Genomic DNA, 144,179 nt, shown 5'->3' with positions numbered 1-144,179 from the left:
CTCAAGAATATTTTAGGGTGGCCTAATGACGCCACTGATGAGTGACACAGAATTATAGGCTATCACTATAAAAAAGAAAATCTGAACATGTAGCATTTCAATAAAATACCAAAGCTTTGCACACATGTAGCCTAGCAAAGTGAATGAGACAAAAACCGCCACTCTGGCAGGAAGCAGCTGTGAAGAAGTTGCACGTTTAGTTTGAGATGATGATAACAAGCTGTTGGAGGAAGTATTAAAAAAGAAATGTTTTTTACTGGAACAAGACACATCACTGATCTATTCAGAGCAAATTCAGAAATAACAGCAGAACAGTCGACCAAAGAGACATGGAAGTCTGAGGTTCAGGTCGATGACAGAGACACAAGAAGGTAAAGAAACATCCCACAATTCCTTGCTCACTGTCGTTTTTCCATTAAGACGATGCTAAATGGAGAAACGAGGGAGAGAGAGCAAGGAATTGTGGGATGTTTTTTGTGCCGAACACGTCGTTGTCATAGATACACAGTGTGATATGTTTTGGTGACGACCGTCTGTGCAAGCAGCTTATAGGATGAATCTCCTTGTTGTTTACAACTACTTCCGGGTAGAAAACCAGCATTCGAACAATAGTGACGGACGAGAGTTTCACTATATATATCTACTTTTTCATGTCACTATATCGCCGTTTAGACTAATCTGATGTTTGTAAAGTCTATAAAACCAATGATTGGACAAACATTACTATTTACGTGTGCACATTTTTGTAATTAGTCATAGTTATCAGAGATTAGCTGGGCTAACGGTTAGCTACCTGTTTAACTTTAATAACTCAGTGACTCAATAAGTTGGTCCATGAAAAAATATTTTCTCCAGCGGATATCTTAGTTACAACATGACTGAGCTATCTGGAGTAGTTTCATGTCGTGTCCGACAACGGGAGGGTTTTAACAGCTGACGTCCTGGTGTTAGCGTAGCTACCGTTAGCTGTCCCTGTCAGCTGCAGCCACTGATGCTTTCTAGACACCGTGATTCCCCCAAACTGAATAAATCCAACACATAGCAACACAAAACACACACACACAGAAATAGTAATGTTTCTTCAATAATTTCTGATTTGTCTAAACGGTGATAGGGCGTGAAAAATATGATATATATAGCTAAACTCTCGTTCGTTACTATTGATCTCATTCAAATTACGTGCTGGTTTTCTACCCGGAAGTAGAATGTAAACAACAAGGCGATTCGGTCTATTGTGGCCTTGTTGTTAGGTTTTGTTGCTAGGCGACACCTTGTGGTCGTCGTAGAGATTGAAAGGAGCAAGACAATGGATATGACACGTGAAGAACATATGATGACACATCGTTCTTATTGTTACCGTGACAACAGAGATGATTGGATGTTGAGGAAGGAAGTCAGGAGAGTGGAAAAGTTTATTAGTTAACCACGTCGTCCTTATAGCCTACTGTAACCATGACAACAGAGGTCTTCTAATACGGAAGCGTGTTGCATTCACTTGAAAAAAAAAACCCAACTATTTTCTGAGTAATCTATTTATTTATTTATTGTGAATCATTTTTTTCTGTTAATCTGAGTAATTTTTTTCCTGTTTTTCGGAGTAATTTTTTTTTTTTGACTTAACGAGATTTCAAAATCCCGCGAGAAGTAAGGACTGATTTCAAAATATAGGTGCTACATCAGACTGACACTCTCTGAGGTGGTGTTTTGTAATAACAGGTCGTCTCCTTTCAATGTAAGTCTGATTTTACAGGGAACACAGTGACAATAAGAAACATTAGTGGGCTTTTCCTTAAAAACCTACATCACCTTGCAAATCATGCAACTGAATCCGTTTCAGAAGGTCACCATTATTTTGAAATCAGTCCTTACACGCTCTAGCCTACATGTAGCACAAAACAATGCTGGGGATCAGGGCCATTGTATAAGGGAGAAGGGTGATGCTAATTCTAGGGGCCCAGCGCCCAGTGGGGCCCACAAAAAACCACAGTAGTCTAATCTTTGTATGACTGAATTATTCTGCATAAGACCCTGACTAATACTTATAGTAATGCTGCATTACAAAGTGCAGTAGGCTAAATAAAAAATGATAATACATACGTACTGTAGTCTAAGAAAAAAAGTGGAAAAGTCAGGGGCCCACTTTAGTATTCTTTCAGGGGGCCCAGAATTCCTAGCAACGGCCCTGCTGGGGATAGTTCAACTGTATTTTTTGAAGTGGAGCATATACATATCATGGATCTAATAGATCCAATAGATTCATGAATGAAGTGGAGGCTTGACTGCAGCGGTTAACGTTACTTGCAGGGATTAAAAAAAAACAACTCTGAAAAATTTGAAAAATGGAAAAAGTGATTAAAAAAAAAAAAAACTCTAGTAGTGAATACAATATGCTTCCGTATTGTAATGTTAAGGTTAGAGGTATCTACTAAACCAAACCCAAACCAGCATCTCCCCAAACCTGAGCAGGCCATGACAGTCATGTATTATTATGCTGTAGTGACCATGGCAACAACAATATACAAGATACATCATTAATGTAACTGATTAAGCAGAAAATAACACAGCACGTGTACTAATCATCATCATTAGGTGACGAAGGTAAAGGAGTTTGAAATAAGTTGAGCAGAACAGCAGCAGCACATTAGAAGAGTTTCACTTCCTGTTTCAGTTCATTAAAGCAGCGGGTGGAGCTCGACCTCTTGACCTCCAACATGTTTCACCACACGAGACAGAAACCTGAGGAAAAAACAAGGTTTACACTGTGAAACCATCATGGACTTCGTGTTTCTATATTACTGTTCTTTTTTTTTTGTTTTTTTGTAGTTCTCAGATCAGTTTCATTTTTATTCTCTTGATAAATTAAAACGACGTGTCTGAGGAGGAGTTGCAGCTCAACTTCCCTCTGTTTCTCCTCTGTTTGGATGAATCAGACTCAGAGAGGAAGAAACAAAGAAGAAGTTTTTTATCTCCTCTTCTCTCTCTCTCTCTCTCTCTCTCTCTCTCTCTCTTGCTACATTTCCTGCCATCGTTTCCTGGTGAACAACAGGATCCCTCAAACCAAACACGTTCACTTTTACTGTGTTCGTGTGTGTGGTGTCATTGAGATTTTAAACACCGGCATCTCGATGGAGGCTCTAACCCTCCGGACATTAAAGGGCCAGTGTCTTTCAAAGGTCAAAGGTTACTTTATTTGTACCCTCAGGTAAATTTTGTTTGCAGTGAATTATATATATATATATATATTATATGACATAAATAGACAAACAAACAGCACAGTTCATGCGACAGCACATACTACAAATAAAGTGACAACAGTGCTCGGGGGGTAAGAGATTAAAATGAATCAAATAAGACCAAATAAAACTCAATAAAACACACAAGACAGAAGGATAAAACAGATTCAATAAAAGCAAGATAAAACAAAGTCAGCATGGTTCTGTCGATGTGGAAGGATGACAGTTTCCTTTAACAGTACAGGCGCTGGTGTCCCTTTTTACACACAGCTTCACAGTTTGCCTCAAAGTTCAGTTTGTTGTCAATGGTTTATTGGCAAAATCTGAAAAGAAAGAAAGAAAGAAAGAAAGAAAGAAAGAAAGAAAGAAAGAAAGAAAGAAAGAAAGAACAAAAAAAAAAAACATGCATCAGTTGCACCTACACACTATTTAATTAAGGGAGAAACACGTTTGTGGTATTTCGGACCATCTTAAAGAACAGGTGTCACATTGAAGTATCTATTCTAATCCTGTAGTTGATATAAATTAGTTGATCAAGTGTTTTCTATGATTATTTACGTTAATAAACAGTATGTTAGGTGATGCAAGCCAAATGAAATTCATTTTACCTCCAAACAAAGTGATGGAAATGTCAATCTGTCACATTTTTAAAACAATCTCATGCTATATTAGCATGATGATCTCAGCTTTAAAGCTAACATTAAATATACACAAAATACACAATATCAAATGATATTTTTCACATTATTTGTACATTCATAGAAAATATGAGCTGTTTGGAAATGACGACCAATGAACAGATCCTTCCAGGGAGCCAGCTCTGCTCTCCAGCCATGTGCTCTCCTAACAATGACAGTTACCGTAATTATAATACAAACCTTTAAAAAACGTCCCTAAAGTTACATTTTGTGAGAAAAAAGGACATAAAACTCTAATATATCTTTACAACACATGATACATTTCAATAAAATAGGGATTCATGTTCCACTTTTCTATAAAGTTACTATAACATCAAAATTAAATTCAATATTTAAGTGGGATTGAATGTCACAACAAATCTGACCCAGGGACAAAGGAAATATAACAAAAACCATACACATAAAACCATGCTTTAGCCTATATAGTAAAAAATAATAAGTGATCTATAATTTAATTTTTGTATGTTCCTCTTGGTGTCAAGTAAGTGTGCCAGAAATTAAAAAAAATAAATAAGAAATGTGTTTTTGTTTTTATTATTTCTGCAGGGACACATTGGTTGGCAGTGAAGTGTTTGAAGGTATCAACACACAGACAAATAATCATAGAGAATCAATTCTCATTCGAATACAGAAGAGCAGATGGTGACTTGATTATATTTAAAGGGATAGTTCACCCAAAATTCAAATTTCGCTCATTATCTCCTCCCCCTCATGTGGACTAAGGGCTGGGAGAAGTTTCAGAGTCCTCCGTGGCTTCTCTGAGTTACAGGGGGTCTCGGCGTAGCAGTGCATGTCCATATAACAGTTGCAAATGGATACCAACTGTCTTCGTAACAAAAAGACACACCAAAAAACATCCAAATACCTCCATAGTGCTCGTCTGTAATGTCCGTCTTGTATTGAAGCCCCAACATGAGAAATTGTTCCGAAAAAAAATTAAATAAGTCTATATTTTAAGGTTGTTTGCAGCGGAAGCTCCCAGTGTTGCTCTGCCGGAATCTCGCGCGATTTGCGGAGCCGTGAACTCGGTGTTAATGCAAATCACGCGAGATTTGGACGGACCAGGAAGAGCAGTGATGGGAGCTTCCGCTACAAACAAGCTTAAAACATAGACTTCTTAAAAAAAAAATTTTGTTTTTGTTTTGAGGTAATGTAGGAGATCTCTGTAGCAAATCTCGCGTGATTTGCACTGACCAGCGGAACAATTTCTCATGTCGGGGCTTCAATACAAGAGGGACATTACAGACGAGCAGTATGGAGGTATTTGGATGGTTTTTGGTGTGTCTTTTTGGACGAAGAAAAGTGAGCTCCGTTCGCAACCGTCATATGGACATGCAGTGCTGCACGGAGCCCCGCTGAAATTTGAATTTTGGGTGAACTATCCCTTTAATGTGTAAACAACCAGAAACCTGAGTTTATATTCACTCTACCCAAGTTGTTGCCATTGGAATTGACAGACTTGATCAATTTATTAACTTCAACATCATTGTAAACAATACAAACACACTGTGCATGATTTTCATTTTCACTCTGAGGCCGTTGTTAAAACCTCACTTCACTGTAAAAATGTTTTTAAAAAAAGTCACATTGAACAGGAACAGGAAGTCGATGGAGCCGTTTAGTGACCTGAAACTACAGTATTTCATCGCTTAACCATCAATTTGTTTCCATTGTAAACAGTCAGTGTTGTTACTTCCACTTTTGTTAGTTGTTTGCTCAAAACTTTGCTTTATTTTTGTCTCATAGTTTTGGTTTTTATATTAGTTGGAATTTGTTGTTGTGGTTTGCTTCAGGTTATTTCTCCTTTTTAAAAAAAAAAAAAACTAACTTCTCTAACGTGGTGCAATAAGAAGAATTTGACCAACTTCTGAACTTGTCTATCTGATATAAAATAAAACGAGTGTGTAATCTGTGTAAAATCTCTCCTTTGTGTATTTATAGGGGGGGTTGATAAACACTTGTAGTCTTTCTAATTTTGCAAAATAAAAACGTTCCTATTCAGCAGGAATAAACACTGAATGAACCAACTTTGACTCGACCGACTGCAGAGAGTTTTTGTGCCGGTCAATACACAACTGGGATGTTGTGTCTGCAGCTGTCTCTGGACACAAGACACAGTGTTATTATGGGCTGCAGTGCACAAACACTTCACAACAAGTCCTACTGTACCTCAGACTGCTGCAGTGCTGCGGTCTGACCACCGGGGGGCAGCAGACGTCCTCACAGAGAGGAAGACTGCAGGGGTTAAAGTCTTCAGATGTTTTATTGAGCAGGAAAATGTTTCAGGTCTCACATGTAAAGACGACACTGATGACGGGACATTAATAATAATGTGTTTGATGCTTTGATGCTGCAGACGACTCAGGTGGAAACCGACTGGTTTGTTGTTTGAAGGATGTTTGCTCTACTTTTATTGAAGTAACTCAGGATTACACAACGGTACTGCAGTGAATAGGGGAGAGTGGGGTAAGATGAGCCAGTGGGTGAGTTGACCCACCCCTTGTTTCTAGGAAACTATAGGAAAAAGTTAGCATGTGACCAAATATTTGGGAGGCAGGCATCATTTCATGGAGTCTGTGAAGATTAGAACCACGTGAGTAAAGTGGTTTAACAATTTATGACCAAAAAAATCATTTTTCACTCTCGAGAGTGAATTTTGTCGATCATAAGTTTAATGAGAATTGTATTTAGACCAAAAGAGATGATTGCAAATTTGTTTTATACATGAGGTAGTAAACCTAGCATGAAACTGCACCATTTTAGCTGTGAGAGCAATAAACCCAAGCTAAAGTAGCTGTGGGGTAAGTTGATCCATTTGGCCAGGGGTAAGTTGAGCCACCTATCCTATACACTTAATGAATGTATTTTGGCTGTATATGTCCAAATGATTAAATCAAGATTCTGTATGTTTGTGATTACATTAAGTATGTTCCTATAAACAGGAAAAGTTGTTTATAGTGTGCCAAACTTTACTTTCAAAGAAAAATATCTGGGATTCTTCCCAAGATGCCACGTAATCGCAAAACTCCCCAAATCTCAGTGAGTTGGTGGCTCAGCAGGAAGTCCCTGCAGTTTGTGTTCACCTGTAGCCTGGACAGGTGAAATATTAAGTAAAGGGGGAGGTAGGAGATGGATGGAAAGAAAGGAGGGGTTGATCAATTTACCCCACTCCTCACAAGACCACTTTTTTTGAACATGCTATATTTTAAAAACAGTTATATTTACACTCATTCTGTTAATTTGTAGGGATGCAAAACATCCTGAAATATATGCAGATGTGTTAGTTAGCAACAAAACTATAATTGTCTTGATGTAGTGATCCTGAATACAAAAAGTGGCTCAACTTACCCCACTCTCCCCTACTCAGGGTACACGCAGACTAAATGATTCCTGTTATACATCTGAAAATCGACTAGAATCAGCATTTTAGTGTAAAGGTCCGTGGGGAAAAAGTTTAATAAAAAGTTCAATAAAACAACTTTAAATGTTGTTGTGACTCACACTCAAGATCAAGATCAATAAAATCCAGAGTCAATAAACCTATTGAATAAATTAACATATATATTTTATAGCATGAGTATGCTGAAAAAGAAATGGAAAAAAAAAATAGAGAAAAAGATTCAGAAAAAAAAGGAACAGAAAGTGGCATGACAGGAAAATCAATGGAAAATGAAATCATAGAAAAAAGGAACACACAGTAAAACAAAAATAAAGAAAAAAAGAAAAAAATCCTATAGACAAATAAGCAAAAACAGACAAAAAGAAAATAATCTTACCGAAAAATAAAAGTACAATAAAATTGCAGAAAAAAATGCCCAACAAAACAAACAGAAAATAAAAGGACAAAAAATATTCATCAGGCTAACAAACGGAAAACAGAATTACAGTAAAGAAAAATCAATGTGTCGTTGAATCCTATTAAAAAGGCTCAGTAAAACAAACATAAAATAAACTCCTAAGAAAAGATGTGCAGAAGAAAACGGAAAGTAAAATAACAGAAAAAGATATAGAAAACAAACGGAAAATAAAATCTGTAATAATAAGTAAATAATTGTGTCATAAGAGACAAATGCTAAAAACACAATCTGCCATTTTCAGGACAATAAAGGAAAGAGGGTGAAGCAGCGATTAAAGAACTGAACCCACACTCCGAGCTTTGGAGTCAGATTTACAGAAACAATACGAAACGAAACGCATTGTGATTCAATACATCAAAGTGAAACGCTGTGTGGCCACATCATGGTCTCTAAAGCGTTCAGATACTGAACCGGGATCAGTTTGGTCTCATGTGTTTCACTGTAATAAATGCGATTAGTGTCTAGAGAGAAGAACACGTTGTGACATGTCATTGAATCTGCAACTGACTCATCGAATCTTATTATTTGTTATTCAAGGGAAAACAAATTTTGCCTGTTTTGTTTCCTCCTCAAACGCTGATATGACTCACATCTGGGGGATAAACAGGAAGAACAATCAATAATCTGACTGTGACTGCTGTGAATCAATGAAATATCAAACTCTAAAAGGAAACAAGAACATGAGGTAACACTTTATTTGACGTCTATCTCTATAATACATTATAACCATACTTATAATGAGTTATAATGCAGTTATAGCACTGTAAAACTATAGTTATAAACACTCATAAATGATCAGAATGCTTTATAACAATAATCATAACACACTATAAAGCATTTTATCATGACTTATAAGGTCAGGTATTATAATACGTTATAATTGTTAGTAACTCGCTGACAATGACCACATCGATAATGCATTATAAATATAGTTATAATGTGTTATAATTGTCTTATAAACGTGTATAACTATCATTATAAACACTCATAATTAAGGCTTTATAACAATAAGCATAAGACATCATAGAGCATTTTACTGTATAATGGCTTATACTGTAAGGTCAATTATTAGAATAGAGTTAAAATGCTGTATGATGTGTTATGCTTATTGTTATAAAGTCTTATAATCATTTATGAGTGTTTATAATGATAGTTATACACGTTTATAAGACAATTATAACACATTATAACTATATTTATAATGCGTTATCGATGTGGGCGTTGTCAGCCAGTTACTAACAATTATAACGTATTATAATACCTGACCTAAGTCATGATAAAATGCTTCATAGTGTGTTATTGTTATAAAGCATTATGATCATTTATGAGTGTTTATAACTATAGTTATACAGAGTTATAACTGCATTATAACTCATTATAAGTATGGTTATAATGTGTTATAGAGATAGGCGTCAAGTAACGTGTTACCGAACAGGAGGGTACCATGTTGCCCTCAGGCAACATACCACTTTTTGGCCTGTCACATATCCACAATTCATCCCATTTAATGCTGTAATATTTTAAAGAAGAGAGGAGACCTTAGAGAACCAATAACAATGCTTTAATTTATCACATGACTTTACTGAAACCCTTTTTTGCAGACTTTTTCCAAGTGGTTTGCCATTTTGCTTCACTAAAATGGTCTGAAAACATAACTTCCTGGCCCTTTTTCATCTGGAAAAACATATATTTACACTAATAGATTAGTAAAGTTTAATTTTTAATAGTTCCATGCAATTTATTTACTTATTAAATAATGGAAACTTGTTAAAATGCACCTGTTGCCCGAAAGCAACAACGTACCAACGTAAAGAAAATTGCAATGTTGCCTTGAGGCGACAGTGGACCATTATGGAATCAATATTGCATTATGAGACTATGGCAGTGTGTGTTTAGGTGTAAATATAATGTTCAAAAACATATAATTCATCATAATTTTGTTTTTATCCTTAATAAATGTGATTTTGGATGCAGTAAAGTAAACATCAGGCTATTATGATGATGATGAGGATGAGGCCAGTGAAGGTGACAGTCTACAGAGACTGGTGTTTCTAATACAGTGTATGATGAACCGTAATGGTACAATGTTGCCTACAGTCAAAAAATCCCCCAAAACTTCCAAAAATAAATAATTTTTAAAAATTTCTTTTTTTATTTAGTTTATTTATATATATATATTTATATTATAAAAACACTCCAAACATTTTTCCCCCACTGGCATCATAATGCGTACCATAGAGGGTTAATTCTCTGCACTGTGGTAGCGAGGACGGGGATCATACAAACTCCAGGTCTGAAATCTGTTCGGAAAGGGAAAAAAAAAATCTCCGGAGACTCCAAAAACTTGGAAGTTTCCCTGAGAGTGTTTTTTTGCGATTGCTGGAAGACTTTCCCGTCGGCACCATCTGCCAGTAAAGAAACATGACGTCTGACATGATGTTGTCAAGGTCTCTTTACCGCAAATAAACATGAAGAATATGAGGACATCTGGTTAATCAAATTTAAATGTGTCCCTCAACCAACGGCGCCATCTGGACCACTGAGCTGTAAACTCGCTAATTTATGATGATTTTTCTTTTTTTTTTTCCCACCACCACCACTCGGCCCGAAGTGAATAAATGCTAAATCACTGCACATTAATTAAACACACGTTGTCACTTTGCGGTGGCAGTTTGGCTGCAGCGGTTGTGAATGAAAAGCAGGAGCAGATCCTGATCAATGGCAGAGGATTAGAGAGAGGAAAGAGCATTATTCATGGCCTGATTCTGTCCCGACCCACTCTCTCCTCTTATTATTATCTAATGTCAAACACAGACACAACCTTCAAAAGGGCATTTGCATTTTCATTTTCATTTCTCTTGCTTCTTTCACCTTTTTTTTTCTTCTTTTTTTTGATATATTTCTGTCTGTTCTCAGCAAGCAGGAGGAGAAACCACAGTTCTTTGGTTCTTCTTTCAGGAATAATTCAACACGAGTCGAGCAGGTTCAAACTTTTGGATTTTTTTCTTCACATTGTCTTTGAATTTCATGAAAGGAGGAAGCATCATGTAGCGAAATTTTAGGATTAGTTACACACGGATAATTAAATGGGAAAAATCAGTTTCAGTCTAAATTCAATGCTGCTTTTTTAAACCTTTGTCATGTTTATCTCTCCGGTTATTCACTTCTGAACTTTTAGTATAAAAACACTTTTTTGAAGAGAGTATTCGCACATCCATGTATTTTCTGTTGCAGCTGCAGAGGTTACAGTCTATGGAAAAGGAGAAACTTGCACACTGCGTCTTGCTTGGCATCCCCATTTATTGATTCACTAGTGAAGCGAATCAATAAATGGTGTCCAAAATAGTACAAAAAAAAAAAATCTAATTTTTGAAAATTACATTGACAAGACAGAAGAGGTAAGATACGGTTGAAATTGCAATTATTCTCAAGAAATTTCTGGTCGTTCATAATATTTTGTAAAAGGAGGGTGGCCTGCACCATATAAACTAAATGTCATGCATTAACCATTTCCAGTGTCCTTCTGAAAACGACTCAATAAGTTGTAGTACACAACTTGTTAGTTGAGTTATTTTAGAGGTAAATGCAGAGACTGCTTGCTGAAAAACTACCCTCGATAGGAACACGCATCAGTGGTTTTACATGAATTTCCCTCTAAAACAACTCTGTCTGGTAACGTTGTGTTATTATCTCATAGCGTGGTGAATGTGCAGGTCACAACTTGTCCACCAGAGCGTTTTGGAGTTGTTGGATTGTGTATTTGATGAGTTTGATGAGGGAAACCAAGAAATCCCCATTAGCCTCCGTAGCGTAGCTCTGAGCAGCTCACGGCTCTGCTCCGCCGTTCTAAAAATAGCTTGCACCGACAATTAAAGGTAACGAACCTACTGCTATGACTATAGGGATTATGGCAATGGGCCAATTTGCCAAAATGTTGAACTATCCCTTTAACAGTAAACACTCCTGGTCGTTTGGCAGGAAAAAAAAAAAGAAAAAAGAAAGAAAACACCACAGCGTTCATCATCAGTCAGAGGCAAATATCTGAGACGGCGACAGCGACAGAGGGAGCTCATCAATATTTCAGAGCCTGCGATAAGAAAAAGGAGAAGAGAAGAGAAGAGAGAAGGAGGTCACGGCTCTGAAGGTTAGTCACAGTCATATCTGGTCTTCACTCCTCCATGATCATGCAACAGACGGATACAAGAAATGCACAGATATAAAAAAAACAGAATATTGGGTTCTACTTTTCACCGGTGGATTAATACTTACTACTAATCCTGTATTTTAACTGTTTGTTTATCCGTCTGTTGCATGAATGAAGAGTGAAGACCAGACTCACTGTGACTAACGGCTCAGAGCCGCCGGCCTCCTTCTCTTCCTCCTTCTCTTCTCCTTTTTCTTATCGCAGGCTCTGAAATATTGATGAGCTCCCTCTGTCGCTGTCGCCGTCTCAGATATTTGCCTCTGACTGATGATGAACGCTGTGGTGTTTTCTTTCTTTTTTCCTTTTTTTCTCTTCTGCCAAACGACCAGGAGTGTTTACTGTTAAAGGGATAGTTCAACATTTTGGCAAATTGGCCCATTGCCATAATCCCTATAGTCATAGCGGTAGGTTCGTTACCTTTAATTGTCGGTGCAAGCTGTTTTTAGAACGGCAGAGCAGAGCCGTGAGCTGCTCAGAGCTACGCTACGGAGGCTCATGGGATTTCTTGGTTTCCCTCATCAAACTCATCAAATACACAATCCAACAACTCCAAAACGCTCTGGTGGACAAGTTGTGACCTGCACATTCACCACGCTATGAGATAATAACACAACGTTACCAGACAGAGTTGTTTTAGAGGGAAATTCATGCAAAACCGCTGATGCACGTTGCCTTCAGGGACAGTTTTTCAACAAGCAGACTCTGTATTTACCTCGAAAACAACTCTGTCTGGTAACATTCTGTTATTATCTCATAGCGTGGTGAATGTGCAGGTCACAACTTGTCCACCAGAGCGTTGTGGAGTTGTTGGATTGTGTATTTGATGAGTTTGATGAGGGAAACCAAGAAATCCCATAATGAGCCTCCGTAGCGTAGCTCTGAGCAGCTCACGGCTCTGCTCCACCGTTCTAAAAATAGCTTGCACCGACAATTAAAGGTAACGAACCTACTACTGCTATGACTATAGGGACTATGGCAATGGACCAATTTGCCAAAATGTTGAACTATTCCTTTAACAAAGGCAGGTTGTGATTTTAAAGAGGAAGAAGGAGAAGAGGAGGAGGATGAGCAGCCGTCCTGCTCTGTGAACAGTTTGTCTCTATATTTCCATGTGGCTGTGAGCTGAGCGCTGCGTTTCCTCGAGAGCTGCAGCCGTCTTTGTGTTTCTACCTCCTGCAGCCTGGAGGAAACAAACGCTGCTGCTAATTTCCTCCTCTTCTCTCTCCCTGCACACACGCGTCTCCACGGCTTTATGTGATTTATCACCGCTCCGTGGCTTCCTGGTAATTCCCAGGTGATTCTACCTGTCTTAACAACCTCCCAAAATAGAAAAACTTATCACCCAGGAGGAGTAGGCTATAGGCTGCACAGGATAGATAGATGACTCTCTGCTTCCTGAGTGGATGTTCACGTCTGCAGTTTTTTATTCCTCCGCTGATTCTCCTTCCAACACAGACGACGAGGGTTCATGAGTCAGAGCTCGGTGAGAGAGGGAGGTTTCTTTCTGCAGCGCATAATCACATTCAGTGTGATGATGAGAACGGGCCGAACGCTCGGGTCAATTTATCTTTTAAATGCAGATCTCCATGTGTAGTGTGATTATAAAGCAGCTCTAGGTTCTATATTAATACTGTGAAAGTATCAAAGCCTCAGTCCACAGAGAAATAAATGCACACAGCCTGTATTCAGAAACTGAGCCTTGAAACCAGCCGTCAGGACTTCCTGTCACTTTGTGATGTCACAACTAAGCCCCGCCCCCTCACCACCTGGACAACACCATCCATCTAACAACTTTGCAGGATTTGGTTTCTCTGAGTGTTTTATTCTGAAATCTGCTCTTTGGCAAATTGGCCCATTGCCATAATCCCTATAGTCATAGCAGTAGGTTCGTTACCTTTAATTGTCGGTGCAAGCTATTTTTAGAACGGCGGAGCAGAGCCGTGAGCTGCTACGCTACGGAGGCTAATGGGATTTCTTGGTTTCCCTCATCAAATACACAATCCAACAAGTCCAAAACCTGTTTTAGAGTGTTTTATTCTGAAATCTGCTCTATTTTTTAGTGGATCACTCAGAAAACAGTCAGCCAATGAGAAGAGAGGCTCAGAGCCGCGTCCTCTCTTCTGATTGGCTGACACCGACCTGTTCCTACTAGAGCTCCAGAGAGAAGCTGAGAGAGGACACAAATAGGACACTACTTTCTCACATGAAAAAATATAAAAACTTAATAAAGTCACGTAATAACAGGCTTCAGCAGGAAAATTTCTGTTGTCCTGTTTAGTTTTTTTTTCTTCTTGTTCGCGTTAAGGAAAAGACGATCGTTACGTTGCATCTTGGGTAATTTGAGTGTGAGTAGCAAGCTCCTCATGTATACTCAACATTCTGGTGAATCTAGTGTAGCTGCCATCCGGGAACTTCTCGCATACTCAAACCAACTCAAACTCGCATACTACGCATTCGCATACTCAAAATGACGTCAGAGTTAGTATGAGTCAGTACCGGTTCACCCAATACGCACACTACGCACGTTGCGTAGGGCCCCGCAAAATAGCAGAGGCCCCGTTAAAAAAAAAAAAAAAAAACTGACGACGTGACGTGTAGCCTACCGGATTCCCAGTACAGCCTAACAAGACAGCGCTTGGCACGCCACGATGAAGCGGAGTTATCCCTCGGGGAATTAGGGGGAAGAAACAGCTGACAATGACCTGCAGGAACAGCAGTCAGGTAACTCTGCTCTCCGGGTGGGAGGGAGGGAGGGAGGGAGGGAGGGACTAGTCCGTGTTTGACCTGCATCAACAGGGCGGTGGGCCCTGGGTGAACCCCGGTCTCTGTGTGCGTCTTGCTGGCTTCTATAATTTTAGTTGTAGTGTAGTTACATCTACACTTATACAAAATGGAAAGCAATGGATAAATATTGACTAAGATTGAATTTTGTTTGCTTGGATAGCCTACATGCAAATATAGATGCAGAATCAAACAAAACTTGTGAAATATTATGACAATGGTGCTAAAAATAATAATAATTCTATATAATAAATAATAATTACACAATTACCTACATTTGAAGTGAAAGTAAAACAAGTGCAGCCAATTTGATGGAGCTGAATTAATAGTAGCTTTATCTAGAGATTTATTTAAAGCAGAAGTAAGTGGTCCGGTCGTTTTGGCTAATGCTGCGTTCCAGGCAGGCTTTTGAAATCGTAAATTACAGCTTCAAGTCACAACTTACGACTTTGTAGCGTTCCAGGCAACCCACTCGTGTTTCTCCGACCTGTTTTACCGGTGAAAGTCACTATAACGGCCACTCGTAACTTCTGACCTGTGAAGTGGTACCAGATCAAACTGGTACCACTTCACAGGTCGGAAAAACACGAGTTACGAGTTGCCTTGAACGCACCATAACAGTCCTCGTCCCTACGTCGCCACATTCACGGCGTTCCTTGGCTGCACACACAGCCCTTCATGCCGTTCTCTCTCCTCATTGGATAAAAACTGTAGGATACGATAAATGTTTTCTCCTGGGCTCAGAGCAGAGCAGAGGGACTGACAGACCCGTGTTTCAGACCAAACACTCTATAGAAGTGATTGCTGTCGGAAGATACAACTATTTAAGACTTAGATTAACACAAATATATCACTTACTTCTGCTTTAATGGTGAGTTTTTTCAAACATTAACATGTTTACATGCATTGTTACATTTAGTTTGATTTGATTTGTTCTGAATTTATTCTTAGTTAGACCAACACTGCAATATGTTTAAAGGGGGGATGCGTGGAAACACTGGGTGTCAGGTGCGACTGTTGAAAATTTTTGGGGTTCAGTTAGGAGGGCCCCTTAGCAGAATTTTGCCTAGGGCCCCATGGAGGTCTGAACCGGCTCTGGTATGAGTAGTAGGAACGTATGCGGTTTCGAACACAGCCTTACTGTATACACCGAGTCGGCAACCAAGGAAACGTCACTTCTGGTCAGAGCTGTGGGGGAAAACAAACCGATTCCCCCATAGACATACATGTGAAAACGCGGCATTTTAAACCTTTGTCTAACGCTTGTCCGCTGTCATGTCTTAGTTTGAATCACTTGTATCTGCTGACAAAGAGCTGTATATTAAAAAAACTCATCACGATCCGGGTCGATTGTTGTCCGCACATTTTAAAATATTGGGTCTTTCACAGTCAGTCACATCTCGCCGACACCGAGTCGGCAACCAAGGAAAAGTCACTTCCGGTCAGAGCCGTTACACAGTTGGGTAAGATATAAAAGTTCAGGTTGTGGTTTTTCAATTTATTTGTGGTGCAAATTGGTAACAACAACTCTTAGGCATCGTCTCTGAGTGTCTAGAGCCGCCGGGGGCGACCAAGGGGACGCCACCTAAACGTCAGAGCCGTGGGGGAAGACAAACAGTTCCTCCATAGACAGACGGATGTGACTGAATGTGAAAGACCCAATATTTTAAAATGTACCGACAACAATTGACCCGATCCTGATAAGTTTTTTAATATCTAGCTCTTTGTCAGCATATAAGTGATTCAAACTAAGACATGACAGCGGACAAGTGTTAGACAAAGGTTTAAAATGCCGCGTTTTTACACGTATGTCTATGCGGGAATCGGTTTGTTTTCCCCCACAGCTCTGACCGGAAGTGACGTTTCCTTGGTTGCCGACTCGGTGTATGATACATTTCTCCTCTTCTGCCCCCTGGTGGCTAAAACAACAACACACCTCTGACCTCTGACCTCTGCTCCTCCTCCTCCTCCTCCTTCAGCCTCCTTCAGCCTCCTCAGCAGTTCGTTGTGGGTTTCACAGCAGATGGATGTGAGTGAGTATCGGCGCAGATGGACCAGCTCCAGCAGCAGCAGCAGCACAGAGACGTTTACTGAGCTGCTATTTCCTCTGATCCTTCACAGGCTCTCAGAGCGCCGTTTAATTATAAATGAGTTAAGTATCGGCAGCCGAGCTTTAACGACGTATGAGGAGCACGAAGTGTATCGATGAACTGATCAGGTGTTTTCAGGTCTGCTGTGAACCTGTAGACGTCACAGTGGGAGGGAGGTCACATGTTTGGAAAGTGGAAAATGGGGACATCTTGTTTTAGGAGGCTGGTGGACATCCGGTTTGCCTGTCCACCTGCTGGCTTATACCAACATCCCTTACTCTTTCTTTTAGTTTTTTTAGTATGTTTTTATTTGAACTTGTATCATAAATATTTTACTCTATTTATTGCACCCCGCACTTTCTTTCTTTCTCTTCTCTAGGATTTGTTTGCCTTTGTTACAGTTTTATTGTATATTACGTACTGTGTATGGATGTTTTACATGTACATGGCAGCAGTCATAACTCCCTTGCCCAAGACAAAATTTCCCCTGTTGAGACAAATAGTTTATTTGATTTGATTATTTTGATTGAGATGTTTTTGGAAAATAGTGACATTTGCAAACTATACAGAGAAAAGGGGATGTGTCTTAAGAAGTGAGGAGATTTTATGAAGGTCACTGAGTGACATTTATTAATGAGAACATTGAATTAATTTCTCATATTTTGGGGAAATTCTAGAAAGTGGAACAAAAAGGACTTTTTGACGTTAATAGGAATAAGAAACCTGCTAATTTGCATAGCGGACATCACAGAAAAGTGATTTTAATGGTGATTTTCATTGTGGATGTTCATCAGGGTTGATCTCTGGGAAAAAAATTGCTGGGACTGAAGTCGGGCTGTTGAGTCTGTACCTCATCACACACCAACAGATTTCTGCGCCAACTCACTGACTGGTGCCCGACTGTGAATCGTGGGTAAAATCGGGCAAAATTTCATGTAGTGTGTCCCCAGCTTTATGAAGACATGACATAAAACAAGAGAAACACTAAATGAAAACTAATGAACATGATGAAAATTAACTTGACGAGACATAACAAGTGAACATTTTATAAAAGTAAAAAGGTTTTTTAGTGTGAATTTCTTTTTACAAAGTGAGGACACATTTAGAAGAAGGGGTTAGGACTTCTTCAGAGTCCTTTGTTCATTATTATTTATGGATTATATTTCATAATTTACATTCAGATAGTTTAAATATATTAGATAGATAATATTAAAATACAGAGTAAAAGTAAAGTTACTTCCATACATGATTTCATATATTACTGATATGTGTTGTTACACATTTAGACCACAAGGGGGCGTTTTGTTGGTTTACGTGCCAGTTGACAGGAGGTCAAAGTTCGGACCATAGAAGAGGAAAGAGTCAATTGGAAACGTTGGAAGAAGAGAGATTGTTTATGTTCTGTCGATCGTCATTTTACTGTGATTGTCTTTTTCATCTGTAAAAACCCGAAAAGACAGCGAGAAGTCCTGCTTTGTTTTTGTTTTTTTTCACCGACAATTTTCACCGACTGAACATTTAGAAAGAGAGGAGATTTTTTTTTTCAAGCGAGCACTTTATTTGATTCTGTTAAAATTGAGACTCTGGTGAGAAGCAACGTTGTGAGTATATTTTTTAAAAAGTGAGGACTTTATTTTGACAGGACGATGGATTTTTGGAAAGAAAGGACAATTTTAAAAAGTGAGGAACTTTTTTTTCTTTTCTTTTTTTTTAAGTCAATGAATTCTTGGAAAAGAAAAGATGTGTCGAAGAGCGAGGACACTTTTTTGTCAGTCAGCCAGTTCTTGGAAGGTGAAGACATTTTTGAAGGGTGCAGACATTTTGCTGAGTCGTGACTTCCTATAACTAATTTAGCAGCTGGTTTAGAGGCAGCAGAATATTTTATTTCAATGAGCTTCCTCACAGGTGAAGAGTAGAGACAAAAACCTGCACTCTGTGTCCACATTTCTTTATACACACATCCCTATAAACATGTGTCTGCTTGTGTACATGCTTGACATTGGTGTGTGTGTGTGTGTGTGTGTCTGTGTGTGTTTGTCCGTGTGTGTGACTGCAGAGAGTCTTCTGACCTTGGACGCCCGTGAAGCTGCTGGAAACACACAGCAGCTCATCAAATATTTACGGCTCCATCTAATTCAGGACTTCATGTGGTCTCTCTCTTCCTCTGGCCTCGGGCTGTCGGCCGCCGGCTGCCAGAGAGAGAGAGAGAGGAAAACACATCTGCACTCGGGTCCAGAATCACAGCAGGAGCACCGCTCACACCACATCCCATAATGAACAGTTAGACAAGCTGATCAGGGTTAATTACCGCAAACATAAGTCCAGTCTCAGCGCCTCAAAATCTTTTATTTTAACACAAACTTAACTTAACTTTTAACTTAAAACTTTAACTTTAACTCAAAAAATGTCATAAAAATAAAAGTTATATAGTCCAAATTAGGTCAGTTTACCTGTAGCCAAGGTCCAATGGGTTAATCCAGATGTTAATACTGTGATCCCCAGAGGATGAACCCTGCTGACTTTGATTTTCTCTGACTGTTTCTAAAAGCAACACAATGAGGTTCACAACTGTCAGATATCACAAAATGTTTTATTCTGTATGTCTGTGCATTAAGGCAGCACAATTAAAATACACACATTCGAGATCCTAGGAGGATGATCCCAATGGTGTTTACTGTCATCTCCTGTACGACCACAGTGATGTTCACTCAGTTATTTTGGTGAAATATCACAATAAATATCACTGTGCATGATTTTTTTTTTTACCAGTTTAGTTTAATTTAAATAAGATCTCACACTGACATCTGTGATCCCCAGAGGATGAACCCTGCTGACTTTGGTTTTCTCTGATGTTTCTACAAGAAGCACAATGAGGTTCACATCAGTGGTTTTTAAGTCAGATATCACAATAAACATGACTGTGCATGATGAACCCCCAATGATCCCAATGGTGTTTGCTCATATCTCTTCCAACATTACAGTGAGGTTCACATGTTTTTTTGGTGAAATATCTCAATAAATATCACTGTGCATGATTTTGCATTAAATCTCATCACGTCCATGATGAACCCTGCTCACTTTGATTTTCTCTGACGTTTCTTATAACAACACAATGAGGTTCACATCTGTCAGATTTCACATTAAATAATGTATTATTGTACATGATTGTGCATTAAATCATTACAATTAACATGCAGACATTCAATAACCCAAGAGGATGAACCACCATGATGATCCCAACAGTTTTTGCTGTCATCTCCTGTAGCAGCACAGTGACATTCACTCAGGTTTTTTGGTATTTTGGTATTTTGGTAATATTACTGTGCATGATTCTGCATTAAATCATTAGACTTTTCAAGATCTCAAGAGGATGAACCCCAATGATCCCAATGGTGTTTGTTCATATCTCTCCCATCACTACAATGAGGTTCACAATTTCACACAGTTTTTTTTGTGTGTGTGTGAAATATTACAATAAATATCACTGTGTATGATTTACATTAAATCTAACAGAGGTCTGTGATCCCCAGAGGATGAACCCTTTGTACTTTTCTTAAGTCTCTGCCCAACTGCAGACTCCAGAGAACAGAAAGAGTTTAACAAACTGATCTGAGCGTGCCAAACTTTTGTGGAAGAGGCTCTTTCTTTGAGATTTACATTCTCCTAAAGTTTTATCAAACCGTTGCAGAAAAATTTCTCTAGTCTGCACACACACACATTCAGTGTAAACATTGTGTAATTAATGAATTACAGCCCACACAGTTTGTTTTTGTCAAAAGCAAAAGTTCAGGGCATGATTTAATATTCAGGGTCATTCATCACGAGCTTGTTTAGCAAGGTCAAATTATTAGTTTGCATTCAAATGATGCTTCCAATGTGTAGGAGGAGAAAGAAACACGGTGACAACAGCAAATTGTATATGTTTATTAATTAAAGTCGGAGGATGTCGACGTGATGCAGAGGGAGGAAAGGTGTGCAGCAGCTGTGTGTTCGTGTTTCACCTTCAACTGATAATTGAAGCGTGAAAACAACATGTGGATCTACGAGGTGTGTCGTTCCTCAACAGGCAGAACTCTCCTCCTCCGCCCACTCTGCTCCGAGTCGGTGTTAATGTGCTCCGACACTGTTTCCATCCAAATATAAAGGTGTCATCATCATCTCCAGTTTTGGCAGATCACAGCCTCGACCTGAGTCTGACTGGCATGACAGTGAGATGGAGATAAAAGCCGCTTCTCATATTGGCAACTCCGACAGACAGACAGAAATACCACGAGGCGCGATGAGCTGCTTTTATACCCAAAGTAACAGAGGGGATAAAAGAGCAGCAGATGAATCACTGATGAGCTCCGATTTCAGATCAGTCTTTAGCCACATTAGCGAGTTAGTAGCTCGGGGGGAGGTTTTCACTTCAGTCCAACGAAAAAACAGTTATTTGACAGATGTCAGTGAAGTTTGGTGCAGGCGTTCGTGGTCTTCAGAGGATGAATCTTATCAACTCTAGTGACTTTTAATCTAACATCGCAATCATACAAAAGAAATATAGCCTACATGTTGAACCAAAATAATGTTCTCAGATCGGGTTTTACTCTTCAGGTTTCTCTTGGTGCAGATCTGTTTGCAGTCCAGTGTGTGCGCGTGTAAGTGTATGTGTGGTCTAAAAGGAAATAAATGCTAATGCTAACCAGCACGCTAATCGCTGCTGGGCTAACTTTGAAATCAACACAACGCTGATAAAACTTTACCTGGATTGACAAAAATCATACATTTTATATTCACACTTACTTTTCAGTCAAAGTTTCAACACTCCTTCAAATGTCCTTGAACGCAGCACAACTTTTTTGGGCAACAGGAGACAGTCACAATTAGATTTGGGTTGAACTTTGGTACAAGCATGTCCCACTCAGTTATGCTACGCAGCGCTTTAGCTTGCTAAAAACAAAACAAAACAAAAAATGATTATATAGGCTGAGTATGTGTTGCACAAGAAATGAAGCACCAGACAACATACACTCACACACTCTCAGTTCAGGCTCCAACCCACCTGTGACTGTGATTGACAGGAAATAATGAACTGTGTGGTTTAGATGAATACAATTGGTTATTTTAAGATTTGAGATTTGATTTTAACAACGAGAGAAAGAATATTTAAATTACAGATCACGGCGGGAGTCAGTGTTGCTTTTAATCATGGACATTAAGGATGAGGAGCGAACAGAGGCCTGTAGATCAGCATGTGTCCGTCTATTCTCAGACTATAAAACACCCACACACACATATACACATAGAGTAATGCTGTGCTTGGCTGTTCCTCTTTTCATTTCTTTTTTTCCGTCCTGATCCCTCGATTGTGATGCAGCTGTGGAGGTGAAGGGCAAACGGAGGCGATGAATAAATCGTCGGCGAAGGAAAACACAGGCAGAGGTTCCTTCAAGCGAATGGAGCGATAGGCTACACAGCGAGCGATGAAGGTGACTCCGACAAAGAGTGAACCGCGAAGAGTGTGTCAACATTTGTGTGCGTCAGTGGAAGTGAAGAGTGTGAAAGGATGAGGCAGAGGAGGAGAGGAGGGAGGTGACAAGACGCTCGCAGCTGTTAACGTTGTGTTTTTATTCTGTTTAATGTCGAGGTTTGATGGAGTTCAGGGATCAGTGATGTAGAGAGCAGAAAGTTGTGTTGTGAAATGTTGCTGTCTCACAAACTCTAGATTTTTTTGTTTGGTTTTGAAGTTTTGATCTATGAGAAGATCTAAAAAACAGTGTAGTTTTCCATCTCCTCTCTCAGCTTCTCTCTGGAGCTCTAGTAACAACAGGTCGGTGTCAGCCAATCAGAAGAGAGGAGGAGGCTCTGAGCCTCTCTTCTGATTGGCTGACTGTTTTCTAAAGTGATCCAATAAAAAATAGAGCAGATTTCAGAATAAAACACTCAGAGAAACCAAATCCTGCAAGTTGTTGTTGGATGGATGGTGGGTCCAGGTGGTGAGGGGGCGGGGCTTAGTTGTGACATCACAAAGTGACAGGAAGTCCTGACGGCTGGTTTTAAGGCTCAGTTTCTGAATACAGGCTGTGTGCATTTCTCTGTGGACTGAGGCTTTGATACTTTCACAGTATTAATATAGAACCTAGAGCTGCTTTATAATCACACTACACATGGACATCTACCTTTATACTGTATGGAGCTTTAATACAAACATCTACCTTTATACTGTATGGAGCTTTAATACAAACATCTACCTTTATACTGTATGGAGCTTTAATACAAACATCTACCTTTATACTGTATGGAGCTTTAATACAAACATCTACCTTTATACTGTATGGAGCTTTAACACAAACATCTACCTTTATACCGTATGGAGCTTTAACACAAACATCTACCTTTATACTGTATGGAGCTTTAACACAAACATCTACCTTTATACTGTATGGAGCTTTAGTGTTTCTTAGTTAATGGAAGCAAAGCCTATCAAATGAGCCATATCTGACAAATTCAACATGCAATGTCAAGCTCAATGATTTAAACAGGTTCATGTGTAAATGCAGTTTGTGTGTGCAGCTATAGCATCACATGTGCACACAAATGTTGGTTTGCAGCAGCTCCAACAGCAAAAAAAGCCTGAAAAAGTTTTAGATGAAGGAGCCAGAAGTGCTGAGGGAGGTGTGAAGACGCCTGAGGTGTCTTTTTATTTTTTTTCACTGCAGCTCCTCCTGTGACTGAACACGAGATTCACGATGTTTAACAGTAACTCAAGACAAAAGTCGTCTGAGGATGTGAGAGAATTACACCTGAGCTCCAACATTAGTCACCACCAGGCTCCTGCACTAATCATCACAGTATCAACAACACAACAACACAAACAAGTCAACACTTGTGGTTTCATAGACGTGCAGAAATGAGTCGGTTGCACTTTGTACCAGAGCTTAAACTCTCATCCTGATCGTTGTGCTTGTCAAATGAGGACGATTTGCATTTGAATTATTTGCTGTTGCAGTTCAGTCAGTGTGTGTACAGTATGTGTGTGTGTGTGTGTGTGTTGCATAGTGGCACAGTGGTGGTGTGTTGGGTAAAGACAGCGGCTAACTGGAGCCCTTTAGGGAAACCATTCAGCACAGCTGGTCTCACTTGATCAGCCAATTGTTTAACATCATATAAAACCATTTAGCTCTCGTTGAGGGAGCCGCTGAGGCATGACTCAGCAGCTTTTGTGTTGCCGGGCCGCGGGGGCTGCGCTGGGGTTCGACACTAAGCCTTTAAAGCCCTCCACATTACAGCTGTGTTACTTATTGATCATGAGGCTGGCTGCTGAAAACCCACAGCCCGACAGACCTGCATGCATTTTTACTGAGAAGTCATGTAACTGCTTTAGAAAAAAGGGGGAAAAAAGAAAAGAAAAGAAGGCTTATCATATTTAATACAGTCAGAAAAAATATTAAACTATAATTCAGCATAAATATTGGATGGAATTACTCTCATGGTGTCAGTTCGTGCTGAAAAAGAAAATGTGTAACAGCAACAGAGCCACAACTGAGGCCAAGTTAAGTCAAATAAACAGAGGAGATGATTCATTTAGTCTGATAACAGGTTTTTTTTTTATATGATGCAAAATATATGATGGTTCACACAGCCGGAGTTTCATGTCACAAACCTAAAGAACAAATCCTCTCAGTATGTAGAGCTAACAAAGAGATTTATATTACATTTATTATGTTTTGTTTCTCTGACACACCTTGTGAGCCCCCAAAATGCGGGGGGGGGGGGGGTTGTTTCAGTCCACAAAGCTCTGTGCTGGTTGGATTTTGGTGCACAAAAAAAAAAAATGGAGGCCCAGTAACCTGCAGACTTGATGATCTGGTCTCCATCTCATTTCATTTGCTGCAGCAAACACATAAAAACTCTGTTGAGGGAACAGTGTTCAGGTGGTCGATGACCCGGAGGCAGGTTCTGACTCTGATGAGCTCTCGTCAACGCCAACTTGACACTTTTACCCAGTCCCCTGCCAGCCTCCACCCTTTATGCTCCAGCCTTCAGCATTTGAGTTCCAGCCTCCAGCCTTCAAACTCTAGCCTCGTAAACCAGCCTCTCGCGGAAATGCATTTCATTTCATTTCTCGGGAGAGTCTGGCCTCATCCCCCCTCTAAGCGTCTGGGGTGGGCGGGAGTAGTAGCAAAGACGGTTTAATATCTTTGGTAGTAGCGTTGACAGACAACCCCATTCAGCCAATCAGCAAGTTGGTGTAGTGACGGGGCTTTGCACCAGTCGGTCCCTGATTGGCCAACGTGCTGTGTCAATCACAGCGGGCGACGCTCATTGGCTCGGCCTTCTGAGGGTTTCAGGCCAAACGCTTAGAATGGGGATGAGGACCCAAAGAAACAGATTCAGATTCAGATTCAGATTCAGATTCAGATTCATAATTTATTGTCCCCGAGGGGAAATTCATTTTCACAGCCTATTTTCACGGCCTAAAAGAGGTTTTACCTGGAAAAAAAATACACAGTTCCATTGTTCGCTATAATACAATTTTTTCCAGCCCCTCAAAGTGCAGGAAAAAAGCAGTTTTTATTTGGACCTAACCAGGGGCTGGAAAAAATTGTATTATAGCGAACAATGGAACTGTGTTTTTTTTTTCAGGTAAAACCTCTTTTAGGCCACGAAAATAGGCCGTTTCTTTGGGTCCATTCACAACACTGTATGTTGTAAATCTCTGGGCAGGGCTATGGGCTGGCGTTGCTAACGGGAGGAGTGCAGAGAGTCTTCTACTGCAATTAAAGTACTTAGGGGCTATTTGTAGATCATACAACCCCACTTTTAAAAAAAATGCTACTATCCCTTTAATGACTTACAGTAAATACGATTTCCCTTCACTTCCTGAATCATTTAACGCTAACAATTCTTATTCAGAAAGAAGACCCTTTTTCCCAGAATTCACCTTGTTTGAAGCCTCTGACAGCATCCAATCAAGTTCCAGAAAAAAACAAACCACAAAGTAGGTAACGATTATTCCCAGCTACCAAAGAACTTTTTTGTTCGCAGACAAAAACTATGAGGTCATCGACAAACAAAAAACAAAACACATTTCAGTGTGCAGAACTAGCGATCTTACAACCTTTTACTGATTCTTATTTTCTTTCACATTTTCCTCTGGTGTCTAATTGATTTGTTTGACTGTTTGCAAACTTTTGAGAATTTTTACTGTATGTTACTTTTATAGAAAGACCTTCCAATAATTATACATACAGTGTTTATGGTGCATCATATAATTGTGGTTTTATTGTCTTGAATGCTATTGTTCTGTTATGTAATTGTTTTATGTTTCCATTACAATGTTTTATTTTATTGATATCACTTTGTAACATTGTTCTGAAATGTGCTAAACAAATAAAGTCATTATTTAAAGTTATGATTGACTGTGCTGTGCAGCCAGTACCTCCTGTAGCAGCACATTTACTTTATGTCTATGACGGTGCTGCATTTAAGTGTCACGCCAACCAACGCTTCAGTCTCCTCTGACCTTGTTCTCTCTGCAGCTTCGAGCCACAAATACTCAATAATAAATAATCAATACTGCAGTACATGTGGAGTCTGTTGCCTCAGTGAAGATGTGAGACAAGATGAGACAAGATGCAGATCTCCGCTGATAATCACCTTGCTCATGCCTGAAGGCTTCGTGCTGCATTTAAACATCAATAAATCACGACTAAATTAATTTGCCGTAAACAAAAGAGATCCTTCAGTGAAAACACTGTCGGCGCAGATTTAGATTAAATCTGATTTATACCGACTTTAATGCATTTTAATCCAAATATATTCCAGCGGTCAGGTTTTTATGAGTGTGATCAACATTAAACAACAAGACAGAAGTTAAACCAAACACAGGGTTCATTAATCTCCTCCACAAAACGCTGCCTGGAAATACGTTTTTTTTTTTCCATCTTTCATCTGTTTGATCTGATACTGAGACTCAGAGCGAGTGAAGGAGTGAAGGAGTGTGAACACGTGAACGTTCACCATCATCATCACCGCCGCTCTGAGTGTGAGTCACTTCATGTCTCTGATCATCTCAGCTGTCAAACACGATGTTACAGTAGTACGCCATTAGTGTGTGTGTGTGTGCGTGAAGGTGTGTGTGTCATATCAGATTTCCAGTTGGGTCTTCATCTCCAGAGAGTTATTGATCAGAAACAGAATAGAAAAACACATATCTATCTATCTATCTATCTATCTATCTATCTATCTATCTATCTATCTATCTATCTATCTATCTATCTATCTATCTATCTATCTATCTATCTATCTATCTATACACATGCACATACACAGATACTGTACATAGACATAGATACATGAGTGTATAGTAATTCTAATGCAAATACAGTAAATAGATAGATAGATGGATAGATAGATAGATAGATAGATAGATAGATAGATAGATAGATAGAAAGAACGATAGATAGATAGAACGATAGATAGATAGAACGATAGATAGATAGATAGACAGATAGATAGATAGAACGATAGATGAATGATAGCTAGAACGATAGATAGATAGAACGATAGATAGAACGATAGATAGAACGATAGATAGAACGATAGATAGATAGATAGATAGATAGATAGATAGATAGATAGATAGATAGATAGATAGATAGATAGATAGATAGATAGATAGATAGATAGACTCCTCCCAGCTTCAAAGGGGAATAATATCACTAAATAGATGAAATGATATAAATAAAGTATAATATATGTAAGGGATAATGTATAGTTCATTCGACCAACTCTACATTATCCCGCTTAGAACACGGCCTACAACTAAATCATTCAATAATGTAACACAAAATAATGATAAAAAGAGATTTTATTCATGTAAAATTAGACCGTTGCTCGGGACGCCGCTCTGACCAGCGCAGCACAGAAAAGAGAAAGTATGCAGGATATTTACTTTGTTTCATTTTTACCGTCATTAAATAGCTTCGGACTAATAGTGATGTTAGATAAACGACTTGTAACCTGTTACAGGGAGAGTGGAGGCTCCTAAGTTATTTCCACATCGTGGCTGAAAAGTAAACTTGCATCAGAACTTCTGACCGTGTCACAGCTCCTCTCCTCTCTGTAGCTCCGCGACACAAACGCACCCCATAATCTCTTGTTTATGACAGATAGGACTACACACAATACATGGTAACGTGTATGGTAATCCATCGATCCACTGATTGATTATCAAAGGCTTCAAATGCACGAACGGGAGGAGGCTCAGCAAAACAGCGGCCGTGACCGGACATGCAGAGTCGGCCGTTGCTATGGAGTCCCTAGCAACGGTCCGCTCAGCGGTGGTCTATCGAGAAATAAACACCGCAGAATATTGGTGATTGACCAATCAGAATCGAGTATTCAAGAGAGCCGTGTTCTAAGCGGGATAATGTATAGTTGGTCGGTTGTTATGGAGAAATAAACCCCGACAGGTTGTATGGAACCCCGACGCGAAGCGGAGGGGTTTCATACAACCTGAAGGGGTTTATTTCTCCATAACAACCGACCAACTATACATTATCCCGCTTAGAACACGGCCTACAACTAAATCATTCAATAATGTAACACAAAATAATGATAAAAAGAGATTTTATTAATGTAAAATTAGACCGTTGCTCAGGACGCCGCTCTGACCAGCGCAGCACAGAAAAGAGAAAGTATGCAGGATATTTACTTTATGTTTCATTTTTACCGTCATTAAATAGCTTCGGACTAATAGTGATGTTAGATAAACGACTTGTAACCTGTTACAGGGAGAGTGGAGGCTCCTAAGTTATTTCCACATCGTGGCTGAAAAGTATCAGAACCTCTGACCGTGTCACAGCTCCTCTCCTCTCTGTAGCTCCGCGACACAAACGCACCCCATAATCTCTTGTTTATGACAGATAGGACTACACACAATACATCGTAACGTGTATGGTAATCCATCGATCCACTGATTGATTATCAAAGGCTTCAAATGCACGAACGGGAGGAGGCTCAGCAAAACAGCGGCCGTGACTGGACATGCAGAGTCGGCCGTTGCTATGGAGTCCCTAGCAACGGTCCGCTCAGCGGTGGTCTATCGAGAAATAAACACCGCAGAATATTGGTGATTGACCAATCAGAATCGAGTATTCAAGAGAGCCGTGTTCTAAAATAAAATAAACTACAACCCACAAGACTTTACAGTAAGTGCATGTGAGTTCATATGTTCACATGCTCAAAGCTGTGAATTGTGAGGCCACAGTGACTTCGACCTTCGACCTTTCACCCATGACCTCCAAACTGTAATCACTTCATCCTGAAGTCTACAAGTTCTATTGATGTGACCCATATCTGATATCTGCATTTACACCTGTTTTTCTTGCGTGGAACTGGAATGACGCGGTTGGCATCCGATCTGACAATATCCAATATCATTAGTTTTTTTTCCCGTTTACACGTTCATGTTACAGATCAGATCTGCCGTATTCACAAAGCCTTTTATGTTACCGCAACTTGAGAGGAAAAAAAAAATCAGAATTGGGCCTCTTGAACCTTGTTGTGTAAAGACAGCCTCAGGCTACGTTTACACGGATGAACGATGAACAGAAAATGCAAAAGTCGCGTTGCGTTCTCCCTTTTTATTTTGCGTTTAGACAAGCGTTTTTGGGGTGGTAATCTGCGTGCATTCCCGCAGGCTGTACGCCGGCCATCAGGTCATAGCAGGTGTTTTCAAGCCCCAAAAACGCTGTCACTGTCTAAACAAAAGGCACATCCGATGAAATATTTTACCGTTTTCATCCGCAAGCGTTGTCGTGTGAACAGGGCCTTAGTGAATGATTCTGACAAACTTGCAAACTTGTGTCGAGATGTTACAGAGACGTCCATGTCCATGTCCATGACAACAACAGGACAGACAGAAAACAATATGGCCGTCGCTGTGTTCATATAGCTGTGACTGTAACGGCCATTTAATCTGAACATCAGAGCAGCTGCTACACATGTTCTGTCATAATTAAACTTCCGTAGCTCCACAGGGAAGAAATGAGTGTTGAAACCAGAGCAGAGACGACGAGTGTGAGAAGAGAAGGAAAAAAAACACATCAAGGAGTTGTGGGTGTTTGTATGAAAACAGGCTGAAGGGAGGGAGTGTGTGTGTGTGTGTGTGTGTGGGGAGGGGGGCTGCAGCAGAGAGGGAGCCCCCACCCTCCCCCCTCTCCTCCCAGTCCACCTGCTGCTAAGTGAGACACACACACACTTATGCACACACATGCATGCTCACCCCTTGTAACCCAGCACTTTGCTGATGCAGCACAACAACAGCAGCCAGTGTGTGTGTGTGCGTGTGTATGTGTGTGTGTGTGTGTGCGTGTGTGTGTGTGTGCGTGTTTGTGCGTCTCCATCTACTGAGCCGCCGACTGGTGCAACATGACAGATCAGTGTCGTCGCCGCTCGCCGCTCTGAGGCTGAACCACGGCGTTAAAGATAGACGTTAAGCACATGCCAGATGGAGAGCGTCAGCAGCGTGTGTGTGTGTGTGTGTGTGTGTGTGTGTGTGTGTGTGTGTGTGTGTGTGTGAGGGAAACAGAGAGAGAGAAAGTGTGTGTGAGAGTTTGAATGTGACAAAATAAAAGGAAAGAAGGTACAGTAAAGGATTTCCTATAGAATTACCGCTAAAAATAAACAACTTAACATTTTTAACACTAACCACTCTCCATTATGTAAATTTCCATGTTAGTCAGATTGTGGTTAGATGTTGAAAAGTGGCTAAGACCCAAAAAGATTCATTTTGAATTTACACCACTAAATATTTAGTTGGGAGTAGCTACTGGATGCAAAATGCCTGCAGATTGTAAACACGATCATTCTTTTGGGGAAAATATTCAGATTTAAGACCCAAACAAAAACACAGGAAAAGCTCGTTCAGTCAGTCTGCATTCTCTGTTAGAGCTGCACTAGTGTGGAATTCCATCCCAGCTACTATCAGAGACCTGAATACGTACAACTTATTCAGAGCTCATTTGAAGAGATGGTTAACTGGTGCTCAGCTCTGTCAGCACTAGTTCTTTTACACCTTCCTTCCTCTCTCCGGTCCGTCTGGGTTGAACCTGTAGCCATCTTGTTGTTGTCTGTCTGCCTGTGTCGGCATGCATGTCTTTTTGTGGTCTCGTTTTTATTGTGTATGCATGCAGTTTGCATCTGTGCTTCTGCTTTTGAATGCTGTGGTGTGATGTGTCTTGCGTCATGTGTTGGGGATGTATTGAATTATGTTTTCTGATTGATTTTATATGTTCTTTTGTCATGTTGTATGTTCTTTTGTCAAGTTGTTAATTGCTGTGCATGTTTGTAGATTGCCTTGGCTAATAACTTTGTAATTTTAATCATATTCATATTCTGTTTTTAGGGTGACATTTTAACATCCGTCTGGGGACTACAGATGAAAAATAGCCTCTTGGCTAATTTACAGTGATGTTATTAATGTGCACTGTCCCTGTTTTCAAATAAACTTATTATTATTATTATTACTTTTGAACTTGGTTTATTTTAGAAATAAAGTGCGTCGCCAATTTCTTTTGGAAAAAATTATCGCAACAAATCAAGATAAGGTGGAAATGCATAACAAAAAATGGGAAAAACTTAAGTTTGAGTAAATGTATATTAAGTAGTTACTGTTAATTTTAGTAGATTTACATCCCTTTTTGTTGTTGTTTTTTTTTTTTTTTTACTTTTCTGTCCTGTTGTTTTATTATGTCGTCAGGTTTGTTCTGTCCTTTGTTTTCTGTCCTTTGTTTTCTGTTTGTCTGTTTTGGTTTAGTGTATTGTCAGTGTATATATACATTGTGTATGCTATTGCCTGTTTCCATTAAAGAAAAAAAGAAGGCAAAGGAATAAAAAAAAAAAAGCAAGGAAAGCCTGAGAGAGTTTGTTATGCTACACAGGAAGAACATGGTGATGAAGATGATGATGAAGGAGCCTGAATGATCAGCTGTCACATCGTCTTCATCAGCATCAGGCTGTTTAATTAACAAGAAGAGTCAGCTGAGCGTGGAGATCGCTGCAATTACTGTAATTTTTTGACATGACGGGACACGAACTCATCAGAGCCAAACTCGTCTGACGAATACGAGCTCTTCCTCTGCTTCTTCCTCTCCAGTGCGGTGCGGTGCTGCAGGTGCAGGTGAGTCACCAGCAGCAGCTTCACTCAGTGTTACCTGAGCTGCCTTGCTCTCTGCTGGGGGACAGCTTCTACGTTTTTGCACCTTAGAGGAGTTTTCTTTTAAAAGAAAGAAAAAAAAAAGTAAGAGGTATCACTCTGCTGCTGATTCTTGGAACCAAAAACAGTTCACAGCCTCTGTTTAGTGTCTTTTATGAACTTTTTTTTAACGCATTATTTGGATTTAAAGTTTATCCCTGGAGCTCAGGAACAACAGATCGGTGTCAGCCAATCACAAGAGAGGAGGAGGCTCTGAGCTTCTCTTCTGATTGGCTGACTGTTTTCTAAAGTGATCCAATAAAATATAGAGCAGATTTCAGAATAAAACACTCAAGAGAAACCAAATCCTGTTGTGTTGGATGGTGGGTCCAGGTGGTGGTGAGGGGGCGGGGCTTAGTTGTGACATCACAAAGTGACAGGAAGTCCTGACGGCTGGTTTTAAGGCTCAGTTTCTGAATACAGGCTGTGTGCATTTCTCTGTGGACTGAGGCTTTGATACTTTCACAGTATTAATATAGAACCTAGAGCTGCTTTATAATCACACTACACATGGACATCTACCTTTATACTGTATGGAGCTTTAACACAAACATCTACCTTTATACTGTATGGAGCTTTAACACAAACATCTACCTTTATACTGTATGGAGCTTTAACACAAACATCTACCTTTATACTGTATGGAGCTTTAATACAAACATCTACCTTTATACTGTATGGAGCTTTAACACAAACATCTACCTTTATATTGTATGGAGCTGTGATATATAACATTTGCATATATTTAATCTACAGCAGATGAATGTTTGTCCGTGATGTTGGAGGAAGCAGTAACTTCGAGGTCGTCATATTTTCGAGTCGTGTGGTTTTCCGCAGAGAATAAAAATGACTCATTTGTCCCTTTATGACCCGAGAAACTGCAAATCAAGAATCAATTTTCATCTTCACACATACCGACCTCAATCTGCTGTGAAAGACATGATAAAAACAGAACACACACACACACACACAAATACACACACACAGTGACCTCATGATGAACGACCGTGACATGATGCTCAGATTTATTTAGCAGCAGCTTCATCAACAAAAGAGACGCAGTGTGGAAATAAAACTCGAGCCGGCGTTCACACCTTCGCTGTGAATCTTCACACACTCCTTCACTGCTGTGCTTTTCCTCCATTCAAATGAGCCTCACCACGTCACAGAGAAGTGAACACCAGAGAAGTTCCTCCTCCAGCAGATCTCAGACCAGTCAGTCAGTCAGTCACTGCAGCACAGAGGGAAACCTGAGCTGTAGCTCTTCAATTATGACTGCGATGCTCCAACATGCAGCCGCCGCTCGCTGTGAGGCAAAGCTCCGTCTCACTGTGGATAGAAGACTCCTTGTTTATGATGGATGTAGTACTGTAAGTGATGTGATATCTAATAAAATCTGCACACACACACACACACACACACACACACACACACACAGTGGAAGTGCATGTGAAGCACTCCAGAGAAACCGGATACTGACAGCACACACACTGACCCTAAAACCTACACACTGTACGGCATAGACGCCTATTTATAAAACTCCAGAGGAGCTGTGAGGTCACTGAAGGGAACCAAGCTCACACACACATCGAATTATGCACCAAACAAGACCGATGTATTACTATAAATGGGAAATTATCCTCTCAGCCAATCATGATTCTGTGTCTCTAAAAGGGAAAACATATTACATTTAGATTATCCTGGGATAAGTCAGCCTGGAAACCATGGACCCAATTTTTCCCTCAACAAGGGAGCCAATCACAGAACAGGGGAGGGGGCAGCAAGACGATGATGACACACCGAAGCGACTTTGTTGATAGCTTGTCGATCCAACATGGCGGCAGACGCTTTACCTTTTAATGCAGCGTTAAAAAAGTGTTTTAAGTAGTTTACCGCAAGTTTATTTTGAAAAAATGGATTTTGGTCGCTCTACATACGTCATCGGGTATGATTGATATGATTGGCTATAAGCTATGTACAGACGCATTTGATAGACATTTGTAGCGCCCAATAAACAGCTCTGGGCTTTTGTAAACCACGCTTCAAATACGAAAAAAAGAACTGGCGGTTCCCAAATCGAAGCTCTATCTACACTGAGATGAGGTCTGGTGTTAGCCAAGCTACATTTCGATAGGAAATAGAATAGAATCCAATTTGCATCATAAATAATATAAACAAGATGAATACATACATGATACAATATGAAAAACAATTTGTCTGAACACCGACAATCTGCCTTTGATTGGTTTTTATTACATTCCTTAAAAAGTACAGTGGCAAATACACTGCCCGTCCAAAAGAAAAGTCACCACCCTCCCATTGGATAATTACTGCATGGATGATTATGTTTCAGCTGGCAACAACTTATCTACTGTAACTCTAACTGATGCAGTCTCATTTCTTAAACAACCATGTTGAAGACACATCCTGTTGTCATGGAGAAGATGTCAGGCTAATCTGTTTCAGAAGGGTCACATTATTGGCATCAAGCAAGTAAAACATCTAAGGAGATTGCTGAGACCAAAACTGGATTAACATGGTATTAAAACTGGAAGGAGAGTGGGGAACCATCATCTTCAAGGAAGAAACATGGTCCAGACCTGAACCTGAACCCCACTGAGAATCTTTGAAAAGTTAATGCAACTCTGGACGGAAATAAATGTTGTGACATTGCAGAAGCTCATCGAAACGATGCCACAGCGAATACATGCTGTAATCAAAGCTAAAGGCGGTCCAACGAAATATTAGAGTGTGTGACTTTATTTTTGGACGGGCGGTGTAGGCCTACATGAACAAGGAACATGCACAGGAAGTGTTTCTGGGGACACATTAAAGTGAGGGACCGGTCTGGGGCCTTTGACTCTAGAAGTTGTGCAGACAGCTTCCTGTTAGTGGGTTTGACAATAAACTGAGTTTGTTTGGTTTATTAGAACGCCAATATCACATGATTCTTATTGATCACATGGACTGTTAGCTTAGCATTAGCATTTAGTCTGGTACATCAATCTTTTGTGTCCTCCAGAAACACTTCCTGTTGTGTCAAACTGATGAAGTTGATTTCTGCATTTGTTCCCTGTTTGTGTTTTTGCATGTGTTGCAATGAGTTGAGCCCTCAGGGCCACCGTAGATAGCCTATCACTTTATTGATCCCCAAAAGGTAAAGCAACAAATAGAAAGAAGATAATAGCATGTGATCCATGTAAACACATTAAAAAGCACCTGCAAAGAAACAAAAGTTCACGCTGAAACTTCATAAACAGCTGAAGCATAATAAGCAGCTCATGATTACGGTCAAGGATTAAGTTACTGATGTTTTATCTGTTGTTTTACTTTACACATTGAGTAAGTCATCAGAGGATGTGTTTAAACTACAACTGACACTGATTTGTATCTGAGTCACATGTTGGAGGAACATAACTTCATTTCCAGTCGACACGGCTGCCACATCACTGACCTCATGTATTTTAATCAGACGTGGCCGACACAGTGGGACGCTACAAAAAAAAAAAAGGCTTCTCATGGTGGGAGAAAATAGGACAAATAATGTTTCTGTCTGAGGTTCAAAGCATCGATGTGTAAACAAGCAGCGCTGCCGTTATGAGAGTAATGACGTGGCTTTTTAACGTTTGATTTTCAGTCTGTTCAGAAGTGGAACGTCACATTTTCTACGGCTCATCTTGCATATTTTAACTTCACGGGCTGATTATATGGCAGTGGTTGACTTTGTTCTTCTTGTTGTGGCTCTCGGGGTTAAAGCGACCAGGCTGAGGTGCTGCACGCCGTGGGCCCGGGCAGCGTCCTGCTTCTGGAGCACAAAAAGACACCGTGTAATTGCACAGCAGTTGTTTTTTTTTCTTATTTCAAATTAGAGGCTGTAGATGGAACAAACACGTGTGTGTTCGTGCAGCAGGGATTTAGTCCACCGAGGCCGAACCAGGCTGGAAAAAAAGATTGTTGTGGCTCAGCTCAGACTTCACCGTGTTTCCTGATATCACGGATGGATTATGAGAAATTGGGCTCGGACGGGCGGACCGCTCCAACATTTCTTTGTGGTCATTATTTTCTTACACGCATGTTGTGAACTTCATGATTCTCAAAAACAAGAAACAGTCGATTCACACAGATGCTTCACCTCTCTGGTCCAGGGGTGAATATAGGTAAACTGGGACAGTTAAGCTTAATGATGTTTATCTTTACACATGTATACTTCAATTACCAAAAATCATCATTGAGCTCATAAAGAAATAAGAAATAGAGCCAGGCGTAACTGCACTCAAATAAGCTGCTCAGAGGGACAAATATGGACATTTTGGAAAGCTCGCCTGAATATTTTGTAGTAAAATCTCAATAATTTTGTAGCCTACTGCTCCACTTTATCAGTATTAACCACTGCAGAGATAATGTTCATACATTGTACAATCATTTGATAGAGGTTTTGAGCTTCATTAGCATCATTCTGAAGAACACTCATCCAAAACTGTGTGTCATCTTCATTTACTCTTCACCAGTAACACATACACTGCAATTTACACATCAGCAATTTCTCATTTTTTTCCTTTTACTATGACACCAAAAGTATTCAAATAGATCTTGTGGTTGCAGAGATATACTCATTTTATTATGGATATGCAACTTTAGAGAAAAGGCCTAGAAAATAGGCTTGGTTTTTTAACATATTTTTGCCTTATATGCTCTTTAGATAACATCTATCTATCTATCTATCTATCTATCTATCTATCTATCTATCTATCTATCTATCTATCTATCTATCTATCTATCTATCTATCTATCTATCTATCTATCGTTCCATCGTTCTGTCTGTCAGTCAGTCTATCTATCTGTCTGTCTCTTTCCTTCTTTTTCTCTTTATTTCTTTCTATCTACCTCTTCTCTTTGTATTTTTCTTTCTTTCTTTCTTTCTTTTGACCCCTCTCTCCATCTCTGCCTTTTTTCTATCTATCCACCCCTCTCTCTCCGTCTTTCTTTCTTTCTTTCTTTCTGTATTTTTTCTATCTACCCCGTCTCTGTCTTTTTTCTTTCTTTCTTTTTCTCTCTCTCTCTCTTTCTTTCTTTCTTTCTTTCTTTCTACCCTCTCTGCATCTTTTTTACTTCTTGCTTTCTTTCTTTCTACCCCTCTCGATCGCTATCTATGTACCTTTCTATCCATCCAACCCCCTCTCTCTGTCTCTCTTTATTTTCATCTATCTATCTATCTATCTATCTATCTATCTATCTATCTATCTATCTATCTATCTATCTATCTATCTATCTATCTATCTATCTATCCATCTATCCATCCATCCATCCATCCATCCATCCATCCATCCATCCATCCATCCATCCATCCATCCATCCATCCATCCATCCATCCCATGGAGGCTTTCCATAATGAAATAAAACATAATATAATATAATCTCCTAGACTAATTTCTCTGGACTTTGTGGAACAGAGTGGATCATCCTGTCACTCGACGATCTTTGTTTCGCAGTATTGGTCCGTGTGCGCAGGCGCGGCCGCATCCTCCGCTGCGCTGAGCGCTGACAGCGAACCGACCGGAGAGCGACCGGAGAGGAGACCCGCTGCTGCTGCTGCTGCTGCTCCTGTCTCTCTGTTACTGCTGCTGTTGTTGCTGCTTCCTCTCCACGCTGTGAGCTGCTGCTGCTGCTGTCTGTCCGGATACACAGCGACACCGCGGAACGGGACTTACCGTAATCATTTCTGCCACGGGACACAAAGACAAACAACAGTAAAGTGTTTCTCTGGAGGCTGTGGACACGCTGACCGCTGAGCCTCCTCTCCTCTCCTCTCCTCCTCCTCTCCTCCTCCTCCTCTCCTCCTCTAACGGACAGTCGGTGGAGGTAAGTGTCCGCTTTTTGTGACAGTTTTTCGGTGTGGAGGGAGCGGGAAGCTGCTGCTGCTGTTTCTGTCCCGCTCGGCTCGGCTCGGCTCGGTTAACTTGAGCCATGCGACACGGTTTCATTCAAAGTGTCCGGCCGGGGTAAGTTTCCCCCCCGCGGGGCCGTCCGTCCGTCCGTCCGTCCATCCGTCCGACCGACCGACCGGGGTACCGACCGACCGTCCTGAACGCAGCAGCGAGGGAAAAAACACTTTTGTGTCCCCCAACATGTCACCTGTCCCCCTCAGGCTGGAGCCACTCACCTGGTGCAGGTGGAGAGACTTCCTGGTGAGGTCAGTCAGCCTGCAGCTACTGTAGGCTACCACCATCAAACCACCACGTTTCCTTTGTCCTGGTTGGTCCTGCATGTTTGTTTGTGGTCTGCTGGTCCAGGTGGGCCCAGGTGTGCTGCTGCTGCTGCACCTGTACAATGCATGGATCACGTGTTTGCATTTAACTAGTTTTACATCTTTTACCCTTCTCTGACTCACCTGGATTCAGTTAACTTAGAAAAACTTTGTATATTTCTACATTTAAACACAGTTTGATTGGATTTAGCCTAATGTTGTTTTTAAAAGGCAAGGCAATTTTATTTGTAGGCTATAGCCCGTTTTTACAAACAGAATGTCTCAAAGGGCTTTACATGGCATCACAACAACATCCTCTGCCCTTAGACCCTCACATCAACTGAGGAAAAACTCCATGGAAAATCCTTTTAACAGGGAAACATTGGAGAAACCTCAGGGTAAGCAACAGAGGAGGGATCCCTCACCCAGGACGGGCAGACGTGACATAGATGTTGTTACATAAAAGACATTTACACACCAGAAATGTCAGAAAATACCCCACAAAATACAGTTTTTTTTTTAGATGTATTTTAAATTTAAGTGTGACAAAAGTGATTTTCAGCCTTTTTCATGCTGCAGGATCAGATGGTTGTGATGCTTGTGCTGGTTGTGAATGTGACCACACTGTGGCTGTGGACTGATATAAAGTATTTTGGGTGAATACCCTCTAAAATCGATTATTTCTTGAATGGAGTTTTGCACAAAAGGAAGAAACCACCAGGAACATGGTGTTTTATGATATTATATAATCTTTTATATTTTACCACCTTGAAATGCCGACACATTTGTATCTATATAATTGGATCAATGGCAAATTTACTGTTGCAGAATATCAACTCTCAGGTCTCCTTTATCCTCCCAGTTTTTAGATAGTTTTTATTTAATATATTAAAGTTTGTTCTGTTTTATTTTTTAAAAAATCGAATTGTTTGAAGTGTTTCTGTCTGAAAACTGCTGGTAAGGTTGTAATTATTCTGTCTCAGGAGAGCTGTGAGGCTGCAGCCAACGATTATTTCATCATCATCATCATCATCATTGTGTATCTGACAAACGTCCTCTTCATTAATCCGTCCATTGATCGCTCACGGCATGAAATGCCAGGAAAAAGTCATTCTCAGGATCATTATTCCCTGAAGCCCAGCAGTCAAACCAGTGATGAGAAAATGGCAAATATTCACATTTTGTTAAGTGGAATTAGACATATTCTGATAATATTTCTTTAAAATGTTTTTATCAAAACATAAAATATTATTGTCTGAATACATTTTCTGTTGGCCGTCTCATTGATCAATCATTTCTGCTTATGAATAGTTTGGTTGCTTTTTTGTTTTGACTTTAAAATTTCCAAAATTGGCTTCATCTGAACTTTCTCATAGCCTGTAACTCTAACCAAAAATGGAAAGATGTAATTTCTTAAGACAAAGTGATTATACAGTATATTTAAAATTTGAGAACTCTCTTCTGATTGGCTGAATGTTTAATGAGTGATCCCATTAAAAAAAGAAAAGAAATCAGAGCAGATTTCAGAATAAAAACACTCAGAGAAACCAAATCCTGCAAAGTTGTTTGGTGGGTCCAGGTGGTGGGCGGGGCTTGGCAGCTGCTTTGTTGTGACATCACGAAGTTACAGGAAGTCCTGACGACCAGTTTTAGGTTGTATGCATCTTTAATATACATTTACTTGTATATTTTATGCAGCTTTAATACCGTATGCTTTAGTTGGAAAATGGGTGTTGAAGGGAGATTTGGTCGAATTCAAAGTGAGATAAGAGAAAAACACTTAGTTTTATTTGAGCCGGACGGTTTGTTCACATCAGCTGTTTCCCGTCTCAGCCGAGGGAGGGGGGGTTGGTGTGGTGGTGTTTGGTTTATTTCGCCCTAACCACTTGGTAGTGAGTGATTGCTGCTGCTGATGCTCAGTCGACACCGTGGCCTGTTAACTGTCCCTGATAACAGTTGTTGTTTCTGTAAGTGGGATTGACGCAGCTCGTCCAGCTGCGTCAATCCCATCCACACTCGGCACTGCAACACATTATTTCCGTGGCAACCTCCAAAGGTCTGGACACCAGGAGATGTAACCATGAAAACCGATGCCGATCGGTACCAATCTCTAAACGATCGGTGGTTTCGGTTGATTTTCAAAAGCGGCCAGTAACGACTGAAGTCTCAGGTTTGATGTCCCCTCTGTGTTTACGTGACGGGTTGAGTTTATTAATGAGGGTTAAATGTGAAGGGGGTGCAGCAACTTTGGAGGCTCGGCTGCTCGGGTTTTATGGCTCCATGGGCTGGTTGGCAAACAGGACACTGACCCATAACATAACTGTCCCCTCCTGCTTAAGTGTGTCATCAACAGAGATGGACAGAGTACTCGACCCCAGTACTTGAGTAAGAGTACGAATACTACTGGTCAAAATTTACTCTGTTACAAGTAAAAGTAGCTCAGTTGACATGTTACTCGAGTAAGAGTAAAAAAGTACTTGCTTCTAAAGGTACTTACAGTAAGTATCCAAAAGTACATGCTTTTAAATTTACTTTAAGTAAGAGTAAATTTCTTATTTTTCACATCAATGATTATTATAATTTTTTCTAAATGCATTTAAGGAGCTTTTAACTCTTGTTTCTGAGAATTAACTCTTTGAAACCACCTGCACTGATGTGCTGCATTAGGGGTTATGGTTTTCTTCTTTGACAAACACAGCTTGTGTCCAATAGTATTTTAGAAAAAAAAAAAAAAAAGGAGCAGACCTGAAAGTAACGAGTACTTTTCAGCCTTTCTAGAAATAACTCGAGTAAAAGTAAAAATATTTGTCTTGGAAATGTATTCAAGAGTAATAAGTACCAAAGAAATCTAATACTCAAGTAAAGTACAAATCCTCTGGATATGTACTATATCCAAAGTAAATTTACTCCGTTACTGTCCACCACTGGCCATCAAGACCCCCCTCCCTCTCCTCCTCCTCCTCCATCACCTGTATCTCTGTCGAAACAAAGAGCAGCTCTGTGGCTGATGTTGAACGTTGCGTCTCCATTTGCATTTCCCACATTTGCCTGGATCTGATAAACACTCTGCTCTGCCTGGACGTACGTCACCGGTTCGGGTTTCAGCCAGGAAGCCGGTATGAGTCGGTAAGCACAGCGGGGCAGCGAGCACCGGCCGGAGCAGGTGGCCCCTCCAAGTGTGAGGAATGTAAATAGAAACCGGTAACCGGAGCTTAGTGTTGAGGAGTGCAGGATCCTCGTGGGGGGGTTGGGGGGTGGGAGGGGGGTGGTGCAGCAGCAGCAGCTAAAAGTGTTGACGAGGATGCGGCACCGCTCTAGTAAAGAAGGATCAAGTGTGTGTGTGACATTTTGTTTTCAATTAGAGTTGTCCTGTGCTGTGTGTAAGGAATACACAAATGTTGTCCCGACAGTAAATCCTGAGCACGGACACTGACAGAGGTTGGACTGGTCAGGACCGGTCAGGACCGGTCAGGACCACGCAGCTGAACCCTCAGCAGGAGCTTTTAGGGGCTGTGGTACCACTTCACTGAGGTGTCCCTTGGTAGAACCAGGTTGGACCCTTTTGTCCTTAGAACTTGCCCTGTTCCTCACACCCCATTAACACCTGGTATCAACATGGAAATTAGCTCTTTGGCTATAATTGGGTGCGGTTTTTTTTTTTTTTTTAAGGTACATTGTGTAGGAATTGCTCCCATCTAGCGTTGCGGTTGTATATCGCAAGCAACTCATGCTGCATTCACGTAAAATTGGGCAGGCGGCAGACGGACGACAGCCGCTGCACGTAACGGCATAAACAAGCCTAGTAGTAGAGGGGTTATTTCTGCCTGTGTAGTTGTATGCGGATGCAGGACACATTACCGTTTACACTTCAACGAGGTCACAATGCGTCCCTGACCGCCTTCGGAGGTGGTTTGGCCGATTGGATCACAGTCCGTCTTCAATGTGTCTTGGGTGCGTTAACATCTGTACTTTCATGAGATCAAGCACTGTCCGATCACTGAATGACTGAATGCATGTTAATGCCAGGAGTAAATGGAGTGTCAGAGGTTTTGATCCATATCTACATGAGTGCATCAAGTATTGCTGCACATCTCTTGATCTGGAGGCTGTAGAGGCCGTTTGAGTCCAGCGAACACATCGTCATGTTCAAGAAACCAGATTGAGATGTTGTGACCTGTTTGTGACCTAGAGCGTTGAGAAGAAGATGGTCCATTGTGGTCACCAAGGGATGGAGATGGTCAGCAGCAGCTGTGGAGTTTAAACAATGCTACATTGGTGCTAAGGAGCCTGAACTACACCACCACCAACACTACCACCTCCGGCCTGAACTGTTGATATAAGGAAGGATGGATCTATGCTTTATTGTAGTTAATGCCCAATTCTGACCTGACCATCTGCAGAAATCTATAAATCACCAGACTGCGCAACGTTTTTTTTCCCCGTTCTTGTATCGTCCCGTCTCAGTTTCCTCTTCTGGCATCAACAGGACATTTAATTTTCTCTTTTTTGAGACCGTTTTCTGTAAATCCTACGTGCTTGGAAATCCCAGGAGATCAGCACTCAGTCCAACTCTCCTGACACCAACAACAACCCACGAGGCCACATACAAAGTTGGTTTTTATCACCGTTTGAACTTGAGCAGATTGTCTCCTCCATTGACCCGTCAAAGAGATGTTCCTAATGAAGTGCCGTGGCTAATGAGTGGGTATAAAATGACATAAAAAAAATCTAAGCCAACTAAATGTACCAAACTTTTTTTAAAGACATAATTTCACACTTGAAGATAAATGAACTCCTCCATCGTCTTTAAACTGCTGCCACATCTTTTCAAAGTCTTTTGATTTCCCCTTTTTTAATGAAGGATGAAAGTCAGAGAGCCGCTGGCTAAGAAACAGTGTTTTTAATGTATTTTTCCTGAACACAGCAGTTGTGTATTTGCTGTGCAGATGCATGAAGATGTTTTCATCACATGTAACATACAGTTAGATGAAAAAGAAAAACAAGATCATAATTAATAATGTCAGAAACATGAAATACTTATTTCTACCAGCTAATGTTGGATAACAGGATAATCCCATAAAGCAGTGATACAGTTCCCTTCATCTTCTTCAGACCTTTCTTTTGCCTCTAGTGTCTTTGTTTTCTGAATCACAATACAACAATTACATATCAGTTGATATCCAGGATAAGTCGTCCTATCAGATCGGCGTGGCTCAGGAGTTTCCTGTTGTTGTGTTTTTTAAATTCCAGTTTTCTGCTCCATTCCTCTGAATCAGCCTCAGTCAGCTGATCGTCACACTCAATATCAGTGAAATATCTTTATTATTATTTTTTTTTTCCGACCGCACATTAAAAATGGAAAATGTTTTTTTTTTTATCCAGAGCTGAAACAATCTGTCTGTTATCAGCCTGGCAGAAAATTAAACCTTAAATACCAAGTAGTGGTCTCATTAAATTAAATAACAGCAAATGTGTTTGTTTAGTTAAAAGTGAATTGAATCACAATTAGTTTTAATAAATTGTCGCTTTCGACTGAAATGGCCAGATTAGAGTCACTTTATTCATCATCGTAATATTACAGAGAGAAAATTAACTGCAGTACTTATTAGGGATGGGAATCACCAAAGCAATATGATATTATCATAATACTTGTGTCTTGATATGAAATTATATTATATTAAAAATATAGCAATATGCTTCAATATATCATGATTTATTAGCTTTTTTCCAAATGCAATCACCTGTCTCCAAATGAAAACTTTAACATCTGTTTTTTCTAATAAGATAAACTCGATACAATATCGCCTTGCAAAACAATGCGATACTTTGCTGTATGATGATTTTCCCCCACCCCGAATACTTGTGTTTCTGTTTTCTGACAGTTTTCATAAAGCTGAGACATTGAGAAGAGAACACCAAAATGTGACACAGTCTATATTTATTTTAATAATACATTATTATATTATTGTATTTTACATTCCAGATGTTTCCAAATCATGTAATATTGGACTGAACAATATACTATGAATATAAATGTATTGTGATAATTTTAACATGTACAATAACAGGTTGTGAGTTCAGTTGGAATTGTAATTTTTGCATTTCCTCCATTTGTTGTTGGTCTTGTACCAAACAAGTTTTCAAAATGAACATCTTTACAATGTGACACCCACAGCAGTCCATGCTGATAACTGTAGCACTGCAGCACTTAACTTGATTAATCTATCTCGTCACCGGACAGAAAATTAATCAATGGCTATTTTGATGATTGGGACGGAGGGGGCAACAGATGTTTGCCAGCTGTGCGAGGTGAAAGCCAACGACAGGTGGACAGTGAAAACTTAATTTCATCACCGGGCTGTGATCTATATCTGGCGCATGGAGCCGGAGCAGGAGCAGGCTGGGTGTGGGTTATTGATCAGGCTGTTAGATGCAGATCAGAGGCCATTCCTCAGCCTACACACACATCAGCGCTCTCGTTGTTGTTGGTTGTTACTGTAGATTTATCAAACTCACCCAAAAGTTTTGTCTTGGCCTGAAAGCAGGGAACTTTTTTTTGGTGGAAGGAGCAGAGTCTCACCGGATCGGCTCATAATTTATCAGCAGAAATCAATGAAAACATTTCTGCTCAGAAATAATAGTTTTATGGCACTTTGAGCTCTCAGAGGATGAACTCTCCACGAGGTCCTCTTCTGCACTTTCACTGAAATAGTTCTTTACCGATTCAGTCCATCGTCAATAGGAACAATTGATTTCCATTTTCATTGCCAAGTTAAAGCACCAATTTTGAAAAATCTCGTGCTCCAGCTCCTTAAAAGAGAAAACATGTTGTTTGTTTGTCAGCTTTACAGCTGTTTGACCAAGGGGTCAACAAATTGTTGGCATGTCCAATAATATCGGCCAATATTCAGCATTTTTACCACAACTAGCATCGTCCATTTTTTCCCCAATAACCAATAAAAGGGATCCCTAGTTTGAACCTTTTTTTTCTTTGTTGACATGTCAAACGATCAATCTGTCATTCAATAAAACAATCCACAACTTTATCAATAATGAAAATACTCATGGTCCTCAGAGGATGAACTCAACCCTGACATTTCGTACTCAACATTCCCATGATCCTCAGCTGCACTTTGACTTCACTCAACATTACACCTGCTGCAGATCGACACGTTAGCATCGTCATTAGCTGTGTTTTCATTATCGTCTTCTGCACAAAAGAAGCTAGAAGCTTGGTGATAGTTTGATATGTTGTTGGATGTCTTGACATAGACACAGATGGAGTGATTGTATTTCACTTTTGTGATATATTGCTTTGTTCAATAGTCTGAAAAACACCTGATGAGACTGTTTACATTCCGCATGTGACAGTTTTCAGGAGAGTTTAAGAGTTCTTGTTTGTTTATCACAGACAATTAAGGTTTTCTTTTTTTACCTTCACATGTTTCTACGGCTGTCATCCATCTTGAACCTTAATTCTCAGTGATAAACCAACAAGAACTCTTGTTAATCACGAATACATAATGAATCTGTTCAGTATGTGACAATTTTTTTGAACTTATGTGTTTCTGTTACTGTTTTTATTTTTTAGTTTGTAGCTGTTGCTAACATGCTAACAGGCTGATGTGTGTGTTTGCAGCTGCAGGATATTGTTCTGCAGAACTAACACTGTCGTCTCCAGTCTGTGATGTTTCTCTGCTTGTTCTTTTAAACTTGAATGTTTCCCTACATGTCCGTAGTTGTGGAGCCGTTGTGTCTCTGTGGTGCATCACACACAGTGAATATCTCAGGGTGTTAGATATTCTCTGTTGATGCTCTTAAATTTTCATGGTGGAAAAACAACGTCTGAAAACGTCAAACTTCTCCATGGCAACCAGACTGTAGGACAAGTTCACCAGTCTTCAGTGCACCTGCAATGTGATCTCCTGCAACACACCCTAGGTTGTTGTGATTGTGAGTCTGTCGTCACATGTTTGATTCAATGCACGGACACACAAATGTGTTTTTTTCCTGTGCTGCTGCTGCATCAACATCCATCCATCCATCCATCCATCCATCCATCCATCCATCCATCCATCCATGAGGTCCGGCCCAGAGCTGCTGGACGGGGTTGAAGCCGGAGCTCGGTGCAGAAGAGCCAATTTCCTCCGCGGCAAACTGTGAAAAGTGAAAACCATTTGAGTCAGAAGCTGCTGCTGCTGCTGGTGTTTTGTGGTTTGTGCTCGGGGCCGTCGTCATGTTGAAACAGGAAAAGAGACAAACACACCGTGTCCAACGGGGCTGAAATAATTGGACGGTTAATTTGTGACATCTCTGATAATCAATTAACTCTTTAAGTTACTTCGTTGCCGCCGATGATGATTAGTACTGATGCTCTGTGTTCAGAGCAGATGTCTAAAATCTGATCTGATACCAGTGTAAATAAATTATAGCCTGTTTTAGATTCTGCAGCAGGTTTGTTTGTTGATCTTTTTCTTTGACTTTCGCAGAATTAAGTCATCATATCATCATGTTTGCCATACCATACCTGAGGTTTGATGCCAAAATAATGTGATTTTCTTGTAGTTGGGATAATTTAACTTCATATTTTGTTTCGGGGGTTGTCCATCCGTATCTGTCTCATTCTTTTGGACACTGTATGGACAGAATATGGCACCAACACCTACTTTTACTCGAGGACAGACTGATTAGAATTTGGTAGTGAAAGTGCAGAGCTCAAAAGTCAGTGTGACCTTCCACAAAACACTTCAGTTCCTAATCATGACAGAATTTCACTCATGGTTTATATTTTCTATGATTCTGGATAAAAAGGATGTTACATGAAACCACTCTCAGTGCATTAGACAGGCGACTGTGAGGTGGTGATTATAGTTGATATAAAACAACACAGTGTGATCTAGAAAATGTCCAAGTATAAACAAGCCAATCACTAAACATGCAGAAATGCTCATGTGTGCAGAGTGCAGTCACCATCGCTGCACAATACGATCGCAAACCCCGCATTAATTATGGATTGATATTAATATTTAGTGATAGCTACGTCAGCATATTGTTTACTCGGCTGCATCCTGAAACCGAGCAGGTCTGCTGAGGTGAAACCTGTGAAACCTGAGCTGAGAGGTTCCTGCTGCCATCAGCTCCATCTCCTCTCCTTTCAGCTCGTCTTTCCCTCCGCGTTTCACCGCCACATGGAGCCGGAGAGCTCGGCCCTGCGCTATAAAGCAGCAGCCGCGTTTTAGAGCCCTGATGAGTCCATCTGATCTGAAGCAGCCAGCTCTCTCTGTCTCTCTCTGACTGAAATAAATACCACATCATCCGGGGCACACTGTTTTATTTTTTTATTATGAGGGTCCCTGAGGACGTCTCTTCTCCTGAGCCGTTTGATGTGCTCTGAAAACACAAACCCTGCAGCACTCGGCAGTGTTTGAATTGCGGTAGCTGCCAGTCGGCTGCTCCCGGCAGCACCGGGACTCATTTACCAAATCCCACATGGAGCTCCATCACAGGGGCACCTGCTCACATGTTACATGCACTGTTTAATGTGCATTCAGGGAACACGTATGTTCCAACACACTTAAAGGGACAATGAGGAGTTTCTATTTGGTTATAAAAAAGTCTCACGTTAATGTGGATGAATCTACGTTTCCCACACTTGTTAATGGGCCCATTTTCGATAAATATATTGTTTTGTCTCTATCGTTATTTTGTTATTATTAGTGGTGGTGGAAATGCTGGGCGAGCCGACCAGCGTTTCTTTACTTTCGGTTTTGTGGCGAGTCATGAGAATAACGCCGCCAAATCGCCGTTTATGGTCGGAACTACGACGATATGTGATCGTCTTTGAACCTCCGACTTTAATTCTTGATGAATGAAAACATGAGTCTGTCTTGCGCCGGTCAAAGAATTTCACGGTGCGCGGAGGCTCATAAATGTAGTGTGAAAACGCTTCGCTTTTCCAAAACTCCTCGTTGTCCCTTTAAATTCCTGTCTGAATTTTCCCTGTTCTCATTCAATAAAAACAACACACGCTTTATATTCTAGTTTGCAAATGAAAGAAGTTTGCAGAAATGTGAAGTTTGAGGATGCATCGCTTCATTATTCCAACTTATTCATTCCTGATTTCAGTTCCGTCACCTTAACCTGAGGTATCTGTGAATACCAAGTACCGACGCAGTACTCTCCTTCATATATTAGTAATGTGTTCACGCCAACACGTGAAACATCCTTGCATCATTTCCATTCAAACAACATGGAGTCGGTGACGACTGTGGCACCAGTTAGAGCGAGGATTGAACTCTGTTTGCGGTGATGCTGGTACTGATCCACCTAATCCGGTCAGTGTTGATACAGATTCTGGTTCGGAGGTTTGGATCACTGTGTTTAAATCGATCGGGTGTTTAGTTTGAAGATTCACCGTGTCAGACCAGAAAACATTTTGCATTAAAAATAAAAACAGGATTTGTTGCTCTGGGTTCTGGAAACATGATGAAATACTGTATGTTATTATAACATTTCCTTTACACCCAGTTTGAGTTAGTGCAGTCTTAATGTTTTCAAGCAGTTCAGCTGGATGTGGAGACGGGTTCTTCAGACTGCTAAGGATAGCACGGATTGGTATTTAGAGCAGAAACTAGATAATCACCAGGAACTATTCAACCATTCTTCAAATATTCATGTTTCTCCTTCTTCTTTGACGGTAAAAAAAGAATGTTTCAACTTTTTGAACAAGACGACAAGACGATGACAAGACTACAGTCCCATAAACTATTCAATTTTTTTTTTATTGAATGACTTCAAATATTCAAAAATCATTGCCCATCCGTAAAGGATAGCTGTTCTCTAGGGTCAGGGTTACGTTAAACCTAACATTTAATGTTTACATTCACCTGAATCCATCAATCTCAAGGACGCGCCAAAGCTGCAGTTCCTTTAATGGCCTGTAGAGTCCGGCTCCACCAGTGAGTCAATCCCCATAAGCCTCATTTCCACTGAAGGGACTTTCCCCTAGAACCAGGAACCTTTGTAGTGTCTAAATGTAGTTTGTATTTGTATCGATTTATCCTTGATTGTGGGGGTAGTACTTTATAAAGGTTGATGAACTGACTGTTTTACATCATCAAGAAGAACGCCTATGACAGATGGACCGATGATGGAATTTGAATCGGTGTCCACCCAATGAAAACCTTCTGGCCTGGAGCTGTGGTGCAGTTACCTCTTTTTGTTTTTCCATTTATCATCAGTCTGATTTGCAGAAACTTACCAGTACTTTAGTCCATAGTGGAAACACAGACAACAATAGGCCAGAAAAACACCTGAACTAAAAGTTTGAGGAACATTTCGAACTTTCAGCTGGAAGTTAAGGGGGCAAAGTCAGTGGTGCAGCTCACTCTTCAAAGCTTCAAAACCTCTCTTCAGAACCGTGTAGGAGAAACTCCATTAATGTGACATTCACTATTGACCCTACCTTTAGCTCTGGTTTGGTCACCTCTTGAAAAACACTTGCCTCTTCTTATCTGTCTTTGCTGTGTGCTTAAAAATGTAAAAAACCAAAACACTGAGCTGAAAGAGGCTAAAATGAAACAACCAGCGACCCCGTTCACCTCTTATATTCCACATTGACTCGTCTTTGATATAAAGATATTGACAAGTGCAGCTTTAAGACTCAGCGGCAGCAGCAGCAGGGCAGGAGGCCCCTAATGTTGTGTTTCAATAATAAATGAGGGCGTGTGAGCTCAGGTCAGTTGTTTTAAACTCAGCATGTGCTGATGCTGCACACACACCAAACACACCAGCATGTTACGTGTGTTGTGTGCTGCTGCTTCCTGGTCCGTGCAGTGAGTAGCGACTAGCGAGTGGTTCAAAGAGGTTAACATGAGTCAAAACGATGTGTTTACTGCTCAGTTAAAAAATCAGGTGATGGCTGGTGGAAGGTCCAATGAAACATTTAGGGCAAATAAAATTTTCAGACAGAGGTTGGTGCAGCAGAGACTGGAAACCAAACCAAAAAAACAGAAGCACCCAGACAGATAAAGCTGGAACTGGAAGACAGGAGCTTGGTTAAAGGGATAGTCTGGTGTAAGTTTAACCCACGGTCGAGTACAACCCCCCCTCCAGAGGTCAAATTAGCCGACCGCAAACTTCTCTAGTTGTAGCGACTTCAGCACAGACAGCCAGATAGCAATACACTTCTGTCTATGGAGCCAAGAGCCAAACACGATCCAAAAAGCCACTCAGAGCCACAAATAATGTTCAGAACAGCACCAAACTTCATCAACAGTACAAACAAGATCCCAGCCCATAATACGAGGCATCAAACACCTGCCAGCTTTGCCTGGTTTCTATTGAAGAGAGACCAAAACAGAACTCACCCACTCTCCTCCAGTTGATTGCTAGTTGTGGGAAAGCCCTGACAAATCGATTACTGAATGCATCAATGTTCCTATCTGTCTTCCCTCTGTTTCTAACAATAACTAGTCAGTGTTGGGACAGAGAAATGAACAGAGTTGAGTTGCTCAAACTATCACAGTCAGTAAAACATATTTGGATTTTTGGACCTTAACATCACTGCATTTGGTAATCGACTCGTCAGGGCTTCTGCATTCGTAGGAAGCAGCTAGAGGAGAGTCTGTGTGTTCTGTTTTCGTCTCTTTTCTTTCTTTCAAAGGTCTTTTTATTGATGACAGAACATGAATAAGATGGTCACTGTAGAGTAAAGATCATTTTTTGATTTTCTGAAAGACATTCACCCATGACGCAACACATAGCCCTGGCCCAAACATAGACAAACACATACAACCACTGAAAAACATGTGGATAGACAAAATAAAAATGAACAACCATGCTTAGAAAATATAAATAGGTGCAGCATGAATGAACAATGACAGGGAACAAAAGAAAGAAAGAAAAGAAGGGGGGTACTCTGAAATTATTGTTGTGGGTTTCTCATAAAATACAGAGAAGGCACCATAACAGCACCATACTTAGTCTCTTTTCAATAGAAACCAAAGCTAGCAGGCGTTTGATTCCTCGTATTATGGGCTGGACCCTGTTTGTACTGTTGACGCAGTTTGGTGCTGTTCTGAGAATTATCTGTGGCTGTGAGTGGCTTTTTTTGTCCATGTTCGATTGAAGTCGCTACAACTAGAGAGAAGTTTGCGGTCGGCAAACTTCATCTCTTGAGGTGTTGTTTCACCATGGGGTTAAACTAACGGCGGAATATCCCTTTTAACATTCTCGATTTGAGTGTTTACGTATATATGAAACATTGGTATGGCTTTAAAACCCTCCTGTTGTCCTCCTGGGTCAAGGAAGAAAGGAAGGAAGGACGAAGGGAAAGATTGGAGGAAAAAAGGAAGGAAAGCTAGAAGGAGGGAGGGAACAGATTGGGTCAAAAAGGAAGGAAGAAGTAAGGATGAAGGGAAGGAAGGAATGGGAAAAGGATTGTGGAAAGAAGGAAGGGAAAAATGAAAGAAAGAAAGATGGAGGGAGGGAATGGATTCGTTCAAGGAAGGAAGAAGAAGGGAAGGAAGGGAAAGGGGAAGGAAAGAAAGATGGAGGGAGGGAACAGATCAGGTCAATTGGATCAAAAGAAGAAGGAAGAAGTAAGGATGAAGGGAAGGAAAGAAGGAAGGGAGAAAGGATTGTTGAAAAAAGGAAGGAATGCTAGAAGGAGGGAGGGAACAGATTGGGTCAGTTGGGTCAAAAAGGAAGGAAGAAGGAAGGAAAGATGGAGGGAGAGAACAGATTCGTTCAAGGGAGGAAGAAAGGAAAGAAGGAAGGGGAAATGGAAGGAAGAAAGGATTGTTGAAAGAAGGAAGGGAGAAAGGAAGGAAAGAAAGATGGAGGGATAGGGAACAGATCAGGTCAATTGGATGAAAAGAGGAAGGAAGAAGAAGGAAGGACGAAGGGAAGGAAGGAAAGAAGGAAGGATGGAGGAAGGGAACAGATTGGGTCAGGACGACAGGAGGGTTAACACTGAGGTGTCAGTCGTCCACGCTGTTAAGAGACGATCTGACCCTTCTGATTGTTGTCAACCACCTTTACATCCCATCGTGTACCTTTTTAAGTGCTGCTCGGCTCGTGGAGGCTGAGCGCGGCTCGGCTCGGCTCGGCTCGCGGGGAAGAAAAAAAAAAAAAAAGAAAGACCCACAGAGAAGCAGAGCACTTTGCCAGCAAATTCACTACTGACGACTGAAATATTCACAGAGGCATTTCTGCTCCGGCAGCATGAAAGGACGCTCTTCACATCCTCCCCCAGGTGAAGGACGGAGCTCGTACACAAATCTCTCAAGTCTGAATAAGCATTCAGAATGGATTTCAGGGTTAGACTCATACACTGAGTCAAATTTGGTCTTTTTATATTCTTGTCTTTTTTCTCTGAATCACATTCTCCCCCTCCGAACCCAACACGAAGAATTTTCCTGTTAGTTTCTCACAGCTGCTCGGCAATGTGCATGGTCAATTAGCCATCGATTTTAACGGGATAGTTCACCCAAAATTCAAATTTCACTCATTATCTCCTCACCCTCATGTCGACTAAGGGCTGGGAGAAGTTTCAGAGTCCTCCGTGCCTTCTCTGAGTTACGGGGGGGAAGTCCGTGCAGCAGTATTTGTCCATATAATGGTTGTGAATGGATACCACTTTTTTTGGTCCAAAAAGACACACCAAAAAACAAATACCTTAGACCCCAGGAAGAATAGCTGTGGCTTTGCTGCAGCTATTGGGGATCTTAATAATAAACAATAAACAATAAACCTCCATACTGCTCGTCTGTAATGTCCCTCTTGTATTGAAGCCCCGACATAAGAAATTGTTCCGACACAGGAACAGCAGTGAACCGAGACACTGGGAGCTTCTGCTACAAACAAGCTTAAAATATAGACTTATTTAATTTTTTTCGGAACAATTTCTTATGTTGGGGCTTCAATACAAGAGGGACATTACAGACGAGCAGCATGGAGGTATTTGGATGTTTTTTGGTGTGTCTTTTTTGGCCCAAGAAAAGTGGTATCCATTCACAACCATTACATGGACAAATACTGCTGCGCGGACCCCCCCGTAGCTCAGAGAAGGCACGGGGGACACTGAAACTTCTCCCAGCCCTTAGTCGACATGAGGGTGAGTAGATAATGAGTGAAATTTGAATTTTGGGTGAACTATCCCTTTAAGAGGAAGATGTAAGAGTTTCACTCCTCATGAGCAGAGGGGTCGAAGACAAACTCTGGTTCTGATTAGATATTATCAGAATTAAATATTTATCTGATGGCGGCTGTAAAGGAGTAAACTCATCACACCTTATTCTTCGCGATCCTCCGTGATCCAAACGCTAGAAATCTTAACTAAAAAAAACTGTAACGATCATAAGTTTAAACCACTGAGATAATATGAATAAAAGTTTAATTAGAGAATGAGGCGATGCAGTCAGCTAGAGAGCTACAGAATCTGTTGTTATTGGACCAGAGATGATTTTAAGATACCTGGATCAGCTGCTGTTGGTGTTTAAAAAGCTGATGAAATTTTTCTGTTATGTGTTTAAAGAGCAGAATCTGTCAGTTTGTTATGATGAAGCTTTAAAGACTCAAATATTGATCCTGGCATCTGTCTGAAAGGGGAAATTGGAAAATCAGTTCGAAAGGAGAAAAAAAAGGGAAATTCCTGTTTTAAATTCAAAAGAGCCGTGTGTTTTTTATTTGAACTGTTGATTCATAAGAAGAAGTGTTTGTGCTTTCAAGAGCCAAACTCATCTCAGTGAAGCTTCCAGGTAAACAACCAAATCCTGCAACTGAACACCAACTGGATCCAGGTGGTGAGGGGGCGGGGCTTAGTTGTGACATCACAAAGTGACAGGAAGTCCTGACGGCTGGTTTTAAGGCTCAGGGTGTGTTCGAAACCGCATACTACATACTATATACTTCCATACTGCATACTGTCCATACGCCATACTACATACTCATCGATCAGACAGTATGCAGAGCGTTTACACTGCAGCATACTACATGATGATAACCCATAATGCATTGCGCTCCTACCCGAGCCAAAATCAGCAGTCAGAAGCTGATTTCATTTTAGCTCTAAATTCTTTAAATATATCACTTTATTAACATTTCAAACATTTTTAGGCGAGAAAGTAGCCGTTTAGATCGACAGTGTGTCGTTAATTTGTCTAAATACCAGCTGTTTATAATTTTGTTCGGACGAATTCGGCGCTACTTAAGCTAGCTGTTGTGAGCAACGCACTTCCGGTTACTTTCACAAAATAAAACGCCCGACATCTACCTTTATACTGTATGGAGCTTTAACACAAACATCTACCTTTATACTGTATGGAGCTTTAATACAAACATCTACCTTTATACCGTATGGAGCTTTAACACAAACATCTACCTTTATACTGTATGGAGCTTTAATACAAACATCTACCTTTATACCGTATGGAGCTTTAATACAAACATCTACCTTTATACCTTATGGAGCTTTTAACAGTATCTACTATCCATATTGATTTCTATATTTGTACTTCTCTATTTGTACTTGGAGTACTGAATTGGATGCATTCAGGAACAGTACGGTGGTGCACACCTCAGCTTAAATTGTGAATGGGCTGCATTTATATATCATGCTCTCCTAGTCTTAACCACTGTTCAAAGTGCTTTGGTTCACACACACTGATCAGTAGACGACCCTCTCTGCCTCCCGTCGCCCCTACATGGTCTTAAAGAATCTGTGAGCGTTGACATTTTCCTCATGCTGCCGTATTCCCAGTCGTCGTCGTCGTCGTCGTCGTCAGAAAACCCCAGTGAGCTGTTAAATCTAAAAATATCACCATCTCCATCCGAGCTACTGTTGCTCCTATAAGGACTCGGCCCCAGGTCTTTTACTGCTCCATCAAATTGACCTGTGGCTGTGACTGTGGACATGTACAGGAAGTCAGCGCTGGCGGTGGGGGAAGCTTCAGGTCAGGAGGTGAAGCTGTGTGTGTGTGTGTGTGTGTGTGTGTGGGGAAACAGGACTGCTGCTGTAAAACTGCTACGTGAGCTGAGAGCGCGATGAGGTGGAGCCGAGGAGTCGAGCTAGCGGTGCCTAGAGCACTGGAAGAGAGAGTAACGACACCACCATTGACTCCCGTGGTAAGGGTTTAAGGGTTTAAGGGTTTTGCGCCCCGAGTGGCAGGATATGGGTATTGCAAAAGCGCCCAGAAAACTCATTCACTCCAATGTATGTGTGTTGCCCACTTGCTTGTAAATTGATGAAAACGGCCGTGTTTTTGTTTTTAGGTGTCTTGGTCATATCAAATTATACTTATAATTTGTTTATTACAAAATGTAGATTGAAACATTTTTAACTCGCCTATGTGTTAAAGGGATAGTTCAACATTTTGGCAAATTGGCCCATTGCCAAAATCCCTATAGTCATAGCAGTAGGTTCGTTACCTTTAATTGTCGGTGCAAGCTATTTTTAGAACGGCGGAGCAGAGCCGTGAGCTGCTCAGAGCTACACTATGGAGGCTAAAGGAATTTCTTGGTTTCCCTCATCAAATACACAATTCAACAACTCCAAAACACTTTTGTAGACAAGTTGTGACCTGCACATTCACCACGCTATGAAATAATAACGGAACGTTACGAAACGGAGCCGTTTTCGAGGTAAACACAGGGGGTAAATACAGAGACTGCTTGCTGAAAAACTGTCCCTGAACGCAACGCGCATCAGTGGTTTAGCATGAATTTACCTCTAAAATAACTCGTAACGTTCCGTTATTATCTCATAGCGTGGTGATTGTGCAGCTCACAACTTGTCCACGACAGCGTTTTGGAGTTTTTGGATTGTGTATTTGATGAGTTTGATGAGGGAAGCCAAGAAATTCCTTTAGCTTCCGTAGCGTAGCTATGAGCAGCTCACGGCTCTGCTCCACCGTTCTAAAAACAGCTTACACCGACAATTAAAGGTAACAAACCTACTGCTAAGACTATAGGGATTATGGCAACGGGCCAATTTGCCAAAATCTTGAACTATCCCTTTAATGTTTATCTGTAAAGGGTCCTCAATGATGCTATTAACGTGGGTGATCGATAAACGTCCTTAAATGATTGAAAACACCACACTTGCTCATTCACCAACAATGCAGAGATGTCAGTTCTTGGGCGCTTTTGCAATGTAATACCCATATTCCTCCATCAGGAGGCGCTTCCATTGGACCAATGCGTGTCGTTAGTCTCTTTTCCAGTGCTCTAGCGGCGCCGTGCATCCACAGCCGCGCTAATGAAAGCCATTAGTGGAGACGACGAGACTCCTGCAGCTTCACCTGAGCTGGGAATAAATATTGCGTCATGACCCACAAAAGCTGGAGGGGTGAGGAAAGGAAGAGGGGAGAGGGAGAGGGAGAGGAAGAGGGATGGTGATGGTGGTGTTTTGAGGCGAGGAGATAAAAGCTGAACTTTATTTGTGCGCTCTTCAGATTGTGACACCGAGGGACATGTCGGTGGCTCAGCTGCCTGAGATTACGCAGCCACACACAAAGCCGGCTAAATCTGAAGCGGCTCTTCACAGGACACGTGTCTGTCGGTGCATCCAGTCCACATTACAACCAGCAGCTTTTCTTTTTTTTAGGTCATCATTACACTAAAGATGTCAGACACAACACACAACACACAACACAGGGAAATCCCTCTTTCTTCCTGTTCTGTCGGCCGACAAACAACAGGATTGTGTATGGAGACGGCATCTCGTCGTCCTCGTCGTCTCCTCCAGCTGACAGCTCTGACAGCTGCTAAATGCTGTTACCTCAGCTGAAGCAAACCTCACAATTAATCGATCTCATGGACGTGACAAATATATTAGTTTCTTGAACAAGCACATGATTTGAAAGCAGGCAACAGAGGCAACGTTGTGTTTTATCTATTTATTCACTAATTTAACATACAAGACAAGACAGAGAAGGAAAGAAAGAAAGAAAGAAAGGAATAACATTCAATAACAATGGGGGAAATGCTAACAGGCTGGTGTGCTGTCAAAAACAAAAACTGTGGAGGAAGATGAATAAACACAACATATCAGAAAGTAGGTGAGAAGGTTGAGCAAGGATCCAGAAATAGACTTTAACAGGTTGAATGATGCCATGAGTCTTTTGAACTTCATTTTAAGTAGAATCGAGTCTGTTTTTCAGTATTTCACAGTATTTATGTTAAGCAAAATGTGCCTCGTTAAACTTAAACATGTCAATATCAATATGCTAAAGTTCTTTGATTGAAAATTTATTCAACTTATCTTTTATTTGAAATATCAAGCATATTTAATTTGCGTAAAGCTTTTATCATTAAAATGATAAAGTTTCCTATTGGGTAAAATATTAACCATGGCATCATTCTAGGAAATAAATAAACAATAACTAATAAAGTCAGTGGTTCCCGACCTTTTTTGGCTCGTGACCCCATTTTGACACCACAAATTCCTGGCGAGCCCGCGATCACGTGATATTTTTATATACTGCATTTTATTTGAACTTGATTTATATTTGAGAAAGTGAAAGTATAGAAAACAGTTATTTAAGATTGTGTGTGGTGTTTTTAATTATAGTTTTAAAAAGAATAATAATTAGTTAAGAAAATATTCTCATCAGTAATTTTTTAAAATCAATTACTTGAGTTCTTTGTAGCTCTGCAGATCCATCCATGCAGACTGAATCGTTTTAAATTCTCTTTCGTACCCACCTCCATCAAACTTTTAAACAGCTCTGTAGATGGTGTACACTGAGGCCTGGGAGGTGTGAAATAACTCTGTTTTATTTTATTTTTTATCTGGGAGATGTGCAATAACTGATGCTTGTTTGTTTATTTGTTACTTTTTAATCTTTTTAACCCCTAACTGGGTGTGTCATGAGTGTGTGTGTGTGTGTGTGTATATGTATGTTTCAAACTGTCATTTATGTATTTTATGTATATTAAGGCAGCTATTACCATGCACTTGAGTCCACAACAAATTTCCCCTGTGGGACAATAAAGTTTACTCTATTCTATTCTATTCTATTCTATTCTATTCTATTCTATTCTATTCTATTCTATTCTATTCTATAACATTATTAATTTTCTCCATGAACGTAATTGATTAGGGTTAGTAATAGAAGCTACATGCTAACTAGGAGAACAACCTTTGTGGCTTCGATCTGTTGTCTTGTTTCTGTTGATGCTAAAAACTATTCTTCAGTCGTATTTCCAGTCATCGGTTACCATAGTTACAGATGTGATTGTCACCTATAAATTTTGCTGTTTTCTTCGAGACAAAAACGTGTCAACATGAAGCCAAATTAGAGGAAGTTCTGTCTGGATGTGAATGCTGTAAGACCAACTTCATAAAGAGGAAAAACAAAGCGGTTGAAGATCTCTTGAAGCTGATACCCAGCATCTCATCCAGATGTGGCCAGATGATACCCAGCATCTCATCCAGATGTGGCCAGATGTGGACGACCTCCTCCTCCTCCTAGTTCCTCTTTAACTGAAAAGGCTCCTTGACTTCCTTCTTGTGATGAGCCAGGAGGGACTCGACATCCGCGGTGACACTCAGGGAGACTTTATTTTTTATTTTTTACTGCTTTGTACAATTAATTCCTGGCAATATCAGTTAAAAGAAGAAAAAAAAGTCTGTTTGATGTGATTTGAGGCGCTGGAGAGCGGAGCTGCTTCAAAGTCTCGTCTGTTTTCTAGCCGTGTTGTCGGCTGCTGAGTAAAAGGCTGAAAGTCCCAGAGATAATCTATGAAGGAAAATTAGCAGCTTTTATGTGTAGTGGCGGTTGAACTGCAGAGCGTGTGCTGACTCATGAACTAATAAGCTGCCTGGGTGTGTGTGTGTGTGTGTTAGTGTGTATTCTGTGACAACATCACAACACACTTGTTTGTGTGAGTTGTGGTGACTCTTTTGTGCGTGAGCTGAAAAGGTTTCAGAGCGGCAGAAAGGCAGCCGAGCTCTGTTGGACCGTAGAATGAATGAAAATCCATTTTTGTCCATATGTGTTTGGTGTTTTACAACCAAAGTTTGTTCTCTTATTACAACAAAAAACAGCTTCTTCGAATAAATGAAATTTATTAAAGAAAAAAGCGCTTTAGTTTCAGCCCAACAGCCGTGGATTCACACAAGTTTGAGCTCCATAGCCGCGATTCACTTTCAAAATCTATTATCATTGCCAAGTGGTAAATGCAAACGATATAAAACTAAATGACTAGCGCTACAAAATAACCTGTGTACATGTGTCTCTATTGTTAAAGTTTAGTGTTACTTTTCAGAGTTTCATTTGTACAAAACAGACTCATGTAAACATGACGTACCATGCATCTTTTTCCGGTCAGTCGTCATGGAATCATAGTGAAAACAAATGTGTGTGAATGTGAACCGTACGAGCTGAAAAATGAAACGATTCATCATCATTTTTGCATCGACTTGGTCCACATCAGTATGTGTGAAAACACCCTCAAATTCTGACTTCCGAGCAAAACTGGAACGCACCAAAACTCTACAACTCCTCGGTGGCTTTAGATTTACTCTGTGCTGATTGGATGTACTGGATGTGATGCCAACAGAAAGCGCAAACTAAAGAACTCATGCAAAACTTCAGGGACAGTTTTTCATCAAGCAGTCTCTGTATTTCCCTCTAAAACAACTCTGTTAACGTTGTGTTATTATCTCATAGCATGGTGAATGTGCAGGTCACAACTTGTCCACCAGAGCGTTGTGGAGTTGTTGGATTGTGTATTTGATGAGTTTGATGAGGGAAACCAAGAAATCCCATGAGCCTCCGTAGCGTAGCTCTGAGCAGCTCACGGCTCTGCTCCGCCGTTCTAAAAATAGCTTGCACCGACAATTAAAGGTAACAAACCTACTGCTGTGACTATAGGGATTATGGTAATGGACCAATTTGCCAAAATGTTGAACTATCCTTTTAAGGTTTTATGGCACATGTTCAATGTCAATGAGTATATTTGTATGAGTGGGCGTACCGTTCAGGCAGCGTGAGTGGCAGCTGAGCCGTAAGCTGGTCGCTGGTCGGCTAGGAAACCGCACTTTCTTGTCCTAAAGGGACAACTTGGATCGGATCGGGACTCAAAATCAAATGACTCGGTCTCGGTGGCAAAAAAATGTGATCGGGACGGGGTCATTCCTATGTTCCCACAGCCCTATGTTCCCACATTTCTAACTTTTGTTGTCACTGAAAATTAGGCCCTATGTTCCCACAGCCCTTTGGTCCCACCATTGGTTGGGTTTAGACAATGAAGAAAAGAGTTGGTTAAGTTTAGTAAAAAGACCTGGTAGAGGCTAGACAGGCCAGACAGATAGAGTCCAGATAGGTAGAGAGAGTCCAGTGGAACAGGGCCTAATTTTGAGAAAAATCTTAGAATTGTGGGGACATAGGGCTGTGGGAACATAGGCATGGACCCATCGGGACATCCCTACACAACAAAATTGGAACTGTTGCACAACGATTACTTCGCCTCAAGAGTTGGGCTGGTCCGACTCTACCTCATAAATATTACCGGGAACTTCCTGAGTGGAATCGGGGCTGTTTAAGGGTTAAAAACAAAACACTCAGACTGCCTGTTGAGTGAAAAGGTTTCCCTGCTGGGAGCTGCTCTGTCATGGTGATGTGATGCTACAGTACAGTGTCATTTTCTATGGCAGAGTTAATACTCAATGATGAATCAGGCTTCTAGTACTGTATAGCCTATACTGTATAAAGAGTCAAACCAGCTGGTTCTTCCTCCTCTCTGCCTCCGTCGCTGCTCCGGCTCCTGCAAGAACTTTGTAAAGTGGATTTGAAGTGCGACTCACAGCTTTATGTGACACCTGAGGCGTCGCGGCAGCAGGAGGTGAAAAGCCTGGTGCGGAGATAAAGTCTCGCAGGCTGTGGATTGTAGCTACGAGGTGAATGGATGTAGTGAATTGGCCTCGGCCCATGAAGCCTGCCTGGACCGCTGCCCAATACTACGCTGCTGGATATTATAATTAGCTTCTTAGAGTGGGAGGGCTCACAGGAAAGTCTGGGAAAGGAATTTGATTCTGTCCACGTCCACAGAAAATACATTCAACAGCAGTGAAGAGGAATCCTATGGAAGAAGGAGGGAGAATGAAAAAAAATGTCTGGGGGAAAAGTAGGTCATTACAGTGAAACAGGATTAGGTCGGATACATGATTGAACAAATACTCAATGTTTTCCACGCCGTGTAAACAATTTGTGATGGACACGTTGTCTCCAGGCCGCCGTCCATCTTTACTTTTGTCTCTCTTTCAGACATGATTCGCAAATTATAATGACACAGTTCCATGTGACGGCATTACATATCCAAATAGTCAAAGGTTAACTTCTGCAGAAATATTCCACTGTATCTCCTGCAACAACCAGGCTGATAAAACTAATTCACAGTTGTTCACGTATCAGAGAAATGTGTTTGTCCAGTGAATCAGGAAGTCGGTGGTTCGATTCCCTGAACCTGTGATGCGTCATTAGATAGGATGGACAGAAGTTCTCCTACCAGGTTTCTCCAAAGGACAGTTGATGTTTATATGATTGTTGTGGTTGTTTCAGTCTGTTTTGTATCTGTGGAAGTGGGAGGAGCTATAATGATTGATAATTGTCAGTGCAAGCTATTTTTAGAACGGCGGAGCAGAGCCGCGAGCTGCTCAGAGCTACGCTACGGAGGCTAATGGGATTTCTTGGTTTCCCTCATCAAACTCATCAAATACACAATCCAACAACTCCACAACGCTCTGGTGGACAAGTTGTGACCTGCACATTCACCACGCTATGAGATAATAACACAACGTTACCACACAGAGTTGTTTTAGAGGGAAATACAGAGACTGCTTGATGAAAAACTGTCCCTGAAGGCAACGCGCATCAGTGGTTTTGCATGAATTTACCTCTAAAACAACTCTTATTATTATTATTATTATTATTATTATTATTATTATTATTATTATTATTATTATTATTATTATTATTATTATCTCATAGTGTGGTGAATGTGCAGGTCACAACTTGTCCACCAGAGCGTTGTGGAGTTGTTGGATTGTGTATTTGATGAGTTTGATGAGGCAAACCAAGAAATCCCATGAGCCTCCGTAGCGTAGCTCTGAGCAGCTCACGGCTCTGCCCCGCCGTTCTAAAAATAGCTTGCACCGACAATTAAAGGTAACGAACCTACTGCTATGACTATAGGGATTATGGCAATGGGCCAGTTTGCCAAAATGTTGAACTATCCCTTTAAGGAGAATAGGGTGGTTGATGATGTAGACGTGGGATCAAATCAAACACTGGAGGTTTATGAACGACATCATATCAGGTCAACGGTCCGGAGCGTGACGTCTCTAAGCTTTGACCCTCAGACAGTGATGTCTAATACCGTTCATGTCCAACAGCCAAGAAAGAGATGTGTGTGTGAATGTGTGTGTTGTGTTGTGCACTTTGAGTTAAAGACTAGAGAAGTGTCAGTTTACCAATCGCTTGTAAGTGACAGTCAGTCACCATCCCACAATGCACTTCTCCTCTTGTTTGTCATCATGGGCCGACCTGACAGCTGAGACGTCGGCTCATGTACACATTAGGGATGCAACACTCAGTGGAGCGACTGTCGCACTTGTCCTTGCTTGCACTTTTTATCTGTTGTTGGTATTGTAGTTATCTCTGTCTGTTGTTTGTCTTTGTTTTTTTCTTTTCTTTGCTGCTTCTAGCTGCAGAACTAGTCGCCCCTAGGGGATAATAAAGATAACCTTGACCTTGACCTTGACACCACAGTCGGTCCACGGTTGGATACGCACTTTACTTGTCATAGTTTAGCGTGTCGGGGGCTCTAAGAGGGTTTTTTTTTCTCTCCCTCTGCATTATATTCAACACTAAACCCAAAATGTCTCCACACCACAGATTTAAAAGATGGCGGTGCATCCTCGCACTGTTGCCGTGTGAAATCTGACACCAGTACAGTCGGCTCCCCCCCCAAACCTTTGCGCGTGGTGATTGGATGTTAAGTTTCCTTATCCCAGTGCAGGGACTCACAGGCACAGGCACAGGCACAGACAGAGAAATATAATGCATGGGAACTGTAAGTCATACGCAAAACCGAAAACGTTGTGATTCACGTGCACGCATTGATCCATGGATGCTGTAACGAATGGTTAAATATTATATTTTGAGTATTGTTGCATCCAGAGTACACATGTAGTCAGGGATCTGAGGAAAAGGTTTATCCTCTAATGTGTTTTCTCTTTTTATCCAGAGATCTCGATCTCAACGGGTCTTTTACCTGGTTAAATAAAGGCTAAATAAAAAAATCCACATTAAGAATCAGTTTAACCCTCCTGTTGTCCTCCTGGGTCAAGGAAGGAAGGAAGGAAAGAAGGAAGGGAGGAAGGAAGGACAAAGGGAACGATGGGAGGAAAGACAGGAGGGAACAGATTGGGTCAAAAAAGAAGGAAGAAGTAAGGACAAAGGGAAGGAAGGAAGGGAGGGATGAAAAAGGGATTGTGGAAAGAAGGGAGGAGAAAGGGAAGGAATAGAAAGATGGAGGGAGAGAACAGATTTGTTCAAGGAAGAAAGAAGGAAGGGAAAATGGGGAGAAAGAAAGCTGGAGGGAGGGAACAGACCAGGTCAACTGGATCAAAAGAGGAAGGAAGAAGAAGTAAGGACGAAGAAGGAAGGAAAGAAGCAAGGGAAAAAGGATTGTGGAAAGAAGGAAGGGAAAATGAAGGAAAGAAGCAATGATGGAGGAAGGGAACAGATTGGACAACAGGAGGGTTAAGAAAGTTAAGTCTCTGAAAATGACTGTTTTCAGAAATAGTAATTTTCAAAGACAGTTTTAGAGATTTGGGAAAAAAAAAAAAGCTTTTGGTTTCTGAACAGGTGTGCGACCTTGGTTTACCATGAGATCTGACATATAAACTCAACGGTGTATCAATCCAGGTTTCTGTATTATGCAAACGATCTGGTGTGTATGTATGTTATTATTGAAAACAAATACAGAGTATAGTTCAGTCCATGGTTTTGATTCCTGACCAGTTCGACCTGAATTTCCTGTCTCTCTCAACTGGAACTAAATGTATCTGATACAGAAAGAAAATGTCCAGTCGTCATTGTCAGTAAAAGTCGTTGTGATGTTGATTCTGCCATGAGGAAGAACTCTCCATCTAAAACCTCTCATCTCTGTTAGGAGTGAAGAGCAGCGTGACGTCAGACCACCACACACAGGTGGAGACGTATGATGTCTCTATTACCATCACACACACACACACACACACACACACACACACACACACACACACACACACACACATTTACAGAGAGCTCGTTTCCCATGATGTGATGTGCAGCCACAGATACGAGACGCTCCTCAGCTCCGTGTTGGTGACGGTCTCCGCTGGAGGTCTCTTGGAACTGATTGTGTTTTTTATTTGGCAGCTGGTTGGATCTTAAATCTGAGTCCTAACACGGTGAAGTTAATGAACCAAGCAGCTCCTTCCTCTGGTTCCTCGCTGAATGAATCGACTTCCTGTTTTGATGTTGTTTACCCTCCGATTTAAAAAAAAATAGGAATAATCTTATTGATATTTTTCCCCAACACAATTTCACTGGTTTGTAAATTCTTAATAATTTCCCATTAAGTTTTCCTTCAAAGAGCTTTGTTAATTAACTGTGGTTAATTATGGATAAAACACAGGTGGTGCCCACTTCAGTCCAATTAACTGATAAACAGTCGTGAGTTAACGTCTCAGTCCGTGCTCAGAATTTCAACGTGAACGTGGCGAAACGGGCAGAATAAAGTTTCTAATAATGAAGCAGAGATGAACTGTGATTCCACAAAACAACAGGAACCAGAGCCGTCAGTCATGTTTGTCTTTGAGGAATTATTATGAAGTAATTAGTGTTTGGGTTGATTCATTTTTCATAGATGAGTAAACTTAACATCACTTTGTTAACCCTTCAGGGTCTGAGCCTGTGCTGGCCGTTTTTGAATACTTTTGATTTTTACCTAAAAAATCTTCTTTTTTTTTTTTAGCACAACTTCACCTTTATGATTTGTATGGGTGGGAATCACATGATATTATCACAATACATTTGTCTCAATAAGATATTATTGCGGCATTAAAAGTATTGTTAAAAGCAATATAATGCGATTTATTTGCTTTTTTCAAATGCAAATGGCGTCTCCCAATGCAAACTTTGTTGATATCTCTTATTTTTCTAGTAAGATAAACTTCTTAGTCTGTTCAGAACGATACTTGGCGTCCGTATATTGATACAAATTTGCAAAATATCGTAATACTATGCCGTATCGATGTATCGACCCTGACAATATGTAAAATGACAAAAGAAATGCAATACCTGCCCACCACAACATATTTTGTACTATCAAATTAAAATGATCTTATTAATGTGGATGAATCTATGTTACCCACTTGTTAATGGATCAATTTTCAATAAATATATCATTTTGTCTTTATTGTTATTTTGATATTATTATTTAGTGGTCGACTTGTCCAGCATTTCCTAGTTTCGGTTTCCCGAACGCTGCCTGGTGGGTCATGGGAATAACGCCGCCGGATCGCTATTTGGCATCGTTTATGGTCGGAACTACAACGGTATCTGATCGTCTTCCAACCTCCGACTTTCATTCTTGATCAATGAAAACATTCCTGGCAAATGTTTTCGCTTTCATCTGTCGAAGAATTTCACCCTGCCTGCGGAGGCTCACGGGAAATGTCGTGTGAAAGTACTTCTGCTTTCCGAAACTCCTTAATCATTTAAATGGTCTATCAATGCCAAAGAAAAAACTGGTAGAGGAGTTTCAAATCTGCACTTTCCAGTGAAATCGACATCAGCGCTCTAGGTGACCTGTGTTTTTTTTTTTTGTTAGAACGCTTTGAAAATGTCACGTGATCTGATCATATTGTGATTATATCAGTAGATACCTCAGATCTAGATTTATATAAAACTAATAATGCGGTGATCGTTGGTTGTTGTACCAAACAGTCAAGTCTGTTTACATTCAGGGCGTCTCCTTCTCCTTAGCTTTAGCAAAAATGTAACTGTAGTCTCTGTGATTTGATTTGATGTTAAATTTAGTCAGATTGTGGTTTTGATTACATTTATTGTTAATTAGTTGTGCAGCTTTAGTTTCCATTCATTTCCATGCAGCAGGAGAAATGTGTAGTTTTGTTAAAACAGCAGAAGTCCCAGCGGTGCAGAGACGGTCATAAAAATGGCTCCGCTTCATTTTCCACGGACACACACTTGTAAACAGAAACACACCCACGTGCATGAAATGTAAACTTAATCTGCTGTATATAAAACTTTCCTGGGGCAGAGCAGAAAGTGCTTTACAAACAATATAAGGATAATAAAGGAGATCGTATACGGCAAGCAATAAAAATGCAAGGCAAGCTAGTTTCTGTGAACTGGAGGAATTCAGCAGCTCTCAGCTCATCATCTCCTGGCACCGACCCTCTTCCTCCTCATCATCATCCTCTTCCTCCTCCCAGTCTGTGTGGATACAGAGGTGGTTTTATCTGAGACGCTTTTCGCTTCATGACATTATCTAATCCTGACTTTCTCAGCTCGACTCAATTCTCTGCTTCCTCACACACACGTTTTGGAAAAGTTTCGGCAGCAGATTGTGATTCACCGACTGATCAACAGAGGGTCGATTTGATTTTTACCTTTTTAAAGGATTTGTCAGTAATCACAGCTGTCATGAAGCTGCATCGTTGCTTATTGATAATGTGAGACTTATCTCACCATTTACATTGTGTTTTAAATTTTACATTAACCCAACACAGAGCCAATCGTAGTATTTTATGTATTAATGCTGTATTGGACGCCAAGTATTGATCTCTGTGGAGTTTTTAGAAGTAGAATACCAGAGTGCTTTTTCTGACTGACAATTATATTTTGCAAGATTAAAAATGATTTAAGAGCAATGAACAAGCCGAGGACTTATTGTCTAATTAGATAAAACGGATGTTGGACATAATTATGGACATGATGATTGGCATCCACAGTATCATTGATGGGACCTCTGGTGACTCTCACCCCTGAGAGCCATCCAGATGTTCCAGGCACTAGCTAACATTTAAGTTAGGTGTTTTAAATATAAAGCAATGAATAGTCCTCATCTATCACTATCAGTTACTTTCAGATAAAGTGCAGCAAACAAACGAGTGGCGGTGACAAAGTTCTGCTCATAAACATTTGAACCAAACTAGCCAAAAAACTGGCCCAGTGATGTTTCCTGTCTAATAAACTATCACTGGTCTCGACTCCATGATGCTGAGGTCTGGTCTCTGTGGGGGAGGGGCCCTTCTTTTGGATGACGCCTCCCGATGGATGGGAATCTAAACAACTGAAGTGCCTGTCGTGCACAGAGCTGCTACACGTTTAAACAGATAACTGAACTAGGACATCAACAACACACACACACATGTGAACGTCCCAGGAGCTACAAGCTGAACAACACAACAGACACTAACTTGTATCCAGGACTTGAAGACCCCCATATCGTCCTAGATGTTATCTTCATGTTGTGTCTGTGCAGCGGGGCAGGAAGACGCTCTGTGGAGGAAGCTATGTGCAGCTGTTGATGTTTTAAATGTCAGTGTGAGTCGGCTCACAACAACCTGTAAACAGTTGTCTGTCTCAGATTGGCATCGGCTGTTTTCCGTCTCACTGGTTTTTGGCTCTTGTGCAGGAAGACAAACACAAACTTGTCTCTCATGCCACCTACAAAGCGCTGATTGGATCAAATGTTTGTCCAACCACGAAAATGGCTGGTGTTTAACACAACACCACAACCACTGGAATCACTGAAACATCTGCAGCGTGGAGACTATTAGGCCCTTGGGTCAAACACAGCTAGGCTACCACCTATAGATCAATAAAAAAGTCAATAAAGTCACACAAATACAACCAGTCTGCCCAGAAATTACATGTTGACAACTTTACGAAAAATCCAAACTGACCATGTTCAGGAGTTGGTAACAACAAAAACAACCCCTTTAGTTAGCAATTTTTGTTGTTAGCATTGTTAGCTAACACCAGGAGATAGCGACACGGTACCTGATAGTTATTGTTGGAAGGCAACATAACATGTCGACAGGTAGAAAGCTGCATATTACTGTTGGTATGACAAATATAATGACACAAAAACAAAACTAAGTGTCTGATAAACAGAGTAGCGCACAGACAGAGCGGCCATCTTGGATTGTTAGCTCTGGGTTCTTGACATAGGGGGAGTTTGGAAAATGACTTCCAATGGAAATTTTAATGGAAGGGACCATTTAGTCTTCTTAAAATAACCACTCAAGCAGCACTGACCCAAAAAAAATCACAAGGGCGCTTGACTTTCGTCCCCAGTTGGTCGAGTGGTCCCCAGTTTGCTGGTCTTTAGTCAAACATACACACACACGTCCTTGTCTTTCTACAATTGTGGGGACCCATAATTGAAATAATACATTACTTAGCCCCCAGACTCAAACCAAAAGCTGAAAGCTCTGACTCCCAAACCAAGAGAAGCCTTAGCCCTCAAACAAACATTGAAGCACCACTTTGGTCCACACAAAGCTGACAGGCCCACGGACACACACACACACACACACACACACACACACACACACACACATACACACACACAATGCTGCCATTGCTGCTTTTAGCACCAGACAGGGATGAGAGTGTTGTGCTTACTTGGATGTTTTCAGGCTCACAGCGCAGCACTGATCCATTAATGCATTAATGAAGCTCTAATCCTCGTCTGAAAAAATAAAAACACTGAAGCTGCTGTTTCATAACAAAGCAGCTGTGGTTCCTCGTCTGTGTGTGTGTGTGTGTGCGTCGCTCAGCTGGGCTCTATGTAAACTAAACTCCAGGCTCTGCCCAACCTTTACCTCTCCAGGGAGCCGTGGCTGCAGGTGAGGCTGCAGCTTCACCACCAGCGAGGCCACGGCGCCGCACAGTCGGAATCGGGTGGAAAAACGCACAACGAGTCGCCAGCCAAGAGCCTTTTATGTGTGTAGATTTGGCCGTTTGTCTGCTGCTCTTATCTCACAGACGGGTTTTTTTGTGTGTCTGAAACTGGAAAAATTGAATTTCTTCACCGACGCGGGCTCCTGTGTGTCTCCTGCTGAAAAACCCTCTGTGCCACCGTGACACACGTTGCATCAGATATTGCATCCCCGTTTCACTTCCTGTCTCCATCATCACACACAAAGAACGCACACGTTACACACAACTTTTGTTTTTTTTTGTTTTTTTGTTCCACTGATGACACCAGCATCTGGGTTTTATAATAAAATCAGTGAATCACCTTGATTCACAGAGTCACGTCATATTGTGATGCCTGCCTGGACCACTGATGTCAGCGTATCCATGGCAACGGCACAAACACACAAACAGCCAGAGAGTAGGGTTCACTGACTAGACCAGGTCTTAATGGTCCAGACCAGGTTTTAATGGTTCCAGACCAGGTCTTGATGGTCCGGACCAGGTTTTAATGGTTCAGACAGGATTTTAATGGTACCAGACCAGGTCCTGATGGTCCAGACCAGGTTTTATTGGCTCCAGATCAGGTTTTAATGGTTCCAGATCAGGTCCTAAAGGTTCAAGAGAATGTGCTGATTGTTCAGTCCTGGGGCCTCATTTATCATTGTGGATACACGCTTTTTTACACGCTCTTTCCCCCATTTTGTGCGTACGCACTTTTCTCCGCCTAATTTGGGATCTATCAAACCAAAACTTGTCGGGAGTAAGAGCAAAAATTTACGACCAGTCCGACCATGGCGTACCGGCATTTACACGCTTTTTGAAGAACAGGAGGAATTGGCGACGCCGCTGCAGAGTCAGAGAACTGCAGTATGCGAGGGAGAGAGGAGCGCGGACACTGTTTGAAGTAGCAAGTGGTGGTGATCATGACCCCCCCCCCCACCACCACCACCACCACCACCGCACACGTGTTGACGTCGGCACTTTACATGAAAAGCACAGCAACTCAGATTTTTCCCCTGTGCATTTACACTAGTTTGCTCCTAAATACTGGCTTTATAAAACGAATTTCGTTTTCTTTTGATATCATATTGATATTTCCCCCTGCATGTAGGCTATAACTCTTCCACAACCAGTCTGTCCAGTCTGGAAAATAATTTCTGCGACGTGCGTGTGTTACGTAGCCAGACTGGACACACACAAGCAAGCAGCAAGCCCAATAATGTCGGCGCAAATCAAAGCAAATGAGAAAACATGATCGATATTTTTTGTGTGAATAATATTTATTGTATTTAACAAAAATGGGTGCTGCCCAACATCATTTTAGGAAAAGTCACAGACTGGTGGACTTCAATGTTTTTTTTTTAAATATATAGCTATGCACAAATGAAAATCAAAGTCTTCCAGTGAACGGAAGTTGGGGGTTAGTGGAAAGGGGTGCAAAGTACTGACTGGCAGTGGAAACCCTGCTTTAAATTATTATGACATGATCTAAAATAAGGGGCAGAATAAATATGATTATTCTTCTTTCTGTTCTGTTTCATTTAGATTTGGGAGTTTTTTGTATTTATTGAAGCCTTTCAATGCAAGATGATGTTTCTGACTGATATTGCCGTGTTACCGTGTATCTCGCTTTCAGAGAAATTCCGCTTCTTTCTCCGCTCTCCGTCCGTCTGTTGTCTTCACCGTCTTCCACTGACGTCATTCCACACGTTTCCAGAGTGCACATGGCTACTTAATATGCACGTAACTGATTTGCATTGACCACTTATGGTTGCGTGGGGCCGTTTAGGGGGCTGGGTATGAGGCGTGTTCTCATCCACGCTTTTCTCAGGTCCGGTGTGACTTATCAAGGGAAATACCGTGCAGCCGTGTGTACGCGGAGTTTGATAGATCTGAAAAGAGTGTATATTTTTTGGTCGTACGCACATTTTGCCTTTCCGTCGTACTGAAAATTTAAGAGGACTTTTACACGCTCTTTGATAAATGAGGCCCCTGGTCCTAATGGTTCAGACTCAGGTCCTAATGGTTCAGTCCAGGTCCTAATGGTTCAGACTCAGGTCCTAATGGTTCAGTCCAAGTCCTAATGGTTCAGACTCAGGTCCTAATGGTTCAGACCAGGTCCTAATGGTTCCAGACTCAGGTCCTAATGGTTCAGACCAGGTCCTAATGGTTCCAGACTCAGGTCCTAATGGTTCAGACCAGGTCCTAATGGTTCCAGACCAGGTTTAAATGGTTCCAGATCAGGTCCTAAAGGTTCAAGAGAATGTGCTGCTTGTTCAGTCCTGGTCCTAATGGTTCAGACCAGGTTTCAATGGTTCCAGACCAGGTTTAAATGGTTCAGACTAAGTCCTTATGGTTCCAGACCCAAGTTTTAATGGTTCAGACCAGGTCCTAATGGTTCCAGACCAGGTTTTAATGGTTCCAGACCAGGTTTTAATGGTTCAGACCAAGTCGTTATGGTTCCAGACCCAGGTCCTAATGGTTCAGACCAAGTCCTAATGGTTCCAGACCAGGTTTCAATGGTTCCAGACCAGGTCCTACTGGTTCAGACTAGGTTTTAATGGCTCCAGACAAGGTCCTAATGGTTCAAGAGAATGTGCTGATGGTTCAGTCCTGGTCCTAATGGTTCAAAGCAGGCCCTGATGGTCCAGACCCAGGTCTTAATGGTTCCATACTAGGTTTTACTGATTCCAGACTAGGTCCTTATGGTACCAGACCAGGTCCTAATGGTTCCACACCAGGTTTTAATGGTACCAGACCAAGTTTTAATGGTTCCAGACCAGGTTGTGATGGTTCAGACCACATTTCGTGTGGCAGCTGTTTGTACAGTTTGTTGTTTTGATGCATCAGTTGATTTATTGATGAGAAGCAGCCGTGTTGAAGCTGAGTTTATTGCAGTATGTGTGTGTGTGTGTCTGTGTGTTTGTACCTGCAGTGTGTGTGTGTGTGTGTGTGTGTGTGTGTGTTTGTACCTACGTGATGTTCTGTCGGACCACAGGACCACGTTCTAGGTCAGCTCCTGACTGCTCTCAGGTCAGCTGCTGCTGATGCTGCTGCTGTTGTTGTTGTTGATGTGAGCGAATAAACACAGATGAAGATAAAACCTGAGACGTCGGATCGAGTTCAGAGACGTCGGCGCCGTCAGGTCTCAGCTTCAAGGTTTAAGAACCAGATTTGTGCAAAGAAACTGAAGGTTAGAAATCATCAGTAACATTGGATGTAACTCGGGGAAAATACTCAAGAACCTGATGAAATGTTTGGAGGAAGGCTGTGATTTTCATTTGTCTTGTTTGGCTCATTAAGTTTTAACAGCCACATGTTTTGGCCTCTCTCCCTCTGAAGACCTGGTTTGTTTCCTTTTAACATGCTCATAAACTACAGGCTCATTAAACCTCCTGTTTACTTCACCCAGAGCATGCTGGGAGTTGTAGGACAAAACCTCAGGAGCTCAAAGAAAACAAACACTGTTGACTCACTGTTTATTTACATTTCACATAATCTGCACAGTTTATGTGAGGAGCTGAAGTTCAAGAATTTCCTTCGGGATTAATAAAGTTTATTAAATTAAATTCAAGTTAGAACAGAACAGAAAATGAATATGGATCATCAATTAAAATGAACTTTTGTGGGAATTAGTAACTGAATGTTCTGCTGGTTTATTTCAGCTGGGTAAACTTGATAAAATGGCACCAAACATTTTTTTTAGCTTCTCCTGTGACGGCGCCTGATGTTCGGAGCTGTCAGTCTCCCAATTATCACTTTCCCTGAAAAAAAAAAAAAAAAAGCACCAGATCTTGATCCTGTTTCTCGTCTCGTGTGTGAAAATGTGCAGCTCTCGCTCTGAGGCGGAGGAGATCGTCCTCCTAACGAACGAACGGCGCTCCTTCCTTCAGCCGCCGCAGACGAGCGGGTGTTAATTAAGATTCTAACATATTTTGATGATATTTCACACGTTATTTTCACTTCCTGCAGCTGTTGGAGCTTTTTTTAGACTTCTTCCTTCAACACAGTCACACAGTTTTCTCTCCTCCTTTCAAACACTTTTCTTCTATTCTTCTTCTCCTTCTTCTCTTTCTCTTCTCTGGCTCACGTGGCTCTGACCTCTCACCTCTTGTCTGAGTGCTGCTTGACTTGCTGATAATCATTTTTTGAGGCAGCGGCTGACACACACAGAGGATTTAATACATGATTTAAAAATCTCACTTTTTGCACATCTGCTGTTCACCCCCTGCTCACATTCAGGCTTTAAAGGGATAGTTCACCCAAAATTCAAATTTCCTCAAAGTTTCAGAGTCCTCCGTGGCTTCTCTGAGTTACAGCGGGGCTCTGTGCAGCACTGCATGTCCATATGACGGTAGCGAACGGAGCTCACTTTTCTTCGTCCAAAAAGACACATCAAAAAAACATCCAAATACCTCCATAGTGCTCGTCTGTAATGTCCCTCTTGTATTGAAGCCCCAACATGAGAAATTGTTCTGAAAAAAATTAAATAAGTCTATGTTTTAAGCTTGTTTGTAGCGGAAGCTCCCAGTGTTGCTCTGCCGGAATCTCGCGCGATTTGCGGAGCCGTGAACTGGGTGTCGATGCAAATCACGCAAGATTTGGACGGACCAGGGAGCTTCCGCTACAAACAAGCTTAAAACATAGACTTATTTAATTTTTTTTTGGAACAATTTCTCATGTTGCGGCTTCAATACAAGAGGGACATTACAGACGAGCACTATGGAGGTATTTGGTTGTTTTTTGGTGTGTCTTTTTGGACGAAGAAACCGTCATATGGACATGCAGTGCTGCAGGGAGCCCCGCTGTAACTCAGAGAAGCCACGGAGGACTCTGAAACTTCTCCCAGCCCTTAGTCCACATGAGGGGGAGTAGTTTATTTGAATTTTGGGTGAACTATCCCTTCAACCTCAAAGCAAAGCATGATGGGAGATTATTATTACTGAGCCTTCCTAAAGGTAAACACACAACCTCTATATACATGTTGGTGTTTCTGAGTGCTGTTTCCTCTGCAGCCCCCTCCCCGCTGGCCGTGACTCACTGGTAGAACGTTTGTAGTGGGTTTTATTGGCTCTGCAGCAGAGTCGGACGTCTGCAGCTCTGCCAGGAGATCACACAGAATCTGTGCAGCGAGTGAAATATGTTCCCTCCGCTGTGAGGAGTCAGAGCGTCCAGGGTTACAGCACCTGCACTGAAATACATCATGAGCTCCTGGCTGTTACGTTTTTTTTTTTGTTTTTTTGTTCTGCAGTGCTGCTGAGTCCGGAGCGTGAGAGGAGGAGAGCTGCTCAGAGGTCAGAGGTCAGCAGGTCAGGCCTTGTGGTCCTCCTCAGATAAAGTCCACCACATGTAGTTCAGAACCACAAACCTCGGTGCTGTCCGGACCAGTCGTTGTGGTTTCCTGTGGTTTAGTTGATGATCGATTTCCATGTAAATAATTGCAATTATTAAAGGGATAGTTCAACATTTAGTCAGATTCTCCTCTCACCATAATCCCTATAGTCATAGCAGTAGGTTCATCACCTTTAATTATCGGTGCATGTTGTTTTGAGATCGGCGGGGCAGAGACGTGAGCTGCTCAGTGAACACAATGGAGGTGAACGGTACAGGGCCCCTGTCCCTCATCAAATACACAATCCAACAACTCCAAAACGCTCTGGTGGACAAGTTGTGACCTGCACATTCACCACGCTATGAGATAATCTTGTATAACTATGTAACATTACGACACATAAAGCAAAAACTCAGAACTACTGTACTTGCGCTTTTGAAATCCCTCCGCCCAGCAGCCGTGTCTGGAATGTAGTTCCGGCTGTATTTCCCTCTAAAACAACCCTGTCTGGTAACGTCGTGTTATTATCTCATAACGTGGTGAATGTGCAGGTCACAACTTGTCCACCAGAGTGTTGTGGAGTTGTTGGATTGTGCATTTGATGAGTTTGATGAGGGACAGGGGACCTGAAACGTTCACCACTCGCATTTCAAAACAACATGACCTGATAATTAAAGGTAATGAACCTAGTCCTAAAACCATTGGGATTATGACAAGAGGCGTTAGGGATTCCAGTTTTGTGGATGTACGTTTGTCCTGGTAGTCTACTTGTTGAGCTTTTGCAGCATTTCTTGAAATGCTGCAGAATTCATGTCATTGTCTATACACCGCGTCTATAAATGAGCGCCATCTGGTACTGTTATGTTTATATTTAGACACTCATCTGAAAGCTTCAGGAATAGAGAATTGTCAGGATGAATTTGCGGCTGCTGCTGTCTTTCCAAGTTCTGTGAATTGGGTGGAGTGGTGGTCCTGTTGTTTGTTTGTTTTTTAATGTGTGGTATCAGTGCTTCGACCACCAGTTTTTTGCTGCATATCTGAGAAATGGCTTCCTCCAAGTTATTGGGCTCCTTTTTCATTTGGCTCAAAGAGAAACTAAGCAGGATTTTTCCCGTGGCTATGTTACATTTTTACCTTAATTAAAAAGCTCCGGAGTAATTGTGATAGTTAACTGACTTGTGACTTGTTGTGAGTGAGAATGGAGGCTCTCTGTCTTCATCTGGTGTCTCATGGCTGAAAACCAACCTTCAACATCAGTGTAGTTTCTCGGTTGCCGCCCCGGTGTCCCAGCTCTTGTCTCTGCACAAACGCACTCCGTAACCCGTAAACTTTTGTTTATGACAGATAAGACTACAAAAACATACACATTGTAACATTGTTATGTAACGTTATCCACCGCCTCATGTATTGATTTTTTTGCCGGCTACGTCGTAAACAAATGCACATGGCCGAAAGGAGGGTTAGCAAAACAGCGAAAAAGCGACCGGACTGGCAAAGCTCCTCTTTAATTTTGACCAAAATGGTTAGCTTGATGCTAATGTCAACAGATGCTCACTGAAACGTGGCCATTGAATATTAGAAAAGAAGCTCCTGAAGATAAACAGTTTGAGATGCTAATTCTACACTCATATACAATTAAACCATAAAAAAGAAGAAGAAGGCAGCGTAACGTGATAATGTCATTAAAAGAGGACCAGTCAAAGGAAATAGTGATAAAATATGACATTTCTGTTGTTGTTTTTCTGGAAAAATCCATCATTGAGTTACACAAACCAGAGTGTTTTCCACATGGTAGTGGCGGCAGTGGTTCAGGTGGTAGAGCGGGTCGTCCAATGATCAGAGGGTTGGCGGTTCGAATCCCGCTCTGTCCCAGTTGCTGCCGTAGTGTCCTTGGGCAAGACACCTTACCCACCTTGCTCCTGATGGGTCGTGGTTAGCGCCTTGCATGGCAGCTTCCGCCATCAGTGTGTGAATGTGTGTGTGAATGGGTGAATGTGATGTACTGTAAAGCGCTTTGGGTATCGTTTCAGGTATAGTAAAGCGCTATATAAATACAAGACCATTTACCAAGACCATGGTGGTTTTGCAGTCACTGTGACACTGTTGATCAAACTGTAAGACACTTTATATGTTGATCTTTATTAGTGTGACTGCTGAAGCAGTCACACTATTGTTCTTCTGTTTGGCCATTTTCTTCCGCCTTTTTACGGTCTTCTTCTAGTCCTTCATACTTTGTGCTATTTCAACAATTCATATATCAAAACGTGCAGCTTTTTTTGAACTTTATCGGCATTACTTTTCTCTTTTTAACTATTTATACGTTTTCAAATATTTAACTTTTTCACAAAAAATCTCACATTCATCAAAGTCTCAACCTCTCTTCTTGACAACTCCACTGTAGTGTAGGGGTTAGGGTAACTGCCTGCCAACCCTAAGGTCACTGGTTTGAATCCAAGGGAAGAACTCTTCTTATGTTATGTTGAATTCTGCTCTCCTCCCCCGCCTTCAATTGGTTACAGGTGTTTGTTATCTCCTTGATTACTCATACCAGTTTGCAGCACATCATCACATTACAATGAATGACAACAGTCTTGAAAGCAGTGTGCTCTCTGTAGCCGAGTGGCAGAGTAAAGGTTTAGTGATCATATGGTCATGGGTTCGATTCCTGCCTCAGTCTTTTCACTTCATTGCTTGACTTTTGATTCCAATTATTCAGCTGTCATTGGACAGTCTTTGATTCCTCATAGTATAAAGCTCATTGTAACTCAGGTTCTCTGTGGCCATATGGTTAGTGTGTTAGGTGTTGTGCTATTTCAACAATTCAAATATCAAAACGTGCAGCTTTTTTTGAACTTTATCGGCATTACTTTTCTCTTTTTAACTATTTATACTTTTTAAAATATTTAACTTTTTCTGCAAATTAAACTCTAGACAAATTATTTTCTCCAGTTTTGTAGCCACACTTGTCTTCTGGCTAAAATTCTGGTCAAAAATGCAAAGAGACTTAGATAATAATTTAAAATATTTTTTAAATGCAGCCAGGGAGCTCTCTGCTCTCATTCAGCCCAATGCTGAGAGTTGTCCACAACTCTGTCTGTAGTCCAGTTTGTAAGGTGGCCGCTTACCAACCCCAAGGTCACTAGTTCGAATCCAGGCTGAGCAATCTTGTTATGTGATGTTGAATTCTGCTCCCCTCCCCCACCCTCAATTGGTTACAGGTGTTCGTTAAGAGACGCATTAATTGCTTCTGCCACCGTTTGCAGCACATCATCACATTACAATGGCAACATGCTTATGTCTGTGCTCTCTGTGGCGAAGTGGCAGAGTAAAGGTTTATTGATCATGAGGTCATGGGTTCGATTCCTTACTTTTTTTTTTAAGCAGAAGCCAGTGATCCTCTTATCAAAGGTTTTCTTTACCCCTCACATACTGTCTCTGTCTGTAGCCTAGTGGTTAGCTTGCTGGTCTGGAGACCTGAAGGTTGCTGGTTCAAATCTTGTCTCAACAACAATTATAGTGAATTATTTTCCCAGTTGTCCTCTGTTGACTTCTGATAACTTGCTTCATGTTGAAACTGCTGCTCTCAGCCTGAAATTCACAGAAATTTTCATTCTAAGTCATTCAAGCTTGACTCTCAAGCTTTCTTGATGTTGACAGTGTGCAGATCATTAACAGACAACAGTCTCTGCAACTGTGTGTGCACTGTGGCCTAGAGGCAGAGTGGAAGTCTAATGACCATGAGGTTGTGGGTTCGATTCCGACCTTGGTCAAACATTTGTATGGTGATCACTGCTTGCACTATTTGCTAATTCTGCAACAGCGTTCAGTTGCTATCAGCAGTCACACCATTTCCATTCTTGGAAATGCTTTTTCTAGTTATTATTATTATTCCATAAGATGCAAAGTTAATGTAAAAGTATAGATATCCCAATGTTGTTTATTGGCATTTGATTTATAATATTGTTAATATTATTAAAATGTAGAACAGATACGTTGTGAAGAAAAACTACATGTTTTCAGCTGAACTAAAAACACACACACACACACACTCTCTCTCTGCAGAAGAGAAGTGACACACATCCACAGTTCTGACTTCTCTGTGTCAGAGTGTCATGATTTGGTTTTTAATTAGTTTTGCAGTTTGGATGGTTTGTGCTGTCGCTGTCTGAGTCTGAGAGTCTGATCCCGGCTCTTGGATTATTACCACAGAGTTTGCGTCGGCTTTTGTTGTCAGATCAAATGTTATTCACAGACGCTTTGTTACAGAGAACAAGGCTCTTTTTTCTTTTCTTTTCTTTTTTTTTTTTTTAAACATTTTTTATTTTATTTTATTTTTATGACTTCCATCCTGTCCTGCTGCAGGCTGCATGGTGCAGGCTCTCAGCATCATTATTTGAAGTCTTGTATGAACATAAAAGTTCCCCGCTGTGAAAACGACCTACATAAACACAGACCCTCCTTCTGCAAAATGGAGCCGGCGACAGGAAGAGGAGCTGTTAGTGAGATAAAAACCTGTTCTCTGTCCGGTGAGAGAGAGAGAGGGGGGGGGGGGCTGCAGCGTGACCTTTGACCCCTCGTAGTGGTTCAGCCTCACTCTGCTCAGTCAGTTAATTAATATCACTCAACGTAGAAGCTGCTGATAAATCAGTTTTATTGATTCATTCATATTCATTCTGTACAACCATGTTTTAAAATGAAAATAGTGAAACACGAGAGCAGAAAGAACAAATTCTTTATTTAATCATGACGCTATTTATCATCTGATAACCTTCTCAGTCTCTTTAGAGTCTTGTAGTTCAGGTACAGCATTAACAGGAGGGATGCAACAATACTCAATTATATTATATTGAACCAGTCGGTACGGCATCCACGGATCAATACGTGCGTGTGAATCGCAATATTTTTCGGTTTCACATGATTTATAGTTTCCATGCGTTATATTTCTCTGTCTCTGTTTGCTCACTGCCGACTGTACTGGTGTGAGTGGAGAAGAAAGACGACACTATGAGGATGTAGGGCCCTAAAATAAAATCCATTTTATTTTTTCCCAAATTCCATTTTTCTGGGAAAAATGGGAATTGGGGAAAAAAAGGGAAATTCATGCAAAACCACTGATGCACGTTGTCTTCAAGGACAGTTTTTCATCAAGCAGTCTCTGTATTTCCCTCTAAAACAACTCTGTGTGGTAACGCTGTGTTATCATCTCATAGCGTGGTGAATGTGCAGGTCACAACTTGTCCACCAGAGCGTTTTAGAGTTGTTGGATTGTGTATTTGATGAGTTTGATGAGGGAAACCAAGAAATCCTATGAACCTCCGTAGCGTAGCTCTGAGCAGCTCACGGCTCTGCTCCGAAATAGCTTGCACCGACAATTAAAGGTAATGAACCTACTGCTATGACTATAGGGATTCTGGCAATGGGCCAATTTGCCAAAATGTTGAACTATCCCTTTAAGGCCGAATACATGCAGAAGAAAACATATTTCCATTGGCATCATCTGGGTGTTTTAGTCGGATTTGGAGAAGCCCAGTCTGAGTCGGACCAACACGTTTACAAGAACTTTAGTCGCCCAGTTACAGACGTATTAAAGGACAATTCCAGGCGAATTCAACTCAGGGGTGTATTTTCATATCATTTTAGGTCTAAAAGAATGAATCTGAAGATTTTCAGTTTAATCGCTCCTGTTTTGCGGTAGTTGTGTCTGTCCCTGCATTGCCACGGCAGCAATGAATGGGAGTGGATGTAAGTTCCGCTGTTTAGGCTGTTTCCAGCCCTCAAAGCCGCATTTTTTTTCCACAGACAGCGTCAGATGGAGACTCAAACATGCACCGAGAAGTTTATTTACTTCAAGCAAGCCGACATGTTTGTAAAACAAGATCTAATTCAAAGTCTCCCGGAGTCTTGCGCGAGCCCGAAGTTGCAGTGCTGGTGTATTCAGGCGCAGTCGGAGCTACCATTTGTGTCATAAACACAGGAATATCAACTCTTTACTTGCTTCAAGTGTACATTTTTTTCCACAGACAGCGTCAGGTGGCTACTCAAACATGCACCGAGAAGTTTTTTTTACTTGAAGCAAGTAAAGAGTTGATATTCCTGTGTTTATGACACAAACGGGAGCTTTTCCCACTGCATGTGAACACACCGCGCACGGCAACTGGGTCTCGCGCGAGACTCCGGGAGACTTTGAATTAGATACAAACATGTCGGCTTGCTTGAAGTAAATAAACTTCTCGGTGCATGTTTGAGTCGCCATCTGACGCTGTCTGTGGAAAAAAATTGCGGCTTTGAGGGCTGGAAACAGGCTAAACAGCGGAACTTACATCCACTCCCATTCATTGCTGCTGTGGCGATGCAGGGACAGACGCAGCTACCGCAAAACAGGAGCGATTAAACTGAAAATCTTCAGATTCATTCTTTTAGACCTAAAATGATATGAAAATACACCCCAGAGTTGAATTCGCCTGGAATTGTCCTTTAAGGCCATAATTGGGGTTTTTTCAACTGACTTGAAATCCGTATCCATGTGGACAGGCTTTAGAGTTCCTGTAAAACCTGAACACCAAAAACATTTCTAGTTGCAACAATTTTCAGGGAGAAATTGGGGCATTATCTAAAAAAAAACAACAACAAATAGTATTTTTGGCCATGACTATTAGGTCTCGTTCACATTCGCTCCGACTCCGTCCTCTCTGGTCTTTGTGGTGATTTATTTGTTCTCTACATCTGCACCGTGTCACGGCTCCGCTGTGCTGTGGTGAACATACTAATTGTGCTTTCATTGCTTAATTGTTGTAAACATTTGTCTTGGACCTGGAGTTTAATGGCGTTAATTGCTGTTTGGGTGGAACAAATGGAAAAAAAGCTCCTTTCCTTCTTCTCTCTGTTGAAGATCTGAGGTTGGAGTGTGTCGTTTTCAGTTGTTGTCTGCTGGTGTGGGCGTCGTGAGGACCTCCGTGATTAAGGGCTATGCAAATACACTTGACTCACAGCAAAGGAGAAAGATGCACCCAGTGTTTATCTGCTCCACTGTACCGGCTTTTCATGTAGGAAAAAAAAATCTATTTTTGTTCAGAGGAGGAAAAAAAAAACCCAACAACAAAAAAAAAAGAAAAGCGTTTGCTCATTTGTTCTCACTCTCACACTCTCGCCTGTTTTTTCTCTCTCTTTTTAAAGCAGCATTGTCTCTCCGTCACACGCTGAGCTCGCCATCTGCCACTGTACCGCCGCACCGTCGACGTCCTTAAAAAGTCATTGCTGTATTCTTAATTATCTTGGTTTAATCGCCTCCCCCTCTTCAGGGAGATGAAAGGTTATTAGAAAATGAGCCCACATGGGGAATTTTATTAAAAGTGCAGCAGAATACTGTACAGAGCAGGACGGTACTGTACGTCCCGTTGTCCTTGTGCCATGTGCTTCACCGTTTGATGCTTTTTTTAATGCGATTTTGGCTGAGTTTCCTGCTCACTGCAGGTCTGGACTCACCTGGGAGTTCAGCTTAATCTCAGCTTTTAAAGCTCTGTGTTTTCCTCTTCTTTTACTTCTTTTCCTGTGTTTTGTTTTGAAGAGTTCATCTAAAAACCATCTCAGTGTACTGTAGTTTTCCAGCTCCTCTCTCTCTCAGCTTCTCTCTGGAGCTCTAGTAACAACAGGTCGGTATCAGCCAATCAGAAGAGAGGAGGAAGCTCTGAGCCTCTTTTCTGATTGGTTGACTGGTTTTCTGATTGATCCAATTCAAAAATAGAGCAGATTTCAGAATAAAACACTCAGAGAAACCAAATCCTGCAAGTTGTTGTTGGATGGATGGTGGGTCCAGCTGGTGGTGAGGGGGCGGGGCTTAGTTGTGACATCACAAAGTGACAGGAAGTCCTGACGGCTGGTTTTAAGGCTCAGTTTCTGAATACAGGCTGTGTGCATTTATTTAAAAAATTGAATACAGAATTAATGAATCCGCATATGTTTTTTTAAATTGTTTCAAGGGAAGCTTTCTGTCTTTCCTGTGTAGCAGCGTTACAGCGCCACACACAGGCCTGGAGGATGTACTACAGCGTTAAGTGTCGTTTTCAGTGGATCTGTGTACGCAGATATTTCTTGAAACGATGCCGCGTTTACGGAGATTTTTTTTTCAAAATAAACAAGAAAAAGATCGTCTTGGGTGAAGGCATAAATCTAAATCTACCTTTATTCAGTATAGATTACTGAAATGAAACAGAAAATGAACCGTATGTATTTTTTGCTTCTCTTCTCTTCTCTTCGTAACAGCTGATGCTTCCATGTTTATAGTAAATATAATTAAATTTACAGCATGTCTCAGGATCTGCCTCATCTCATGTGCACATCTCTAAAACGTCAACTTCCTCACATGCAAAATAACTGACGTTGGGTTTATTTATTCTGTCTACAGCTACAAAGATGAATATTTTCAACATTTGGTAACAATGAGTGAAAATTAAAGCTTAGAGATTTAAAGTTAAAGTTAATCCCTGACCTGTCTGCCACCTTCATCCCCTCCTCCTCCTCCTCAGCAGTAATCTGTCATTAACAGTCAATTAAGACTAATTTTCTCCTGGTGAAGCAGAGATGTGAAGTGAAGAAGTGATAATAACACACACACACACAGAGTCCTGTGGTCTGTCTGAGTCTGAATCAGGCTCGTTAGCATTCTTGTGTTGCGTTCATGGCCTCTTGCACGCAGCAGCAGCAGCAGCAGCAGCAGCAGCAGCAGCAGCAGCAGCAGCAGCAGCATCCTCCATTATTGAGCAGTTGTAAAAGCTTTGAAGTTCTGCTGTTCCCTCCAAAGTAAGAGCGCGGCGGCGGCTCTGAGAGGCAGAAGTCTCAGCAGATGGCTCGGTAAATCGTCGCCTCGCTCTGATCAACATCCTTTTTTTAAGAAAAAGCTAAATTCCTGATGATAACTCAACTCTGCAAACACTCGGTGTGTTTAATGTCGGGCAGAGCAGAGAGGAGGATTGTGGGGAACGAGGAGGCAGAGTGGCTGCGGCGTCATTGAAAAGAAAAGAAAAAAACAAGGTCAAGGTGACGGAGAATCTAATTGACACTCAGCTCGACCCCGCAGAGCAGAGGCTCCTGGGATATCCCACCTCCACGGTCACACGGCTCGCAGCTCATTAGCATGTGACCGCGTGGGCGAAGCTGCACCTTCGTCTTAACGTATTTAATCATGAGGATTCATTAATTAAATTCAGTCTGTGTGGCAGAAAACATGAAACCGTATGTCACCGCCGCAGCAGCAGCAGCAGCATCACACAGTCGGGTTGTTAAAGGTTCATTTATTTATTTTATTTCATTTTTTTCAACATAAAAGAAATGAATTTTTCCATCAGGAAGCATCAAACTTATTAATGTGAGAGGAAAGAGATTTTACACAGATCCAGGATAGTTAGTTAATTAGTTTAGTTTAAGTTTATTTCGGACTTGTTAAAAGAAATAAAACATAATACAATGATGGACAGACATAACAAATAAATACTAAAGACAACACATGAACAAAAATAAAATAATCAAAAATAAAGATAATTTGTTTTTTTGTTTTTTTTTTCATATCCGAAAAGGAGTGGGAAGAAGTAAAACTTATTTACTCCCACCCCTTATTCATAAATTAATTAGCTATCACGCTTCCTTGTCATTATAATCTATACAATAAGTTAATTTATGAGTTTATCCAGCTGGATTGATTCTAATATATTATCACTAATCTTTATCTCTCTAGTCAATTAGTCATATACATATAAAGACATATACAATGTCAGTGAATGAAGTGAAATACACACAGAACAGAAACAGAAAAACATCTGTTATTACACACACATGATGTATTAGTGAAGAAATAACCAAAATAAAATACAATAAAAACAGTGAATATCACCGTTAGCTCTGGGCTAATCGGCCTATTTCCCCTCCAGACTCAACACAAAGGCTAGTAACACTGTGTGTGTTAATGTGTGATACTAATTCATACATCCATAATACATTTTCTGTTCTTTATCAATTTAACGATCTTTATTAATTCATCCAACAGCTCAAAAACTCAAATATATTCAATTAAAGGTTAAATAAAATGAATGAAAAGCTGCTTTTTTAATTTATTGAAGCACAAACCCACATGTTGGTGTAACGTTCAGGTGTTTTCTGGAAAAGGGAGCGTCCGTCAGTGTAGATCTGCTGCTGCTGCTTTTTCCTCCATGAAGCTGAAATAACCAAAACAAGCTTCGATGGGTTTTTTAATTTATGTATCGTCATGTTGCTGTGGAGACGTTTGTGTTTTATTTGTTGTGGAAAGTGAAGCAGAGTGGACGACGTCTGACGTTTGGGATCATTTTATCACTATCACTGTTATCATTATTATTATTTTAGCCTCGATGATGCAGCTCTGCATTTTATTTGAAGCGTTTAGCCGATGCTCATTCAGAGCAGCTTAGAATAAGCTGTAAATCCTGGATCACTCGCATTATAAGTAACAAACGATACAAAGGTTAAAGCTGCATCACCAAGACGACGCCTAAACCTAAACCTAAACCCTGTTTGTTTTTACTTTGTCTTTCCGCAGTGAATCTGACGAAGAGGCCGACAGCTGAGAGACACCTGACTGCATGAAGAGGCCGAGTGACGGGACCTAGACCCACAGCCCCCTCCCCTCCCCTCCCCTCCCCCCACGGCCTGGACATGGTGAGTTTCCTGTTCACATCTGCTGCTGCTGCTGCTGCTGCTGCTGGGTCAGTGATGTTATTTAATGTCATTTAGTGGTCAGGTAGACATTTGTGTTAAAGCTCCATACAGTATAAAGGTAGATATTTGTATTAAAGCAGAAGTAAGTGATATATTTGTGTTAATATAAGTCTTAAATAGTTATATCTTCCGACAGCAATCACTTACATAGAGTGTTTGGACCGAAACACGGGTCCATACAATATAAGCTCTGTTCTGCTCTGAGCCATACAATATAAGGTACATGTTTGTGTTATCCATACAATATAAAGGAGAGAAGAACGGCATGCAGGGCTGTGTGTGCAGCCAAGGAACGCAGTGAATGTGTGACGTAGGTACGAGGACTGTATTATGGTGCGTTCAATAAAGGTAGATGTTTGTGTTTCCGACCGTGAAAGGTAGATGTTTGTGTTAAAGCTCCATACAATATAAAGGTAGATTTTTTTTTTAAAGCTCCATACAATATAAAGGTAGATGTTTGTATTAAGCTCCATACAGTATAAAGTAGATGTTTGAAAATACAACATGAGTGGGTTTGTGTTAAAGCGCAACAAAAAGTCGTAAGTTTGTGTTGAAGCTGTAATTTACGATTTCAAGGTAGATGCCTGGAAAGCAGCATAGCCAATATAAAGGTAGATTTACTTCTGCTTTAAAGCTCCATACGGTATAAAGGTAGATGTTTGTGTTAAAGCTCCATACGGTATAAAGGTAGATGTTTGTATTAAAGCTCCATACAGTATAAAGGTAGATGTTTGTGTTAAAGCTCCATACGGTATAAAGGTAGATGTTTGTATTAAAGCTCCATACAGTATAAAGGTAGATGTTTGTGTTAAAGAGACGGTTGTGTTAAAGCTCCATACGGTATAAAGGTAGATGTTTGTGTTAAAGCTCCATACAGTATAAAGGTAGATGTTTGTGTTAAAGCTCCATACAGTATAAAGGTAGATGTTTGTGTTAAAGCTCCATACAGTATAAAGGTAGATGTTTGTGTTAAAGCTCCATACAGTATAAAGGTAGATGTTTGTGTTAAAGCTCCATACAGTATAAAGGTAGATGTCCATGTGTAGTGTGATTACAAAGCAGCTCTAGGTTCTATATTAATACTGTGAAAGTATCAAAGCCTCAGTCCACAGAGAAATGCACACAGCCTGTATTCAGAAACTGAGCCTTAAAACCAGCCGTCAGGACTTCCTGTCACTTTGTGATGTCACAACAAAGCCCCGCCCCCTCACCACCTGGAACCACCATCCAACAACAACTTGTTGGATTTGGTTTCTCTGGGTGTTTTATTCTGAAATCTGCTCTATTTTTATTGGATCACTTTAGAAAACAGTCAGCCAATCAGAAGAGAAGCTCAGAGCCTCCTCCTCTCTTCTGATTGGCTGACACTGACCTGTTGTTATTTGATCTCCAGAGAGAAGCTGAGTGAGAGAGGAGATGGAAAACTACACTGAGATTTTTTTTTTTTATTATTTAGATCTCTTTAAAATCAAACACAGGAGAAAAAGAAAATGTGAAGCTTTAAGAAACACATGAAGAATATGAAAACATATTTTCCTTCGTGTCGTTCAAAGCCTCTGAAATCACAAAGCGCTGAAAAAAAACGACCATGTTCCCGTCAGTTCATCACTTTTTTATGTCCCCTGGAAACACATCCTGTCACCTGCTCTACTTACAGCGAGCTTCTGTTTCTGCTGCTGCTGCTGCTGTGCTGTTATTTATTAGTTATTTAGCACATGTGTTGTTTAGCTCTTTCATTTAGCCTATATAACAATGTCCTTAATGGAGTTCAACTCTTAGAGCTCATGTCTCTCCAGATGTTTGGAGAACATGTGTTAAAGAAGCTGATAATCAAAGTATCAATGACTTCTCCCTCAGTTTGATCAGTGTGGAGCCACCATCATCCTCCACTTGTTTTTATTATAATATTCATTAATAATCTACAGGTGAATAGGTTACAATGTTTAACTAACAGACATCACCATGAAACGTCCCAAGTTTATCACTCACATTAAGACAAATATTTTTTGTATTACAAGTTTTATCAAATTTTATGTTTAAATATGTAATATGTGTGCAATATGCGCTAATTTGCATAATATTTCCAGAACAGAAATCTGAAAAATGGCTGAAAAAGCCCCTTTCAAAATTCTTGTTTTTACAGAGTGGATTTTGGATATCTCTTTTTATCACTTTGTAAATGAGTAAATACTGTCACCAGCCCTAAAAAAAAATCAAATCTCTCCATGTTTTTATGAATAAAATGTTGTATAAATCAGGCTGTGAATGATATATCAACAATCCCCTCTGTAAAAACCTTCAGGATATAGAAAGAGATCAAACTGGAAGGTTTGGTGTCTGTAAGTGCTGCTGAGGTAGAGATTTCTAGCTCAGAGTCTGAGGAAAAACTAATTTTGAGAAAACGGCCTTTAAAGACTTGGACTGTAAAATTCCATAGATTGTTAATATAAATCGTACTTTTACGATTTGGTTGCGGATACTGAGAAAATTACAGTTTTTGGAGCCTACATCATTGTTCAGCTTTACAATGATACCTGACATGACATGGGTCAGACTAACTTTTGGTGAATTTAGGAGAAATTTACAGACGATAGAGACAAAATGAAGTAAAATAAAAACCTTAATGTGGATTTTCTACCGTTTCTTTTGACTTTTCTGAGAGAGAATACATGTTAAGGAAGAAAAATCTCAAAATTGATCAGTGCATGAAAAAACAGTGTTTTTTGCTTGTTAGTGTCTCGCCTAAAACAAAATTGTATCCACCCACCGACTGACGAACCCCAACGATGCAGATGAATTAAAGCAGTGAACGTCTGTGATTTATCTTGTAACCGCGTCGCTCCCAGCTGAAACTCCCAGCTGTCTCGTAGCAGGTAACGAATAAAATAAAAAGCAAGATGCAGAAAGTCTTAATCTTTCTTTAAAAAAAAAAAAAAAAAATCTTGTTAATGTTGCTCTGTGTGTGTCTGTGTGTCGGTTGTTGATGCCGCTGCCCACACTCACTCGCTGCTCGGCTCGGCTCGGCCCCCCCGGCAGTTGAGCCAGAGATTAGCCAGGTCGTGATGAATGACCCTCACAGCTCCAGCACGAGCCCCCAAGACTCACGGCCATGAATTATTAAAGCGCCGTCATAAATAACTCACCGTAATGAGGGGAGCTCGCAGGCTGCAGGCGAGGAGAGAGGGGGGAGGGGGGAGGAGGGGGGAGGGAGAGGAGAGGGAGAGGAAGCCACGATTGAGAGGGATGACAGTTTGACCTTGGACTTGGACGCCTGGTGCGATGCATTCACAGGCCGGTAAAACGCAGCGCTCACTGAGCTCATTCTCACATCCCCTCCGCCTCCTCCTCCTCCTCCTCCTCCTCCTCGGAGAGATGAGCTCCTTCCCTGACAACACGTCGTCGAGCAGGCTCAGGTCCGACTGTGACGAGCTGCTGCAGGATTTGCTTTGCTTTGCTTTATTTCGAACATGTATGAGACGTAACAGTAATCTGAGAAACAAATAAAACCAATGAGAATATTCAATACAACAATAATAATGTGAACCCAACATGTCTGAAAAGGAGTAGGGTGAAGCGTTATGCTCATTTAAACCCCTACCCCTTCTCCACTAGTCAATTAACGATCAGTCTCCTCAGGGTTCCCATGCATCCTGGAAAATCTGGAAAACCTGGAAAATGGTTGACCAATTTTCCAGTCATGGAAAACACATGGAAAATGAGAAAAAAAAGTCAAGTGTCCTGGAAAAGCTTGAGTTGTCCTGGAAAATAATTTATCACAGCTACCAGAGCTCTATTTGACTTTTTCAGACCCTTCTAAGGATTTCGTTTCCAAAAAAAAACATGTTTGTGCTGTTCTATGATAAATTTGTCATAATTTCTAAGCATTTAAGAGATTATTTCATAAATTAGAGCCATAGACTGCACATCTTTAAATCAGATTTCTGGGAGAGAGAATGAGAGAGAGGAATAAACATAGAAACAAACTGATTAAATGTACAAAATAAGGTACCATTGACGAAAAGAACACTTCTCCAAAGCTTGAATGGGACAGGGGATGTCTGTCAAACTGTTGCAGCTGAAAATGTCCTGGAAAACGATTTCAAGAGAAGAGTGGGAACCCTGAAACATACTGTACATATTTACATAATATATATTTACAAAAAATAGAAAATAAATAAAGAGATTCATAAATCATTTATGAAAACACAGGATTGTTAAAGGCTTTTTGAACTGGGTCATGCTTTAAAAAAAAAGACGTCAGTGTTTAAATTCAAAGAAGTTTCAGGTTCATTTCTGTGGGATTATTATTATTATATTACGAGACCGAGTCCAAGGCCGAGACCATGACTGTATTCAGCACCAGTCCTCACAATAACCATATGTCTTGATATTTACATTATTCCTCCTCAGATAAAAAGGAAAAGATGATTTGATCTAAAAATCTAAACCATAATTAATGTAAACAAAGAGCCCGTCCCGATCAATAGAGCTTTAATTAATCCTCATAAGTCTTTTCATTGCTTCTGCGTAAGAAGAAATGGCAAGAAACAGTGTTTTAGGGACTGAATTTCAGACCAAGACCAAGACCTTGGAGATGTGGTCTTACTGTAAGTATACCATAATACTACAGCCGAGAGCAAAACTGGTCTAAACCAAGGGGGCCGTTGTCGGTCTGAGAAGTGAAGCTCACTTCCGCGTTCAAAAAACTGCAATCCCCTCTTCTTCCTCTGGGGGCTGGGCTGGCTCCAGAAGGGAGCAACTCCAGTTGAGCCCCATGTTAAAATAGCCGATTTTACAGCTTAAAAAAACATATTTACAGCCTGGTACATTTTATTTTTTTGGTCTCAACCGGTTTCTACCCCCGCACACACTCTGAGGGGGGTGAATTTTTTTTAAACTCTACCGTTTTACTCTTATTAGGTTTAAAGTTCTGGCCAATTAGGGCGCAGAACCGTTGAGTGACAGGTCCGGAGACCGCTGCTTCGAGGCCAGTGGGCGGGCCCTCGGCCGGCCAACGGCCGCACCGCTCCAAATATGGCAAGTAGAATCCAACATGGCGCAGCTCAAACCCCTGTAGTAGCGGCACAAAACAGACTCCCCCAAACCAATGGGTGACGTCACGGGTGCTACGTCCATTCTTTTTACAGTCTATGCTCTAAACTAACAGTTAATTACATGATAATGTCAAGAAACAGCCCAGAAATAACAGTACATTTTTCATAGTAATGTCATGTTCTCCATAAAGGCTAAAGGTTGTTATGACTGGATGTTATTACATGTTTGACCGCTAGGCGGCAGTACTGGTTAGTAGTCAGCTTACCGTACCATATAACAGAGTAGAGCAAGACTGCATGGAGCCACATGTATGTTGTTGAGAACATGAGACATTAAACTAAGTTACTTGCTATCAACACGGCCTCATCCTTGGAACACGAACATGACATGGTACCAGGAGTGGGGTCGTGTTGATAGCAAGTAACTTAGTCCTTGGAACACGAACATGACAAAGGTCACACTTTACGCTTTTCATGCTTTGAATTTTTTTGGGAAAGGACAGCATTTTTCTCCACCAAGTCTTCCTGCAATTGACCGATATTTCTAGGCTATTTATGGACATCATGACACAATTAATTTGTTATTTCAGGGTTTAATTAAATTTAATTAAAGGGTTACCAAAAAACCTTAACAATATTCAGGCGTCATATTCAGAAGTCTGTGGACTGAATGTGATTATAAATCCTGACTGTCAGTGTCGTCACAGCTGTCAATCAAACCTGATCAAAGCTCAGTCCAGGTGAAGCAGCTTCAGGACGTTGAGTTTTTTATTTTATACCTGAGCAGAAGGCAAGGCAAGGCAAGGCATCTTTATTTATATAGCGCATTTCATACCAAGGCAACTCAATGTGCTTTACATAAAGACAAAAAATTTAAAAAAGAAGCATAAGACAGAATAAAAACAAACAAAACACTAAAAACAAAGTTAAAAGCAAGAGCAAATAAAAGTAAAATAAAAGAAAATAGATAAAGTTTTAAATTTTCAGCTATAAGCACGTGAAAAAAGAAATGTTTTTAACCTGGATTTAAAAGTGCTGACAGTTGGGGCTGATTTCAGTTTTTTCAGAAAGAAAAACTTTATTTAAAAAATCAAACAAAAACAACCTCCTCTCCGGCTCGGTTCCTCTTCTCTCATTAAGCCGCTTCACGTCCCCTCTCTCTCTGACTGTCAATCATCTGCGTTTATGCTGATGAGCGGTAACGATGCGGCGAGGGTCAGTGCGCCGCGAAGGCCACAGGTTTGATTCCCATTGAAGTCCGTCAGCGTGAACGTGAACGTCCTTGAGCTTCACTCTGAACCTGAAACCTGAAACCTGCTGATTCTCTGTTCATCACCGTCATCCACTTAAAGGGATAGTTCACCCAAAATTCAAATTTCACTCATTATCTTATCTACTCACCCTCATGTCGACTAAGAGCTGGGGTGGGGGGTCCGCTCAGCAGTATTTGTCCATATAATGGTTGTCAATGGATACCAACTTTCTTCGTCCAAAAAGACACACCAAAAAACATCCAAATACCTCCATAGTGCTCGTCTGTAATGTCCCTCTTGTATTGAAGCCCCGACATGAGAAATTGTTCCGAAAAAAATTAAATAAGTCAATGTTTTAAGCTTGTTTGTAGCGGAAGCTCCCAGTGTCTCAGTTCACTGCTCTTCCTGTGTCAGTGCAAATCTCGCGTGATTTGCACTGACACAGGAACAATTTCTCATGTCGGGGCTTCAATACAAGAGGGACATTACAGACGAGCACTATGGAGGTATTTGGATGTTTTTTGGTGTGTCTTTTTGGACGAAGAAAGTTGGTATCCATTGATCCATTTATCCCCCCCCCCCCCCCCCGTAACTCAGAGAAGGGACGGAGGACTCTGAAAATTCTCACAGCTCTTAGTCGACATTAGAGCACTGGAAAAGAGAGTAACGACATCACCATTGACTCCCGTGGTAAGGGTTTTGCGCCCCGAGTGGCAGGATATGGGTATTGCAAAAGCGCCCAGAAAACTCATTCACTCCAATGTATGTGTGTTGCCCACTTGCTTGTAAATTGATGAAAACGGCCGTGTTTTTGTTTTTAGGTGTCTTGGTCATATCAAATTATACTTATAATTTGTTTTTTACAAAAGGTAGATTGAAACATTAATGTAGACAACTGTTTTTTTTGTTGTTGTTTTTTTACTCGCCTATGTGTTCATATTTATCTGTAAAGGGTCCTCAATGATACTATTAACGTGGGTGATCTAGAAAAGTCCTTAAATGATTGAAAAGAGTTGTCAGTTCTTGGGCGCTTTTGCAATACCCACATTCCGCCATCAGGAGGCGCTTCCATTGAACCAATGCGTGTCGTTACTCTCTTTTCCAGTGCTCTAGTCGACATGAGACCGGGTGAGTAGATAATGAGTGAAATTTGAATTTTGGGTGAACTATCCCTTTAACAGCAACATCAAATAAAAATGATAACCCTCTTTCTCTCTCTCTCTCCCCTTCTCAGAGGTCGTTCCGATCGTTTGCGAACGACGACCGCCATGTCATGGCCAAGCACGCCAGCGTGTACCCGGCGCCGGAGGAGCTGGAGGCGGTGCAGACGCTGGTGTCCACGGTGGAGGGAGCTCTGAAGAAGGTCTCTGATTGGATGGACGGCCTCCACTCGTCCTCGGGGAAGACGTCCTCCAGCAACGAGGCCGCAGACGCCACGACGGTAACAACGACGACGACGGCAACGGAGGAGAAGGAGGAGGAAGAAGATGCTGCCGAGACGAAGTAGGTCGCATTAATTTCTCAAAAACGAAACGTAAATCTTGGCATCGTGTCACATAATCGATTTTTAAAGTCAAACAATTTCTTTAAAGGTACATTGTGTAGGAATTCCTCCCATCTAGCGTTGCGGTTGTAGATCGCAAGCAACTCAGTCGTGTTTTTCATGCTGCATTCACCTGAAATTGGGCAGACGGCAGACGGACGACAACCGCTGCACGTAACGGCATAAACAATCAAATATCAATCACTGAGATGATGTTTAAAGGTGCATTGTGTAGGAATTCCTCCCATCTAGCGTTGTGGTTGTATATCAACAAGCAACTCAATTGTATTTTTCATGCTACATTCACGTGCAGTCGGGCAGACGGCAGACGGCAGACGGACGACAGCCGCTGCATGTACATGTAACGGCATAAACAAGCCTCTATGTAATCAAGTGGTCCGTCTGCACGAGGCAAAACAATACACATGACAATATGTTGTCATGGCGATGTCGAATTGTTTACCCGACCCACGTTTTACCGGCTTTCTCTGGACTTCTGTGACTAAAATAACATCTGGTTTGTTACCGACGGCCGTCTGCCCGACTGCAGGTGAATGCAGCATCATTGTAACACGACTACTGTATGTGCCCTAAACTGAATTCTAGATGACGTTTCTTCCGAGTCCATTGGAATGGCCGATTATCTTACAAATATCTCAGTAAACAGTTAAATGGACAGTGGTAAAGCATGTTCACCAGCATTTGACAAAAATCTGCAAAATATAAACTTTGGGAATGAATCAAAAATAAATGTTTCCCAATCTTTCCAATTCATTAATTCAGCGTTATGTTGAAAAAAATGAAGAGACCACTCCAAAACTGTTTTTAATAAATCAGCTTCTCTTCTTGTTTATTGAATTTCAACACAAGCACAACTCACTCTACTTAATGAGGCAGTGATGAGGTGATACCTGAACCAAATCATATTTAATGAAGATTATAAAAACCACTGCTGTGATTAAAAAATTAGGTTATTCCACCAATGTTGATTTCTGAACTCTTCCTGAGTTAAAAATGATTGTTGTTTTGTTTAAAAATGAATATGAATGTGTTGTTTTTGCATTATTATTATTATTCAAGGTCTGAAAACACTGGAACGTTTTTTGTTATTTTGACCAGTTGACAATATTTTTATTTCAAATTCGGGAGAAATGTTGTCAGTAGTTTATAGAATAAAACAAAATATACATAGATAGTGGTGCCGAAATTAATAATTTCAAAGATGCATCAAGATTCTTAATGGGATTGATGCAGTTATGTCACATAATCAATTTTTAAAGTCAAATAATCCCTTCAAGTTTGATGATGTTGTTCACATACAGAGACAGTGATTTATTTTTATTTTAAAGCAGAATGCCAAGATTTACATTTTGTTTTTCAAGAAGGGACTAAAGTGGGAAGGGAAAAAGGAAGGAAAGATGGAGGGAGGGAACAGATTCGTTCAAGGAAGGAAGAAGGGAAAGAAGGGACGAAAGAAGGAAGGGAAAAAGGGAAGGGAAGAAAGATAGAGGGAGGAAACAGATCAGGTCAATTGGATCAAAAGGGGAAGGAAGGAAGGAAAGAAATATGGAGGGAGGGAACAGATTCGTTCAAGAAAGGAAAAAGAGGGAAGAAAAAAGGGAAAGAAGGGAAGAAAGTGCGATGGGGAAAAAGGAAGGAAAGAAAGATGGAGGGATAGGGAACAGATCAGGTCAATTGGATCAAAAGAGGAAGGAAGGAAGGAAGGAAGGAAGGAATGAAGGAAGGGAAGAAGGAAGGGAGGAAAGAAGGAGGGATGGAGGAAGGGAACAGAATGACAACAGGAGGGTTAAATAATGAAAAAGCCACGTGTGGCAACATAGAAAACTGAGAATGCATCATATCGAACCTAATCATTGTGCAGACCTCTACCTATAAATAGTAAAACCAGAGAAACTGATCATTTTGAAGTTTTTCCAGAGCTGTTTGTGTGTATTTGTGTGTGTGTGTGTGTGTTGTCGCCTATCACCTGTCTGACGCTGGCCGTCCTCCACGTGTCCTCAGGCCCGAGGCAGCGGGGACGCCGGCGTCTGCCCCGGCGGCGGCGGTGTCGGTGCTGTGCGGCGTGACGCGGGTCGGCCTGGTGGCCAAAGGCCTGCTGGTCAGAGGAGACATGGACCTGCAGCTGGTGCTGATGTGCAGAGACAAACCAACCAAACTGCTGCTGTTCACCGTCAGCGCCAACCTGCCGCTGCAGATCCAGGTACACACACACACACACACACCACACACACACATCCTTGTAAATCTATCTTTGTGAGGACATGTCATTGACATAATGTATTCCCTAGCCCCTTACCCTAACCTTAACCATCCAAAACAAATGCCTAAACTTAACCATTACTCTGAACCTAATTTAAACCTAATTATAACCTAAACGTCTTAACCCTCAAAAAGCCCTTCGAAAAAGTGAGGACCGGCCAAAATGTCCTCACTTCCCAAAAATGTCCTCAGCCTGTTGGTTAAAAACTCGGTCCTCACAACGTAGCATGTACAAGAACACACACACACACACACACACACACACCTCTGCAGCGCTGCGGTGCATCTGACGTGACGACACCAAAGCACAACAGAGGACACGACCTTGTTTAAAAAAAAAAAAGAGACGTGTTTGAGTGAAAACTTCTGTCCACAGAGGACGAACGTCTTCATGTGAAGATGAAACAGCAGAAAAAGAAGAAAAAGAGACCAAGACGTGATCGTCATGGAAATGATAAAAAGATATATAGTGCAAACACTTCGTACATCCAACAAGCTGAACCTGAACCCGCGAGGCCTTCAGGGAGTGTCAGAATGTAAAACACTCTCTGGAGCCAATTCAAGAAACTTTATTTGTCCTCACATGAAAAACAAACAAAACACATAAAAAAACCAAAGGATAAAGACACGGGGAAACATGGACGGTGGACAGTGAAGGCATCGTCCTGCGGGGAGAGAGACACAGTTTTAAGAAACACATACAGTAAACCACAGAAAGCAGAAGCAGTGGTTTCATCGTCGTTGTCTCTGTGGGTCGATAACAAACCAAGTGAAGACGTTTTTTTAATTTAGAAGACGATAACTGATTTCTATTTATTTTATTGACAATTCACTGTCTGTTTACTTCAGAGCTGCTCTGAGGACGTTCTGAGTAACCAGCAATGTTTTATTTTGTTGACGTTTTTACTGAGGGGATTCAAAGGTTAAAAAAATCAAATGTCTACATGTTTTTAGGAATAAAATGTTGTATAAATCAGACTGTGAATGATATATCAACAATCCCCTCTATAAAAAACCTTCAGAATATAGAAAGGGATCAAACTGGAAGGTTTGGTGTCTCTGAGCTAGAAATCTCCACTTCAGCAGCACTTAGAGTCTGAGTCTGAAAAACTCTTTTTGAGAAAACGGCCTTTAAAGACTTGGACTGTAAAATTACATAGATTGTTAATGTAAATCGTACTTTTACGACTGGTTGCGGATACGGAAGAAATGACTATTTTTGACAATTTGTTCAGGAGAGAGAGAGATTTACAATGACACCTGACATAAATTTTGGTGAATTTAGGAGACGAAAGAGACAAAATGAAGTGAAATAACCACCTTTATGTGGATTTTCTACCATTTCTTTCTATTTTTCTGAAAGAATGCCTGTTGAGGAAGAAAAAAAGCCCAAAATCTCAAAATTGATCAGTGCATGAAAAAACAGTGTTCTTGCCTATGTAGTGTCTCGCCTAAAAGGGGCGGGGCCTGTGTTTAAGAGATTTATCCACAAGTTTCCGAACGTCATCTATGGTCAAAACCGAAGGAAGCCGGTTTTCCATTTCCGGTGGAATTGTACGTTTATGTTTCCATGGTTTTCAGTCGTTGTCATAGTTGCGGTAAACGCATGGATCTATTAACGCTGGCTTTTTAACAACGGATGTCAATTTGTGTGATATCTATTGTTAAAAGCTGGTGTGATGATCCATGCGTTTTACAGATTTTCATTGAAAAAAAAATCTGAGCAAAACCGGCTCACGTGTTTAACGTTTGGAAAAAGGTGGATAGCAGAAAGAATAGCTACTGTAATAGACATGTTAATATAAAAGATTGTGGGTGACGTCTTCACACTGAGATCAGAGCAGCTCCTCGGCTGTAGGAGATTGAAATCAGATAATCAGCTTCTAATTAAAAAGTTCATGACATGAACAGGAGGATTTTCCACATTGGACCTGAACACAACACAACACAAACACAACAGCTCAGTCAATTAAAATGAAAATACTGAAGCAGCTGTTTGAACACCTGCAGACAGAGACGGTGAAGCCTTCATCTGAAAAATATCACTTTATTTATTGACGTTTCAATTCAAGCCGATTAAAAAGTGATGCTTCGATGAAGAGACGACTGGAGGAGAAGAAGACGAGTCTGAGCTCGACTGCAGCAAAACAACTGAAGAGATGAAACGTTGCTTCACATGAATCAAGGATCAGTTCCAGGGGCTGATGGGAACAGGAAGTGGTCTGAGGACTGAAAGACTTCACAGCCTCGCTGCTGCCTCGTCTGTAAACGCAGCGCGACACCGCGGCGATCCTGAACGAGCTTCCTGTTAATTAGCTGCCGTCGCCGCCTCATCACCGAGGAAGGAAACCGTCTGAAGCTCTCATCTCCTGGGCCGAGCAGAGAGAGAGAGAGGGAGAGAGAGAGAGAGAGACGGGCGGAAGGTGATGGATGGAGACGCAAAAAAAAAAAAAAAAAAACGTGTCAGTGAAGGCAACACCAGTCCTGAGGGAAAACAACAACACAGGTGGAAGCTGTGGAGGACGAGCTGCACCTGAACAGAGTTTTATCACAACTAAAATGTCTTTATTCTAGTTTTTTATACAGTGAATCTTTTGACTTTTGATGAAGGTTCAGACCGAAACATCAGTTTTCTTTTTTTTTTTCTTCTTTTTTTAATATTTATTGTTTTCCTTTTACAAAGCATTTTATAAAGTAACACAACATGAACATGGGTTTTTTTCTGTCACAATATTACAGCAAAGTGTAATTAACCAATCAAGTACAACTTGATATAGAAAAGAAACTTAAACAAAAGAAGGGCGTTTCAGAGAAATGTACATTTTCCATTGCTTCCAGATGCCATTGAATTTAGATTGCTGGAGCCTCATTGAAAAAGTGATTCTTTCCATTACATACACATCGTAAATAATATCATACCATTCATCTATAAACATCAGTTTTCATTATTATAGGTGGTGGTTTGCAAGAGCAGTGTTGTGGGATCTTCTTCTTTTTCTTTTTCTCATACAGTGAATCTTCAGATAAGAGTCAGAATCCAGAGATTTCCTCCAAATCCTTCTGTAGATCTCATTTTAAAGTTACTGAACTGAACAAACTTTATTGTCACTGTGCTGCAGCAAATTACAAGGCAATTAAAAGACTTCCTCAGTGAAATATAGTGCTGTTCTGGATTAAATAACAGTGCTGCTGAGAATGGTAAATCACTGTTGCAGAATAAGACGCACAAATATAAGAATACAACATAAACATGTGTTATAACTGCTTTAAAATCATAAATATTATTATTTTGAAGCGATAATCCAGCGTTTTTTTTTCTTCTCATAATAAACTGATGGTAATTAGCTTTGCTGTAAATGTGGTGCACCGTTTTTTTTCTTTAAAAAAAATCTATTTTAAAAGTGCACATTGACCCTAAATCAAATCAAATCAAATCAAACTGTTTCAATCAGATTAAAGTTTTGACACTTTGAGTCTCATTAAGATTTATTGGTCAAGTAGCTGCAGCACACACACATACAAGGAATTTGACTGTGGCTTTTTCGTTACTTACTACAGTACTACATATAAAATACAGAACGGGGAAAACAACAACAACTGAGCAATAATACAAAATACACATATAGTTAAATAAAGTGGCCGGTGGAATAAAAGTGGTCAGTGGGTGTTTCAAATCAGTAAAATGAAATAAATAATAAATATTGGATAAATATGCCTGTGTATTATTGTATTATATATATTATGTCTGGTTCCTCCTCTGTGTTTGATGACTTCATAAGTAAAAGAGACAATATTTACATCTCAGATGAAACTGTGTCTTTAGTTTCTTTGTGGTTTTGAATTAAAATGACTCATATTCTTGTTTTAATATTTGTTTATTGGTTTAATATGAGTCTGATGAGTCATTTTTATTTCATTTTATTGTTTTTTTTAATTAATGAACACTTCAGCTTTTTAAAAATGATTCTTATTTCTTTGCAGACGATGACCGAGGACAAGTACGAGGTCCGGTCGTGTGTTCCCGAGGCGGCGATCCGAGTCTGCAGCGTCAAAAACCCTCAACTGTCTCTGAAGATCACGCTGTCGTCCTTAACCATGAGGGAGGAGCACAGCAGCTCAGAGGAAGGTACTGACTCCTCCTCTTCTTCCTCTTCCTCCTCTTCCTCCTCCTTTTCCTCCTCTTCCTCCATCTAACCATCCCTCTCTTCCCGTACATGACGATAGAGTGGGTTCAGGAATGTATAAAGGTATTAAAGTGTTGAGAAACCTGAGCTGGAACTGGGAGGCGTTCAGGGGGAAATGGGAAAACAGATAATTCATGGTGGAGGAGTGAAAGCTGAGAGGAGAACGGGGACGATACGGATCTAAGAGAGAGAGAGAGAGGTGGGGTGGAAAGAGCAGATGGACGGACAGGGTTGATTTCCACAGAGGGACGGGGAGTCTCAGGTGTCGTCATGTATCATCCTGCATCAGTGGCGAGGAAGGATTCACTGATCCTGGTTCAGATTGAAGAGAACAAACACAAACACATAGGAGTGTCTGTTTTAACTCTCTGTGGCTTTTATTTTGAAAAACCAGACACATAAAGACACATGATATGACCATTTTCATGCGTTTTTGGTTTCAAAAGCAGATTAAACCTCAGAAAGATAAAGACATCGGATTCATTGCGGTTTAATTTCCTTTTTATTTTATTTTTTTTTAGAGTTTTATTAGTGCAATTTCTACTGAATCTGATGATTAAAACACATTAAATTAGAAAAAAACAGCTCAACAATGAACCGGAAGTTTGTGTCTGAACTTTTAGATTAAGTCATTAGCGCTCAGTGAGTTTGCTAGTCATTATAGGTATGTTATTTTGTCGTTAGTCATGGTTTTTCTAAAATATACTTTAATTTAAACTTGTCCTAGTTTTATTATAATGAAAGTAAGTAAACAAACTCATTTAAAAGTCGATATTTGACTTAATTACTTGTCTTAACTTCGATCTCTTTAGACTTTAGACGTTAGTGCTGGGGCTGGGGTTGTGAGAACGTTTTTTTTTTAGTCATAACTAATAGTTTTTCTAAAATATTCTTTAATTTTAACTTTTCACAGATTGGTTATAATTAAAGTAAATAAACAAATGTCTTTAAAAGTCGACAGATCACTTGTTAGGCTAGTTTAGTCACTGCTGAAATATTCTTTAGTTTCACATTTCACAGTCCGATTTCACAGTTGCATCAAAAAATAGGGGAAAAAATAATATTTTCCTTACCAGACATGGCAGCCATCATGAATTTTTGAGTGTTTAACCTGAAACCCGACAAGTTTTTTGTGCCAAGTTTAAAAAGAGAAGGTCCCTCACTCTCCAACCAGGAGGGGTGAAGATAATGACGCAATAGCTGATGGGAAATCTCATGTTATTTGTGTTGGATGTGATTGAGGACACAGAGTCTCATCCTGCTTTCTTTGTTTTGTTTTGTTTTTTTTACACCGTGTAAAATCCCATGAAGACGAACAATCGCTGCTCGTCTGCTGCTGTTTACACAAAAAGCTCAGAGCAAAACGTTTAAGTAGCTTATTCAGGCCAAACCACTCTGGGTTTACAGCGGGGGGGGGGAGGAGGAGAAGGGGAAGGGGGGGTCAGGCTTGAGTGGATTGTTCCATTTTCTGTTTAGGTAAGAAAAACCATCTTGTTTCCATAAAAGCTCAGCCCAGACCATAATATTTGTGCTACTTCACTGACCGTCGTCTGACATGTGAGTCTTCTTTGAACATGTTCTCAGATGACCCCCCCCCCCCCCCCCCCCCTCCCCCTTTCCCCTTCTCCTCCCCCCTCCCCTCCCTGTTGTTTTTTTTCTTTTCTTTTTAACGTGTACTAATACTTCCTGTCGTGGCCTCTGCTCACTCACTCTTAGTTTAGTTTAGTGGGTTTATTTCGGTCTTATAAAAACAAATACAATAGACAAATATAAAGGTATAAATACAAAACAAAACAAAACAAATCAGAACAAAAACACAACAAGCAATACAATTCACTTTGACCGAAAAGGTTTAGGCTGAAGCATCATCTTATTTTGCCTACCCTTCTTAAATTTACATTTTCCGTTCACGCATTTTAATTTTTTTTTACAGAACAACAAAAAAAACCCTGCATATTCTACATACAGCAGTTTATAAGCACACTGGTATTTATAAATCAGTTTTATATTTATTAATAATATTATTTTTGAATAACTTTTTGAATCTATTAAGTGTGTTACACAGTTTGATTTCTAATTCTAGATTATTCCATTGATTGACTCCTTTAATCGTTACACATCTTTGTTTCACATTTGTTCGTACTTTTGCTTTTGTAAACACATGAGTCCGTCTCTTAGTTCGTATCTACTGGTTCGAGTCTGAAACATCCTCTGGACACCGTCTGGAAGCAGATTATTATTATTATTTACTTTATACATCATTTTTTAACTCTTGGTTTTGTTGCCGTATAGCTCCACAGGTGGGCGTCGCCGTGGGGACCGACACCTCGACCACCTGACCCCCCCAACCTGTACACACCCAGCAGCAGGAGACCCCGGGTACAAGGGGCTAATCCTCCTCTTCCTCCTCCTCCTCCTCCTCCTCCCCCCCCCCTCTCCCTCTCTGTCCAGTCACCATGAAATTCTGGTCCATGTCTGCACTGCACTGACAAAAAGACTACATTACCCAGAAGCCCCTTTGCTCCACATCGGATGCCTCTGTGCTCTGTTAGTGTTTAATTACTCGTCAATATCAGTCGATCAGTCAATTTCTATTGGGCCCAGAGTGACATCCCATAATTTCATGTTGTAAACAAACAAGGTGTTAATTGAATTGATCTGATGTTCTGGTCGCGAATCAAAAGTCTCAAGATGATGACGACGACGATGATGATGATGATGATGATGTTGTCGTCAAGGAGACCTCCCTTTACCTGTATGTGTATGTGGTCTGGACCAGTGGGCGGAGCCTCCGTCATGACCCTGCCCCTGGGAGACGCCCAACATCTGCACATCTGGATCATCTGGAGTAAATAGTTTTTAAAAACAATATAAATTCATATCTTTTAAAATCTGATTCTTATCACCACTCATTATTCCTACAGAGTCAGAGTCTGTTATTGATCTAAATTGGATCTACTGTATTTTACCATTTGTCTACAATTCTTTTAATGTCTTTAAAAAAAAGGTTTGTAGTCAGTATAAACTGGATATAATGTGTAATTTTGAAATTTTTTTTATGTGTTTAAATTAAAGAGAAACATCAGTTTTCAGTCAATACGAAAGATAAAATGTGCCAAAAAATCAACAATGAACCAGAAGTTCTGTAAAACAGTGGGTCTCAAACTTTTTTACATCAAGGACCCCTAAATTGACACAAATTAGACCACGAACCCCCATTGGAAAAAAAATTGATGCAAACACCAGAAATACACAAATATTTGTTCTGAGATTGAAGAACATTACTTTTTTAGTCAGTGTACGTTCAAATTAGGGACAATGGCGTGAATTTCTGGAAAAATTGCAGAGAAATTTCTGGAAAAAAGTGGTACAATTTCTCAAAAAAATGTTTAAACATATAGAAAAAAAGTGGTAACAATTCTTAAAAAAAAAAATTCTAGAAAAAAGTGATAAGATTTCAAACAAAAAAAAGTAAAATAAAAAATTGACTAGAAAAAAGTGGAAAAAATTTCTCAAAAAATAAAAGTTTTAAAAAAATTCTAGAAAAAGTGGTAAAATTTCTCTCACTTCCTACGGAGGCCCAGGACGGTTTTATATCATCATAGATTTAAAAGCACTTCCTGTACTGTAGCTACTGTTGTCAGATAAACAGAATTTGGATTTTATTTTGAAATTGGAGTATCTAGTCTGCACGTCACAGACTTTATGGTTGATACAGAAGTAATAAGATAAAATTTGATTGACATTTGAATTGAATTTTAAATGCCAAAATAATGGAAAATGTAGTATATATTATTCATATTGTAGGCCTGTTTGAATATTGATAAGCTCTAGACTCCTCTGAGGATTAAATTTAATATCATTCCTGACAGTTTTTAAAATGTTGAGTCCAGGTCCAGGATCCTAAAAGAAAACATTTTTTTTTAGTCATCTCACGTCTTTTCGTTCAATTTCACTTCAGTTCCCAGTTTGATTTGTTTTCCAGCTCTCAGTTTCCCTCCAAAGTTAAACACAACTCAGAGAGCAGCAAAGAGTGCAAGATTAAAAAAAAAAAAAAGAGAAAAAGTTTACTCCTCCTCCAGCAGCGTGCAGCTCATTACCCAGAATCCCCAGGGGCAGGACGCAGGAGGTCCCTCGCTCCTGGTCGTGGAGGAGGAGGAGGAACGACACGGGGGAGGAGGAACGAAACCCCCGTGTCTCTCGTCGGCTCCTCCGTTTGTCTTCCACCTCTTCCATCCTGTTCAGCTTTTCACTACGGTCTCTACGGCAACAGACTGCTGCACCACGCCGCCGCCGCCGCCACCGAAGCGTCTTGATCTTCTTTTTAAAAATCCAAAACAAAACAAAACAATACTGGGACGTTCATCATTTGCAGCTGAGGAGTGACATAAAGATAATGGCTCTATTCGAAACCGCATACTGTACTGCTAGTAGGCTAGTCATGTACTGATTTGGCCAAAATGCAGTAGGCAAACAAAAGCAAAATCTACAGTATGCAAAAAATTCCCAGCTGTCGTACTGATTCGGAAATTATCTCCAGTATGCATCTGACCAGTCTAGTTTGCGTACTGTATCCCACAATGCAATGCGCCCCCGACGTCTAACCGTGGTTTAGAGTAGCGAAGTATCTTTGCCGTGTACTGTAACCATGTTATATAGCTTAATAAAATAAAACTTAATGCAGACCGATTGGTTCATTGTAAAACATTTATTTACCACAATTGTTAGATTTCATCAATGAGACCAACATTTATCTCCTAGAAAGAAGTTAACCAGCCGGTGGTAAACCCCTAAAAACCTGCGGGTAAGTTAATTCGCGATCGTTTTCTCCCCCCGGGATGACGACGATGGTTGGCCGGCCCACCAACTCTGCAGACCTGCAAATTTCTTAACAGCTGTCATTTGGATAAACTGGCTGTATATTTGGGATCTAAATAGTTACTTTCTCGCATGGAAAAATATCGATCGTTTTCTCCCCCCGGGATGACGACGAAGGTTGGCCGGCGGAGCAGCTCTCCAGACCGGCTGCTGCCCCTGTGATGTCACGGTCGTTGCGGAGCTTCACTTCTCCGAAAAACATCGGAGCAAACTTCTAAACAGCCGTCATTTGGATAAACTGGCCGTATATTTGGGATCTAAACAGTTACTTTCTCGCATGAAAAAATATTAAAACTTAATAAAGGTACATAATAACAGTGCTAAAGCGGGGCGGGAGTTGGAAACTAGCATTAGCTATAATCTCTGTCTGCAGAACATCAGTCACATTGACTTCTTTGTAACGAGTGGAAGTGTCTCTATGTTAACTTGCATTGTCCCTATCAAATAAACTGAATTAAAAGCGGGAAATAAAACAGCTTTTCGCCGGTTGCAGCGAAATGCATTCTGGGATACTTGTATACTGCATACTGGGGTTAGGAACGGTGTTGGTCTGCTGAAGTAGCATACTGACTCCCACATTCAGTCTGCAGTACATACTAACGCAGTAGGCAGTACGGTAGTATGCGGTTTCGAAAACAGCCAATGTTTCCAGCTGCAGAGAGGCGGCCATCTTGGCTCTGGTCCGCAGTCTGTTGCAGCCTCTTGTCCGTCCTGCTTGACCGTTAAACACCCCCCCCCCCCCCCCCCTCCTCCTCTAGCTGCTCCCCAGACCGATCAGCCTTCACTTTCTTTCCAGGGTGGCGTTCTCACTCTCAGATGTTTATGTTGTCCTTGTCATCTGCTGTCAGTCACTCTTCTGCTGCTGTCGTTCTCCCATGGCTCGGCCTGCGCCTCCAGTCATGGCAGCAGTCTGCTCCTCCTCCTCCTCCTCCTCCTCCTCCTCCCCACAGGAACCCGGTGTGGAGAGACATAAACATCTGACCGACCCCCCCATCCCTCCTCCTCCGCAAGAGTGAAAATACTAGCATGGCGCCAGTTGCCTTTTTAAAGGGATAGCTCAACATTTTTGGCGAATTCTCCTCTCAATATAATCCCTATAGTCACAGCAGTAGGTTCATATACCTTTAATTATCGGTGCATGTTGTTTTTAGATCGGCAGGGCAGAGACGTGAGCTGCTCAGTGAGCACAATGGAGGTGAACGGTACTTTGGCCTTTCCCTCATCAAACTCATCAAATACACAATACAACAACTCCACAACGCTCTGGTGGACAAGTTGTGACCTGCACATTCACCACGCTATGAGATAATCATGTAACATTACAACACATGTCCATGGATAATATTCTCATTCATCCAGGTCATCGATATCTCTGGGCAACAAATTGAATCGAAGGCAACTGGACTTGTATTTGTCTAGGAAAACGTTGCAAACTGATGAAGCCTCTTGGATAAGAGGCGAAACGTCTTCCTAGACAAATACAAGTCCAGTTGGCTTTGATTTAATTTGTTGCCCAGAGATAACGGCACATTTTCTTGAGTAAACAGGTGTAGCTGCACTAAATGTCCGCTTTTGAAATCCTTCCGCCCCGCAGTCGTGTCTGGAAAGTAGTTCCGGCTGCATTTGCCTCTAAAACAACTCTGTCTCGTAATGTTACATGATTGTCTCATAGCGTGGTGAATGTGCAGGTCACAACTTGTCCACCAGAGCGTTGTGGAGTTGTTGGATTGTGTATTTGATACCATTCACCTCCATTGTGTTCACTGAGCAGCTCACGTCTCTGCCCCACCGATCTCAAAACAACATGCACCGATAATTAAAGGAGATGAACCTACTGCTATGACTATAGGGATTATGGTGAGAGGAGAGAATTTGCCAAAAATGTTGAACTATCCCTTTAAAACCAGAACCACTTCCTGTCTTCAAGCAGCATAATGTGATGTAATGAGTGCGTGTGTCTGATCTGAATCTGTGATTTGGCCTTTTGGTGCCGACTCGTCGCCATGCTCTTCATTTTCGTCCTGCGTTGTAATTGATAACACACTAATCTGGCGTGCTCCATCGCCTTCAGCCACTGATCTGCATCTGGAGTGAGGCTCCGGCCGGAAACAAACAGCGAGACGCATGCGCTCACATCTACTCCGGTTTTTTTTTTTACTCCTTGTCCAGTGTTATGATGGATAAAACCTGCCTTGTGCATGAGAAACCTCCTTCTCCCAGAAAAACACCTCTCTCAGTCAGATCAGTGGGTTTTGCCTAATAATAATAATCATAATAATAATAACAATGATTAGATGTCGACCTGCCTGTGTGTCTGTGTGTCAGAGGTCACGCTCAGTCTGTGTGGTCTCATCCTGTCTCCAGAGGACGACAAGGAGAAGCAGGGCGAAGAGGACGAGGAGGTGCAGGACAAGGAGGAGGAGGAGCAGGAGGAGGAGAAGGAGGAGGAGGATGATGACGTCTTGGACAGACTTCAGTGCCGGGCGGCGCTGGCTTCGCTCCGACACGCCAAGTGGTTCCAGGTGAGCACGGCCGCAAGGTGTCGCTGTTACCCAGAATGCCCTGCGCTTTCACGTTTAACAGCAAACAGGTCACTTCATTCATGTTAAGGATACACTCTGATACAATAAGATAAGATACATTACGATAAGATACGATATTATACTTAAGATACGATACAATAAGCTAAGATACGTTACAATAAGATACGGTACAGTACGATACAATAAGATACGATATGATACAATAAGATAAGATATGTTACAATAAGATACGGCACATTGAGTTGCCTTGGTATGAAATGTGCTATATAAATAAAGATGCCTTACCTTGGCTACAATACAATAAGATACGATATGTTACAATAAGATACGGTACGATACAGTAAGATACAATACAATACGAAAACATACGTTAAGATAAGATACGATAAAATAATATACGGTATAAGAAACACTACGATACAATAAGATATGATACAAGACAATAACATAAGATACGATTAGGATAGGATACGATAGGATACGATATGATACGTTACGCTAAAATAAGATACGATATTACTTTATTCGATTCATGAAGGGAAATGTCCAGTCTTGCAGCAGCATACATCGATGAAAAGAATAAAATAATATTTACAAAGGAACAAAAACAATTCTTGTTAAAAAAAAAAATGAGTGGTGACATTATAAAATAATAATGTTGGTGTTGTATAGACAGTACTGTAAACTGTAAAGGTGTAGTTGTGAGACTGTCATGTTGTGATAATGTTAAAAAGTATCTGATAATGTAACAATTTTTTTATTCATTTGTTGTTCAGGCAGTTCAATCTTATATTGTTTTATGGTGACACTGTAACATCTGTAACATCTGTCCAGGGACTACAGATGAGAACTAAAACAAACCAAAACCAATTCTCCGCCGGCCCGTCAGCTCATTTTCTTCAAAGAAACTGAATTAGATCCAGTGAACCGTGTTCGATTCCCTCTCTGACACTGATATCAGCAGTGAACGGTGAATTTTCAGGACGGTGTGCTGCTCTGTGTGTCTCCTCAGGCCAGAGTCACGGATCTCAAGTCCTGCGTGGTGGTCCTGAGGGTCCTCAGAGACATGTGCAACAGACTGCCGGTGTGGCAGCCGCTCAAAGGATGGGTAGGTGACAACCACACTTCAGAGCAGGAATGACAGGAGCATCCAGGACCAGGTTGAGTTGATGTAGTTTTTCCCTCCTGTCCATTCTGCAGCCTCTGGAGCTGATCTGTGAAAAGGCCATCGCCACCTGCAACCGGCCGCTGGGTCCGGGTGAAGCTCTGCGCCGCGTCATGGAGTGCATCGCCTCAGGGATTCTGCTGCCAGGTCAGTCGCTTTACAAATACAGTATGTGACCTGGTCCTGCAGAATGAGTCTCAGTGACCTAAATTTCAAAATGGAGATTTTGGTGTCAATGCAAAGAGGAGAAAATAAGCTTTAAAATGATACCCTAGTCAGTAGGGGTGGGAGAAAAAATCGATTCACATAAATATCTATAGATATCTTTTTTGACGATTTTTAAATCGATTTTTTTTTTTGAATTTTTTTTAAATATTGTGCAATGTGCATTTGTTCACCTTTTTTACATACAGAGATCAGAGTACAGGTTTTGAAAAGGGTTTAAGTTCACTTTATAATGGAATATGTTAATTTATAGGCTCCTACAGTATTTGTGTGCAGATAAATGTTAAAAATGCAGACTAAAAATCAAGAGAATCGGCAATATCGTAGAATCGCAATTTAAATCGAATCGCTATCCAAAAAATCGTAGAAGAATCGAAGCGGGAGAAAAGCATATCGTCCCAGCCCCACTAGTCAGTCATACATTAGATAATTTTCAAGATGTGGCCATTTGAATTATGGTCTTCCACTCTTTTTATCTGATTGAAAACCAGAGAAAACTATGTTCAATTTAGAACGTCTCTGGTTCAAAGGCCAGCGGACTCACACGTGATTACAGGCACCCTATATGGTCCCACTCCTTGTTGTCATTTAGGCACCATTCAATGACCCTCGGAAAGCAGAGAATCTAACAGTTCAGATGCTGTTTACTCATTGCTGCTCATTTACGTGCCTTTTCTCAATTATCTGGACTATGAAACTCTGGAAGATTGTTTTTGAATGTCATTTCTTTGAAATTAGCAAAAGAAAAAAAAAAAATTTTTTATTGGTGCTCCACGTTATCAGCTGATTATCTAAAAATAGAACGATTATTGGAAAAATCAGCCGTAAATGCAATAAATAATGCGTAGATTTACCATTTACACAAGCTAAGACTAAGACATGACCCACATATGGAAGGAGAAAGTTTTCTTCTCTGCAGAAAAGAAGACAAAAAAAAGCCAGTGAGTGCAGCCAATGGAAATGTCTGTGATGTGTCTCTGCCCCGTTGCAGACACACACTGTTTTCATGTCAGACCAGTGGGGCATTTTTGTAAATAACATAAATAATATATTTTGTATCATAGTTAGAGCCCTTTATTCTATTTCCCCTCTAATCCCCATGAGCTCAAAGAACAGTTACTGTATATAGTGTCTACAAACAAGTTTATAATAATTATCTGTGTGTTCCCAACAAATATAGGTGAGATTTATATTCCGTTTTTTATTTTTCCTTCCTTTTTTCTGATCATATAGCTTTTTCTACGTACATTCATATGACACCACTACATAATGAATATTCTGAAAGCCCAGGTTGTCCTGAAACAAAGGACATCAATGACAGGACTGAGGTTTTACAAACATTAATACACAAGGAGAAACAGGAGAAAACGCCACAGACTCTGAATAAAGGGTTAATTTGGGAAAATGTGCACATGGACGGTGGTGAACAGATGTTTTCACCAGTTCAAGTTTAGCTCAGAGGACGTCCAGCTCCTCGTCTCCTCTCTGAGTTTTGCAGACGACCGGTCGACCTCAGAGAGAAACTGGCGACCTGTCAGATGACTCAGGGAGACGAGGCTCGGCTCGGCTCGGCTCGGCTCGGCTCGGACCGGACCACAGAGAGCAGCCGAGGTGAACTCCGACCCGGAGCGGCTCTGCTGAGCGTCACCGGAGCAGAACTCGACGCCGACTCTTTAGAATATGTCGGAGTTGAAAATCTTTTTCAGAGGAACCTGCCTGAGGTCTGACCGACTCTGTCCAGGCCTCGGCTCCGATCGTCTGGTCTGGGATCAGCCTCAAAGTGTCACGTCGCTCTGCTGCTCACTGACCTCGACTTCCTGTGTCCAAGCCAGTGTGTGTGTGTGTGTGTGTGTGTGTGTGAGAGAGATACCTATGAGCTGAGTCCCAGTTCACTTCAATTCAGTTCAGTTCAGTTCACTTCAGTTCAGGGACGAGACGAGATGAAGACGTCTGCACTACAGATGATGATTTTTTTTTCTCAGCTTTGTGTCACCAGCTTGTACCGTCGTGTCAAAAGCGCTGCGTCTGTTGCCTAGCAACCTTGACAACTCATAACTTTGTTCTTCCACGAAAAAAAGCTCGAGGTTTCACGGCTCTCAGTTCCTTCAACACAGAAGTCGTAGAAGTCGAGACTAGAAGTACAAGTCCTTGGATTGTTTTCAACATCTCGCTTGATCTTTCTGGCCGGCCGAGGTCATGGTCATGCCACTCGGCGGCCATCTTGGCAACGCCTCCAAAAGCCCAAGAAGACCAGACCCCTGTCTAAATGAATGGGGACATGGTCAAATCCACCCTTTAACGTGATAGCAGGACAGAAAAAACATATATACGTGATCGCCAGTGAAATTAAATACAAATAAACTAACAAAAAAATATCGACTTGACCGCAGAATGACGTTTAAGTTTAGTCATCATCTTCAATGTACGGCTGACTCCGCGCCAGCCTGCTCCGCTCTACCCAGAGACGTATCGGCAGAGACGTTCTTTGGTATCAGCTGTATTAATAAATTTAATTTAATGTAGACAGATCGGTTCATTGTAAAACATTTATTTATTGATGTAAATGTGGTGATTTCTGTGCATACGTAGCCCCGAGGCAGCAGCAGCACACACCTGAAGCTTCACTTTTCATTCACACAAGCTAATGTGGCTGCCACAGTTAGATGAGATTTCATCAATGACACCAACATTTATCGCCTAAAAATAATTTAACCAGCCGGTGGTAAACCTCTAAAAACCTGTTAAACGGCTCGAGGTCTCCCCTGGGATGACGACGCAGGCTGACCTGCACATTCACCACGCTATGAGATAATAACACAACGTTACCAGACAGAGTTGTTTTAGAGGGAAATACAGAGACTGCTTGATGAAAAACTGTCCCTGAAGGCAACGCGCATCAGCAGTTTTACATGAATTTCCCTCTAAAACAACTCTGTCTGGTAACGTTGTGTTATTATCTCATAGCGTGGTGAATGTGCAGGTCACAACTTGTCCACCAGAGCGTTGTGGAGTTGTTGGATTGTGTATTTGATGAGTTTGATGAGGGAAACCAAGAAATCCCATGAGCCTCCGTAGCGTAGTTCTGAGCAGCTCACGGCTCTGCTCCGCCGTTCTAAAAATAGCTTGCACCGACAATTAAAGGTAACGAACCTACTGCTATGACTATAGGGATTATGGCAATGGGCCAATTTGCCAAAATGTTGAACACTTCAGACCCTTAAAGAGAACGGTTTGTTCAAACATCCGAGGGCTATTTGTCTTGGTATCACTGGGGTAGGATGAAACATTTTGGACGTGGTGATATTTGTTCAACGTTAAAATAAAAACCTTTAACAATGTAACTTTACTTAAATTAATTGGTCATGGCTCCAGACTTTCCTCCATTTCCTATTTATGTCAAATCTGAGTTGCAGTACTCATCTGTAACTGAAAAAATTAAGAAATTCCTTGTATTTGACAGGGGTATGAATAATTTTGGGCTTAAAGGAATAGTTCACCAAAAAATGAAATTCAGTCATTGTTGACTCACCCTCATGCTGATGAATACTCCGGAGTAGTTTTTTATTCCTCATAGTGCGTCTGGAGACCTGGGAGGCCGGTTCGTAGTCCACGAAATCCCAGGGTCCGACACAAAAAGGTCCATAAAACTACACAAAAATATTATATTAAATGGTTTTTGTGTAGGTTTATGGACGTTTTTGTGTCGGGCGCTATTACTCTCATATAAAGTTTTCGTTGGACTACGAACCGGCCTCCCGGGTCTCCAGATGCCCTTTGAGGAATAAAAAACTACTCCGGAGTATTCATCAGCATGAGGGTGAGTCAACAATTAATTAAAATTTTTGGTGAACTATTCCTTTAAGTGTATATTTTTAGAGGTGTGTCTTCCTCTGACTCTCTGGGTCTGAATTACCCGAGTGCATTGAATCAAGCAATTGAAGGAGCCTTGGAGAGGAGACGACGGCGGTGGTGTAAAACCAGACAGGTGTCCTTCAGTTGTCACAGCGCCGAGCATGCTGGGAAAAAAACAAAAACCCCAGCGAGGAGTCAGGAGCAGCTGTGTCGACTGAGTCCTGGTTGGAGCGTCACTTTGTTTACCTCCTTCTGTCAGGGACACGGAGGGAACAAGAGAGTTTAATCACACATTCTGATCTGGTCGGTTCAACTGACAGAGAAATTATATATTCAACCGTTTTCTCCAACAACTAAAACTCAGAGGTGAAATAGAAAAAAGATCTTTTATGTTGACAGGACAATGTCAGTCTTTAGTTTTTCTATTACTGTCTCTCATGAATGAGGTCGGCGCTCTGATAGTCGCTCTGTTCAACACATTAAACCGTTTTTAATCTAGTAGAAGACGATGAAAGTCGCGCTGACAGAAATTAATATATTTGAGCCGTCAGTGAGAGAGAGAGAGAGAACGACTCTGAGCTCAGAGCAGAGAAATGAAATCATTAAGTTTGGCACCGAAATTAAAAAGACACTCGGAGGAACGAGGAGGAGGAACCTTCTGCTTAGCTGGGAAAAGAAAATGTGTTGTTGAATGTGAAGGAGCAGAAACTGGAGGTTGGTGTTTGACCACATGCAGCAATTAGAATGATGATCCACCGTTTGTGATCAAAGACTGAATCATCCATGATTAAACTCAACATACGACTTCACCAGCAGCAGCAGCTCCCAGCGTGTCCTGGACGTTTCCTTTATGATGCTCACATGGGCTTAATCTGATATTAACATCAGACTTATGTTTCCTGAATTTGGTGCATTTTGCATCCCTCAGGTTTACCTTTAACTTTTTTTTTTGCCTTTTTAATGCCATAAATTGATGGATCCATGTGTCTTTGGATTATAAAACACAAAAAACAATAGAAATCTTGTTAAGATCTTTTTTAAATGGGGTTGCTAAGGAGTAGATGATAGCCAAATTTATAGCCCTATGACCAGAATCACTTTTTCATTTCATTTAAAACAGGTGTCTTCAACGTTTTTCAGGCCAAGGAGAGAGGGATGGAGCAGGGATCCCCACTATATTATATAAAATGTTTTATATCAAACTAGGCCAAGTGCCAGCTTGTTATTCTGCATTAGATATAGATAGATAGATAGATAGATAGATAGATAGATAGATAGATAGATAGATAGATAGATAGATAGATAGATAGATAGATAGATAGAAAGAAAAGAGACAAACACACATAAAAAATATCAATACTAAGCTATTCAAATAATAAACAGGTTCATATTTTCATGTTTTTTCTAAACGTACAGGTACAGTGAGTATAGAGGCCGTGCCACCTTGTTACCAGTGCTGATATCTGTCAACTGCATGATAATCATACAGACAAGCTTTTCAAATTGACTTTTTTTTTAAAATTTGAAACATAAATGTGGAAACTAAAAAATATAAAACATTTTCTACTCGAGTTAAGATTCCACAACCCTCCTGCAGCATCTCTGTGCAATTAACTTTTTTTAAATTGTGAATATAATAATATTCCTGACTACTTTAACCGAAACAATGCATAATCCTGAAAAAAATATATCAATTATTTATGAAATAGCAATATTTTATCACATCCCCCAATTTTGTTCAACCCGGTAACAACATAGCCACCAATTCCCCCTGATTACAAAAGAAATGCTCAGTTCAACATCCTCAGCACTGAGGAAGTGACATCTCTCAAGTCTTTAGAAGAACATAGGCTACTATAAAGAGAAGAAAGTGTTAACATCTTTTCTTATATAGACCTATATTCAATTGTTTCTATTGTGAGATTGACACCTTTAAGCTGAACCTTAATCTTATAGAAAACTATTATAATTTAATGATTTCCTAAAGTCATGTGATGCTACCTTGGCCAATTAAGGATTTTTAGCTACTTTTAGACAAAATCTTCAACATCTGTGACAAAAAAACACTGTTAGGGGACTGAGTCGTTGTTACAGGGTTGAAAATCCCTAAACCAACATGCTAATATCAACTAAAAACGGACAGATTATTTGCAGCCGCTGCTCCAACACAGTAAACATTAAACCTACTGGATATCAGCGTGTCTCGTTAGTGGATTTTCAACCATTTCCTCTGTTTTTCTGAAAACATTTTGAAATGTGGGAGCCGCTCCCTGACATCCCGTTACATAACGCTGCTGTTAGGTTTGAGATGGAGCCACAGTCTCTCAGCGATCTGAGTGTAAAAATACAGAAACTAACTGTCTGTCTGTCACTTGAAGGAGGCGTCAAGTCGGGCGTCTCTCTGCTCCACTTTCCCCCCACGGTGACAAATAAAAATCTGATGTTATGTTTTTAGAAAAAAAAAAGAAGGAAAAATCAGCCCAGAGACTGAAAACAAGGTTTTAAAGTGAGTAAGTAAATAAACTAAGAATCCGACGAGCACAGAAAACAGATTCTCACTCGCAGGAGGATGAAGAAAAATCTTTAATGAGTGTGTTTTATGATAAACCAGTGTGTGTGTGTGTGTGTGTGTATGTGCAGTGTAGTAACTGCTGCTCCATATTAGGACGGAGACTCCCCGAGGCCTCGCAGCAACATGAAAGACGCTCGAGTTTAACTTTGGTTTCATTCAGAGGAAGTTGGTGCAGGGATTTTAAACTATTATCACTCTGTGTATAAACTAAACATTCATCTCCTGGGGTCACACATAAAACTAAACATGGAGCGGTGTTTGATCTTGACCTGGGAAACCTTTGACCTTTGACCTCAGAGCATCAGTGTGGATGTGGATGTGGATGTGGATGTGGAGATACTGAGGTCTGGTTTGTCTGCAGGAGGTCCAGGAGTTCACGACCCCTGTGAGAGGGAACCGACAGACGTCCTGTCCCACCTCAGCGCCCAGCAGGCCAACGCCATCACTCACAGCGCCCAGGTCAGTACACGTTTACCCATCAGCCACTTCATCGGCCACTTCCCTGCTCTGCAGAGACGAGATTTTCAATGTAAAATCTTTGTTATTGCTTCAACTGTTGGTTAGTTTCCATTTTAGCTGCTCGATCGTTTCTCAAGAGTCAAATTTAACCATTTTCAAAGTATTTTTACATCAGAAATCTGGTTTTGAAATATCTGAATTACTTGCTTCACAATATCACACATGGCTTCTCACCATTTTTCAAATCGAAATGTAATGAATTCTAAATATTTCTACTATTTCTTTGAGTTTAATTCAGATTAATTGCATGCGTGGTCTATACGAATTACTGTAACAGTCCAAAAAGACCAGTATAGATAGAATGAAAAATGAAAAATACGATTGAGTTGCTTGCGATATACAACCGCAGCACTAGATGGGAGGAATTCCTACACAATGTACCTTTAACTACAAAAAAATAGGCATTGTTTTTATGTTAATGAGCTCTAATGACTATAACAGTCCAAAAAGACCAGATAGAAAATGCAACTGGGCCGAGAACAGAACCCTGAGGAACTCCAGTCAGAGCCAAACTGGTGAAACAACGCTTCTTTGTCTGGGATCTGTGGGTTTGAGAAAAAGCAAAAAGTGAAACTGAAAGTTCTCTTGTTGAAGATGATCAAACTTACAACATCACTTACACCTGAAATAGTATGCTGCATTCACGTGCAGTCGGGCAGACGGCCGTCGGTAACAAACCAGATGTCATTTTAGTCACAGAAGTCCAGAGAAAGACGGTAAAACGTGGGTCGGATAAACAATACGACATCGCCATGACAACATATTGTCACGTGTATTGTTTTGCCTCGTGCTGACGGATCACTTGTTTACATAGAGGCTTGTTTATGCCGTTAGGTGCAGCGGCTGTCGTCCGTCTGCCGTCTGTCCAATTTCACGTGAATGCAGCATGAAAAATACGATTCCTACACAATGTACCTTTAACTACAAAAAAATAGGCATAGTTTTTATGTTAATGAGCTCTAATGACTATAACAGTCCAAAAAGACCAGTATAGATAGAAAATGCAACTGGGCCGAGAACTGAACCCTGAGGAACTCCAGCCAGAGCCAAACTGGTGAAATGTCGCTTCTTTGTCTGGGATCTGTGGGTTTGAGGAAAGATGATAAAATTTACAACATCACTTACACCTTAAATAGTAATATCAAGTGTTGGGATGTTTGGATTTCAGACAGAAACACAACTATTAAATATTCACTGAGCTGAGAAACTTTCTGACATAGTTTGTTTTTTATTTTGGGTAAAAAAAAATAATAATAAAAATCTGCACAGACTTGGATCCAGTTCTTCTTCAGAAGCAGCTGAACATTTAACAGCTTAGAAATAAAGCTGTGATGATAACCTTGCTTTATTAGCTGCTGTCCCACTGGGGCAGTTTGGAGGTTTAACGCTCGGCTCAAAGGCACTCGGGCAGGAGCCGTTACAGACTGTAGGAGCTCTTTTTCCCCATTAACCGGCCTCTCTGACTCTCGTCTCTCCTCGCCGTGTTTGTCTCGAACCCTCAGAGAAAGTTCTTGTGAGGTTTTGAGTTTTAAATCCAAACTGGGAGCGCTGAAGTCTTTTTTTTTCACAGATCTGAGGAGAGTCTTTAATTGGAGCTGCTGCTGCTGCTGCTGCTCGCTCACTGTGGTCTCGACACGCAGCCCTCAGAGCCTCATAAAACTTCCACTTCCTGTTTTTTCCTGCTATAAAACCTGCTGCAGACTTAAACCTCCTCCTCCTGCTCCTCCTGAGGCCTGGACACGTCTCTCTCTGTCTGTCTGTCTCTGTGTCTCTGCGATGCTGCACCACCGGCGTTCGTCAGCATTTCTTCCAGAAAATCAGACGATTAACGTTACACTAAGTGATTGAAGGACGGTTATTTAAAGGGATAGTTCACCCAAAATTCAAATTTCACTCATTATCTACTCACCCTCATGTCGACTAAGAGCTGTGAGAATTTTCAGAGTCCTCCGTTCCTTCTCTGAGTTACAGGGGGTCTCGGCGTAGCAGTATTTGTCCATATAACGGTTGTGAATGGATACCACTTCTCTTTGTCCAAAGAGACACACCAAAAAACATCCAAATACCTCCATAGTGCTCGTCTCTAATGTCTAGGGGTGGGAGAAAAAATCGATTTACATAAATATTGCGATATCTTTTTTGACGATTTTTAAATCGATTTTTTTTTTCAAAAATCAATATTTTTTTTTGAATTTTTTTTTTTTTTTTGAATTTTTTAAAATATTGTGCAATGTGCATTTGTTAGCCTTTTTTACATACAGAGTACAGGTTTTGAAAAGGGTTTAAGTTCACTTTATAATGGAGTATGTATTATAGGCTCCTACAGTATTTGTGTGCAGATAAATGTTAAAAATGCGACTAAAAATCGAGAGAATCGGCAATATCGTAGAATCGCAATTTAAATCGAATCGCCATCCAAAAAATCGTAGAAGAATCGAATCGGGAGAAAAGCATATCGTCCCAGCCCTAGTGAGTAGATAATGAGTGAAATTTGAATTTTGGGTGAACTATCCCCCTTTAAAGCGGCGAGTCCCCTCGGCCTCCCCGCCCCGGCCCCGGCCCCGGCCCCGGCGAAGAAGAAGCCCCTTGCTCACGTCAGCACCAGCGCTGCTATAAATAGATATGGAGAGTGGCCTCAGAAGCCCCAGACTCTGACCCCAAATCAGCAGCAGCAGCAGCCGCGGAGGCTTGACGAACTGGCAGCCTAATTAGCCACATAATGAGCGTGGGAACTCTCTTCCTCGTTTACACCCACACCACCACCACCACCACCACCACTATAACCACCGCTGCTGCTGCTGCTGCTGCTGCACAACAAAGTCTCCCCCCCGGCGGAGACACTGAGCAGCTTCCTCTCCCTCTCTCTCTCTGGAGTCGGATGAAACGTCCTGAAATGGAAATCTGGGAATATTTTTCTTTCTGTTTTTTGTTTTTTTTCCACTCCTCCTCCTCCTCCTCTTCTCCTCCTTCTCCTTCCTTCCTGATTTGTGCCCAGCGAGTGTTTATCCGTCCTCTTGGAGTCTTTCTTTTCTCCCAGAGGACTCAGGTGCTCCTCGGCAACGTGGGGCCGAGAGCTTCCCAGATAATTAAAGCGTATTGATCGCAGAATAAATGGTTATCTTTGCAGCCTGTTTATTTCTCTGATCTCCTATGAGTGCACACACGGGCTTCTCCCTGTGCTCTGTAGTGATGTGCCCTTATTCTGTCTGCGTGTGTGTGTGTCTTTCAGCATGCGTTACGCCTCCTAGCCTTTGGACAGCTTTACAAGGTCTTGAATATGGATCCTCTCCCTGCCAGCAAACCCTCAGCGAGGCTGTTAGAAGGTGTGTGTTTATTCATATTGTCTCATCTTCATGTGGATCTGTGTGAGTGTGACAGTCTGTCTGTCTCTCTGTATGTGTGTGTGTGTGTGTTTTCATCTGTGAGTGTGTACGTGTGTGTCTGGTTTTCTATTTTTATCTCCTCACTTTATTCCCCCTTTCCTGCATCCACTCTCTCCTCTGTTTTGACTTCATCTGGAGAAGGATGAATGTGTTAAGTGTATTGATGAAGTATTGATGTGTTAAACCCTGTGATGTGACCTGTGATGACTGATATAGAAGACAGTAACCCTACGTCACGTAAAAGGCCACGCCCCCTCGCCGGTGAAAACAAAGGAGAAGTCCTCGGTGTGTTCCATAGGCGCTAATACAAAAAACCACAATGCCAAAGAGTTGTTGTGTGGTATATTGTTCGTTGATTCAAGGCCGTAACCATGGAGTCAACATTGGGGGGGACCAAATCTCTCTCTTTCTATATATACAGTGTATCTATACCGTACTTTTCGGACTATAAGCCGCTACTTTTTTCCCCGCCCCGGTGCCCCAGCTCTCATCTCTGCACACCGCACACAAACGCGCTCCCTAACCCGTAATCTTTTGTTTATGACGGTTAAGACTACACAAACACACGCACCATAACATCGTATATGTTATGTAACGTTATCCACCGCTCCATTTATTGATTTTTCACCAGCTTCGTTGTAAACAGATGCACATGGGCGAGAGGAGCGTAACCAGAACAGTGGAAAAGCAAGCGGACTTGTACAGTTCCCCTGTCTTTCTGTGTAAATATCTCATGTTACAACATGAAAACCTGCGGCTTATATTCAAGTGCGGCCTATATATGCATTTTCTTTTCAAATTTAGCTGATGCGGCTTATACTCAGGTGCGCTCTATAGTCCGGAAAGTATACGGTAAATTCACTAACACATGGGATACTTTTTTCTTTTTTTAATCAGCTGGCTATATATTGGGGGGTACATTTTGAGCAAATTTGAATTTTGATGTGTCCCCCCCAAAATTGGGCCTTGGCCTTGGTTCGATTCCTGGCCATGTGCACCCAAGGTAACTGCTCTAACCACTGCACTAAGGCGGCAGTTGATTGACATGTTTCACTCAGCGTTATATACCACACCTCTCCCCGCTGAGTGGGCTCATTTTCCGATAGGCTGTATGGACATACATTCCCTAAATCTTTGTTTTTTTCGGTAAAACGACGTGATATAGCTGTCTGCCTGACAAACGTTAGCTATTGCAGGAGGTTTCCAGGCCAAATCAAGACGGACTACGGCGGGATTTGTATTTACCTCCAGTCAAAACCAGCAGTTTGTTTTCACCAGAAAGGGGGCGTGGCCTCACCTGCTACTCTCATCTACCTATGACTTGTGATGATGTGACGTGACCTGTGATTCCTCTGCAGGCTCGTGTCAGAAGAGGCTGCGGGACGACGTGGGACTGGACGACAGAGACTTCATCAAGAGGATGAAAGGTGACAGACACATTACAGACACACACAATCAGACAATGAGACTGCAGCTTTGATTTGTGCAGAAAAAAACATCTTTGACATCAAGTTTGACATCATCACATGTGCGATGCGTTCACTGTCTCACGCTGCGTTCACTGTCTCAGGATGCGTTCACTGAAACATTCGAGCTTTTTCAACCATCCTGCATTTTGAAATCAGATCAGACGACTTGTACTGAAGAGAAAACAAACCAGAGTCTGAACTAGGGCTGCCACAAACCATTATTTTGCAAGTCGACTAGTCACCAATTATTTTTTTCGATTAGTCGACTAATACGTAAATTGAATGTAAAACATACAGCTTATCGCACCAGCATGCAGCTGCTCTTATAACCATCATTAGCTTTCAGCTTGAAGTGTTTAAGGTATATGCTAACTAAAAATAGAGACAATTAAGATGATAGTTCATTAAACTTTTAATGAAATATGCAGCTTGTAGCAACAAACAATTCTATAACATAGCATAAAGTGCAAACAGCTGAGTAAAACACCGGTGCCGCTTGATGACGGACGAGAGATAGAAGGAGAAAAGAGAGAGAACATGTACTGTACGTGGAGGCAAGTAGGCTACGGCCGAGTATGTGGGGGCCTTGAGTGAGTGCAGGTGTGTGTGTGTGTGTGTGTGTGTGTGTTGGGCAGCTGCAGCGGCGGGTGCGTGTGGAAGGTGCCGCAGCAGTTTTGAGAGAAAAACAAAGTTAAAAAAAAACAAAAAAAAAAAGACGCGTCGACTATTAAAGGGATAGTTCACCCAAAATTGAAATTTCCTTGGTGCAGCACTGCATGTCCATCCATATGACGGTTGCGAACGGGGCTCACTTTTCTTCGTAACAAAAAGACACACCAAAAAACATCCAAATACCTCCATAGTGCTCGTATGTAATGTCCGTCTATATTTCAAGCTTTGGACGAACCGGGAAGAGGAGCTTCGAGAAGTTTCAGCTACAAACAAGCTTGAAATATAGACTTATTTAAAAAAATTTCAGGACAATTTCACATTTCGGGGCTTCAATACAAGACGGACATTACATACGAGCAGCATGGAGGTATTTGGATGTTTTTTGGTGTGTCTTTTTGTTACGAAGACAGTTGGTATCCATTTGCAACCGTTATATGGACATGCACTGCTACGCCGAGACCCCCTGTAACTCAGAGAAGCTACTTTAATAGTCGACATAATCATGACTAGTTGAATCATCGTGGCAGCCCTAGTCTGAACTCAAAGATACATGTTTGAAAATCCCCTAAAACACAACTCAGCTGACCCCCCACACTCCCACACTCACACACACACACACACACATACACCCCTCCATCCCCCTCCTGTCTGTGGATGTCACAGTAATTAAATTGAGCCTCGGTGGGACGATCGTCTCGGGCAACTCTCATCTGCTTCCAGTTCAAAGGAGAGAGGCAGAGATAGAGAGGGATTAATACTGCACACTGCAATTATCACTGCCTCCCACACACACCCCGACACACACACACACACACGTGTTCATACAGAGCGTCGACACCTCCCCCTCTCCTGCACCTGTCCATCAGCACCTTCACATATTCACCACGCTGAACCGCGGTCGTTACGCTGCCGGAGGATCCATCCAACATAAAAAGACCAAGAGTGAGTGTGAGGGGAAAAAAAAAGCTGTCGGATGATTCACGAGCGGCCGTTCGCTGCCGGTTGATTGACAGCAGCTCCTCAAGCCGCCGTCGCCGTGGAGACCGCAGCAGGAAACACTCAAAACCTCGACCACGTGCCGCGGTTATAATATCACAGTGTTGAAAAGTTAAGGGGAGACACCCCAGGTGAATAGGGTAAAAATTTTAAATAACAGATATCACCATGAAACTTCCCAAGTTTATCACTTACATTAAGACAAATATTTTTTGTATTACAAGTTTTGTCAAATTGTATGTTTAAATATGTAAATTAGGCAATATCTGATTAAATATGCGCTAATTTGCATACATTTCCTGACCCGAAATCTGAAAAATGGATAAAGCCTCTTTCAAAATTCTTGTTTCATTTTGTTGACATATTAGATTCAGAAGTTTTTACAGAGGGGATTTTGGATATCTTTTTTTATCTCTCTGTAAATGAGAAAATACTGTCACCAGCCCTAAAAAAATCCAATTTCGCCATGTTTTTAGAAATAAAATGTTGTATAAATCAGGCTCTGAATGATATATCAACAATCCCCTCTGTAAAAACCTTCAGAATATAGAAAGGAATAAAACTGGAAGGTTTGGTGTCTGTAAGTGCTGCTGAAGTTGAGATTTCGGGTTCAGAGTCTGAGGAAAAACTCATTTTGAGAAAACGCCCTTAAAAGACTTGTACTGTAAAATTCCATAGATTGTTAATGTAAATCATACGTTTACGATTGGTTGTGGATATGGAGGAGATAACAATTTTTGAAGCCTGCATCATTGTTTTTGCCTGGGATGTAAACGTGCAGCTCAGCGGTTTCAGAGGCTCCTCCCATTCAGTTCTTCGTCTCCATGAGCGATGAAGGCGACGTTTCCCAGGGTTCATTGCACGGCAGGAAATAAAGGAAATAATATTCAGTTAAAAAACAAGTACAAGAACAAAAAGAAAAAAAGTGTTTTCATCTCGTTTCCTGAAACAAAAATCTCATCATGTCAGAAAAGAAAAAGTTCATCTGAACAAACCTGAAGAATCCATCACTTTTTAATCATGTCTGAGTCTGGATCTCTCAGACGTGCTGCCACGGAAACAGGAGGAAACAGCTCATGTTCCTAGTGAAAAGTAAATAAATATGTTGTTCTTATCTCAGTTAGAGTTTTTAATTATTTAAATCTGTTTTATTTAAAGGGATAGTTCAACATTTTGGCCCATTGGCCCATTGCCATAATCCCTATAGTCATAGCAGTTGGTTCGTTACCTTTAATTGTCGGTGCAAGCTGTTTTTAGAACGGCGGAGCAGAGCTGTGAGCTGCTCAGAGCTACGCTACGGAGGCTCATGGGATTTCTTGGTTTCCCTCATCTAACTCATCAAATACACAATCCAACAACTCCACAACGCTCTGGTGGACAAGTTGTGACCTGCACATTCACCACGCTATGAGATAATAACACAACGTTACCAGACAGAGTTGTTTTAGAGGGAAATGCAGAGACTGCTTGCTGAAAAACTGTCCCTGAAGGCAACGTGTATCAGCGGTTTTGCATGAATTTCCCTCTAAAACAACTCTGTCTGGTAACGTTGTGTTATTATCTCATAGCGTGGTGAATGTGCAGGTCACAACTTGTCCACCAGAGCGTTGTGGAGTTGTTGGATTGTGTATTTGATGAGTTTTAATGAGGGAAACCAAGAAATCCCATGAGCCTCCGTAGCGTAGCTCTGAGCAGCTCACGGCTCTGTTCCGCCGTTCTAAAAAAAGCTTGCACCGACAATTAAAGGTAACAAACCTACTGCTAAAACTATAGGGATTAAGGCAGTGGGCCAATTTGCCAAAATATTGAACTATCCCTTTAATGGTTGTTGTTTTCTTTGGTGTCCGTCTGCATGAGATGCTGCTACAAGTCCCTTTATGGATTAATAAAGTCTCTCTCTCCGTCCCTCAGTCCTGGACTGGAGGATGACCGACCCGAACCATCCCATGAACGCTCTGATGCGTCTGAACCAGATCCACCCGGGCCTCCAGTACCGCCTGCTGTCCCAGTCCGGCCCGGTCCACGCGCCGGTCTTCACCATGTCCGTGGAGATCCAGGGAACCACGTACCAGGCCACGGGCAACTCCAAGAGGACGGCCAAGCTGCAGGTGGCCCTGAAGGTAACACACACACACACACACACACACACACACACACACACGTAACTGACAGGAAGTGGGATTGACTTCCTGTTTATCAAGTTCAGTTAGTTTTCTAAACGAATCTGACATTTTACTCACAGAACTGCAAAAAAAAAAATGGACAAAGTGATTTGCACCTTTTCAAAACTGGAAGAAATCGTCATGTGATGCTCCTTTAATTCGTATTTTAACTCGCCTGTGACAATTAACATTTATTTTTGTGTTGTTTCATTGCAAATCAAAGAAAATACACATTTGACATTTGTAGTTGCAGCGATTTTTCAGGGAGATATTGGAGTGTTATCTGAAAAAAAAAAAGTGCAGGTTGCCAATAATTTGGACCAAATGAGCGATTCACAGATCCAATAAAGTGCGACACATTTTAATTAATATAATGAATGATACTTTCAGTTGTTTTCTGAACAGTGTTTTTTTTTTTCATGTGGATCGATTGAGGGAAGTCCTTTCAAACGTTCTGGGGAAAACTTTTTTTAAAACTCTGGTCTTGAGTCAGATAAACACATTGGTAACACTTTATAATTAGTACACACTATTAAGCATTAGTTAAGCTTTAAATACAGAATTCATCATTTATAACACATGAATACTCATTAGTAGGCTATGTATGTATTGTATGTAAAATGTTTTACTCATCATTGATAAGCACTGTGTTTATAAACTACATACTAATGAGTATTCATGTGTTATAATGAAGAATTCAGTATTTATTAATGCTTAAAGCAGAAGTAAGCGATCCGGTCGTTTTCGCTAATGCTGCGTTCCAGGTAGGCTTTTGAAACCGTAAATTACAGCTTCAAGTCACAACTTACGACTTTGTAGCGTTCCAGGCAACCCACTCGTGTTTTTCCGACCTGTTTTACCGGTGAAAGTCACTATAACGGCCACTCGTAACTTCCGACCGGTGAACTCGTACCAGATCGAACTGGTACAACTTCACAGGACGGAAAAACACGAGTTACGAGTTTCCTTGAACGCACCATAACAGTCCTCGTCCCTACGTCGCCACATTCACGGCGTCCCTTGGCTGCACACACAGCCCTGCATGCCGTTCTCTCTCCTCATTGGATAAAAACTGTAGGATACGATAAAAGTTTTCTCTTCGGCTCAGAGCAGAGCAGAGTGACTGACAGACCCGTGTTTCGGTCCAAACACTCTATGTAGCCTAAGTGATTGCTGTCGGAAGATATAACTATTTAAGACTTATATTAACACAAATATATCACTTACTTCTGCTTTAACTAATGCCTAATAGTGTGTATTTATTATAAAGTGTTAACAACATATTTATAGCTAAACACACTGGTTTGATATTTGTTCACATGTGGCCCTGAAGGTGTCACGCACACACACATTAACTGTGATTTACTTCCTGTTTATCAAGTTGAGTTACTCTTCTAATCAGAAGGTTTGACACAGGTAATCAGTGTGTGTGTGTGTGTGTGTGTGTGTGTGTGTGTGTGTGTGTGTGTGTGTGTGTGTGTGTAGGCGCTGCAGGCTCTGGGCTTCGTGCTCAGCAGCGACGGAGACGTGGACTCTCTGAGCGCCGACGAGAAGTCGGACGGCGAAGGGAAGAACGACAGGATGTCGACCAGCTCCAGCTCCACCTCCATCACCTCGTCCACGGACACACAGGAGGTGACACACACACACACACACACAACTAAACACACACACACACACACACACACACACACACACACACACACACACACAACTAAACACACACACACACAGACACACTGGTGTTAACAGGCACAGACGGGCAGTGGCCTCTGGTACAAACCTGTGAAGTGCTGGAGATTCCCACGCGTCACAGCAGCACTTGAACACATCACCGAGGCGACTGGACACGTGGCTCCTTCACTCATCAGTTAAACCTTCCTGTTGGCCCAGTATGTTCCCTCCCTTCCTTCCTTCCTTCCTTCCTTCCATCTTTCCACAGTCCTTTTTTACTTCCTTCTTTCCTTCCGTCCTTCATTTCTTCCTTTCTTCCTTCCTTCCTTCTTCCTTTCCACAGTCTTTTTTTCTTTCCTTCCTTCCTTCCTTCCCTTTGTCCTTACTTCTTGTTCCTTCCTGTTTTGATCCAACTGACCTGATATGTTCCCTATCCCTCCATCTTTCTTTTCTTCCCTTTTTTCCTTCCTTCTTTCCCTTCTTCCTTCCTTCCTTCCACAGTCCTTTTTTCCTTCCTTCCTTCCTTCCTTCCTTCCTTCCCTTCGTCCAACTGACGTGATCTGTTCCCTATCCCTCCATCTTTCTTTTCTTCCCTTTTCCTTTCCTTCCTTCCTTCCTTCCATCTTTCCGCAGTCCTTTTTTCCTTCCTTCTCTCCTTCCTTCCTTCCTTCCTTCCCTCTGTCCCTACTTCTTCTTCCTTACTGTTTTAATCCAACTGACCTGATCTGTTCCCTATCCCCCCATCTTTCTTTTCTTCCCCTTTCCTTTCCTTATTTTCCTCTTTCCTTCCTTCCTTCCTTCCTTCCTTCCCTTTGTCCTTACTTCTTCTCCCTTCCTGTTTTGATCCAACTGACCTGATCTGTTCCCTATCCCTCCATCTTTTCTTTTCTTCCCTTTTCCCTTCCTTCTTTTCTCCCTTCTTCCTTCCTTGAACAAATGTATTCCCTTCCTCCTCTTTCCTTCCTTCTTTCCACAATCCTTTTTCCCTCTCGCCTTCCTTCCTTCCTCCCTTCTTTCCTTCCTTCATTCCTTCCTTCCTTCCTCCTTCGTCCTTCTTCCTTCCTTTTTGACCCAATTGACCCAATCTGTTCCCTCCCTCCTTCTATCTTTCCTTTCTTTTTCCCTTCCTTCTTCCCTCCCATCTTTCCCTTTGTCCTTCCTTTCTTCCTTCCTTCCTTCCTTGACCCAGAAGGACAACAGGAGGGTTTTAATGGACTGATGACAAGTCGCGGAGGCCAAATGCTCGTGATGTCACACAGGAGGCGGAGCAACAACAAACTGCAGATCATCAGTGGTTCATTCAGTGTAACAAGAAGAAATGAGTGATGACATGTGATGTGAGTTTGATTCCCTGTCCGTCCGTCCGTCCGTCCGTCCTCAGTCCAGAGCTCCGGGTCCGATCCTGACGGCCGGAGGTAAAAACCCGGTGATGGAGCTGAACGAGAAACGCCGCGGCCTCAAGTACGAGCTGATCTCAGAGAGCGGCAGCAGCTACGACAAACGCTTCATCATCGAGGTGCAAACACACACACACACACACACACACACACACACACACACACAGTCAGAGGGTCTTGATGAGGGAGGAGTGTGTTTTGATGTTCTTGCTTCTTTTAAAACGTCTTCACTTGAAAAGATCAACGAACATGAAACAATTTCATCCCAGAAAAATCACAAACACTCAGTTTATTTTAGTTTATTTTAGTTTAGTTAGTTTTAGCAAACTCATCAAATACACAATCCAACAACTCCACAACGCTCTGGTGGACAAGTTGTGAGCTGCACATTCACCACGCTATGAGATAATAACACAACGTTACCAGACAGAGTTGTTTTAGAGGGAAATACAGAGACTGATGATGAAAAACTGTCCCTGAAGGCAACGCGCATCAGCTGTTTTGCATGAATTTCCCTCTAAAACAACTCTGTCTGGTAACGTTGTGTTATTATCTCATAGCGTGGTGAATGTGCAGCTCACAACTTGTCCACCAGAGCGTTGTGGAGTTGTTGGATTGTGTATTTGATGAGTTTGATGAGGGAAACCAAGAAATCCCATAATGAGCCTCCGTAGCGTAGCTCTGAGCAGCTCACGGCTCTGCTCCGCCGTTCTAAAAAACAGCTTGCACCGACAATTAAAGGTAACGAACCTACTGCTATGACTATAGGGATTATGGTAATGGGGCCAATTTGACAAAATGTTGAGCTATCCCTTTAAGTCTGTGTTTGTTTGTGTGACAGGTGGAGGTGGACAAACAGGTTTTCCGGGGAACGGGTCCCAATAAGAAAGTGGCCAAAGCGAGCGCGGCGCTGGCCGCTCTCAACAGCCTGTTCTCCGGCTGCAAGTCGACCAGCAACAAGAAGAAACGGCCGAACCCTCCAGTGAGTGAACACACGGGGTGATCGATCGATTAATTGATCGATCGATTGATTGATTGAAGCGTCCTATACGAGTCTATAAGACATTATGCAGCAACAGTGATTTCAGAACGATCAAACCTTCATAGATCGTTAAGTTCATTTTATTTTCACATTATTTATGAACAATGACAATAAAAGTCAGATTAAACACTTTGCCGCAGTCGTTTGAAGAGAAACGAGACGAATGATGATAAAGAAACCTGTGTGTAAGGATTAAATGATGACACACAAACTGGTGCAGTCATGGTCAAGAATATTGGCATCCTGCACTTTTTTTTTTGGATAACGCCCAAATTTCTCCCTGAAAATCATTGCAGCTACAAATGTTTTGGTTTTTCAGACGTGTATTTTCTTTGGTTTGCAATGAATCAACACAAAAAACTGAGTAGAGAATGTCAAAACTGACATTTTACTCCAAAAATGAACTGGACAAAATAATTGGCATCTTTTCAAAACTGGAAGAAATAACCAGCTTTCCAGCATGTGATGCTCCTTTAATTGGTATTTTAACTCACCTGTGACAGTTAGCAGGCTTTTTTGTGTTGTTCCATTGCAAACCAAAGAAAATACACGTCTGAAAAACCAAAACATTTGTAGTTGGAGCGATTTTCAGGGAGAAATTTTGGGCCGTTAACTAAAAAAAAGAAGAAAGTGCAGGGTGCCAATAATTTGGACCATGACTGTATAAAGAAAAATGAGCAATTCACAGATCCAATAGAGAGCTTCACGTTTTAATTAATATAATGAATGATACTTTCAGAGGCGTTTGTGTTTTAATGTGTATCGATTGAGGGAACGAGTGACTGTTTGAGGAAAACTTTTTTTTTTAAAGTCTGGCTGTGAGTCAGATAAACATATTTATACCTAAACACACCGGTTTGCTATTTGTTCCAGTTTTGAATTTTCTGAAAAAAGAAGCTTCTTTTAGCAAAACAACAATTTTCACAAATCAATGACAGTGCGTGTGTTTGTGTTTTGTGTGTGTGTGTGTGTGCGTGTGTTTGTGTGCGTGTGTGTGCGTGCAGCCAAAGCGACCTGTGACCTCGGTGCTGACCCTCCCGGCCCTCGCTGCCCGACCTCCGCGGGTCCCCGTCATCCCCAGAGCTCCGTACATCAGCAGCCCCCCCACACACGGATACATCCCCCCAGGTGAGAGAAGGAGGAGGAGGAGGAGGAGGAGAAGGAAGAGGGTAGAGGGGGAGAAAGAGGAGGAGGAGGAGGAGGAGGAGAAAGGAGAGGGAGGAAGAAGAGGAAGGAAGGGGAATAGGAATAGGAAGAGAGAGGAGGGGGAGAGGAAGAGGGGGAGAAAGAAGAGGTAGAGGGGGGAAAAGGAAAGGAGGAGGACGAGAGGTGGAGGAAGAGGAGGAGGAAGGGCGGTAGAGGGGGGGAAAGAGGAGGAGGGGGAGAAAGAAGAGGAAGAGGAGGAGGAGGAGGAAGAAGTGGGGGGTATAGGGGGAGGAGGAGTAAGAGAGAGGAGAAAGAGGAGGAGTAGGAGGAGAAAGAGGAGGAATAGGAGGAGGAAGATAGAGGAGGGGGAGAAAGAGGAGGAAGGAAGGGGAATAGGAAGAGGAGGAGGAGGAGGGGGAGAAGAGGAGGAAGCAGAGGTGGAGGGGGAGAAAAAAGAGGAGGAGGTGGTAGGGCGTAGAGGGGGGGAAAGGAGAGGAGGTGGAAGAGAGAGGAGGAGGAGGGGGAGAAAGAATAGGAAGAGAGAGGAGGAGGAAGAGGAGATAAGGGGGTATAGGGGGAAAAAGAAGAGGAGGAGGAGGAAGAGGAGGAGGAGGAAGTGAGAGGAGGAAGAGGAGGAGGTGGAGGGGGAGAAGGAGGAGGAGGTGGTAAAGGGTAGAGGGGGAAAAAGGAGAGGAGGAGGGGGAGAAAGAAGAGGAAGAGGAGGAGGAAGAGAAGAAGGAAGGGGTAGAGGGGGGAAAAGGAGAGGAGGTGGAAGAGAGAGGAAGAGGTGGAGGAGGAAGAAGTGGGGGGTAAAGGGGGAGGAAGAGTAATAGGAGGAGGAAGATGGAGGAGGAGGAAGGAGGAAGAAGTGGGGAGAAAGAGGATGAAGAGGAGAGAGAGGAGGGGGAGAAAGAAGAGGAATAAGAAGAGGAAGGGGGAAGGGGGAGAAAGAAGAGGAGGAGGGGGAGGAAGAGGAAGAAGAGAAGGAGGAGGAATAAGTGGGGGGTAGAGGGGGAGGAGAAGTAAGAGAGAGGAGGAGAAAGAGGAGGAAGAGGAATAGGAGGAGGAAGATAGAGGAGGGGGAGAAAAAGAGAGGAGGAGGAGGAAGAAGATAGAGGAGGGAGAGGAAGATGAAGGGGAGAAAGAAGAGGAGGAGGAGGAGCTGTATTAATTATCCGACATCATCACAATTATTGATCAGTTTTAATTTGGTCGCTGGTGGTTGACGTGTCGTCACCTGCTCCTGAACGCATCATCACCGTCCCTGTGTCTGTTGTCACTGACCGTTAACAAGCTGCAGCTTAAACACATCACATCTAACTGATAACTGATCACATGGAGCTGCAGATGAGTTGTTGTGTATTGATCATCAGACTAACACTGCTGCAGCGGCTAGACTGATCCATCCCTCGTGTCTCTCTCCTCCCCTCCAGGTTTCGGTGCTCCCTACGGCTACAGCCCTGCCGGCGCGCTCCCCGCCTACGGTACAGTATCCTGATGATGAACCTATAGAACCAATCGCCTTGTTGTTTACAACTACTTCTGGGTAGAAAACCAGCATGAGAACAATAGTGACGGACAAGGTTTTCACTAGGCCTATATAGTATAGCCTATCTCATTTTTCATGTCACTATATCGCCGTTTAGACTAATCTGATGTTTGTAAAGTTTATAAAACCAATGACTGGACAAACATTACTATTTATGTGTGCACATTTTTGTAATTAGCCATGGTTATCATAGATTAGCCGAGCTAACCGTTAGCTACCGTTAGCTAACTTTAATAACTCAGTGACTCAATAAACGGTCCATGAAAAAATATTTTCTCCAGTGGATATCTTAGTTACAACATGACTGAGCTAACTGGAGTAGTTTCATGTCGTGTCCAACAACGAGAGGGTTTTAACAGCTGACGTCCTGTTGTTAGCTTTGCTGCCGCCGTTAGCTTTGCTACCGCCGTTAGCTTAGCTGCTACCGTTAGCTGTTCCTGTCAGCTGAGCCACTGATGCTTTCTAGACACTGTGATTCCCCCAAACTGAATAAATCCCCAGCAACACAAAACACACACACAGAAATAATGTTTCCTTAATCATTTCAGATTTGTCTAAACGGTGATACGGCGTGAAAAACATGATATATAGCTAAACTCTCGTTCATTGAAATTACGTGCTGGTTTTCTACCCGGAAGTAGTTGTAAACAACAAGGCGTTTCGGTCTATAATAAATAACGGATCAATAATCCATCCATTAAGTCGCCATCATCATCATCCCCATTTGAGTTATTTTCTTTTTGTTTTGTTCTTCCTTTTCCTTTCCTCTTCTTCAGGTTTCCCCTCCAGATTGCCCTCAGTAGTTGTCCCAGTCATCAGATACCCCACAGCTTACCCCATCACCAACATCTACCCCTATTAGGACCTCCACCCCCCACCTCCACCTCCACCTGCCCCCTCCCTCACAGGAAACCCCCTGACTTTGACTTTTGAGTTCACACTCCAACACTGACTCTTACAGACGTTTCATCAGCAGCTCGTTCCCTCCGGGCTCCTCCAGCAGCAGCAGCAGCAGCAAACCAGCCGGATTAAATTGGCCATTAGAAAGTTGTGCATCAGCGTTATTAATTTACTTTGACAAATAAGCTCTTTGATCATCAAAACTATTATGCAACGCACACACACACACACAAGAAAAAAAAACTGAGTTCACTGAAACAGAAAAGACGGGTCAGGTAAATATTACACAGCAGGGAGTTAAACATCTGCTCCAGGTTGATGAACTCTACTGTCGACTACAGGGAACTAATTAACCTCCTACGACAGGAAACCTCCTGAACAACGTTAACTCCAGGGAACTAAACACAAATCCACTGAAAAAGTAAACTAAACACATTAAGACAGCAACCACACACACACACAATGGCTATATGTTACCTACAGGGAGCAAAGAAACACACAGTAATTCTACACCATAAGAAGGTAAAACATGTGTTAAATGCAGAAGATAAAATGTGAAAATCAAAACATCAGGCCCATAATAGGGAATAAAACCATTGAAAGTAGGGAACTAAAGGAAAATGAGGGAACTAAACAGTGGACACACAGCTGGAAAGTTCCCTAGTTACTAAATATGAAACAAAAAAGTGAGCAGCTACTGAAGGGAATAAACAAAAACAAAAAAACAAACATCTCGTATATAACCACTGTATGGAAGTAAATAAACAAGGAGCTAAAAAAAAAAAGTAGTTTGTAAGGGAACCAAAGTCAATTTAAAAATTGCAGAGAAACTCACCAACAATCACTACTGGGAACTAAAGAAACATGTAGCAAACAAAGGACGTTAAAGCAGATATCAGTGGCACGGCCGTTTCGGCTAATGCTGTGTTCAAGGCAGGCTTTTGAAACCGTAAGTTACAGCTTCAAGTCACAACTACGACTTGGTAGCGTTCCAGGTAACCCGTAGCTCGTGTTTTTACCGTCCTGTTGTCTGTGAAAGTTCCCTATAACGGCCACTCGTAACTTCCGACCCGTGAACTCGTACCAGATCGAACTGGTATGACTTCACAGGAAGGAAAAACACAAAGTACGAGTTTCCTTGAACGCACCATGAGTTAGCAGCCCCCGCCCTTGTCAGGCATCAATTGGTCCTCGTGCTACGTCACCACATTCACGCGCATCCCTTGGCTGCACACACAGCCCTTCATGCCGTTCTCTCCCCTCATTGGATAACACTTGTATCCCACAAGGAAAATTTTCTCCTCGGGTTACAGCAGAGCAGAGTGACGGAGAGACTCGTGTTTAGGCTGAAATACTTCATGTAAGTGATTGCTGACGGAAAATAGGACTATTTAGGATTTATATTAACAAAAACATTCCACTGATATCTGCTTTAAATACACAATTAAATGTAGTTAATCAGGGAACTAACTGAACGACTGTGAGGAACCCAGGGAACTAAAGAAATAACCAGATGGGAAACCAACTTCAAAACCACCAGAGAAATAAATCCTTATGCTACAGGGAACTAAACCACCTCCTATAGAACCTGTTCAGGGAACTAAACAACATGATCTGCTATAGAACCTATGTAGGGAACTAAACAACAACACCTGCTACAGAACGTGTTTAGGGAACTAATAGACTCTGTGTAGAGAACTAATAGACCCTGCATAGGGAACTTAACAACATGACCTGCTGTAGAGCGAGTGCAGGGAACTAAACACACCACCTGCTATAGAACCTGTGTAGGGAACTAAAAAACATGATCTGCTGTAAAACCTGTTCAGGGAACTAAACACACGACCTGCTGTAAAACCAGTGTAGGGAGCTACGTAATAGAACCTGTGTAGGGAACTAAAAAACATGACCTGCTATAAAACCTGTTCAGGGAACTAAACACACAGCCTGCTGTAGAACCTGTGTAGGGAACTAAAAAACATGACCTACTATAAAACCTGTTCAGGGAACTAAACACACCACCTGCTGTAGAACAAGTGCTGCAGAACCTGTGTAGGGAACTAAACACACAACCTGCTGTAGAACCAGTGTAGGGAACTACGTAATAGAACCTGTGTAGGGAACTAAAAAACATGACCTACTATAAAACCTGTTCAGGGAACTAAACACACCACCTGCTGTAAAACCAGTGTAGGGAGCTACGTAATAGAACCTGTGTAGGGAACTAAAAAACATGACCTACTATAAAACCTGTTCAGGGAACTAAACACACCACCTGCTGTAGAACAAGTGCTGTAAAACCAGTGTAGGGAACTAAACACACCGCCTGCTGTAAAACCTGTGTAGGGAACTACGTAATAGAATCTGTTCAGGGAGCTAAACATGTCACTGATCAGAGCTTCTTTGACAAACAGTTAATTATTCCTCAATCACTCATGGATGTGAACATTGTTTTATATCTTTTTTTTCTTTCTGTTTTCTAACAATGTTTTAAGTTAAAGTAAAAAAAAATAAAAAAAAGGACAATAAACAAATACATAAAAAAAACAGGTTTACAATAATCGGTTGCACGGTTGAGACCTTTTTCCTTTTTCTGTTTGGATATTGAATGTCCGAGTTTACAGTTTTTTGTTGAGTATGAGCCATTTTGTGTTGTGTTGAAATAACTTTTTCTTTTTTGTTTTGTTTTGTTTTTCTCAAAGAGATTTTATTTTGACCTGTTTGTAGGTAATATTCTTTTTAATTGAATAAACTGATATTTTTGTCAATAGCTGAGTAACTTGTTTTTCGTAATGTTTTCATGTGCTTTTTGTTTTTTTTTATTATTCACCTCTCCTTTGTCCTTTCTTTTACTTTTGTTTGTTTTGTTTTGTTTTTTTGTGGAAATTTTAAAGTGATTTATTTGTCTATTATTGCTACTGCTACATAGCTAATGTTAGCATGTCCATGTTAACTCAATCTCCATCCACAACGTCTTCTACTGAAGTTAGCATGCTCACCATCTAGCTGCAGGCTGTTTGCTGCAATTTCCACTTTGCTATTATAGCCTTTTGGTTTTGTAAACGTCTTATCTCCACCACACACTGCTGGAGAGAATCCAAACTTAAACCAACTGCCCCTTTGAATTTGGTTTGCATCATAATAATTGATCAGTGATTTCAACAGAATGAAGACTGTGTGAAATTCTTTCTACTTTTTCACTTTATCGTTAATTTTTAATGTAAATCAGTTTCAGTCCTGATCCATAACACTGTCGGACATCAGAGACGTATCAAAGATTCTCTCTGAGAAGCTCTTTAAGGAAAAATCTGCTTTATTTATGAAGTTAAATCCAACTCTCAAAGTGTTGATCATTATTTTTATTGATAGGTGTAATAACTTTATAAATCCCCGAGCCAAACGCTGCAGATCTGAAGATATCGAGTCCAGACACCCGGGCAGTGAAGACAGGAAGATGAAGCTCACATCACAGTTTTTATACTGTGACTGTTATAACCTTTTCTAATCAGATCAAATCTTCTGTTCATTGATTATTTCTTGTTACTGAAGCTGTTTAAAGCTGCATCACGCTCAGGTAGTCAGGTTATTGATCGCTGTTCTGCACAAACATGAAAACAAAAACAGGAAGGGAGAAGCAGCAGCAGCACTATCAGTATCGGTAACCAATGAGCCACGAACGACTCCATGAAAGTGTGATTATTGATCTGCTGTAATCTGAGCGTTGCTGTGGCGATGGAAGAATCCTGGGAGCTCTTAAACACCACTTTCCGGAGAATGTCGCCATGACACTCCATTCCTGCGTTACTGTATTGTTGATAGACTGGTTGATAGACATTGGCCGTGGTGACTTATAATCATCACGTAATTTTAATGAGAACAATACGGACGAGGTTTTAGCTTTATGTCACATTTTCACGTCACTATATCACCGTTGCGACTACTCTGATGTTTATGAAGTCTATAAAACGAATTGTTGAACAAACATTTTAGATTAGCTGGGCTAACCGTTAGCTGTTAGCCGTTAGCAGTGTCAATAAACAATCAATAAACGGCGCATGAAAAAAAAATTCTCCAGCGGATATCCTAGTTCCAACATGACTGAGCTAACTGGAGTAGTTTCATGTCGTGTCCGACAACGGGAGGGTTTTGACAGCTGACGTCCTGATGTTAGTTTGCTGCTGCTGTTAGCTGTCAGCAGCAGCAAAGCTAACAACTACAATAACCATGACTAATTACAAAAATGTGCACACAGAAATAGTAATGTTTGTTCAGTAATTCGTTTTATAGACTTAACAAACATCAGATTTAGTCAAAACGGTTTTGGCAGCCCGGACCCCCACATTTGGTGCCTACACCGGTGGCTAACGCTACCAGTTAGCCGCTCGCTAGAATGCTACTAAAACCCACTTCCGTTGTGGTGTGACGCAATGGATCATGGGAAAATAACGTGGTGGATAGACCAGAGCGGCATTTTTATGCAAATGAGAATGACTGATGCATCCTGGGTAATTTAGGGGCAGCACCCGGCATTTTTAAATTGCACTCAGTGGCTTTTTGTGTTTTGATGGAGCGTAGACTAACTAACAATCAATTTGAATGTTTTATTTTTTGTTTCTTTTGTAGCACTATGTCTTGACACCCTCTTTGAAACCCTCCGTTCACGCTATCTTGAAAAATTACAATTAATTCTACCGGTATGCTCATTTAGCCTCCCACAATGATCAATGACTCCACACAGTGGCCAGAAATGTCTGACCTGGACATCTACACGTATTTGGTGGAATCACCGGGGAGGTTTTGGCTAAGTGTTGTCTATAAATAGCCTGTTAATAGCCAACTTTTTGTTAGTTAGTTTGTTAAGCCAGTTAGGCTGAACTTTTCAATGGAGGGATCCCGGGCGCTGCCCCTAAATTACCCAGGATGCATCAGTCATTTGCATAAAAATGCCGCTCTGGTCTATAGACCTGCGATGGAGGAAGTGACGCACACACACAGTAAAGAAAGAGGAGGTGGTGGTGGTGAACTCTCTGCTAATGATGTGAGCCGGTGTGTTAACCCGCTGCTGTCTCCCCGTCTGCAGGTGGCCTGTACATCGACAGTGCCTATTACCAGCCGCAGACCATCGCCACGCCGATAATCATCCACCTGGGCCCTCAGGATCTTTTCTGACCCCCCATCGTGTACCGCGAGACCATGCATCCAGCAACGGACCCGACCTCCTGTTTGATCCCTCGCCCCTTATTAAACTCTGTCAGCGCCTCTCAATTATCCTCCACCACCACCACCAACACAGACACAAGCAACACCAACACCAACACCAACACCGCCCGCGTTCCTCCCTCCACTTCAGACAAAGCAGCAATATTGAAAGCAATATGGAGGAGAGAACGGCTCGGGGCGAAGTCTGGGTGAGGAGGAGGAGGAGGAGGAGGAGGAGTCTCATCCAGCTCGCTCAGAAAACGCCAATAAAACTCAAAAGCAATACTTCCTCTGCCTTCGGGAAAAAAACTCCAGACGATCACACGACAACGTGACTGAACGCTATACTGTATGTAAATACAAACATTTACTACACTGTGTATATATATGGATGTTTGTGAGTTTTAAATATATATAAATATAAATATATATATATATATAAAATAAAAAACATGTTAATATGTTTGATTATGTAAAACCCTGCAGCGAGGGAGAAAGAAAACGTATTTATAATATAATTATCTCTGAATGTAAATACAGTAGTGACTGAAGTAGCTTTGTATCGACGCCACTCTCAGATAATATGATAATCTATAAATATTAAGAGATCAATACATTTTACAAATTGTCTATAACAGCGTCTACTACACTGTATTGGTATGTTGATGGTATTTAATCCCAAATTAAACATGACTGCATATAGTAGACTGAAGTAGAACTTTTACAATCCAAAGCACCGAGACACACACACACACAAAAAAACAAATGAATAAACAAAAAAAAATATTTATAAATGATTTTAAATCGTCTTAAAAATGAAGTTTGTCGTCATCTGTTCTTTGCTGTTTAACATCAGGTCAGATCCAACTGAATGTTTCTGCTGCATGAAATCAGTTTTCACACTTTGTTACGGTGTTTTTTTGTTTTCTGTTTTGTTTTAGTTTTTTACTGAATCATTTTATCAACAATAAAAGAAAAGTTGCTGTTCAGTTTGGAGCGGCAGGTTTTAAACGTTCCTGTGAGACGAGGTTCAGGGCTGAAGAGACGCAATGACTGATGGTCAATGTGATTTTTAAGGAGATAAAAAAGATAAGCAGATCTGTGAGAAACAACTTTAATTGTAAAGTTTAAAGGAATCAGAAGCAGGTTTAACGCCGGGTCCAGATGTTTCAGTCCAACGAGTGTCTGAAGAAATATTCAACTCAGGAACCTTCAGAGAGAATGAAACCACAGGAATCTGATCGCTATGACGACCACTGATCACACACGCACACGCACACACACACGTCTCACTCTGTTGAAATGTTGATGAATGTCTCTGATTGAATGTAAAACTTCAACCTGGAAATATACATGTGTGTTCTCTAACCTTTGACTGGAGGGAAGTTCAATAAAGACAAAAGTGAGGGTGAAGCACAAAATAATGATAATAAAAAACGATACGAAAGATATATAGCCTACTTTTTTTTTTCTTTTTTTCTTTATTATTAAACTTTCACAGGTGAAATGGGACAGGTTCATATGCTCAGTTTGCTGCTAGCAAGTAGTGCATGACATTTTTTTTCCCCAAAGGAATTAAATAATGCAAATTCATAATAATAAAGATAATAGGCCTACACAATGATTGGAAAACAGGAAACGAGAAAAACAAACAGACAGAACCACAAAAACAAAACAAAACAAATTTCTTTTTTAGATATTTAGATTTTATTCAGTTTTTTAGTCTGGACAAAATTCTGCTTCATTAAAGGGACAACAAGGAGTTTGCCTTTGGTTCTAAAAGAGTCTCATATTAATGTGGATGAATCTACGTTACCCACTTGTTAATGGATCCATTTTCAATAAATATATCATTTTGTCTTTATCGTTATTATGTTATTATTATTTAGTGGTCGACTCGCCCAGCATTTCCTACTTTCGGTTTCCCGGACACTGCCCGGTGGGTCATGGGAATAACACCGCCGGATCGCTAGTTGTCATCATTTATGTTCGGAACTACGACGGTATCTGATCGTCTTCCAACCTCTGACTTTCATTCTTGATCAATGAAAACATTCTTGGCAAATGTTTTGGCTTTTGTTCGTCTTGCGCCGGTCCAAGAATTTCACCGTGCGCGCGGAGGCTCATGGGAAATGTAGTGTGAAAACACTTCGCTTCCCGAAACTCCTCGTTGTCCCTTTAAGCGTCAGTTGTTCTGATCATTAACTACACAGTGTGTATCAATAAACCATACACATACACAAAAAGAGAAAACTTGGACATTATGAAGCTGCTGGGATGTTTGAATGTAAAATCTGTGACTTTCACCAGTCCATAAATATACCATGATAATATGTTATAATATAATTCATTCATATATGGTGACACAGAACAACCTTAACGTGATAAATGTGAATAATGAGCTGTTGAATCCTCGTCTTCTCTGTTTTCCTGGTTATAAAACACATGCATTATATCATAACAAATTAAAATCCACCTCAAACAAACAGTAAATGATACTAATGAACCTGTTCTATCGCTTTTTAATGTAAATGCATCGCTATAAATATTTGTAATTCATTTCTAACTCATGTTGTAAAAGAACAGTTGAAGCCGACATGCAGTACCGTCACTCTCCACCAGGTGGTTTTTAATCGGATCAGTATTTCCCGCTGATTCTGCTTCACTCAGTCGTTGATGTCAGGAAAACAAAGTTTCATTTTTTATGTTGAGAATATTTCTTGCGTTGTCTTGGAAAAAACATTTTTAAAAAAAGTTAAAAAACGTATGAATGTTTGGCTGCTTCGGGCTTCCATACAATTTCTTCTGTTTTTCATTATTCTCAATCTCAGGTTTTGTCCTTTCTGAACTTCCAGCTCCGTCAGTTTGCTGCTCTGTGTAGAAAAAAACAGGATTTTAGTCTTTGACTGTGTGAAATCAGATCAGTAACAGAAAAAAGAAAAAATGAAAAAAAGTGAATGTGTAAACTAAACTGGAGTCAGAGGACGAGTTTGAGAATCGTGTGTGTGATGTTTGTTCCTGAGCTCGTCGGTCTTCCTTCATCCGGCCCGATGTCTCCCAGTCACGCTCGGCTGCTGCAGCGCTAATCACATCTGAGCTAAAACACACACACACACACACACACACACACAGAGAGAGAGAGAAGATGTGTGATTACACAGTGAGAATCAAATAACAGCCCCGAACACACACAACCTTTCCCAGCAGCTGTTTGTGACTCTGCAGGACGCTCGGTTTTCTTTTTGTCTCTGATGTTCCCTGAACGCCTCATCTTAACCTGGAGACAAAAACACACACTTCACATTTTCATTCTCCTGCAGCACAACAACAACAACAAGCGTCCAAACCGTCCGTCAGTCAGAGAGTGATGATGATGATGATGATGATGATGTTTCATCTGTTGCTTCATGACTGGAATATTAATTTTTAATTTCTGTCTGAAATAAACCTTCACTTCTCCTGCAGCCTCCTGTGTTAGTATGTGTGTGTGTGTGTGTGTGTGTGTGTGTGTGTGTGTGTGTGTGTGTGTGGCCTGTGAACACATCACAGCTGTCAGGTGACGACATCTCACTCCGAGGGAAGAAATTACGAAGAAAAAGTTTGAATTTCAGTGAAAACATTTGGTGAATTACAAAACTTTGACTTTTATTAGTATCACTACTATTATTATTATTATTATTATTATTGTTATTATTATTATTATTATTATTATTAGCTACAGATTCTAAGTTAACCTCAGAGGTCTGAGGTCAGAGGGGTCAATCAGCCAATAAGAAACTTGACATCAAAATAATGCTAAACAGCTAGTCTGGGGCCGTTGACTCGCTGTTTTGGTAGGAAACGGAACGAGGGCGAGAGACACAGGCCTTTCCGTCAAAATAAAAGCACCAAGCTGATAAAATGCGGTGAAACTCTTTAATTTAAGGAATATAATTGAGAAGAAAGTCCCCGACCCATTATAGCAGAAGTAAGCGATCCGGTGGTTTTGGCTAACTTCCTGTCAGCAGATGGAGTTAGCAGTCCCCGCCCTCGTCCCTACGTCACCACATTCACGCGCATCCCTTGGCTGCACACACAGAGAGGACCGCCCCTTTATGCCGTTCTCTCTCCTCATTGGATAAAGGTTGTAGGATACAAGGAAAGTTTTCTCCTCGGCTCAGAGCAGAGCAGAGTGACTGACAGACCCGTGTTTCAGACCAAACACTCTATGTAAGTGATTGTTGTCGGAAGATATAACTATTTAAGACTTATATTAACACAAACACTCTGCTTACTTCTGCTTTAAGTTAACATTTTGCTTTTATTGTATTACAAGTTAATGTAACAACTCATTCTAAGGTACGAGAAAGCTTTCATTTGTATGCGGGTGTGATTCCACTTCAGTGAAATACGTATTTATGAAAGACATATTTGATTTTTGCTAATAAAAAGCCATATAAGTTACATACTGGGGCTTTAATATTTACTTTATATCTATATATATAACAGATTAGTATTTATTATTATATATTCAGAATCAAATTGTGACAAAAACAAACAGCAGAGAGTTAATAAGCTGCTGTTTACCCCCGGTGCTAATAGAACTGCCCCTGCTGTGACCTCTGGTGACCCCGGCAGTACAGAGACCTGACACCTCAAAACATGAGTCAGCAAAAACCAACCAACCAACCCAGAGTCGTCTGAGCCCGTTCAGATAAACCCAGAGCCGGTCGGACGCCACAGTCAGATCAGACGGTGATAAGGACAGTTTATTTTGTGTGTTTGTTGTTGTTGTTTTGTTTTGTTTTTTTTGTGAGGAGGATCAGATGGAGCCTCCAGATCCTCTCGGTATTTTTAGTCTCGGCAGCGAAGCCAGAAGGTGTTGGATTACGCAACGTGGGCACATGCTGCCTGCCACCCTCACTGATGGCAGTTTGTCATCTTACATCAGCGCTCCGTCCGGACCGTGATGCATTGCAGCGCAGACACACTTCTCTTCACTTCACTCTGAGGTGGAGACGTGTGGCGGCCATGACGCCCAGAGACGTGTTCACACTGAAGGATAAATGTATATAATTAAAGTTTACACATGTTTTTATGGATCTGATTCAAACTAAACTTTATTTTGTTTTAAGACGACTCACTTGAGATTTTATTTTACTTTATTTGCTAAATAACGTTGATATTTAACCTTTTTTCCATCTTAAACACGTGATTTTATCTGAGTAAGAGATGTTTTTTCTCCTGAAGCTGAAATAAAGTTATGATTTTTTTTTAATAAAGTTTATTTCTGGTGGAATAATTAAATTAAATATTAAGTTTTTGATTGAATTCAAAATGTTTATTTCAAATATAAATATAAACAAGAAATAACAACTAAAACAATCAAAAAAGTAGTAAAAAGAAGAAAACAAAAGAACATCAAAGCTGGTTTAAGGGGTTAAAGGTCAAGCGGAGAGATTTAACTAACTATTTATAACCAATATCCTCATTTATTTCATTGCATATTCTTTCTTTTTATTATTATTTATATTCATCGTAAAATTGTATAATTATTTGTATTTGTTTATGAAATTCATATTCTCTATTCTTTACTAAAATGGGGAAATGTAACTAAACTAATTTACCCCTCAACTCATTTCAGTAAAGTTTCTGGTTCTGGTTCTGGCTCCACAAACAGGAAGTGAAGAGGAGCAACTGAGCTTCTGCAGTGAGACCACAGCCTCCTCTGCTGGTGGACAAACTCATGTAAAAACAGTGACATCATCAGTTAATATTATATTATAACTATTATTTTTTAATATTTATCTCAATTATTAACATCAGTAGAGTTATAATGATCTTATTGAAGTTAGATACTTTCTCTTTGTTTCCTGTAGCTTCTCCTCTTCTGACATGTTGAACAAGCAGAGCAGCATCAGAGAAGGAAGAACAGATGAGTAAAGACAGGAAGAGAGGAAACAAAATAAGACCAGAAAAGGTGACAGAAAGAGAGAAACTGAAGAAAACAAAAAGGAAAAAGCGGAGGAAAAATAGAAATGTGGAAAAAAAGAGGGAGGAAGCAGGAAAAAAAAACCAAAGGTAGAAAACAGAGGGATGAAGGAGGAGGAGGAGGAGAGTCTGCAGGTGTCGGCCTGAACCACTAGGTGGCAGCAGACGACTCTGTGAACTGAACTGAGATCAGCTGCAGCAGCAAAACACACTGGCTGCTTTGTCTGCTGCATCAGACACACACACACAGACACACACACACACACACAGACACACACACACACACACACGTATTCTGCTCAGCGCCTCAGTGAATGGAGCGAAGGTTCACAGAGTTTCAGCTGAAAACATCTTCATCACGAGGAAACTCCTGAATCCTCTGCTCCAATAAAACTAAACCACACATCAAGACACACAAGGCAACAACATAACACAATGCAATGACACAACACAACACAGTGTCACGACACAGCATGACAGTACATCAAAACAACATAAGACAACACCATGTCACAACACAACAACATGATATGACACAACACAAGACATAACAACACAACGACATTACAACACACACACACACACACACACACACACACACACACACACAGACACACACACATTACCATACGTATCATACACACTAAAAACATTTAGGTTAAAATATAACCCAATTTTAACCCAACTGCTGGTTCAAATAAAGACAAACCCCTTTTTGGGTTATTTTAACCCAACAGGTTAGGTTATTCTTTTTTGACCCAACTTTTGGGTTGAATATTCGTGTATAAAGCGCTTGCTCGACCCAATATATTCACAGGTAGCTGTGGTGGCGGGCGGAGACACACAGAATTGCCCAACCCTTAACCCAAAAAATGGGTTACTCACTGAAAAATAACCCAATTATTTGAACAACCCTGGAATTGGGTTAAATTCATAGCCCTATAACCCTGAAAATGGGTTACACTCGGGAAAAATAACCCAAAAATTTAACTCAACATCAATAACTCAGAAATTGGGTTACAGAGATAACCCAACATTTTTTAGTGTGTAGTGAATAAATAGTCCAACAAATCAACATGAAACAATGTAAAATATTCAACCGTTGTGTGAATCAGCGAC

At 41.1% G+C, this 144,179-nt stretch overlaps 1 protein-coding gene and 1 long non-coding RNA gene across 5 annotated transcripts; one reads left to right on the top strand and one right to left on the bottom strand.

Annotated features, from left to right (window-relative positions):
* Positions 1 to 37,598: 37,598 nt before the first annotated feature.
* Positions 37,599 to 132,779, top strand: LOC146980919 (spermatid perinuclear RNA-binding protein-like). Its single transcript, XM_085785845.1, has 18 exons — positions 37,599 to 37,963; positions 85,255 to 85,373; positions 92,975 to 93,243; positions 95,306 to 95,504; positions 99,545 to 99,689; positions 106,990 to 107,147; positions 108,181 to 108,276; positions 108,369 to 108,480; positions 115,344 to 115,441; positions 118,731 to 118,824; positions 120,243 to 120,311; positions 123,933 to 124,141; positions 125,669 to 125,818; positions 127,239 to 127,373; positions 128,096 to 128,236; positions 129,301 to 129,424; positions 130,876 to 130,926; positions 131,768 to 132,779. The coding sequence occupies exons 2-18, from the start codon at positions 85,371 to 85,373 to the stop codon at positions 131,851 to 131,853; spliced, it is 2,139 nt and encodes a 712-aa protein (XP_085641971.1). The 5' UTR covers positions 37,599 to 37,963; positions 85,255 to 85,370; the 3' UTR covers positions 131,854 to 132,779.
* Positions 132,780 to 133,356: 577 nt separating this feature from the next.
* LOC146980918 (uncharacterized) lies at positions 133,357 to 134,329 on the bottom strand. Of its 4 annotated transcripts, none has more exons than XR_015036560.1 (5): positions 134,218 to 134,329; positions 134,041 to 134,166; positions 133,889 to 134,002; positions 133,626 to 133,813; positions 133,357 to 133,505 (listed from the first exon to the last, which is right to left on the bottom strand). It is a non-coding gene; the product is annotated as an uncharacterized LOC146980918 (long non-coding RNA). The 4 variants fall into 4 exon arrangements; XR_015036557.1 differs by having other exon boundaries at positions 133,889 to 134,065; positions 134,130 to 134,166; XR_015036559.1 differs by having other exon boundaries at positions 133,889 to 134,103; positions 134,193 to 134,244.
* Between the last annotated feature and the right edge of the window lie 9,850 nt (positions 134,330 to 144,179).

This window comes from Trachurus japonicus, chromosome 9 (genome assembly GCF_045865225.1).
Source record: "Trachurus japonicus isolate A0001 chromosome 9, Traja_1.0".
Classification (NCBI taxonomy): Eukaryota; Metazoa; Chordata; class Actinopteri; order Carangiformes; family Carangidae; genus Trachurus; species Trachurus japonicus.
Note: the sequence above shows the minus strand (reverse complement) of the source record. Positions and strands in the feature narration are given on the sequence as shown.

What these genes read in the sequence shown, in the direction of transcription:
- LOC146980919 (XM_085785845.1), top strand. An exon ending in GCACAGCAGCTCAGAGGAAG is followed by an intron (nt 99,690 to 106,989) that starts GTACTGACTCCT and finishes TCCTGTCTCCAG; the next exon opens with AGGACGACAAGGAGAAGCAG. An exon ending in CGGCGCGCTCCCCGCCTACG is followed by an intron (nt 130,927 to 131,767) that starts GTACAGTATCCT and finishes CCTCTTCTTCAG; the next exon opens with GTTTCCCCTCCAGATTGCCC.